The sequence below is a fragment of the Carettochelys insculpta genome, chromosome 3, assembly GCF_033958435.1.
Source record: "Carettochelys insculpta isolate YL-2023 chromosome 3, ASM3395843v1, whole genome shotgun sequence".
NCBI classification, from domain to species: domain Eukaryota; kingdom Metazoa; phylum Chordata; order Testudines; family Carettochelyidae; genus Carettochelys; species Carettochelys insculpta.
Window position 1 is genome coordinate 127,990,908 of NC_134139.1, and position 144,179 is coordinate 128,135,086.

Genomic DNA, 144,179 nt, shown 5'->3' on the forward strand with positions numbered 1-144,179 from the left:
CCCACACTAACGGCTGTCTCCACTCTTCTTCCCCCCCGTGTTCCGCAGCTGCACCATCGGAAGGACCGGAGAGCGCCGGAGAGGTATCAGTGGTCCTGGACAGCCCACTGGGGCCATCGCTCCAGGCCAGCCCCTCGGCGGAGGACCAACCAGCCCCACAGCAGGGACGACAGCAGACCCAACACCACCACCCGACGGTGACGGACCCCCAGCTGCTGGCCATCCATCGTCGGCAGCTGGAGGTCGCCGAACAGCGGCTGTGGGTGGAGGAGCGGCGCCTCCAACTACAGGAGCGGGTGCTGGCCTGGTGCCAGGAGGCATGGGGGGCCTTTATGTGGACATTCTACCGTATCGCAGACTACCTGGCCCCCCATGCCGCGCCGGCCACCGCTGTGCCTGCCCTGCCTGCTCCACCCGCTGCTCCACCCACTGCACCACCTGCTGCGCCATCCGCCGTCACGCCGCCACCCGTCACCGAGGTCCCTTCCACCGAGGGGGACCTGGGGCCAGCTGACACCAGCCGGCCATATCTACCGGTCCGCCTGGCCCCCAGCCAGCCCCGTCCAGGGCTGAGGCCGAGGCGTGGGTCACGGCTGCCCACCCCCAGTGCTGGGCATTAGGGGGTGTGGGGCCCAGGACATGGACCCCCCCTTTGTATATATTCCCCTCAGTTTAATGTTCTTTTGTAAATAGTTTTTATATTAGACCCTTGTTGTTATGCTGATCCCTGCCCCCCCCATGTACATAGTTCTCCCCTTCCTTGTCTTCCCCTTTCATCTTATCTTATTTATGATATATATATATATAATTTTGATTTTGCCTGTAAATAGTTAGTCATGATAATAATAATAAGAGTTCAACAGATATTTGATTTGACGAACAAATGTCTGCTTTTATTTACAAGAAAAGTGGGGGGGGTGCTCTTGGGTGCTCTGTGGTGTGGGCGTAGGGGCAGGGAGTGTTGTGGAGGATGGGGGGGTGCAGTGGGGGGGTCTGCCAGCGTTCACCCCGCGGCCTCGTCGAACTGGGCCCACAGGGCCTCCCGGACCCAGGTCCCTTCGGGGTCCACCTGGCGACTTGGGGCAGAGGGTGGCTGCACATCAGCCCTGCCGGCCTCCACAGCCCAGCCCTGAAAGAAGGCCTCCCCCTTCCTCTCCACCAGGTTGTGGAGGGCGCTGCATGCGCCCACAATCTGGGGGAAGTTGGTGGGGCCCGCATCAAGGCGGGTGAGGAGACACCTCCAGCGCCCTTTGAGGTGGCCAAATGTGCGCTCCACCACCTGGCGCGCATGTTTCAGGCGCATGTTGAAGCGCTCCTGGCTGGCAGACAGGTGGCCCGTGTACGGGTGCATGAGCCAGGGCCGGAGGGGGTATGCCGCATCTGCGATGACGCAGAGAGGCATGGTGGTGTCCCCCACAGGAATCTCCCGCTGGGGGATGTAGGTCCCCGCCTCCAGCCGGCGGCACAGGCCCGAGTTCCGGAATACCCGGGCATCGTGGGTGCCGCCAGGCCAGCCCACATAAATATCCAAGAAACGGCCCCGGCTGTCCACCAAGGCCTGGAGGACCACAGAATGGTAGCCCTTCCTGCTTAAGTAGTGTCCTCCCCTGTGCTCCGGGGCGTGGATGGGGATGTGGGTCCCATCCAGAGCCCCGAAGCAACTGGGGAATCCCAGGGTGGCAAACCCCACGATGGCGGCATCCGGGTCCCCAAGCCTCACGAGCCTGTGCAGAAGCAGGGCGTTGATGGCGTGGATGACCTGCAGGGGAAGCACATGGGAGAGCACCAATGAGGGGTGTGCAGGGTGTGTGTGGCCCTCCCCTGCCAGGGCCCCTCTCCCCTCCCCTCCCCTGCCAGGGTCCCCCTCCCCTGCCAGGGCTGCCTCCCCCTCCCCCCATGGGTCCTCTTACCTCCATGAGGACAGCCCCAACGGTGTCCTTGCCGACGCCAAACTGCTAGCCCACGGATCTGTAGCTGTCTAGAGTGGCCAGCTTCCAGACAGCGATGCCAACCCGTTTCTCCACACTGAGGGCACGCCGCATGAAGGTGTCCTGGTGCCTCAGTGCGGGGGTGAGCCACTGGAATAGGTCCAGAAATGTCTGCCGGCTCATGCGAAAGTTATGGAGCCAGCGGTCGTCGTCCCACTCTCCGAGCACCAGCCGCTCCCACCAGTCGGTGCTGGTGGGGTAGCTCCACAGCCGGTGGCGTAAGAGGTGGGGGGGGGGCAGGGTGCTGCAGGGTGGGGGTTGCGTCCTCCTCCCCTGCGGGCAGCTCCTCCTCTGTGGCAAGGAGGTGCTCAGCTGCCTCCTGCATGGCATGGAGCAGGGTGAGCACTGCTCCTACAGGAGCGGTTGTGTGGACCTCTGGCTGCTGCTGCTGCTGCTGCTGGGGGTCCATGACTGCGTCGCTCGAGGTGTGCGTGCCTATGGCTCTGCAGACCGCGTGCTGTGCAGGCTGCGTGTGTCTGGGAGGGGCCCTTTAAGGGAGCGGCTAGCTGTTGCCCTGGAAGTGCTAGTCCGCCCTGTGACCCTGTCTGCAGCTGTTCCTGGCACCCTTATTTCAATGTGTGCTACTTTGGCATGTAGATGTTCCCTCGCAGCGCCTCTTTCGATGTGGTGCTGCCCAATGTTGACGTTGAATGTTGACGGCACCAGCCCTGGAGGACGTGTAGACGTTATTCATCGAAATAGCCTATTTCGATGTTGCTACATCGAAATAAGCTATTTTGATGTAACGTGCACATGTAGACGTAGCCCTGGCATGCTAAAAAGTCTTCAGATCACAAGCTACAGACATTCATAAACAGATGCCTGAGGTACATCCTTCACATCAAACAGCAAGACTTGGTCACAGATGAGGTGCTTTGGAACAGAAAAGTACAAGAACCCCTCAATGTTCAAATCAAGAGAAGGAAGTGGGGATGGTGAGGATACACTCTAAGAAAACCATAATCCAGCATAGTCTATCAAGCTCTCACATGGAACCTCCAAGGAAAACACAAAAGAGGAAGACCTTGGACAACGTAGAGAAGATTTTCTGAGATCGAAGGATGATCACTGGGCTATTCCTGCAGCCAGCTAGAAGTTTTGTCCCAAGACAGAGTGCAGTGGAGGAGACTTGTAGATGACCTATGCTCCATTTGGAGTACAAGGGTTTGTCAGTCACATTGTTGGTTGGTATGGAATAGAAGTTTACTTTTATATTGCAATAATATGCAGAGTTTAGTTAAGAAGTATGTTAATTGAATCTGGACAAAAGCAAGCGCTGGCTATTGAGTTACAAGTGGCTACTCTGGTCCCAGTCTGAAGTTCTTGCAGAGTCTGAGTTATGATAGCAATGAAGGGTCCTGTGGCACCTTATAGACTAACAGAAAAGTTTTGAGCATGAGCTTTCGTGAGCACAGACTCACTTCATCAGATGCTGGTCTTCAAGACCAGCATCTGATGAAGTGAGTCTGTGCTCACGAAAGCTCATGCTCAAAACTTTTCTGTTAGTCTATAAGGTGCCACAGGACCCTTCATTGCTGTTACAGATCCAGACTAACACAGCTACCCCTCCGATACTTGAGTTATGATAGGCACTCTGCTGTCACTGTCTGTCCTCAGATGTTACAATCAGGAAAATGCTGCCTGTTGCTGCCAGACATACCTAAGCCAGTTCAGGGAGCACAGAAACTGTGTGGTGCCTGCCCTGCCCCCAAATATGTTGTGGAAATTCCATCATTAGACTCAGTACAGGCTGGGAAAGAAATGAGAAAAGACATGGCATGGAATGGAACCTCAGAGAATCCCAAAATAATCTCAGCAGAGTATGAGATTATCATATGTAACACATCTGTCCTGATTATATTGTGATGTTGCATCCCGAGAGATGGTGATGGAGCATAGATGGTGATGGAGCATAGATGCTGCTGTGCAGAAAGCAGGAATATTGATGTTCTGTGAGTGTGGATTGCATGTTCACTTCCAAATGTCCATCAATCACTTTTTTCAGAAGTCACTCTGAAACTAGAGTTTCTTGCCTAAAACAATTTAGAAAACTCTCTGACCCTATGGTGAATGCTTCTGGTCTTTCTGTCATGTGAATAAGTAATTAGAAAGCAAGATTTTTTTTTCCAACAGCTCTTCCTCCCATTCACTCACTCAGTTGTGGTTGAAGTATTTTTATTCACTTCATAGCTGTCATTCTGTCAAGGAGCAAACATAAGTCTTTAAAATGTGTAAGAAAGACACAAAGGCGCAGTTCTGTTGTCTTCATTTTCAAGTTGGACGAACAGTTCTCCCAGGCATTTCCATGTTCAAGTTCATATTCCTATTCCAGGCATTGGGCAAAACAAGGCTTTTTCTGAATCATTTATACTAATGATCTGGATTTCTGTTATTCAGTGCAATTTCATAACCAACCACAGCCCAACTGAAGCACACCAGAAAAACAATAGTGCATTAAACTTTAAATAATATGGAGTTAAGGATTTTTTTAAAGCAAAATATAACTCCTCAGATGAGCTGGACAGAAAGCGGCTTTGTTTTCACCTGCAGAAATTTCACCTTTTCAGTGAAAAACCAAAAGTGTTCTGCCCAAACTTCAAATGTTTCAATCAAAAAGAAAAAAAGATTTAAAACTGAAAGATTCTACAATAAACTCTTTCATATCCAACAGTCTATCATCCAGAACTCTCAAATCACCATAATTTTGACCATAAGTAAATTTTAGTCACTTTTTCCATAAGTACAGTGTAGTGAAATTAGTGAAACACAAATAAATACAGCAAACACAGTATATGTTTACAGTGTACAATACTACGGTTTTTGGTAAATAAAGTACTCTGTATACATTTGTTTGTTTCTTAATATCTAATCTTGTTTTTCTTTCATGTAATGCATTGCTAGGTATACCTCTCTATTTTCCAGAATATTTTAATATCCCACAACCTCCCAGTCCTGGGGCTGCTGCATATGAAAGAGTTTATTGTACGTGGAAAGGCCACCAGACCTGAAGGGACTATCAGATCATCTCTGGCTTTCTCTATAGTCATTAATTTTCACTCATATAGAAGCACTTCAATCCTTAGGAGACTAAACTATGCACCACAAGAAGAGTGGTTCTTAGGGAGGTGCAGGCCCTGAAGGATAGAAGTGCTGATATATTACTTCTGGGACTGATCTGTCATTTCCAGGACTGACAGTGCTGCCCAATCATCCTGGACCACATGGATCCCCAAGGCATAGAGCTTAAAGCAATCACCCCAATTTGCCATCCCCTAGTGACAATTCTGGCCATAGGGAGACAACAGGAGAGACTTAGGCAGGTCTACAGTAGAAACTTGGAGCAGCACGGCTGCACCACTGTAGCACTTCTAACGAAGACATTTTAAGTAGGGATGAGTATCAGAGAGGTAGCCATGTTAGTCTGTAGCTTCGAGAACAAAAATAAGTCTTGTGACACCTTATAGACTAACATATTTTGGAGCATAAACTTTTGTGGGCAAACACCCGCTTCATCAGGTGAAGCGGGTCTTTTCCCACGAAAGCTTGTGCTCCAAAATATCTGTTAATCTATAAGGTGCCACAAGACTTCTTGTTGTTCTTTAAGTAGGGATGTAAATATTGTTAAAAAAGTTAAGCATTTAAATTATTAAAATCATATTGCTTAACCAGCAATTCACAGCAAGGTTGGCAGTGTGGGTATGGAGAATTGCTCGATGCTTTTTTTGCCTCTTTCTTCATGGACAACTCCCAGACTACTGCACTAGGCAATGCAGTATGGCAAAGAGGCGGGCAGGCCTTGGTGGGGACGGAACAGGCTAAAAGCTATTTAGAAAGCTAGATATACACAGATCCATGGGTCTGGATTTAATGCATCCAAGGGTAATGAGGGAATTGGCAAATGTCATTGCAGAAACTTTAGACATTATCTTTAAAAACACATGGAGATCAGGAAAGGTCCCATATGACTAGAGAAAGGCAAATGTAGTGCCCATATTTAAAAAAGAAAAGAAGGACAATCCAGGGAACTATAGACTGGTCAGCCTTACCTCAATCCCCAGAAAAATTATGGAGGAGATCCTCAAGGAATCATTTTGAAGCACTTGGAAGAGGCGAAGTGATCAAGAGTAGTCAACATGGATTCACCAAAAGCAAGTCATGCCTGACCAATCTATGATGAGGTAACTGGATCTGTTGACATGAGGAAGTCAATGGATGTGATGTGTCTTGACTTTAGCAAAGCTTTTGACACAATTTCACACAAACTTCTTGCCCATAAATTAAGGAAGTATGGAATGTATAAATGGTCTGTAAGGTGGATAAAAAAGCTGGTTGGATGGTCGGGCCCCATGGATAGTGATCAATGCCTCAATATCTGGTTGGTGGTCAATTTCAAGTGGAGTGCCCTAAAGATCAGTTCTAGGGTTGATATTGTTAAACATCTTTATTAATTACCTGGATTAGGGGATGGATTGAACCCTCAGCAAATTTGTGGATGACACAAAGCTAGGGGGACAGGTAAATATGTTGGAGGGTAGGGATAGGGTCCAGAGTGACCTAGATAAATTAGAGGATTGGGCCAAAAGAAATCTGATACAGTCCAACAAGGAGAAGTGTAGAGTCCTGCACTTGGGATGGAAGAGTCCCAAGCATTGTTTTAGACTGGGGATTGACTGGGTAAACAGTAGTACAGTGGAAAGAGACCGAGGGCTTATAGCGGATGAGAGGCTGGATATGAGTCAACAGTGTGCCCTTGCAGACAAAACGGCTAGCAGCATATTGGGGTGCATTAGGGGGAGCATTTCCAGCAGATTTAGAGAAGTTATTATTCCCCTCTATTCAGCACATATCTGGACTATTGAGGCCACATCTGGACTATTGCATTCAGTTCTGGGCTCCCCCAGTATAGAAAGGCTGTGGATGCATTGGAGCGGGTTCAGCAGAGGGCAACAAAAATGATTAGGGGTCTGGAGCACGTGACCTATAAGGAGAGGCTGAGGGATTTGGGCTTATTTAGTCTGCAGAAGAGGAGTGAGGGGGCTCAAGTTCCTGAAGGGGGGCTCTAAAGAGGATGGAGAGAGGCTGTTTTCCATTGTGACAGATGGCAGAACAATGAGCAATGGTCTCAAGTTACAGTGGGAGAGGGGTAGGTTAGATATTAGGAAAAATTATTTCACCTGAAGAGTGGAGAAGCACTGGAATGCGTTACCAAGAGGGGTGGTGGAATCTCCATCCTTAAAGGCTTTTAAGTCCTGGCTTGACAAAGTCCTGGCTGGGATGATTTAGTTATGGTTGATCCTGCTTTAGGCAGGGGGCTGGACTAGGTGACCTCCTGAAGTCTCTTCGAGCCCTAGCATTCTACGATGCCTCATTCACCAGTGTGGACATGGCAGGGCTACCCTGGTGCACCACAGTCTCCCTGCTTGCTGGATCTCAGCAGGACATCGTGGGAGTTCCTGGCCGTGGTGTATCATGGCAAACATAATCAAGCTGGGAAATCCAGCCCACAATGTGGACTTGCACTGTGGCAGGCTGTTCAAATCAATTTTTTCACTTTTCAGGTGTTCAATTTTACAGTTAAAAGTCAATTTTCTGTGGAAAGCAAATGCTTTTCATGAAGAAGTGTGTTCAGTTGAACCCCCATCTTTTGGCTGTAAATATCTTGTATGGACACTTTTGGAAAATCCCAATTCTCTGGAACTTGTTTTTATTGATTTATGGCCTTGGAAACTAGAGAACGCCATGTTATATGGGATGGAAGTAGCTCTGAGCTTTATAACGATATTTTTAGGACTTAGTATTTGCTGGTGGGGCTGGGAACAACTGCAGACATCCTTGTTCTGTGGATTTTTAATACAAAGCGCTGAAGATAGCGCAGTTTGGCACATTTGACCATTTCCTCCTATTATAACGGTATGCAAATGCCGATAAAGCTAAACACACTGCAGTCATGTACAACTGGTTCTGCCTCTTGAGAGCTTCCAGTCTTAAGGCAGCATAGCCAGAAACACACCTAGGCTATGTCTACACTAGCCCCAAACTTCGAAATGGCCATGCAAATGGGCATTTCGAAGTTTACTAATGAAGCACTGAAATACATATTCAGCACCTCATTAGCATGCGGGCAGCCGCGGCACTTCGAAATTGACGCAGCTCACCACCGTGTGGCTCATTCAGATGGGGCTCCTTTTCTAAAAGACCCTGCCTACTTCGAAGTCCCCTTATTCCTATGAGCAGATTTGCATGGCCATTTCGAAGTTTGGGGCTAGTGTAGACACAGTCCTGCAGGACTTTACTACCCCAGGACTCCTGCTGCCCTGGCTGAGCATGACCTCTTCCTTTGCTCTTCTTTCTTGCCGCGCTTCTATTTAGAGTGTTTCAGGACTTCAATAGGAAAGAGCATCTTTAGAATCAGAAAATACTAGAACTGGGAGGGACCTCCAAGTTCGTCAAAGGTCAAGTCCAGTGTCCTGCATTCACACAGGCCAAACCTCATCTAGATCATGTCTGGCAGGTGTTTGTCTACCCTGCTTTTAAATATCTCCAATGACAGAGATTCCACATCATCTCTAGGTAATTTATTCAAATGCTTAACCACCCTGATGGTTTTGAAATTTTACCTAATGTCCAACCTAAACCTCCCTTGTACAATTTAAGCATGTTTCTTCTTGTCTGACCCTCCTAGGTTACGGAAAATATTTTTTTCTCCTTCCTCCTTGTAAATGCTTTTAGCTACTTAAAAGCTGCTATCAAGTCTCCTCCCATTTTCATAGGTCATGTTTCCTAGACCTTTAATAATTTCCGTGTCCTTCTCCAATTTCTCCACAACTTTCCTAAAATGTGGGGCCCAGAACTGAACACAATACTTCACTTGAAGCCTAAGCAGAGCAGAACGGAAGATTTATTTCTCGTGTCTTGCTCACAACACTCCTGTTAATATATCCCAGAATGATGGTTGTCTTTTCTGCAACAACGTCACACTGTTGACTCATTTAGCTTGTGGTCTGCTATGGTCACTAGATCTCTTTCTTCAGTACTCCTTCCTAGACTCCTTAGGGCACATCTGTCTTATGTTCCAGAGGAAAATGCTTTTACCCCTGGTGAGCTGAGTAATATACAGTACTTCCAGCAGTGCAATGTGGGCTGGTTTAGTGACATAACTTGTTAAGATATAACTTTCAGTCAGAGAGAAGAAAGCTGCTAGCATACCAAGCACCAAAGGAAAACAACCAGTTTCTCCCCAATATCTGCAAGTGGGATTTATGCGACTAATTACTAACGTAATTGTAGTTGCTATGTTGCAGCTTTCATGGGAGCAGGCCTGGGCTTATGTTCCAGTCCCCAGGCTGCTAGAAGAGGACATTAAACTAGCCTCCTGTTTTTGATATTAAATGAAGCAGATCTGACATGAATTATAGAATTTCTATAGGAAGTAAGTCCCAAGGAGATGTGGACCCCAAACAACTATCCTTCCCATAACACAAGCGCTAACAGGCAGCAGGTTTAAAACAAACAGAAAGAAGTATTTCTTCACACAACACACAGTCAGTCTGTAGAAATCCTTGCCAGAGGGGCCAGAAGGTGTTGCAAAGGCCAAGACTATAATAGGGTTCAAAAAAGAACTACCTAAATTCAGGCAGATAGGTCCATCAAAGGCTGTTAGCCAAGAATACAGGTATGGTGTCCCTAGCTTCTGTTCGCCAGAAGCTGGGAATGGGTGCCAGGAGATGGATCACTTGATTAACAACTGTTTATTTCTTCTTATGTACCTAGTACTGGCCACTGTTGCGGTACAGGATGTTGGGTTAGATGGATTGTTGGTGTGGCCTAGTGTGGACCTTCTAATGTACTTATTGCTTGAGGCTTGTTTTACTGAGCAGCTTCCCTCATACTCCTGATGTCCTCTGCCAAATGTCTCCCATGAACAAGCAGAGTCACAAGAAGACTGCCCATAAAATGTATGGTTTGGGTCTTGTCCAGTCACCAGGCCTGTGTTCAGTTCTCTGACGGAGAGAATGTGTTTCCTTACTAGGCACAGTCCTGGAAATGTAGTCTCTCCTGATACACATTTTAAAAGAATGTAAAAATCATAAAAACCTGCATGACAGTGGGTAAGCCTTGTATCCTGAGATGAGACAGTGTTGGTGGAGCCATCCATTAGGCAGCGCTAGCCTTGTTCCCTGAGAAGCATAGATTATGCTCCCTTTAAAAAGTAGCAATTTACAGGAATAATGTCAAATATGCAACAGAGGCATTGGAAATAACAAAAGCATCACAATCACTCATAAAACACGAGGTCCTAGAATCATAGGGTTGGAAGAGACCTCAGGAGGTCATCAGGTACAACCCCCTGCTCAAAACAGGGCCAATCCCAACTAAATCAAGTTCTTTGTCTCTCTGCCACCAACTCCCTTTTCTCTGACCAAAAATTCTTTCACTTCTGAACACTCCATCTCTTTGCATCCTCTCAGTAGTCCAAACACTCTCACCCTATCTGCATTTTGCTGTTCCAAGTCCATCCAGAGAGTCACTTCTTGATCTCCTGCATTAGGACGTCTTTTGGTATCACCTCACACTGCCGCAGCATCGTGTGATGAGCTTTTATAACAAGCTGATATGGTTATGATACTGTGCTGCTCCGAGGGGCACTGGTACTGCTCTGCTGCACTGCTTTTCAAGGTGGGCTATCCAAAATAGTTTTACAACCACATTTAAACAATTCTAAACCTCTTCCATCCCGGATGAAAGGTTAAAGCTCAAACTGACAGAACTATTCTAAAGCTAAATTGACACTTGCCTGGTATAAACCAACTGAAGTGCATTCACATAGGGGGCTGCACCAGTTTAAATCTGGTATTAGTGGAGACAAGGCTTTCTTGTGTGGTTTTGGAGCTCAATCACTGGACCCATTGAAATGAGTGGAAATTTTGCTATTGACTTGAATGGGGGAAGAATTCAGCTCCCTACTCTCAAATATCCCTCCCAATCTAGTGCACATGTAAAATGTACCGTAGGTCACGCAAATGGGAGAAACAGAAAGAGCTCCACTACCCACTTAAATTAGGGTCTAGCTATTATTTATTATTTTTCTGTAACATGACTAAACAATTCCTAGGGCTTTAGGTAAAGCTTTCTTTTCCTCTCACTGCTGCTCCCTGATGCCTAACTAAGAGACTCTCAAAGTCAGGAAGCCAGTCAGACTTCCAAAATATGTGCTGACGCTCAGGGCCCTGTGAACCGGAAACAGACATTTACTGTATTCTTTCCCAATCCAATTGGTTCCAAATATCTGTGGCTGATGTTCTGGAGCTTTGAACACAGGCCAGAAGACCTAACCTGAGAGACTGAGATCACCCAGGTCAAGCAGGTCACTGCCTGATCCATTCTCCCCCATCTTGCCTTCTTTTGCAGGGAGAGTTTGCTTCATTAGCACTTTCACAACAGGCGACTGGAGAAGAGGGAAGGGGAGGAGGGAGGGGGTGTCCGAGGATATTTTTAATCTCAGGCTGCTGCTGATTCAGTAATAATAAACATGAGTCTGTTTCCTTGATTATTTTACACACACAAATATTTGTATAGTGTGTCCATTAAGTACGTGCGCTGTAAGGATCACTTACTGAAATGCTGCGTCAATAACAAATAAATGAAACTGTGTTTGTGTGTGCCTTTTGCGTGTGTGTGAGCAAGAGCAGAGAAAGACCTCAATTCCCAAGACTCTTAGTCATCTTCTGGTCTTTATTGCTGAGCCTGATCAAAGTGACAGGCTCCGAGAAGGCATTAAGACAGAAAGGTAGTGTGCTTCCCAGCAGTTTATTAAGAAGGAATGCTATAAAAGTTAGTGTGGTTTGCAAACAGCGAGAAGGTAGTTTGCTGCTGCTGTGTGTCATGCTGTGGGATAGTCATTTTGACTGGCCTAATGTAGCTCCACCATTTACAACAGTTCTGTGTTGGCTAGCCTGCAAAATGTAAACCCATGAAGATTGTGTGCTAGCTAATTAGTGCGGATGACTTGCATGGTACAGTAAATTCTTTGCACACAGTGTTGTTTACCCTCTCTCAAGTGTATCGGCCTGTGTCTGACTTACAGATTTTTGCTCTATTTCATTTCACTTTAATTCAGCCAAGCATGTAAGCATGTGCCTAAATTTAGTCACCTGGGTAGCTTTGTTGAGATCAGTGCAGTATACATATTCTTGTGCTGAGGAGCCTTGCTGGATCAGGGCCTAAAATAGTCATTACTTTTAATGTAGCTGTACATAGAAAATCATATAGGAAATGCTGAATCTGAAGTGAGAACCCTATAATAGCTGATATTCTACATTATAGTTTACTCATTCTTAAGTTACAGCTAGTCTGAAATAAAAACAAAAATCTCCGCATATGCCTCCAATTCTCCCTAACCCATTTTTTTTCTTTGGAATTTTCTGCCCACTTCAACTTTTAAAAGAATCTGGCCCAGATCTGGCCTGAAATGCTAAACATCTTCAGTAGAGGGCCCAACTAAAAGCCTCATGACCTCAGAATTTCTAGCTCACTCATGGATTGAATGTGAGAATTGAATGCAAATTCCCAGAGTCCAGAGTTCAGCAATTCAGTGCTTAGCCCTGTCCCTGTAGAGAGATTCCAAATCTGGATCTGAACCTGAAGCCAGGCTTTTGGTCCAGCTCCATGCCTATTTTTGACATCTGTCACAACCATCAACCAGTAAAACACAAAGGGGAAAATGCCTTTCCCAGTGAACTCCATGTGAAAATTCTCATGGACTTTGACGGAACTGTGATTTCCCCCACAATAATTACATTCTGGCACTGAACCTGAAACTTCCCCTACACATTGGGAAGACCCACCACACTATGTCTCAGGTGAGGCTTCCCTAAGACTTTGAGGCCCTTGATTGATTTCCAGTCTCATTTTGTGCCACCTTCAAATTCCACAAGTGCCCTTCACATTCCCACTTCTGCTTACCTCTTGTTTCTTCCTCCTCACCTGCTTGTGATCACATACTGCAGCACACACAGCAAACAGGAGCATATTGATTTCTCCTCTCACAAATTATGCCTGATTATGTTTCCCTATGCCATTCCTCATGCCTCATATATGCACTCTGCTCTTATGCACCATGGATTTCAAGGCCAGAAGGGACCATTCTGATCACCTAGTCCGACCTGAATTGCACTGGCCCATAGAGTTCCCCTGAGGTAATTCCTTAAGGATATCCATTAACCAACCATCCAATCCTGATTTAAACATAGCAAGTGATGGCAAATCTAAGACAACACCCTGTAAATTGCTCCAACTGCTTGTTACTCTCCCTGCTAAAATATATAACTTTCTGCTGGTTTGAATTTGTCTCATTTCAACTGCCAGCTATTGGATCATGTTCTGCGGCCTTCCAAATTCCTCCTCAAGACTCAGTTCTCTTGGTCTGCCTGCCTTTACTGACCCATCCCACTCCTTCCCTCTGAACATCACCCACAAATCCTAATATGTTATTTTAATTTACTATATCAAAAGAAAATGCCCAAAGGAACTAACAAAATGTGTGGAGACCAGTAGGTAGGAGGTCTCCTTCTTTTTCAGTGTTGCAATCCTTCCCTGCCTGTGCGTACTTCATGTCCTGCTGTTTGTTGTCACCTTTTCTATGTAAAATCCAATGTAGGCCCCCGTCCTGCAAAGTTATATGCGCTTGTCATTGCTCATGTGAGCAAAGTTAAGCAGATATATGTTTGCAGGACTGTAAATTCCTCCAGGCAGCAGTCTGTCAGTTCATATATCCAGGCCATGGACAGATCTGTGATGTTGCATAAATCTTCTATATTATACAAAGATGGCTGCCTGTTCATCCATCCCAGTGTTGTCTCATTATCGATGGGCTCATGAGAAATGTTTCTGGGAGGCTGAGGCCACCATTTTAGATGGAGAGCAGAACAAATGGCACCAAGTAAGGAGCCAGCTGGGGACATTGTGCAGCCCGCAAGGGAGGTACAGGCCGTGCATGGACCAGATTTGGTGTGGGGGGAGGGTACCTCCCACCAGGAGATGCTGGGGAAGGGGCTTGTGGGGGCGGGGTAGGGACCTTAGCCCACTGGCAGATGCGGACTTGGGCATGGATATTTGTCAGCTGACATATTAGAAACAACCTGTGCAAATAAGCACTTTGGCTATAGCTGCCACCAAAGGGTGGGCCCTAATAATAATAATAATAATCACCTTTCTCAAGCCCACACATAGAAATTGCTAAATGTACATTTCTAGCACACTTTCAAATAACTGTCAACCGAAGTTCCATTTTGGAATGTATTGTTTTCCAGAAAGTTACAAGTAAGCAAAATAAATCACAGCTGAACCCTCCAACTGAAAAAAAACAAAAATCTGTGATATCCCAGATAAAACTATTTACAAAGAAGAAGAAAGAAAGAAAGAAATTCATCATGAAATGCAAGGATTGAGCCACCTTCACAGAAGAGGTTATCAGGGTTAGTTAGTTGGAACTACGTGTTCTGAGGTATCCATCATTTGGCATCTAGCCAGCAAACTTTTCCCAACACCAGAGCTAAATTTCAAACTAAACCAGGGCAGCTTTGAAGTTCAGTTGGGACTCTGTAAGGAATTCTTTGTTCAGTGGAGGCTCCTCAGTCCAGACTGCTCAGGTAGTGTTTATCTTGTGTTGAAAAAATATACATTATCTTTAAGGCTATTGTAAAATGTCTGTGTTGTGCCAAACACTTCCTCCAAGCAAGGCTGGGAAATGGTGGGAAACATTGTAATCATCTCATTAACAAGTTTTTGAATGAAATTCAAAGTGTTTTGTCAACTAACAGAAATCTGGAAAATATTAACAAACTCTATGACCTTCCTACTTTCAGATGCAGTTGGCTGTGCTGAAGAGGATGTGGGGTGAAGTTCACTTTGCAGTGTGGGCTCATCCAATCTAAAAATTCAAATGCCACAAACCCACCCAAGGCAAATCAGAAAGGAAAAAATGTGCTGATTTTGGGGCCATGGTTCCTCCTTCCACACTGGCCCCAGGGAAGTGCAGCACACCCCCGGAAGTGGGTAGTAGAAAGTTTACTTCCCTGCACATGGGGGGAGCTCCGGGAGAAATTCCCACAGGATAATTGGTTCTGCATCACCTCAGAACATTGGCGATATCAGCATTGTAAAGGAATAATGCATCAAGGTTCTCATTCAGCTCGTAAAGAAATAAGAGATGTAGCTGAGTGTGAGGCTAATGGTTACTTTGTCACCAGTCATAGAGCTTAGCAGCATGGCCAGTTTTCACTGATTTATGCATTGACTTCCTGTAGCCAGCTGGACAATAGTCCTGACTCCTGGAAACTTATGGGACATTTCTCAAGTAAGCCCTTATAAAATGCTTCCTGTCATCTGCCTTCCTTGCAATGAGGAGATTCCCACACAAAGTGTGCCAGCTCAGCAGAAGCCGTAAACCCAATGCATGAAGCTTTAATATCCAAAGTACACTTTCAAAAAATGTAATAAAACTCGTGTCTTAATTTAAGGGGTTTCTTTGAGGCCCCTGATACTCTTTTTGTGTGCCCTTGGACAATGTTTTTGATATGCAAACCCAGCATACTCTTCTTCAGCTTCCCTCTGGACTAAAAAATGTGTATAATAATTTTAATGACACTCATCTTAGACACTGCTTTGCAACATGCTTCATAGCTGACTCTGTTGCAAAGTTTTTATTCAGCAGACTTGGATATAAGAGCCCCATAATCAATAGCCTGAATCTTTCTAGTCCACAATGGGACAAATTTTAATTACACCATTGTAAATCAAGAGAAATTCCACTGAGTTGTGGTAGTTGTTACTTGACGGGTGAATTTGGCCCATTGTGTTTATACTCACTGCACTGATTAGAAGAATGAGGCTATAAGAATATCAGGCGGTACAAATCCCCGAGGAACAATGCCTTCAAAATATATTGGTCCATAGACCATAGAAATCCATACATCGGAAAGGATACATTTCAATTTGTTTTTCTAGAATACTATAGTCAAGGTGTCCCTTGAAATTTGACAAGAGTACCAGTGCAATGATGTGGAGGTAAAACAAAAAGCCATTTTGTTCCCAGGAACATTGCATAAAGCCCTGGACAGATTCTTTTTTTTTTTTTAATTTTTGGTAAACAATTAAAAAAACAACTGGTTATCATTTGCTTTGCTCAAAATGCCTGGGAGTGTTTGTTTGAGATCTGCCTACCCAATGACAGAGATGAGAAGGAGGGACATTAACTGAAGATCTCTTCCTGTGACATATAATCACTTGCTCTCAGATGTGCTTGCCTCATCTCAAAAAAGATATCTTGGCATTGGAAAAGGTTCAGAAAAGGGCAACAAAAATGATTGGGGTATGGAATGGCTGCCATAAGGGAAGAGATTTATAAGACCGTGACTTTTCAGCTTAGAAAAAAGAAGACAAAGAGATATGATAGAAACAAAAAGCAGTCAAGTAGCACTTTGTTCATAGGTGTGCTGGAAAAATTCCTTTAGACGGAGGCGGCGAAAGAAGGCTTCAAGGTCACCACAGAATTGTATTAAGTTCGTGGAGGAGGTAGGGCAGAAGGAAAGACCCCGGGATAAGAGAGACTCCTCTGCTGGGTTGAGTTGGTAGTTTGAAAGTATGAACAACAGTCTGACTCCTTCGACCCCCACACCAAAAACAAAAGAAGAAGAACTCTATGTGGACTCCCCCTGAGGGTCGTAGTGAAAGTCTGGACTTCTACGTACAGTGCTTCCGCAACCGTGCTCAGGCTGACATTACACACAAACAATGCCAAATGAGACATAATCTGAACAATGCTGAACGCTATGCTGTCCAGAGTCTCAAAAATAACCCAGACATCATAATCAAACCAGCTGACAAAGGGGGTGCTATTGTCATCCTGAATAGGTCAGACTATGAACGGAAGGCAGCCAGACAACTCTCCAACACCACATTTTACAGACCTCTCTCCGCTGATCCCACTTTGGAATTCCAAAGGAAATTACAACAACTACTGAAGGAACTCCCTGCTGCTACTCAGGACCTCATTAACTCAGACACACCATCTGAGCCGCAGCCTGGATTATTCTATTTACTTCCCAAAATCCACATACCTGGAAACCCTGGACGCCCTATCATTTCAGGTATTGGCACCCTTACCACCGGACTGTCCAATTACGTGGACTCCTTCCTCAAACCCTATGCCACCAATGCTCCCAGCTATATCCGAGATACCACCGACTTCCTGAGGAAATTGCAAAACATCGGAAAAGTTCCTGATAATGCCATCCTTGCCACAATGGATGTAGAGGCTCTGTACACTAATATTCCACATAAAGACAGATTACAAGCAATCAGGAATGCCATCCCTGATGCCACCACAGCCAATCTGGTGTCTGACTTCTGTAACTTTGTTCTCACACACAATCATTTCCGTTTTGGGGACAATTTATACCTCCAGATTAGTGGAACTGCTATGGGCACCCGCATGACCCCACAATATGCTAATATATTTATGGCTGACCTGGAACAACGATTCCTCAGCTCTCGTCCCCTATTACCACTCCTCTACTTAAGGTAACGTAAGGTAATGCACATTGGAAAAAATAACCCAAATTACACGTACAACATGATGGGGTCAAATTTAGCTATGACAGATCAGGAAAGGGATCTTGGAGTTATAGTGGATAGTTCTCTGAAGACATCCACGCAGTGTGCAGCGGCAGTTAGTAAAGCAAATAGGATGTCAGGAATTATTAAAAAAGGGATAGATAATAAGACAAAAGATATCATACTTCCCCTATATAAAACTATGGTATGCCCACATCTTGAGTACTGCGTGCAGATGTGGTCTCCTCACCTCAAAAAGGATATATTGGCATTAGAAAAGGTTCAGAAAAGTGCAACTAAAATGATTAGGGGTTTGGAACGAGTCCCATATGGGGAGAGGCTAGAGAGACTGGGACTTTTCAGTCTGGAAAAGAGGCGATTGAGGGGCGATATGATAGAGGTATATAAAATCATGAATGGTGTGGAGAAAGTGAATATAGAAAAATTATTTACCTTTTCCCATAATACAAGAACTAGGGGACACCAAATGAAATTGATGGGTAGTAGGTTCAAAACTAATAAAAGGAAATTTTTCTTCACACAGCGCACAGTCAACCTGTGGAACTCCTTGCCGGAGGAGGCTGTGAAGGCCAGGACTCTATTAGGGTTTGAAAAAGAGCTCGATAAATTTTTGCAGGTTAGGTCCATAAATGGCTATTAACCAGGGGTAAAGTATGGTTCCCTAGCCTTCAGTACAAGGGCAGGAGATGGATGGCAGGAGATAAATCACTTGATCATTGTCTTCTGTTCTCCTTCTCTGGGGCACCTGGCATTGGCCACTGTTGGCAGACAGGATACTGGGCTGGATGGACCTTTGGTCTGACCCAGTATGGCCATTCTTATGTTCTTATGTTCTTAAGATACATTGATGAAATCTTTATGATTTGGACCCATGGTACAGAGGCTCTAGAGGAATTCCACAGAGACTTTAACAATCTACACCCCACCATCAACTTATGCCTCGATTACAACATGCAAGAGATGCATTTCCTGGACACTACAGTACTTATCAAGGATGGCCTGATCAGTACCACACTGTACCAACAACCTACTAATCGCTATACTTATCTACACCCTTCTAGTTTCCATTCTGCACACGTGACTAGATCCATTGTTTACAGTCAAGCTCTTAGGTACAATCGCATTTGCTCTGATCCAACTGACAGAGACCAAAAGCTACAAGAAGTTTACCAAATATTCATAAACCTGAATTACCCACCAGGAGAAGTAAAAAAACAAATCAACAGGGCCCCACGAATACCCAGAGACCAGCTACTCCAAGATTGTCCCAAAAAAGCCAAGAACAGAACACCACTGGTCATCACCTACAGCCCCCAACTCAGAACACTGCAACGAATTATTAAAGACCTACAACCTATCCTTAATCAGGATGTCACACTCCAGAAGGCCCTGGGTGACATGCCTGTTCTCTCCTACAGACAACCTCCCAACCTCATGAGGCTCCTCACTAACAGTCACAGTCTATACCCCAGGAATACAAGTCCTGGAACCTTTCCCTGCAACAAAGCCCGCTGCCAGCTTTGTCCACATATCTTCTCTGGAAATACCATCACTGGACCTAACCAGGTTACTCACAGAATCACGGGCACTTTCTCATGCTCCTCTACTAACATCATATATGCCATCATGTGCCAACAATGCCCAGATGCTTTGTATATTGGACAGACTTCTAACTCCCTTAGACAAAGGGTCAATGGGCACAAAACAGATATCAAAACACTCCAGATCCACAAACCAGTTAGTCAACATTTTAATGGAATGGGGCATTCTGTCAATGACCTAAAGTTATGTGTGTTACTTAAAAGGAATTATTGCACTGTTTTGGAAAGGGAAACGGCCGAGTTGGCTTTTATATTCAAATTCGGCACATTAACACATGGTTTAAATCGTGAGGGGAACTTTCTGAGTCACTATAAGGGCTTGTCTACATACTTGGCTTAGTCTAATTCTTGACCTTCCCCCCCACCCCTCCACTCTCTGATTTGCTCACCTTGATTATCTTTTTCTGATTTGTCCTCCTTGCTTACTGTTTTTGGTTCTCTGTGCCTTAAATATTGAGTCTGTTCTGGTCTGGAGAAGTGGGTCTGTCCCACGAAAGCTCACCTAATAAACTATTTTGCTAGTCTTTAAAGTGCTACTTGACTGCTTTTTGTTTTGATAGTGTATAGACTAGCACGGCTTCCTCTCTTTTACTATTCAACATGCAAGGCACTACATTTAGCCATTTGGAATGGAGATATGATAGAGCTGTCTGTTTGTCAGAAGGTGGGAGTGGACAACAGATGGATCACTTCAGAAGACGATCCCTCACTCTCACAGACCTTGGGAGGCAGGCCAGTCCTCACCTACAGACAGCCTGCCAACCTTACACAAATTCTCACCAGCAACTTTAGACCACATCACAGTAACTTTAAACCTGGAACCAATCCCTACAACAAACCTCGCTACTAACTCTGCTCACATATCTACACAAGTGATATCATCACAGGACCTAACATCAACCATACCAACAGGGACTCTACCTGCAAGTCTACCATTATCATATATGCCATCATGTTCCAGCAGTGCCCCCCTGCAATATATATTGGCCAAACTGGACAGCTCTACGGAAAAGAAGAAATGGACACAAATCAGATAATCAGGAATGGTAACATACAAAAACATGTAAGAGAAGGGTTCAATCTTCCTGCACACTCAGTAACAGATTTAAAAGTAGCCATCCTACAACAAAAAAACTTCAAAAAACAGACTCCAAAGAGAAACTGCAGAGCTGCAATTCATTTGCAAATTTGACACCATCAACCAAGGCTTGAACAGAAACTGGGAGTGGCTGGCCAATTACAAAAATAGTTTCTCCACTCCTGATGTTAACACCTCCACATCAGCTACTGGAAGTGGGCTACATTCTCCCTGACTGAATTGACCTGGTTTCTCCTCTTTTAATGTTCACAACTCCACATGAACTACTGATAAAGGGACACATCCCCCGTGACTGAACTAACCTTGTGAACTCTGGCCCTCCTCCTGACTGGGACTCCCTTCTTTTTGTAAACCCATATATTTAAACCCTCCACTGGAACCCCCCACTCATGCATCTGATGGAGCAGGTCTTTGTTCACGAAAGCTTATGCTCAAAAATGTTCGTCTATAAAGTGCCACAAGATCTCTTGTTGTTTTTGTTGGAGGACAGGGTACTGGGCTAGATGGATCTTTGGCCTGACCCTGTGTTGTCATTCTTCTATTCCTAACAGCATTAGGACTGAGCATTGGTCCTGGTGTGAGAGTTGAGATCACAGACTTTGGAGAGAGGCGCCAGTGTACCATCTGAACCACTGTTGTACTTTTGCTTCAAGATTGTCTCCTCATTCCCCTAGAAATGATGCTCAGATGCTGAATACAATGAGTGCATTTAGCAGTTCCTTTCTTAAACATCAATCTAAAGCATCATAATGAATGATTGCATCAACACAGTGGATAAGATCATATACACTTTCAATTTTTGTTTAAGTCCATGGAGAGGGTGTAATGTGAGTGGAGGACTCGGAGCCCTGTTTCAAGCCAGGCTTCATGCAAGCAGACACTGCACAGTCTTGCTCCCTGAACTTCCAATGAACCTCTAAACTGACTTCAACACCTTTGGTAATTCCAGGCTTTTGATCAGAAATTGCCCAACTTGTTGAACAGGCTGTTATCAGTAGCAAAGGACAAACACTTACTCAGAAGGTAGAACAAACTATCTTACATACCTCATTTTGACCTAAGGTAATGATCATCCTAACAGAAAAAAAGACCCAACTCCAGCGAGTGCCTCAGTGAGAAATGTTCCATGCTCTTTTAAAGGAAGAAAATTGCTTTAATAATTGCAGGGTTTTCTTTTTCTTTTTGTCTGAAGGAGAGATGGTGTTGGTGATACTGAAGGCTTCAGGGGATTTGAAATACAAGACAGATGCCCAATATTTGGTTCATTAGTAATAGTTTCTCAAGAAGCTCTCTGTTTTTTTTTCCTTAGCTCAGATTATGGCTATTTAGCACCCAACTCTGATCTCATTTGTATGGATTATAGACTACTGTAACATCATGGATTTCATTGATGTTACTTTGGGTTTACATCAGTGTGAGTTCAGAATCGTGTTTAGTATTAGCTTCTGTACATCTCTGTCTTCATCAATATGCTGTTGGTGGTTCAGCTTTTGTTTTAATGTTGGTGCATCCATTGCTAGTTTTCACTTTGAATGTGGCATGAATATTGGCTTCTCTGAGGCACCCCAGAAAGCTTTTCCCATGGGTGGAGGCAGCTTCGGCAGTTTCAGAACTTTGCTTTCACTTCCCACCCGGATACATTAGTACAATGCTAATCCTATTATATGAATTCATCGCATCACATTTATTGAGGCAGCAGCACTAAGGTCCAATTAGGACTAATCCTGAAATCCCTTTCGAGGCTTAAATTTGTTTACAGCATATTTATACTATGCTACACGACTATATTTAGAGAGAGCCTGATTAGTTTATTCAATCCACTTTCAGGACCAACACACAGAGAGGAGAGGTAAACACAAGAACAGATGAAACCTATCACTGCATGCTCACTGCTAACAGGACCAAATTCAGCCCTGGTATAAATTCACTGTTAATGGACTTACATCAAGGATTAGTGTGGCTCAGCATTATTGTATTTTTAGCTCTAGCAAAGGGATAAATCAGGGAATTTTAACCTGCTGCGATTGCACTGTTCTGTCAACAGACGAGCTGTCACTAGGAAAGACTAGACTGAGGCTTTTAGGCCTACAGACAGGGATAAGTGCCAAGCCGCACCATCCCAGGACAGCACTGTGGGACCAAGTACCCTGGAGAAATAGAATGCCTCCTATGGCACCCAGACACATGTACTATGACTGCTGCTTACAGCTCCTTGTGGGGTATGACTTTTACCTTTGCTCTGCTGGCACCTTCAGCTGGCTAGTGCTTGGAGAACACAGGACCAATACCTACTTGACTTTCCCTGCCCCTTCAGAGTCATGTATCTCGGCAGGGGAATGAGCAGGGCAGAACGTGGGGAGCATCCTCAGCGCTTCCCAAAGCACAACAGTGGCAATTCTCCCCAGTCATTGCACAGGCTACACAAAAAGAGCGAAGAGTTATTGCAGCTCCATCCTCCATGACACACATATGCAATATCTTGCCCGGTGTGCATATAGATGTGGTGGCCAGCCCACACACTTTGGAAATAGTAAAGACTAAGTGGCAAGACTTTAAAAGACTGATCCAATTTACTCCAGAGGCAACACTCCAGCGGTACATGTGAAGGGCAGCATACCAAATGTCTTGTTCAGCATCGCATTACTAGTGAGCAATAAGTAAAAGAATAATCAATTATATTAATTAAGGCAACATATAAAGAGATAGCGAGGTGTTTAAAAACACATGAACCAAAGGTTTTCTTAATAAAGCAAATGTGTTTTGGTAGGTAAAAGTGGATTATTCAAAAACAGGTTTTTATGAATTTACTGGTAAAATAGAAACAATTAGAGTACTGGCAGTTAGGAGGACTTTCACAATAGAATACAGGTGTCTCTTCAACAAATGCCTTGTCTCAGAGTTTGGGGAGGACAGAGGGGGCTTGGAAAAGCCATGTCTTCCTAATAATCATTGACTTTTATGGTAACTTTGACAACTCTGTTCAGACACAGGGAATCAATTCCTTCCAAACCACTTTCAATTACTATCACCATTGTGCTATTCCAAATTATAGTCAGCTGGCGAGAAAAGAAGCTAAAACTTAACTAGAAAAGAGGGGAGGATGTTCTTGTGATTAAGGCTGTGCCTGCACCTGTGGTGGTGAGCAGACCACAGGCGTTGTACAAGTACTGACATGCTGCAGAGAAAGGCAGGCTGTGTCCAGACATGTGTTTGTGGTGTGCAGCTACATTTCACAGGGAAAGGCTGCAGCAGCAGGGAGGGCAAGGAAAAAGGCGCTGGCAGGCTATGTCTGGATTAAAGGGTTTTGTCGCCAGAATGGCGGTTTTGTTGATAAAAGCCGGGGAGCGTCCAGATTGTGAAGTGTGTTCTGTCGACAGTAAGTTGACAGAAGTCAGTGCTTTTGGTGACAGCCACGGCCCCCTCACCATGACAAAGAATGCCACTGTGGACAAAGATCTGCTAACAAATGCGGGTCTGAATGTTCTCGGGGGAACTTCTGTCAGCAGAAAAGGCCTCCAGGGTACCACGCAGGTGCCCCAAAGGACACCCTCGCTACAGCAATCAGTGCCGTGTGGTTCCTGCCATGCAGGTGCTCCGGGGGACACCCTGTTCTCAACAATCAGTGCTCTGTGGTTCCTGCCTCCAGCCATTCTTAAAGCCACAGGGAGCCTGAGGAACCCCATGGCAGGAACCTGAGTGTGTGCGAGCTGCAAAGCAATAGGCTGCTTCTTAAACCCCCTCACAGCCAAACCATCTCTGCATCTCCAATGGCAGAGGCCTCCCGAGACCCCCTTGGGCCCTTGAGGGACCAGCCTGAGGGGTCCCAGATATACCCCATGGCTCCAAGAAATGGGCCTCCTCAGCTACGTCTACACGTGCACGCTACATCGAAGTAGCTTATTTCGATGTAGCGACATCGGGCTATTTCGATGAATAACGTCTACACGTCCTCCAGGGCTGGCAATGTCGACGTTCAACATCAACGTTGTGCAGCACCACATCGAAATATGCGCTGCGAGGGTACGTCTACACGCCAAAGTAGCACACATAGAAATAAGGGTGCCAGGCACAGCTGCAGACAGGGTCACAGGGTGGACTCAACAGCAAGCCGCTCCCTTAAAGGGCCCCTCCCAGACACAGTTGCACTAAACAACACAAGATCCACAGAGCCGACAACTGGTTGCAGACCCTGTGCATGCAGCATGGATCCCCAGCTGCCGCAGCAGCAGCCAGAAGCCCTGGGCTAAGGGCTGCTGCACACAATGACCATAGAGCCCCGCAGGGGCTGGAGAGAGAGCGTCTCTCAACCCCTCAGCTGATGGCCGCCATGGCGGACCCCGCTATTTCGATGTTGCGGGACGCAGATCATCTACACGTTCCCTACTTCGACGTTGAACGTTGAAGTAGGGCGCTATTCCCATCCCCTCATGGGGTTAGCGGCTTCGACATCTCACCGCCTAACGTCGATGTTAACATCGAAATAGCGCCCAACACGTGCAGCCGTGACGGGCGCTATTTCGAAGTTAGTGCCGCTACTTCAAAGTAGCGTGCACGTGTAGACACGGCTCTCCTGTCCCAAGCTCCCCACCACTGTAAATAGTTCATTATACTTTAGTTTATTCTAAATAGCTTTGTATTGCACAGTTGCCTTAGCACAAGTTTTTTATTCTGTTCAGTTAAACAGAGTTATTTGTTCACCACACTAGCAGGGATTGGGGAGGGGTGAGGGGGTGAACGCAGGGGTTGTGGTGGGGACAGAGTAGGGCTGTGGGCCAGAGGCCCCCCACTGGGGGGGCTGGGGAGGTCTACTATGGTCCTTGGGAGAAGCTCTCCCTCCAGGCCTCATAGATCTGCACCCCACCCTGATGGGCCTGTCAGTTGGCACCTAGGCCTAGCTGCTCATAAGCATTCCCCTTGCAGCTGGCATCCCCCATGATGCAGAGTGTCATCTGCATGTCCCCATCTGCAATCTCACGGCAGGGGACAAACCTGCCCACCTCCAGCACAGGCCAGAGCTGTGGAACACATGGGCATTGTGTGCCCTGCCTGCCCACCTGATGTAAATGCCCATGAACCGTCCACGCTGATCGACCAGGGCCTGCAGCACCATGAAGAAGCATCCCTTGCAGTTCACGTACTTGGCTGTGCTATGCTCTGGGGCACAGATTGGCATGTGAACCCCATCGATGGACCCAACTCTGTTCAGGAACCCCAGGGTGGCAAATCTGTCCACAACTTCGCCAAAGTCCCTGAGATGGATAACCTTCTGCAGCAGGAATATGTTGATGGCCATCACAACCTGCAGAGGGAGTTGATTGAAGACATATATGAGTGATTGAGGGAGGGAGTCCCTGGGCCCTTGGTAGTAACCCCACCCCACCCAACCCCCTCCAAGTCTCAGGGAGCACTCCCTGTGAGACCACCTCCCCAGAAGCAGGGCCATGTGAGGACAGGACAGTATGATTCCCCAGGGGGGTGGGGCTTCCCCCCAATCACATCCCCTAACCCTGCTTGCCAAGAGTCCCCATTTGTCAGGACACCCCACTTCTCAGTGCAGGGACCACTGGCCAAGAATGCCTCACCTCCATGAGGAGGGCCGCAGCAGTGGACTTCCCCATGCCAATTTGGTTGCCCATCAAGCAGGAGCTGTTGGGGTTGCAAGCTTCTAGAGGGCAATTGCAACCCACTTCTCCAAGGGTTCCAGATGGCCATTTGCTGACAGAGTGGCCAGACAGTCTGGCTGCTCTCTGTTGATATAGCAGATTGCTCTTTTGATCTGCCTTGGTGTCTGGATGCAGTCTGCTGACAAAAGTTTTGTCACAAGATATCTTCCGACACAAACTTCTGCCAGCTAATCCTTGTAATCTAGACGTAGCCATAGTGGGAAAGCAGCAAGAAGGCAGGTAAACTATTAGCATAGACAGGAGATGCACTGCATGGAAGAGTAGAGACCTGTGTAGGATACATACAATGTGGCGGGGTGCGGGTTGGGCATGCTGAACAACCTACCTTACTGGACTTAACTTCAACTGCTATTTATACCTGGAGTAGCTTGACATGCAGTGTATAGAAAGTGCAAGATTTCACCCCTAAGCTATGTCTACACAGCAGTGTTATTTTAGAATAAGTTATTCCTGAAGAGATTTTTCTGGAATAGCTTATTTTGAAATAGCATATCTACAAAGAAAGGCTATGTTTACACTACAGCAATCTTTAGAAAGAAGTACTTCAGGAAGATCATTTCCAAAACAACTTCTTTTGAAAGAGTGCGTCCACACACAAAACAGTAGATCAAAAGAGTGATCTGTTCTCTCAAAAGAGAGCATCCACGCAGCCCCCCACTCTTTCAAAAGAACAGACTAGGGATCAAAAAATTAGGTACCATGAGGCCTGCTCTTTCAAAACAAGGGCCTGTGGAATGTCTACACATGTTTTCTTTCTCAAGAAGTTTTCAAAAGGTGCTCTTCTGGAAACAGGAGTGGAAGAGTGTTTTTGAAAGGAGCACCACAATTTCAAATTAATTTCAGAAGAACACTTTTTGTGTGTAGATGCTTTGCTGGATATTTTGAAAGAGCCCTTTCTTTCAAAACATATTTTGAAAGAACTTGCTAGTGTAGACATGGCCAAAATGCATACCAAAACAGATGTCAGCTATTTCGAAGTAGAGCATCCACACACAATAGAGCCTTTGGCTATTTCTACACATGCCACTTTCTCCAAAAGTGACATGCTAATAAACAGCCTGAAATATTCTAATGAGGCACAGATGTAAATTCCCCGTGCCTCATTCAATGAGGAATAGCACCTATTCTGAAATATCTATTTCAGAAGCCACGTCTACACAAGCCGGCTACTTCAAAGTAGCTGTGCCAACTTCGAAATAGCGCCCGCCACGTCTATACATGGCGAGTGTTATTTTGAAGTTGAAATCGACGTAAGGCAGTGAGATGTCGAAGTCGCTATCCCCAACAGGAGATAGGAATAGCGCCCTACTTCGACGTTGAACATCGAAGTGGGGCACGTGTAGACGATCCTCGTCCTGCAACATCGAAATAGCAGGGTCTGCCATGGCGACCATCAGCTGAGGGGTTGAGAGACGCTCTCTCCAGCCCCTGAGCTCTATGGTCGTCGCGTGCAGCAGCCCCTTAAAGCTCCCCGCCCCCTGAGTTCCTGTGCAGGAAGCTGAGAGCGCGTGCAGGCAGCAGCACTGCCACGTGCTCAGCCCGCACGCCCGCAGCAGCCGCAGCCCAACACCAAGTGGTGATGGCAGCCAGCCAGCCCCACAAATGCCCCCAGGGCACCCCCCCCAAGGACAGCCAGGGCTCCCAGGCTGGCAGCCAGCCCGGGAAGAGGCAGCAGGGCCCCTCCTGGACAGAGGCCAAGATCCGGGACCTGCTGGGGCTCTGGAGCGAGGAGGAGGTGCTCCAGGTAATGGGGAGCAAGAGGCAGAATGCGGATGCATTCGCTCGGCTGGCCAAGGGCCTGGCCACCCGGGGTCACCCTGCCCGCACTCCTGACCACGTCAGGAGTAAGGTTAAGGAGCTGCGGCAGGGTTACGCCTGGGCCCGGGATGTGGCCAGCCAATCTGGGGCCGCCCCCGCCACTTGCCCCTTTTACAGGGAGCTCAGGGCCATCCTGGGCCCCCAGTACACCTCCTTCCCCCCGGCCACTCTTGACACCTTGGCCGACGAACCCCAGCAGGCCCTGGAGACGGAGTCCGCCCTGGAGGCAAGCCCTGCACCCCAGGGGCCCCCCCAGGAGCCCACCCCTGGGATGCCGGAGAGGAGGAGGGGGACTCCTCCAATGACGGGGGCTCCGCATCGCCCTCCTGTCCCGCAGCTCCAGCAGGGCATCCACCCAATGGGTGTCCCCCAACCGTGGGAGCGGACCGTCAGGTATGTACCCCCCCCGGTGCACACCCCCGGGGTTAAGAGGCGGGGACAAGAGACATCACCAGGGCCCTCCACATGCCCAGATGACCATGGCCCCAAGGACAGCAGTGGCATGTCCCTCAGAAGAGTGCATCAGCCCCTGCCCCCTGGCAGGACAGCGCCATGCCCCATCCCTGGGGATGGGGGGAGTGGAACCTAGGGTCCCCCATGGAGGGGGGGACACCCATCAGCAGCAGCAGCATCTCTGGGGGACGGGGATGGGCAACCAGCAGCAGAGGGGTGGGGGGACAAGGGCCACACTAATGGCTGTCTCCACTCTTCTTCCCCGTGTTCCGCAGCTGCACCGTCGGAGGGCCCGGAGAGCGCCGGCGAGGTGGCTGTGGTCCCAGACAGCCCACCAGGGCCATCCCAGCAGGCCAGCCCCTCGGCGGAGCACTGACCAGCCCCAGGACGAGGCCGACGGAGGAGCCACCCACGGACGGCCATGGACCCCCAGCTGCTCGCAACCCTCCGCCATCAGCTGGAGGTGTTGGAGCGGTGCCTGCGGGTGGAGGAGCAGCGGCTAGAGCTCCAAGAGCTAGCGCTGGCCTGGCGCCAGGAGGCTTGGGGGGTCTTCATGCGCACCTTCGAGCATATAGCGCAATACCTGCCCCCCCGCCCCCGCCGCGCCGCCCGCCGCTCCGCCCGCCGCTCTGCCTGCTGTCCCTCCACTGTCTGCCACCCTGGGGCCTGCTGCTGAGGGGGACCATGGGCCTGCGGACACCAGCCGGCTGTATTTGCTGGTTCTCCTGGCCTCCACCCAGCCTTGACCAGGGCTCCAGCCGATACGAGGGTCGCGCCCCCCAACACCGGGCGCTGGACATTAGGGTGTGGGGCCGAGGACGTGGCCCCCGCCCTTTGTACATATCCCCCATTAGTAAATAGTTTTTGTTGGGCCCCTGTTTTAGTAGCTGCCCCCCCATGTAAATAGTTCCCCACTTTTCTTCTGTGTTAATAATAAGAGGTTGCACTGTTTTGTTTGAAACAACATTTCCATTTATTTCAAAGAAAAGTGTGGGGGTGTGTGCTCTCGGGTGCTGTGTGGGGGCAGGGAGTGTTGTGGAGGATGCGGGGGGGGGTGCAGTGGGTGGCTTGCCCGCAGCTGGCCCTGCCAGTGTTCACCCCGCAGCCTGGTCAAAATGGGCCCACAGGGCTTCCCGGACCCGGATCCCCTCAGGGTCGACCTGGCAACTGGGGGCAGCGGGTGGCTGGACGTCGGCCCTGCCAGCCTCCACAGCCCAGCCCTGGAAGAAGGCTTCTCCTTTGCTCTCCACCAGGTTGTGGAGTGTGCTGCACGTGCCCACAACCTGGGGGATGTTGGTGAGCCCTGCATCCAGGCGGGTGAGTAGACGCCTCCAGCTCCCTTTGCAGCGGCCGAAAGTGCGCTCGACCACCTGGTGCACATGGTTCAAGCGCATGTTGAACCGCTCCTGGCTGGCTGTGAGATGGCCCACGTAAGGCTGCATGAGCCAGGGCCGGAGGGGGTACGCCGCGTCTGCAATGACACAGAGGGGCATGATGGTGTCCCCCACAGGGATCTCCCGCTGGGGGATGTAGGTCCTGCCTCCAGCCGGTGGCACAGGCCCGAGTTTCTGAACACCCAGGCGTCATGGGTGCTGACAGGCCAGCCAACATAAATGTCCAGGAAGCGGCCCCGGCTGTCCTCCAAGGCCTGGAGGACCACAGAATGGTATCCCTTCCTATTGAGGAAGCGTCCTCCGCTGTGCTCCAGGGCACAGATGGGGATATGGGTCCCATCCAGAGCCCCAAAGCAATTTGGGAAGCCCAGGCTGGCAAACCCCATGATGGCAGCATCTGGGTCCCCAAGCCGCACGAGCCCGTGGAGGAGCAGGGCGTTGATTGCGCGGATGACCTGCAGGGGAAGGACATGAGAGAGCACTGGTGAGGGGTGTGCAGGGTGTGTCTGGCCCTCCACCCCCGGGCTCCCCCCTACCCCCGAGAACTCCCCCCCCGAGGGCTCCCCCCCGGGCTCCCCCCAGGGCTCCCCCCTCAGGGCTCCTCCCCCCCTCCCTGGGTCCTCTTACCTCCATGAGGACAGCCCCGATGGTGGCCTTGCCCATGCCAAACTGCTGCCCTACGTATCGGTAGCTGTCTGGAGTGGCCAGCTTCCAGACAGCGATGCTGACCCATTTCTCGACAGTGAGGGCACGTCGCATGGAGGTGTCCTGGTGCTGTAAGGCAGGAGTGAGCCACTGGCAGAGCTCCAGGAATGTCTGCCGGCTCATCCGGAAATTCTGGAGCCTGTGGTCATTGTCCCACTCGCCGAGCACCAGCCACTCCCACCAGTCTGTGCTCGTGGGGTAGCTCCACAGCCGGCGGCGTGTGCAGCGTGGGGGGGCTGGGAGGGCAGCAAGGTCTGGGGCTGCTTCCTCATCCCCTGGGGGCAGCTCCTGTTCCACAAATAAAAGATGGTCAGCTGCCTCCTGCATGGCACTGAGCAGGGCAAGCACTGCTCCTAAAGAGGTGGGTGTGTGGACCTCTGGCTGCTGCTGCTGCTGCTGTTGGGGATCCAGGCTGCTTCCACAGGGTGTGCGTGCTTGTGGTTCTGCAGACCGAGTGCTGTGCAGGCTGTGTGTGTCTGGGAAGGGCCCTTTAAGGGAGCGGCTTGCTGTTGCCCCGGAAGTGCTAGTCCGCCCTGTGATCCTGTCTGCAGCTGTTCCTGGCACCCTTATTTCGATGTGGGCTGCTTTGGTGTGTAGACGCTCCCCTGCAGTGCCTACTTCGATGTAGTGCTGCCCAACGTCGACGTGGAACGTCGACGGCACCAGCCCTGGAGGACATGTAGACGCTATTAATTGAAATAGCTTATTTCGATTTTGCTACATCAAAATAAGCTATTTCGATGTAGCATCCCCGTGTAGACGTAGCTAGAATAGGAGCTGTGTAGACAGGATATAGGGGTTATTTCAAAATAAGCTATAGTGTGTCCAAGGGCTATAATCTGAAAGACCATTTCTACACATGCCACTTTCTCCCCAAAATTTTGGGGAAGAAGGGACCTTCAGAAGGAGAACTTCCTTCCAGAAGACTCCCCAGTGGCTGTGCTTCTACATGCTACATGGAGGAGCGTTTTCCAGACTCCAAATCATGTGACCTTATGCTAATTCCCCACTCCTGCAGCACTGCCAAGTGATAGCCCTTGCAATTGATAACGTGGGCTGCATTATTGTCCAGGGTACAGATAGTGATATGGGTGACACTGAGGGCTCTGAAGCAGTGGGGGAAGCCAAGGGCGGGGAATACGGCAACGCCTGCATCCAGGTCCATGATGCAAACAACTCTCCTTATAAGGGCCATTTTATGGACATCTGTGTGGGCTGGTCAGGCCAGGCCCATGATGCATGGGCCTTCTGCAACTCCAGCCTCTGCCAGAGGATGGAGGCAGGGACCTACATCCCCCAGCAGGAGCTTCTGTTCAGGGATGTCACCATGCCATGGTGCATGGTGGTGGATGTGGTGTACACCTTGCACCCAGACCCATTCAGGAGCTTTTCAGTAGCCAGCTCAACCAGGCACACGACTTGGTGGAGTGTGCGTTTGGTTGCCTGAAGAGCTGTTTCAGGTGCCTCCTCATGTGCCTGGATGTTGGGCTTCAGAATGTTTCCCAGGTTGTGGGGGCATGCTGTGCCCTCCACAACATTATGGAGAGCAAGGACAAGGCCTTCATCCAGGGGTGGCTGGCTGATGCCTCGGGTATGAACAGCCATCCACAGGTGAGAATTGTCAAGCTCACCATGATGGGGTGTGGATCAGGGAGGCTTTCCAGGGCAGCTTTACCCATGGCCCCCAAAGACGCCCCCAGGGTACCTCCTGCAAGGTGGGGGACCAGCGGCGAAGGCAGCAGGGAGGCTGCGGGGGCGGGGGCGGGAGCAGGGACAGTGGAGTGGTGGCAGGTCCCAGTGGCAGAGCAGGGTGGCAGGGGCAGCAGCAGGGTTGAGAGGCCAGGCTGCCTGATCCGTCAGGATGCCAGTGATGTCCCTGAAGTTGCCCATCAGCTTGGCCTCGGTCTCCCACCACCATGCTAGGGGTCCACCTCCTCCATCTGCAGCCTCCACTGTGCTACTTCAGTCTGGCAGTGGATGGCAGCCAGGTAGGCAGTGGCAGTGTCCTCAGTGTACCTCCAGGTGTGGGTCTGCTGGGGCACCCATGATGGGGGTGCCTAGCCCTCTTCACCACCAGTGGTGGACTCCCCATCTCCATGAACTGTACAGGGGCTCACCTGGCCATCAGGCAGTGCAACAGTAAGGGTGGAAGGGGAGAGACAGATGTCACAGCAGTCCTGCAACACAGCACTGAAGGCCATGGCTCCCACCTCCTGTGGGCAGCAACCCCCTCATCCCCCTTCTGATGGCTTGGTGTCCCTGGGGGATCCCAGGCACTGAGGGGCACCCACATGGTTGGGGCACAAGCCAGACACAGCCTGCCCCTCTCCCACTTCCCTGCTCATGCATTTTGCATTTCTATCCATGGCACCAGGTGCTGAGTGTCACCTACAGCTGTTTCCATGAGCCAGGAGTCATGACCTTCTGGGTTTTGTCTGGACTGGGGCTGGCGGCCATGTGGCTGGCCTGCTTCCAGCTGTGGCAGAAGCAGGTGACACCTCCTCACACACCAAGGAGTGCAATGCATTGGGTACTTAACGGATGGTCCCTCGAAAAGGTTCAGGGATATCCTGCTGAACTGCGCCCAGCTTGAAGAGCCCAAGGGCATGGCAATCATCAATGTCTGGTCACTCGAGTACTCCTCGTCCAAGGATATCTCCAGCTCTGGCAGGATGGGCCTGCTGGAGGGTTCCAGCTGCTCCTCCACCTCTGCCTTGGGGTCTGGCTCATCTGCCGTGATGTCAAGAAGGGTGCTGGAGGGGGAGGTGCCCTCATCCCTGAAGAGGCTGTTGAGCTCCCAGTAAAAGGGGCAGATAAAGGGTCGTTCCCCTGAATGGCCAGCCACATCCCTAGCTCAGACAAACCCCTGCCCCAGTTCTTTTACTTTGGAGTGTACCTGCTCCTGGCACTGAGTGGGGTATCCTTGGGCATCCAATCCAGTGGCCAGCTGGGCACAGGCAGGGGTGTTCTGCCTCTTGCCTGTTGTCCCCTTCAGCAAGTCCTCGTTATGCCAAAAGCACAGGAGGTCCTGGAGCTTGGGCTCACTCCCAGAGGGGGCCCTGCATTTTGTGCCCCAGGTGGGCTTCTGGGGCCTCTTGGCCAACTCCCTTGGGGGGCCCAGGGTGTCACAGGGCTGCTGGCTGTTGGCCATTGTGATCTGTACATGAAAATGTCTATTTCAGGGGTTGCTGTGAGGGTGTGGTGCTGAGCAGCTCATCTCCCTGCTCCAGCCATGCTCTCAGTTTCCTGCCACACGGTTTTTGGCTCCCTGTGGCCTTAAAAGCAGCCAGAGGCAGAGTGCATAGTGCTCCGATAATGCTAGACATGGCATCTCCTATCCCCAAAGAGCTGGTGCCATGGAGGGCTCCTCTTTTGAAAAAAGGTTCCCTGGAACGTCTACACATGCTTTTCTTCTGAAAGGCTCTTTTGGAAGAAGGCAATCTTTCTGATCTGGGAACAGAATTACACCTCTGAAACAAGCACCACGTGCTTTCAATTTACTTTCAAAAGAATGCATTTTGTGTGTAGATGCTCCATGGGATCTTAGAAAGAGCTCCATCTCTTCTGAAAGATCTCACTAATGTAGACGCAGCCCTAGTGTCCAAGAGGAAAAATTATCATTACTCTGTAGAAAGTTCTTGAAAAATTTTCTCAAGAAAGAACATGGTACCAACATTAAGAGAATTGAACAAATTAACGTGAATCTTAAACAATCAAAAGTAATTCCAGTGGAAAGGATTGGCAAGCAAAAACTTTCACAGCGACAATAATTTTGCCTTAATGATAAGCAAGTATATTTCACTTTCAGACAGCACGACATGAGTCAAGAACATGAGTGAATGCTTACTATATGACAAAGAGTCTCATGTCCATCTTTGCATATATCTTTCTTCCTGATGTTCTAAAGAAGTGTGATGAGCTTATTATGCTGCAAACCACTGTTTTGAGGTTCCTAAACAGGCAGGATTTAAAAAGCCACAATTTTACAAGGTCAGTTATTCACCCTAGTGATTCTTTTGTCTTGATCCTCTTTCTTATTCTTTTTAACTGAAGATATTGCTCAGAAAAAAATATCTCAAGTAGCCAATTAAGGAAATCTCCTGACTCATTTATTCCACTGAAGACCCTGTATTCATGCTCAGTGCCCTATCTGTTAGAGTTGTGCATTATGCCATTCTATGTGGAAATGAATGCTGTTCCCAGACACATTAAAGAAATTAAAAATGTTACAAACTACACCAAACTCTTTTGGTGAACCTGCACCCAAAAGAACTCTACAAATGATTATGCTATTTACAAACCCACATGGTGAAATCATTAGTCATGCAAGTAACACAAAGAATTCTCAAGGACTTTCATGAGCTTTATATATTCTAAACGCATTTACCAAGAATCCACTTTACCTCTTCCCCTGTACACATGAACACGCACACGCTTGTTCTCTCTCTCTCTCACACACACACACCATTACAAAGAACTAATGAAATCCAGCAAACAAAGAACACCTATAAGAAAGCTCAAGAACATAGTGGGAATTCTAGTGCTTCCCACTTTATGAAACACAACTCTGTTATGATTTGCCCCATGACCGTCATTCAACCCAGTATACTAATCCACAATATCAAGAGTTTTGGTTTTTTTAAAGAATGAAACTGTTTTGTTATTAACTTGGTCTTAACAGGAGCGTTTGGGTTATATGTACTCACAGCTTGCTAAATTGGCACATTATTCTTGCAACAGAGGAAGGGGGAGAGGTTATCTTTGACCTTCCTTTAGGGAAATGGCTATTTTTGTGTTTTTTGGCAGTTATGAGCATCTTTATAATTCTCTCCATGGCCAAAAAAAAAAAAAAAACTGAAAAATTTTGGGCCTGGTTGGAAAGTTGCTCTGGAGTAAATAAATCACTATAAAATCTAATTTAATTGTTTAAATTACTGAATTAAGCTACATTTTTGTAAGTGATGTTTAGATTGGCTTACAGGTGTCTACATCAAAATGTTCACATTACTGTTGCTTGATCAATGTTGAAGTGATCTAGTTATACCAGTGTAAATTTTCTGAAATAGCCATTGTGATCACTGAGAGGCAAAAAAAACTTCTCAGTGAAACCAGAAAGCCACGACAGTCCTCGGATGTGGCATTTGCTCCCAGAGTCATGTCAGCAGCAGTTGTTCATTTCAATGCAATGTTCTTTGGAGCTGTGCATCCAGAATGTTTTAACTGAGGCTCTTAAGGGATGTGAGTTTCTGTTGAAGACCTCAGAAAATTTATACATCACTTAAAGAAGGCTGAATCCGGGATAGCCTCCGAGACATAGCTGTCTGACTTTCTGATAATGAATATCTAAAGTCAGTGTTAAGAACTTTTTACTTCACAAATGTGGTTCACAGCTGAGAGGTGTTTTATTTATTTTTCCCCTTGGTTTATGACCCTGCATATTCTGGCAGTGAAACACTGACATATACCAAAGTACGATTTTTACTAATATTGCCTGACTCTTGGACTCTTGCCCTGAACCTCTGCTCAAGTTGCAGACACAGACGGTTCCTATGAAGACAATACTTTGCCTTCAAAATGATCATTGGTTACATTGTGAGCTATTTGAAGATAGAAAATGCTTTTTTATTAACTGAGAGCTAGATTTTGCCTTTACAGCCACAGCCCAGAGTAGTGGCAATACAGAATTTAGGGTGCATCTACACTAGCTGGTTACTTCAAAGTAGCCGGCACAACGTCGAAATCGACATTAGGTGGTGAGACATTGAAACCTCTATTCCCATTGAAGATGGGAATAGCGCCGTACTTCGACGTTGAACGTCGAAGTAGGGAGTGTATGGATGATCCGCGTCCCGCTACTTCGAAATAGTGGGGTCCTCCATGGCGGCCATCAGCTGAAGGGTTGAGAGATACTCTGTCCAGCACCTGAGGGGCTCTATGGTCCCTGTGTGCAGCAGCCCTTAGCCCAGGGCTTCTGGCTGCTGCTGCTGCTGCATCTGGGGTCTATGCTGCGTCCACAGGGTCTGCAACCAGTTGTCAGCTCTGTCGAGCTCATGCTGTGCAGGCCCAGTGTGTCTGGGAGGGGCCCTTGAAGGGAGTGGCTTGGGGCTTTCCTGGCCCCTTATTTTGATGGGGAGCGTTTGTGTGTGTGGACGCTCTGCATTTCCTTCCGGGGCGGCTCCTTTCAATGTTCTCCATCTTTACTTCGACGTTGAACGTTGACGGCACCAGCCCTGGAGGACGTGTAGACGATATGTGTCAAAGTAGCCTATTTCAATGTTCTTACTTTGAAATAGGCTACTTCAACTTAGTGTGCTAGTGTAGACTTAGCCTTAGAGAAAGATTGTGCTTACAAAGGCCATAAGCAACAGAGAAATACATGCTGTACTGCCTTATAAAGCAATTCATCTTGTAGCCAGTGGACAGAACTGGGCCATGGCATGGTTGTATTCTCTTTGGAGAGGTGGGAATATGACCCAGATTTATTGGCTTCTAGTGTTGTGCTTTGACTCCATACTGTCCCGGCATATGACAAGTGTGTGGTCTCTGAAGGAATCAGCAAATTGAATGCTGAGTTTGGGCCCTGTCCTCTGAGTTGCTGAGCACCTGTGCGGTATATGCCTTCAAAAGCTTTATGAGAGGAAAGGCAAAAAATCCTTCCAACATGGGAAGAAAGGCACTATTAGCTTTTGGAACCTAAGGGACTAGTTAGGTGTTTGAAGCTAAAACAGTGTCTCAGAGAAAAAGCTAGGAGTATGAAAGGACCTTGAGGCTGATCAGTGCAGCTGTGGGAGAGAGTACTTGAAATTTACAAGAACAGGTACCAATTAACATTTGGCAGGAAGGCAGAAAAGCCTCAGGAGAATGTCAAATGATTTCATCAGGATAAACTTGTATAAGAATTTTTGAAGCTGAAGAGCACCAGATGGCACTTTTAGAAGCACTTTTCTATTACAGGCAGAGATTTCTGATAGGTCTATTTCCTCACGCACAGCAGGGGGAACAGAACTGTCCCATTCTGAGTTGTAGGATAAAACCAGACCCTACAAGAAGCAGAAGACACATACCTATGTTCTCAGGAAGAATATCCATGAGTTTGGGTGAAGCATGGGAAGGTTTGCAAACCTCGTTTTGGGCTTTATGAATTAAATCTAATTTGTGGCACCCCAAAGGTGAAAAATATTTGTAGACATTTGCACATTCTCATTACATTCTGCATTACTGCTCCCTCAGTCCCTGTGCACCTGTCTCAGGTAGCGTCCTAATACCCCACTTCCTTGCTCCTAGCTCTCACATGGAAATCTACCCACGGATTTCAGATTTCAGACAAGCTTTTCTGCATAGAGCATGTTGTCTTCTGCAAGCTACTCCTGAAGAGATCTCCATGTGCTTCCAGGCACCAGGGAGGCTTGGAGAAAAAGAATGAAACCAACACCTCTAGGAATTTCTATGCTTGTTTTAAAACTGATAATCAGTGTTTAGGTACAATATATGGTAAACTCTTTCATATCTGGCAGCCCCAGAACCTGGAGGTTGCCAGATAGTCAAATATTCTGGATAACAGAGAGGAATACCTAGCAATGCATAACACGAAAGAAAAACAAGATTAGATATTAAGAAACAAACAAAAATGTATGCAGAGTACTTCATTTACCAACAACAATAGCATTGTACACTGTAAACTTACAGGCTGGGTCTACACATGCCCCTTCCTTTCGAAAGGGGCATGTTAATGAGCAGGTTCGAAAGATGCTCATCACGTGCTGCAATGAATATGCAGCGCCTCATTAGCATAATAGCGGCTGCGGCGATTCGAAAGTGAGGCTTTTCAAATTGCGCACCGCCCGTGGAGACAGGACCTTCTGAAAGGACGCCCCTCCAGTTTTCTAAAGCCCTTCTTCCTATCTGTGATCAGAAGAAGGGCTTTCGAAAACTGGGGGGGTCCTTTCAGAAGGTCCTGTCTCCACGGGCAGTGCGTGATTTGAAAAGCCGCACTTTCAAATTGCCGCTGCTGCCATTATGCTAATGAGGCGCTGCATATTCATTGCAGCGTCTCATGAGCATCTTTCAAACCTGCTCATTAACATCCCCCTTTCGAGAGGAAGGGGCATGTGTAGACCCAGCCACATTGTATTGCTGTATTTATTTGTATTTACTTTCACTGTACCGGACTTACAAAAAAAGTAACTAAAATTTACTTATGGTTAAAATGCTGGTTATTTGAGAGTTCTGGATGATAGAATGCTGGATATGAAAGAGTTTACTGTAGTTAGGTGTCCTAGCAAAGCCATTCTATACACTGGCCCACAGATTATTTTCAAAGTCAAAGTCAATTTCTTGTCATACTGGACAAAAAAAAACGGCCCCTGTGGAGATGCAGTAACCAGCACTTTAGAGAGCTAGTGACTGTGGTGTCTAGAGCTAATAATATCTGATTACTTCAAACATTTCCACTTATTTTTAGGCCATAGTTTAAAATTGCTCAATGCCAGCCTCTGTCTTTCAGTGCTCACATAGGACTCCCATTACTTTCAGGGATATTATGCATTCAAGGGCAGAATGTCATCCTTTATTGGGACAAATCCTACACCCACGCTTCTCCGAGGGCAAGCAGCAAGGCTCCAAATATAGTGTAAACAATGCACTTCAGATGTGTTAGGGAGAAGAACAGGATGCAGAAAAGCTTGCACAAGAGATCCACATCTCCTAAAGGTCACAGAGTTGTCCCCTTTGGGGGGCTTCCTTCAGCTCTGCACACTGGAAGTCTTTAAAGGATAGATCAAATTGAGCTAGCTTAGGGTAGAACAATGGAACCATGATTGTTATGGCTTTAGAGGCAAACCACCTATTTTTCATGCCAGTTGCTCTGAAGAGAGAAGATATAACAGCTGCTGAGGTTACTACAGTCCCAAAAGGGATGAAGTGGAGAAAAAACAGGTTAAGATCTGTTTAAAAAAGCTGGACACACACTAAACCATGGGGCCAGATCTAATGCATCCGAGGATACTGAGGGAATTGGCTGATATGATCGCAAAGCCATTGGCCATTATCTTTGAAATACTGAGGTGATTGGGAGAGGTCCCTGATGACTGGAAAAAAGGCAAATGTTGTGCCCATCTTTAAAAAAGAGAAGAAGGAGAATTCTAAGAACTACACACTGGTTAGCCTCACCTCAGAGAAATCATGTAGTGGATACTCCAGGATCCATTTTGAAGCACTTAGAAGAGGGGAGTGATCAGGAATAGTCAACATGGATTCACCAACAGCAAGTCACATCTGACCAGCCTGATAGCCTTCTGTGGCAATGTAACTGACTCTGAGAAAAGGCAGTGGATGTGATATACCTGCACTTCAGCAGACTTTGAAGCAGCCTCCCACAATGTTCTTGTCAGCAAGTTTATCCACTGATTGCATAAATGGGCTGTAAGGTGGATAGAAGGCTGGCCATATCATCAGGCTCAAAGGGTAGTGGTCAATGGCTCAATGTCTAGTTGGTGGCTGGTATCAAGCAGAGTGCCCCAAGAGTCTGTTCCAGGGATGGTTTTGTTCAACATATTTATTAATGACCTAGATGACAAGATGGATTGTACCCTCAGTAAGTTCTAAAGTTCTACACTAAAAAGTAGGGACAAGGTCCGGAGTGTCCTAGACAAATTGGAGGATTGGGCCAAAAGAAATCTGATGAGGTTCAACAAGGAGAAGTGCAGAGTTCTGCACATGCAACGGAAAAATCTCAGGAACTGCTACAGGTTGGGGACTCCCTGGGTAAGCAGTATGTTGGCAGAAAAGGACCTGGGGATTATAATGGATGAGAAGCTGGAAATGAGTCATGAGTATGCCCTTGTAGCCAAGAAGCTAATGACATATTGTGCTGAATTAGTAGGAGCATTGCCAGCAGATCTAGTGAAGTAATTATTCCCCTTTATTTGGCAGTGGTGAGGCCACATCTGGAGTATTGCATCCAATTCTAGGCACCCTGTTATAGAAAGGAAGTGGAAGCATTGGAGAGAGTCCAGTGAAGGGCAACAAAAATGATTAGAGGGCTGAAGCAAATGACTTATGAGGAAAGACTGAGGGGTTTGGCTGATTTAGTCTACAGAACAGAAGCATGAAGGGGCATTTGGTAGCAGCCTGCCACTACATAAAAGGGGGTTCTAAACAGGTTGGAGAGATGCTGTTCTTAGAGGTGACAGATGGCAGAAGGATGACCAATGGTTTCCAGTCACAGTTCCAGAGGTCTAAGGTGGATAATAGAAAAAAAATCTATTTCACACGAAGGGTGGTGAAACACTGGACTAGGTTAACTAGAGAGATGGTTGAATCCCCATCCCTAGAAGTTTTTAAATCCCATCTTGACAAGCCCTGGCTGGGGTGGTTTAGTTGGTATAGGTCCTGTTTTCAGCAGGAGATTGGACTCAATGATGTTCTGAGGTCTCTTCCAACCCTATGATTCTAAAACCATTTCTCTTTCTCCAGCCTCAGTGCAAGATCTAGCTTCACAGCCTGTCCAGTCCACTGAGGCTATGAATAGGTTTCAAGAGTTTGTGCTGATTGCTTAATGTGCTGAAACATGAGAAGTATCAGAAGCCTCGATGAACTGGAGTCTGTTTTGCAAGAAATAGGAAAGTACTATAAAGACAGAGAGCTCATCTGTGTTTGCAACAAATTTTCACCTCCTCCCATATTATACAAGCAGTAAAACCTATTTACAAGGCACACAAAATTCAGTTTATGGCTGGGAAGACATCTTTCTCTGTCTGTGTTGTTTCTGCAAGTGTCAAAACAGACTTGTGTTCCATATCCATAAAAATGAGTGTTATGCCAAGAACAGCAAGAACTAAAATAAAATGAACATAAGAACATAAGAACATAAGAATGGCCATACTGGGTCAGACCAAAGGTCCATCAAGCCCAGCATCCCATCTGCCGACGGTGGCCAATGCCAGGTGCCCCAGAGAAGGAGAACAGAAGACAAGTGATTTATCTCCTGCCATCCATCTCCTGCCCTTGTTATGAAGGCTAGGGCACCATACTTTATCCCTGGCTAATAGCCATTTATGGACCTGACCTGCAAAAATTTATCAAGCTCTTTTTTAAACCCTAATAGAGTCCTGGCCTTCACAGCCTCCTCGGGCAAGGAGTTCCACAGGTTGACTGTGCGCTGTGTGAAGAAAAATTTCCTTTTATTAGTTTTGAACCTACTACCCATCAATTTCATTTGGTGTCCCCTAGTTCTTGTATTATGGGAAAAGGTAAATAATTTTTCTATATTCACTTTCTCCACACCATTCATGATTTTATATACCTCTATCATATCGCCCCTCAATCGCCTCTTTTCCAAACTGAAAAGTCCCAGTCTCTCTAGCCTCTCCCCATATGGGACCCTTTCCAAGCCCCTAATCATCTTAGTCGCCCTTTTCTGAACCTTTTCTAATGCCAATATATCTTTTTTGAGGTGAGGAGACCACATCTGCACGCAGTACTCGAGATGTGGGCGTACCATAGTTTTATATAGTTTTATATAGGGGAAGTATGATATCTTTTGTCTTATTATCGATCCCTTTTTTAATAATTCCTAACATCCTATTTGCCTTACTAACTGCCGCTGCACACTGCGTGGATGTCTTCAGAGAACTATCCACTATAACTCCAAGATCCCTTTCCTGATCTGTCGTAGCTAAATTTGACCCCATCATGTAGTACGTGTAATTTGGGTTATTTTTTCCAACATGCATTACCTTACACTTACCCACATTAAATTTCATTTGCCATTTTGCTGCCCAATCACTCAGTTTGCTGAGATCTCCTTGTAGTTCTTCACAATCCCTTTTGCTTTTGACTGTCCTGAACAACTTGGTGTCATCTGCAAACTTTGCCACCTCACTGCTTACCTCATTTTCTAGATCATTGATGAACAAATGACACTATTTCTTCACCTAAAACTCTGAGATTTACTCATCTAGCCCCTGATTCTGCAGTTGACGCAGCCTGAGCAGATTCAGTGCAGAACTTGATACAGCTGCCTGCAAGTATGGATTAGTTCCAAGAGGGTCTTTGGTAATCTAAGGGCCATATTCTGAAACCCTTCCTTAAACTGATTAGTCCCTTGCTCCACAATTGTTTCCATTTATTTTAATGAGTAAGTGGATGAGAATCCAGCTCAAAATGTGCAAATGGGAAAGCTGGTTTTCCATCAAAAGTGTTTGGTCAAAAGTGATTTTTTCCATAACAATATCAGTTTTGTTTCATTGAGGGGAGGGAGCAGGAGAGTGATGTGAATTTTTATTTAAAAAATACTTTTAAGTTTTTTTTAAAAAAGCAACTTTTAAAAAGGTTGACATGGAAATTAAACATTTTTACTTTATAAAAATAAAATGTTTCTATTGATCAAAAATCAAAATGTTTTGGAATTTTTCACAAAAGTCATGACACAAGAAATTTTGAACATTTTTTTCTGATTTTGATTTAAACAATTTTTTTAAATGTATGGATTTCTTCATGAAATGAAAACTCAGGGTCCTAGTTATTACAATATTGTGTGAAGTAATACATTTGAAATATTTTTTCTTTTTTATTTTAGTGACAGTCAGGTTAATTATTTGATACTATATGTTGAACCACTCTCATCTGGCATCCTAAGGACCTGACCTGTGCCAAACAAGAGAATTTGCTGGACGATGGGAGGTCAATATTGTCTATCACATTACCAACACTTCTGCTGCTTACTGGGCTCTTGGAAAACATTTGGGGGTAAATTACAGCAAAATAACAGCACAGAACATTGGAGGCTGTAAACAAACTTTATGGGACTGGGAAACTTAGTGACATCCATGATAAGTAGTTGTCTGGCTAACTAAAATCATGACAGATTACGGAGTTTGCCAAACGAGAGAGTTCTGGATTACAGAGGTTCAACCTGTAGCAATTGTTAAATGAATGTGAACATTCATAAAAACAAAACTTTGGTTGAACAAATGTTCATGATTTGTGAATAATAAAGGGATACAAACTGGAAGACATGAAAGTAGGGTTGTTACTCAGCAAACTGGTCCCCTGTAGATTTTTAAAGTAGTCACCCATCTCTAATTTTAAAGTAAACTTCATTCCTATTCTGCCCACTGATGATGAACTAGAAAGTGTCTGATTTATTTTTAACCTTATGCTTTTAAATATGTCCCTGATTCAGAAAAGCACGTGCTTAAGTCCACCCCTGTTTATCAAAGCATTTAAGCTTATGTTTTCCCAATGATGTCCAATTTACATAAGCACGTGCCAGACTGGGACCTAAGTGAGTCTTTCTGATGATTTCACTTGACAATTTAAAAGTATATCTTGCCGGCATTTCATGGCATACATCCATTTTAAAATGTATATTCCTTTCTAAATATAATAATGGTGTACAGTATGCAGTTCTGCCACGAATGAAAATATTACCCACTCAATTTCATACCAATACGCAGCTCTGAAACAAACCCACACAGATCTCCTCATGTTTCTATTTTTCCATTTATAACGTGCCTGTAAATCACTATAATTTACTTGGAATGTTTGAATAACACACAGTTGGATGTGTTTATGATGCCTTACCATATGTTTCCACACACAAGTACCCACAGAAAGAAGAAAACAAATGTAAGGTGTTAAAAACAGGAGAATACGTAGTGTGTTTAAAACAAAATATGGAATAATGCTGACTCTTTGTTTCACCCTTTCCAATTTTTAAATATTAAAGTTTATTAAAAGACATTATTTTGACTGATCAAAACAAGAATCTAGCAAGTGGCCCAGATTGCGCTATACTGCCATTATATATCCTGCTGAATATTGATTCCCTGCCTTCCAAGAAAGCAATTGTTTAGCAAACAGAGCAGCTATTCCTTATCTTCCTTGGTATGCTTTGTTCTTTGTCCACTTTGAGCATTTGAAAATCTTGAGTTAGGCCTCCAAAACCATAAGATTGACTTTAGAATCATGAGATTTTTTAAAAAGAGAAACCAGGGTTGGGGTCTTCTTTAATTTCTGGTTTCTGAACTATTAGATTCATGACCCAGATCCACAAAGGGATTTACATGCCTAGATCCCAATTTTAGGCACTGTTTTGATCACAAAACCCATCCTTAGTGCTGCCTGGTTCTATAGGCACATAACAGCTGGGTCTACATGTGAGACGCCTCTGGATCCACCCCAGCATCACCAAGTGGTGGGAGCGCATGGTGCTAGGGGAGTGGGGCGAGGAAAGGTGGCTGAGGAACTTCCGCATGTTGAGGCAGACCTTCGACGAGATCTGCCACTGGCTCGCCCCCGCACTCTGGGACCAGGGCACCTCCTTGTGGCCAGCCTTCACCCTGGAGAAATGGGTCGCGATCGCCATCTGGAAGCTGGCCACCCTGGACTCCTACCACTCCGTGGGACAGCAGTTTGGGGTGGGCAAGGCCACCATCGGGGCTGTACTTATGGAGGTAAGGTGGGGTCAGCTAGGTGGGGGGGCTGGGGCCTGGAGAACCCTCCACTGCAAGAGGCTGGATGGGGCAGGGGCCGGATGGGTGGGGGGCAAGGAGCTGGATGGGGTGGGGATTGGATGGGTGGGGGGCAAGGGGCTGGATGGGAGGAGGGCAGGGGGCTGGATGGGAGGAGGGCAGGGGGCTGGACAGGGTGGGGGCTGGATGGGAGGGGGGCAGAGGGCTGGACGGGGCAGGGACTGGATGGGATGGGGGCAGAATGCGCCCAAGGCAGGGGGAGAAGGCTGCCACACCCACACTAGAGCACATGTTCCCCTCCTCCCCTGCAGGTCGTCAGAGCCGTCAATGCGATGCTGCTCCATAGGGTCGTCTGCCTGGGAAATCTGGACAACACCATCGCCAGCTTCCAGGACCTGGGCTTTCCAAACTGTATCAGCGCTTTGGATGGCACGCACATCCGCATCCACACCCCACCGCACAGCGCCAGCCAGTATGTCAACCAGAAGGGCTACCATTCAGTGGTGCTCCAGGCCCTGATGGATGTGAGGGGCTGGTTCACTGACATCTATGTGGACTGGGCTGGCTGCACCCATAATGCCCGGGTCTTCCAGAACTCTGGCCTCTGCCAGCGCATGGGGGCTGGCACCTCCATCCCCCAGCAGGAGATCCTGGTGGTGGAGGACCTCACCATGCTGCTCTGGCTGGTGGCAGATGCAGCCATGGCTCATGAGGCCGTACATGGGACACTTCAACCCCACCCGGGAGGCACTCAATCAGTGCATCAACCACGCCCTGGGAGCCCTGCCGGGGCTTGGAGGAGGGGCCGTGGGACTCACGGGGGGGCTGGCTGCTGGCCATGCTGTTGCTCTGGAGCGTGCAGCTGGAGCACGTGGGGAGGCTGCTCCTAGCATGCTTTCAGCTTCCTGCCATGGGTTTCCTGTGCACGTGTGGCTTCAAGGCAGCTGAACGCAGGGACCATACAGCCCCACTGCTGCCGGCTGGAGCGGCCCCACGCTCCAGCTCACCAGCGCCATGGCGGACCCGTATTTTGAAAGAGAGGACTGTGGAGTGTCCACACATGTACTCTTTCGATTTAGTATTTCAAAAGGGAGCGATCTTCCTGATATGGGATCGGGGTTCGGATTTCGAAGTCTGCACCCTGTTCTTTCTATTTTCTTTTGAAAGATGGGTTCACACGTGTGGATGCTCCTCCCACTCTTTCGAAAAAGGGCCACTTATTTTGACTTTTCGTGCACGTGTAGACACAGCTAACCACACTCAGCACTTGATTTTTCCCTGTAACCATTCCATAGGCTTTCTGACACTATGTATGGACGCAGTGTCTCACTCTAGGAATCCAGATGCCAACCTCATATCTAAGCCCCAGCACAAGTCCAAATGAAGACAGGAACACCACTATCTAACTTGCTTGTGGCGGCCAATCCAGTAGGCCTGCTCATAGCACACATATGAGGTTGGGGTACTTTCAGAAGCTGCACAGCACAGGTGACACATCCCTACTTTTTGTCTAGTGTCCAGATCCCTTATATAAGATGTAGAAAACCCACGTCCAGTCCCTCACCCTGTCTGCCTGATGGGAAGAAAGAGTCTGAGTCAGGGTCTCCCATCTCTTAGATGAATGTTTAACCTATGAGCTATGGGATATGCTGATGCAGCTCTCGCTAGCTGAGTCTACACTACGGAGTTCTGTCCACAGAAGAGGCCTTCTATCGACAAAACCAGAGAGCATCCACACTACAAATGCAGTCTGTCAAGAATCTGTCAACAGAACGCAGCAGTTTTCCCCTCAGAGTTCTTTCTTAACAGTACGAGGCGCAGCACCTCTGTCAAGAGATTCTATCGACAAAAAAAATATGGTAGATGCTCTGAGAAGCCCTCTTTTGACAGACAGGGCTTGATGTTCACCTAGCTGCCCTGTTTGCAGAGCTTCCAATTGGCTGTTTTGTCAACAGAGCTTGGGCAGTCTGGCTGTTCTCTGCCAACAGAGGGCATTGAGAGGGGCAGCCAGTGTTAGGTGTGGACATGTTCTGTAGACAGCAGTTCTGTGGGATAATATCTGGCGACAGTGATTTCAGTCAACAGAACTCAGTAGTGTAGACACAGCTTCTGTCTTGCCTGTGGAAGCTATTTTACTGTGCATAAGGACAGTGATTGGCACTGGTAGTCAGTCCCTTGGACTCTTACCTCTGAGGTAGGTGGCTACTGAGATGTTCTTACTCTCTCTCTAGCCCAATGACACCCTTTTTCCTTTCCTCAGGTGTTTTCTGCTCAAACAGCTTAGAAGTCCAACTCCAGCAAAGTATTCGTGTCTGTAGGTGCCACAGAGAAGGACACATCTGCCTAACATCTTGTCTTTAGCCACCTAAATCCCAGGCAGGAGCAGGATTTAAGACATACCCTCTTGTCAGCCTCTGTTGCTGGCTAATGTAGCCAGGGAGTCATTTAGTGCAGGGATGTGCAAAGGGGGGCAGACCTTCTCAGGGAGCCAGGACATTTCATAAGTGTGGAGCAGAATGATTGGCTGCTGGGTGTCAGGCTCATTCATCTAGGAAAAATGCCAAATATCTTGAGACTCACAATAAAATAATTAGAGCTGGTGTTTCACAACCTGCCCTCTCCTGACCTGCAGACCTTGCTGTCTGTAATATAGCTGTGTTTAGACTTTGGCAGCTTTGAGGGAAATGGGATAATGCTGGGGCCTGCCACCTAACTGCTCCCTTCCACATCTTGCCACTCCACATCTACCCCGTCTTAGTCATTTATAGACAGAGTGTATAAGTGTCATTAATGGGAAATATGCTGTAGTAACTGAAAAGGGAGATCAATAGTCCTGGCTAAGTCAACATTTGGATTTTTCTTCTTTGACAAATTCAATGGGCAGGATTCAAAGCTGGTTTAAATAGATGTAGCTTTTTCTGGTCCTTAAATATTATGGCCTGGTCTACACTTAAAACATAGGTTGACTTAGCAATGTCTTCCCAGGCTGTGAAAAAATTCCAGACCCTGAGACAAAGATGTGCTGATCTAAGCCCTTGGAATAGATACAGCTTGGTCAATGGAATAATTCTTCTGTGGACCTAGCTCCTGCCTCTTGACTGGGTGGCTGGAAAAATCCTGTCTGTCGCTATCAGCTTTACAGGATTACACCAGCATAGCTGCAGTGGTGCAGCTGTGCTGCTGTAGTACTTGTAGGATAGGCATAGCCTGTGTGTCCAAATGAATGGGAGTGAGGGGAGCTGACAGAATTGCTGGGCCCCTAGGCAAAGTCGTGGGCAACTCCATGCTCCTGGAAGGGGCAAGACCTTGGGTGGAAGGGGCAAAACTGGGGCCAGCCAGCCCTCAATGCCATGTAGACTAAACAGCACCCACATTCCTAGCCAGCTCTTAGCACTGCCTGGAGCATGTCCCACAGGGCTCTAGCAGCAACTGAAAGGGCCTGGAGTGCTGTCAGTAAAGGGGCACTTACTTAAGGCGTGATGATTTACAGGGGCCTGGGGTTCTGACTCCTGCTGTAGCAATGCTCAGCTTCCAGAAGCCCTTTAAATTACCACCGGAGCACTATGGCGGCATTCTGTGCAGTTCTAGGGCTGCCTGGGATGGCGGGGGTTCTATGGTCCAGAAATCACTGAAGGCCTGATGCCTTTGGCCCCACCCCTTTGGATATCTGCTCCACCCCTTCTGCCCTTGCCCCCATCCCTTCAGGAGCATGAAGCCAAGACCCCCCCCCTCCACCCACCCACCCACACCTTGCCCAAGGGCCCAGCTTAGCTTTGGTCTGCCATGCATTTGAGTCACTAGGTCCCAGGGCTGTTGCCCTCTTTACTTCCCCTGTTGGCAATCCTGATGGGAGTATTTTGATTTATTTCAATGGGAGCAGAATGGAGCCCTGTGTGTGCACCATGCTAATTTCATTATTTTGCTTTTGAATTGTATGGGTATGTGATGAGTGGAGAGAGGGGGAGTTAACAGGAAGCACGCTTTGAAGAAAAGGGAAATCAGTTTTAATAGATGCATGTGCTGCAGGAAATTAGCCCCTTGCTTAAAGGAATGCATTCGTTTGACAGGCTTGCACCCCAGATTGTTTAAAATTGAAAGGTTCCAACTGTACTTTTACAAATTATAGCCCTAATACACAACCAAATCCATTTGTGTGAACCCCCGTTCATTGAATTCCACGGGGCTGCACAGGGGTGCCACTGACTTGACTAGAAGATTTAACTGCAGAAAATTGTAATCTACATACTAGAATCATTTCATCCATTAGTGAAATGCAGCTACCTCTAGGGTGGAACATATCAGCTGCTTAGAAGTGGATAATTAGCAATAACACACTGCTTGGGGCAGGAAGTGAAAAAGAACATCATGTTTAATTGAAACTGCAAAGGTAAAAAGTTGCATCTTTTACCTTACTAAATTATAACAAAACAAATAAGCAGCCCTGTAGCACTTTAAAGACTAATAAAATAATTTATTAGGTGATGAGCTTTCGTGGGGCAGACCCACTTCTTCAGATCTGGAGATATGCAGTACAGCACTAACGGTTGTACTGGAAATGGTATATCTCCAGATCTGAAGAAGTGGGTCAGTCCCAGGAAAGCTTATCACCTAGTAAATTATTTTGTTAGTCTGTAACATGCTACAGGACTGCTTGCTTGTTTTGTTAGAATACAGACTGCTACCTCTCTGTTACTTACTAAATAATGTTCACTGTATAAAGAAGGCTACAATCATTCCTCTACATGTGAGGGTATTTTTTAAAATCACTCATATTTTCACAAGTGTTAATAACTATAGAAGTTATAGTTCCAGAACAGAATTGTAGGTGCAAATCATTGTAGCTATGACCCAAGTTATCAAATTGTGATCGTGGCCCTTTTAAAATTGTACCTCTCCAAGTTTAGCAGATGCTTTCATTACTTGTGTTGTAGTCTCTACTCTCTGCTCACACGCAAATGTACATGCCTCGCCAACAATGTGGCATCCAGAAGGAATCTTCTGATTTGGTAGAAAATTTTCCATAATTACATAAGTGAAGCCTGTGAATTTGGGCTGAGGTAGCTGAAAAATGTGCAAGTGAGACTTACAGTAACGTAGTTAAATCACTTACAGTAAGTGTAGAATGCTCTTTCCTGTGTTAGACTGAGAATGAATGCCATGGAAGTGTTCCTTTCCCCCCCCCCCACCTTCTATGAATCATGTTTCCATGAGTATTTCTGAAAGCAAACCCTCTCAGGTGTCTTACAGCATTTGTTTGTGTTGTGGGTAAAATACATACACACACACATAACTTGAATTTGATTAAGACAACAAGGGCAAAGAAACCAAAGTGCTGTGGTTTCTTTGAATATCTGTTCGTCTGCGTAGTGACAGAGATCTCACGGTCCCAGCCACAATATCTTGACTCACCACATTACTGTCTAGAAGAGGCGTTCCTCCTCGGGGGAGGAGGAATGGAGCTGAGCCACAAAGGCGTACACAGAATACTGCTCCTAAAGTCAGTCTCTCTTAATCACGCTCTTAGGTCTGATTCTGCTCTCACACCAATGTAAATCAAAAGTCGATGTTTTCTTGCAATCATATGAGCGAGGGCATTAACTTCTTCCAGGTTAAGTAAGATTAAAAGGAAGAATTGGGGCTAGACATGAGTGCCCATAATTTGGAGCAGTCACAAGTTCCCTTCCTAGCTTCTCTGCTGATGTGCTGTTGGGCAAATCATTTAACCTCTCTGTGCCACCAGTGCAATACTGTCTCTACATGCTTAACAAACAATAAAGAGAATTCTGTTTGAAAAATAGTTCTTACCTATCTCCCAGGCATGTTATGAGAATGACAGAATGGTTTTAAATAACTTGGTAATCCTCACCTGGAAGGAGCTATAAATATGCCAGGTGTAATTGTTGCCATTAGTTCACACAACCTCCTGGGTGGTGAAAAAGTTTTTGTTTTATGTAACCAGCTCTGTATGGGGTTTTCAACTTCAGTGGGCTCCGCATAGAAACAGGACCATGAGAATCCAACCACAGGACCGAGACTTTGGTTGATATTCAAAGCAAGTAAATAGCATTTGGGTGACCAGTACCAGTACCAAAGAGTGTAAGGGCATGAACTGGAGGGGTGCCTTCACTATTTTGATTTTTTTGACGAGGAAAGATGAGGTCATATGATATGGGAAAACATGGTGAAAAAATAGAAACTGTGTGGGTTGGTGAGTTGTGTGGGTTGGTGAGCTATAGGTTAAGCACCTATAACCGAGGTGTTAACACACTGCAGGATCAGGAGCTAATATTATATTTTCACCTTTTTCTTCCAGAGAAGTACTGAGTCCAGATATGGGTCACACAACTGATACTTTAGCCTGAGAGAAGTTTGTCTCTGGGGAGACTTTGGAAGGAGCAAAGGCAGTTAGGTGTGAAACTCTTGTTTAAGGTAAATAGGAGTGAGGCGTCTTACAGGGGAGATTTTGAGTGACTAAATTAGCACATATTACCCCAACTGACTGTTTCTGTTTAGAGAGATGTAGTGCTTCATCAGAAGAGATTTCTGAAGGCCAGGACTGTCAAACCTGTGCAACAAGATCTGGCAATACATACCCCGGGGGTCAGTAATTCCCGGCACAGGGGCCAAGAGGGGCAAACGAGCAGCTTTTCGCCAGCATTAATATGTGAAGTGGGAGCTCAGCCCCATCCCTCTTCTCCCAGGCAGCTGGGAGCTTGCTCAAGCCATTCTGCCTGTGGATTTTAACAACAGACCAGTGAATGCTACCAGCCACCACCTAAATGGTAAAGATCTACATCTTCATTTATTTGTTAATGAAGTTGTTGTAAGGAGGACTCATAGTGACTTTAAAAAGTGTCACCAGTACATAGAGGTCAAAAGGTAAAATTTTGGCACTCTGCCTCAAAAAACTTGCTGACCCCTGGCATACACAGTAAGAGGTCTGATACTCAGCTGTCAATTTTTCCCCTTCATGAGTACTATACTTCTCCAGATAGACCCTCAAACTTTTTTGTTGTTGTTTTGTTTTGTTTTGTTTTTCTCGGCTGATGAGGCTTCAAATGTAGTACTGGGTCCAGTTCTGGACCTCACATTTTAGGGAAGATGTGGAAAAATTGGAGAGGGTCCAAAGAAGAGCCACTAAAATGATTAAAGGTCAAATGACAAAAGAGTGACTTGTAATATTTAAATTATTCCCTACAGTAAAGAGCATGGACACAATAAAATATTGCTGACCTCACCCAGGTGGGCATATTTCGATGTTTGAGGCTGGTGTTGAAAGGCATAATAAATCCCAAATATACGCCACTGAAATGGCCATTGTCAGTCACCTGTGAGTTTTACTGGAAACTAGAAACGTAAAATGAGTTTTAACCCAGCTTAGACAGATTTATATATCAAACATAAGGCTCATTTAATGGCTAATGTTATGTTTTGACCATAACCGTATAATCATAGAATACCAGAACTGGAAGGGACCTCAAAAGGTCATTATGTCCAGTCCCCTGCCCTCATGGGCACCATCTGTATTATCCCTGTTAGGTATTTATTCAATCTGTTCCTAAGTATCTCCTACGATGCAGATTCTGCAGTTTAATCCAGTACTTAACCACCCTGACAGTTAAATTTTTTTTCCTAATCCAACATAATTATTTTCCTGTACAACCTAAACCTCCCTTGTTGCAGTTTAAGCCCTTTTCTTCTTGTCCTGTCATTAGAAGCTGAGGAAAATAATTTTTCCTCCCCTCCTTGTAATATCCTTTTAGGTACTTGAAAGCTGCTATGTCCCCTCTCAGGCTTCTTCTTTTTTTAACTAAACAACACCAGTTCTTTCATTCTTCTCTCATAGGTCATATTTTCTTGAACTTTAATCATTTTAATGGCTCTTTGCTGGACCCTCTCCAATTTTCCCACACCTTCCTTAAAATGTGGGGTCCAGACCTAGACACAGTACTCCATTTGAAGCCTCATCTGCACAGAATAGAGCAGAAGAAAAAATTCTCATGTTTTGCTCACAACACTCCTGTTAATGCATCCCAGAATCATGTTTGGTTGTTTTTGCAATAGAGTCACCCTGTTGACTCATACTTAGCTTGTGGTCCACTATGAACCCTAGATCCCTTTCCTCAGTACTCCTTCCTAGGGAGTCACTTCCCATTTTGTACGTGTGAAACTGACTGTTCCTCCATAAGTAGAGTACTTTACTTATGTCCCTATTGAACTTCATCCTATTTTTCTCAGACAATTTCCCCAGTTTGCCCAGATCATTTTGAAGTCTGACCCTGTCCTCCAAAGCACTTGCAACCTCTCCCAGCTTGGTATCATCAGCAAACTTGATAGTCAAACTCTCTATGCCATTATCTAACTTATTGATGATGATGATGTGTGTGTGTGTGTGCGTGTGTGTGTGCTTGTGAAGTCAGGAAGCGGCACATCTGCAGATGTCTCAGTGTAGAAAAAACCCTTGCTAGAGAGAGAGGAGTGCAGGATCAACTCTTTCCAGTTGAAGGAAGGGCATAAAAGGGAATCTCTTCAACACCGTAAGTGGCAGGTGGAAAGAGACAAAACTGCACTCACTGCAACAGGGGGCCTATGCCAGGAAGATATCCCCACTCCCAACATGAGAATGGCCATATTGGGTCAGACTAATGATCCATCTAGCTCAGTATCCTGTCTTGAGAGTGGCCAATGTGCTTTCAAGGGAATGAACAGAACAGTTAATCATCAAGTGATCCACCCCACCACACTGTTGCCCGTTCCCATTTTATGTCAGGTACAGGCTAGGGACACCATCTTTGCCTATCTTCGCTAACAGCCATTGAAGGACTTATCCTCCATGAACTTATCTAGTTCTTTATTAAACTTTAAAGCATACCATTCTTCTTATAATATCCTCTGGCAAAGAGTTCCACAGGTTGTCTGTGCATTGTGAGATGAAATACTTCCTTCTGTTTTGGTAAGCTGGGTCTCAATGAACTGAATGAATTCTTCTCGACAGCTAGCTGGGAGGGAGAGGGACTTAAGAAACAAATTGCATTTCCATGAATACATCTTCTCCATTTAGATATCTAGCAGACACAGTGGTGTTGTGCAAAGTAATCAACTTTGGCTGGTGCTGGTTACAACTCACTTCAGTACTGAATGCGGGGTAAGTGCAATGCTGTTATCAATATGTTGTTATCATTGAACAAATGAAGGGGAGCAGAACTGTGCTTAACCAGGGCCAAATGAGGAGGTCACAGTCTGTTGAAAGATGTCCTAGACAGATGGTGTGGACTTCCTTCTGGAGTCCCCAGACTGTCTTAACCCATGCCTCCCCACCGTCAAAGAAAGAACTAAATAGGTGTAATTAGTTGCCTCTTTACTATTTTTAATGCGCAGTTAGAGCTGAAATCAATTGTGGTAGGACTGTGTGCCTGCCCAGCCTGCTAAGAGCTGAAAACTGCAAGGGGCAGGTCTGCACTATGGGAGAAAGTCAATCTAAGCTATGCATGTTGAGTTAAATTAATAGTGTAATTCAAGTTGACATAGCTTAGCTCTAGTTACTGTGGAGTCAACATCGCACTGGGTCAATGGGAGAAACTCTTCTGTTGACTACCTTTACTTATCTCATTCTGGTGAAGTACCAGAGTCAATGCCCAAGTGATCAGCAGTTGATTTCCAGGTCTTCACTAGACCCACTAAATTGACCACCAGTAGATAGATTGCCACAACACCAATCCACCTGGTAGTAGAGACTGGCTGTAAGCTACTGATATACAGATGTCACAGACGAGAACCAGGAGGCAATAGAATGTGATTGACAGTTGGCTGGGGAATGAGCAGCTGGTGAGAAGCCAGTGAAGAAGAACAGTGACTGGTGAGGCAGCCAGGTGGCAAGGAGCAGCAGCTGGTGTAGTGGCCAGCCAAAGCAAGTAATCAGATTGCTTTCTTCCCCCATTAGGCGATGAATGAACACAGATCTGCTTCTGAGTCCTGGATCCTTTCTGGCCAAGGACAACCATTGTGCGTGGTATGTGGTGATGGAGCAGAAGGGGAAACAGGACAGGAAACTTTTGGTGGTAGAACTCAAGAACTTGAGGCAGAAGACCCAGCCCCAAGCACCCTGCTCACAGTTCTAGGATTATGAGTCCTGCTTGTAGCTAGGGATGTAAAATCTTGTTTAATGAGTTAACAGGTTAAGTGCCAGGTTTAACTGGTTAACTGATTGTAGAAGTTTGAGGGGGCGGGGTGTGGCCGAGGAGGCCACTCCAGCCCAGGCTGGGAAACGGGAGATCAGGGTAGGAGGGGGGTTTCAAAAGTGGGCTGGGAGTGGGTGATCTGGGCCAGTGTGGGGTGCAGGAGCAGGCTGAGGGTGGGGTCTGGGTGGGAGGAAGGGTGCAGGAGGGTTTGGGGTCAGGGTGGAGGTGGGGAGTCTGGGAGGGAGGGGGCAGGAGCAGGGTGGGGAGGGGGAGTTGGTGTAGGAGGAAGGGTCTGGATGGGAAGGGGTATAGGAGTGGTTGAGGGGTATGGGGCTTGGGTAAAGCGGGTATAGCTTACCTGCTCACCCCTGGATGCACTTGGCTCTGCACCCCTCACCCTCTGCTCCCAGGCACCACTCTCCTGGTCATAAAACAGGAATTCTGGCCAATCAGAGCAGCGGAATGAAGCCTCCTGGCAGCACTGCTGAGGCTGCTGCTGCTCCCTTCCCCTCCTCTCCCAGCTGGTGATCCAGAATATGAACTGCAATATGAGTCTACAGTCTCCAAGACCCTAGAACATCCCTCCATCCTACCACTCTTCATCCTCCAGCACCCCCATCACCCTCATTCTTGTCCGAAAAACGTCAGCATGCATCCATACTGTGGTACCATGCAAAGCTCATTGGTATTCGTGGGTTATAGTTCTGCCACACCACCACATGGGCCCCTGCCCCACCTACTGTGTGTAGGTGTCTATGGCAATTTGCAGACACAAATACAGAAAGAAGATATTGACCCTGAAGAGTTTACAATCTAAAGAGCTGCTCCTATTCCCAGGGAGAACCTTGACAAAAAAAAATCCCATTGACTCCAGTAAGAACATGATCTGGTTTAAGTTCGGCAACATAAAATCATGTGATTTTTTGAATATTTAGTGTTGGCAGTCAGCTTATGGTCTCAAAGGTTTCATTATCACTTCTTTAAAGTGCATAACAAGAACATGCTTATTACCAGTATAGCACTGCAGTTTATGGAGGATGAATATACTCATAAGGAGGGATCTAATAGTTCAGTTATGGGTTTGTTGCTTGGTCTACAATTTGATCAGTGCTAAATACTGCATAATTGTCTTGCATTTTAATGCTTTTTTTGTATATCAATTTAAGTTATTTACCCACAGCTATTTCCCAGTATGGTGAACAAAATGATCCTGAAAGCTCATGAGCCTGATCCAAACGCCATTGAAATGAATAGCAGGCTTTCTGTTGATTTCCTTTTGTATTGGATTGGCAGCCAAGTGAGGTTATATGCTGGCAACCAACAATTCAAAAGGTTTTCATTTAATTCTTGGGCTCAGCAGTACTTTTCTACTGGCTTGTCAAAATCATCCAAAGTGCACGCAACTCATATTGCTTAAACCCTGGAACATGTGAGTAGGAAAAACTCTATCAGCCATAATGACATTCTCTCTGCCAAAGATTGGCTCTGCCGCCAAGTCAGTGGTATTGGTGGTGAAGGTAGAGCCCTGGGGAGTGATTGTTCTGGTGAAAACTTGAAGTCAAGCATACAGACCTTTTGTATCTGTGTAGGTACAGTCTGGACTGGGAGTCTAATGGTTGTTATGAAGTGGTAGTGCAACAGGTTCAGCAGCAGCTTTGCTAATTGCAGAAAGGGTACAGCAATCCTTAAGGAGACAATACTATTCTGCCTGCACCCTGAAATGCAGGCTCTAATATCACAAAAGACAAGAACTGAACACTGGCAGGATGGACCCATTACAAAATTGATCGAACGTTAGAACCTCAGTGTCCCCAGACGTTCACTACTCGCCACTTGTAGCGATAGGACACTGCCTTGTGGTGAATGCATGCATACCTAACTCAGAAGATGGGGGTGGCCAACCCCTGGCTCTCAAGCTGCATGAGGCTCTTGGAGCTTTAAGTGTGGCTCCTGCTGAGAGCTACACATATGGAGTGCCATCTGCCTGCTCTGTGCCTCACTGATTGGCGGAAGAAGTGCATGGTGGCAGCAGCAGCATCCCCGGCAGTGGTTCCAGCAGCAATCTTTGCGGTGGCCCCAGCAGTGGCCTTGGCAGTGCCTCCAGAAGCAGTCCTGGTGGTGGCTGTGGCGGCTCTGGTGAGTAGCCGGCGTTGAATTAGAACAGAGAGTCTGGGGGTGCCTGGCTCTGGGAGAGGGTGTTTATTTAGCTACCAATGGTCTTATATTATTTAACAAGGTATCTTATAACATAATGCGGTGAATATGGAAAGATAATAGTCACCAGTGTGGTGAGTTTTGAATTCCTGTTGGACACCGCTGTGTTAGACGTATCTCTCTATAAGGGGGAACCCGCCTCCCAAGTTCACTGAATGTGAAAAGCCTTACTCAGATACATGACTTTGCATGCACTTGTTTAAATGTGTCTTATGTGGGAATAACCTACATATGAGAATGAAATTCTGTAAGTCTGTACTCAGTTTCTTTGTAGTATTTTAATCTGGGAAGAGGAGTGGCAGGTTAATGCTGACTGCGTTGGTCGCATCCATTTGATAAAGGATTTTCTGCTGTTGTTGGGATCTTGCTGATTTGTCTCCTCTTGGTTTGTCTTTGAAGAAAAGCATACCTAGCAGACTGTAGCCATCCTTCAATCTTTTGCCTCTCTCCTCATCTCTTCAGTCAGGCAAAGTAACAGCTGGAACAGTAAATCCAAAAACTTCAATTTCACGCTGACCCCCAGTCACATGATTCAGTAAATGTTGAGCCTGTGGATATGTCTATACTTATCGCATGGTCAACATGCTGAGCTTGATCCCCAGGAGTTCAATTTTGCTGTGTCTGTGAAGACGTGGCAAAATCAATCTCTCTGGCCATGAACCCTGCTACACCTCGCTACCGTGTAGATTAAAGGATGTTGGCGCGAGCCCGAAGAGCCCCAGTCTACACCAAGGAACAAGGTTGATCCTGAAACACCAATTGTATCTGGGATCAACTTTGTTCCCTGATGTAGACTCGGTCTATGACAGCTATGTAGACAGGCAGACAAGTACAGATGTGCAAAATACAGCTTTGTTTGAAAACTAGGCGACCGACAAATGTTGATTGTGTGGAAAAAGAGAGAGACTGTAACCAACATGCTCTTGGGCCTCATCTTCCTCTCCTGGGAATCATTTATTCATTGTTACCTTGTATTATTAGTTAATAATGATCTTAATGTCACTAGTCTGATGATATCTACTCTCTTCCTGACCTGCAGGAGGCACACTTCTCACTCCTTGTAGATAAAATTCCCACTAAAGTCAATTGGAGTTTTGCTTATGAGAGGAGAAAGGGATCAAGCCCTAAAAATGAATCATATTGATTTGTGTGTGAAGCAGAAAGCCACAAAACCACTTGCACCAACACTGCCACCCTAGGGATTTTACTATGTAACCGATCCTCCTCACTTTCAACAGCTAAGTATTTACATCTTTGCTTTTTACTAGCCAAAGAAAAATAGAGAGATGTCTAGGTGCGTTCTCATTCATTTTTAAAAAAGATGAAGACTGCAAATGACAGATGTATGATTTCATTGTGCATCAGAGGGTTTGTGGCTATTACTCTAAATTTACAAAGGAACATCATGTCCAAGTGAATGTGACCACAGATGTGAGTGGGTTTAAACAATTCCCTCTGTACTGTATTGACAGGGAAAGCACCATCATTCAACTATCACCATTGTGAGTCAAGAGAAAGTGCAGTGTAGAACAGCAAACAGTTCAGACAGCTCCTTCAATCTAACCAGTAACCACATTTCAGACAAAGAGGTTAAAGCCATCAAGGTGGCCAGTGAAGTTCCCAAGTAGCCAGATGCTGTGGTAAAAATACATCTTATGAAGTTTTTTGTCTAGACATGTGTGCACCAAAAATGTTGAGAGAGGCAGGGTGGGAACAAATGTAAGTAATTTCAAGACCTAGTCATTTGTTGCATCAAACCAAGTCTTTGGTCCTGTTTTGTTCCTTCTCCATTTCCTTGTGTCCCAGACTGACTGAATAGAGAGACAAAACTACTTTTCCTCTGCCAGGGAGGTTCTTCTAGACTTGATTGAATTAGACACATTGGTTCGTGTGAATAAACTTGCATGGCTGTTGGCCCCGGCTCTACCGCTCCAGTCACTACATTAGAGATTTTGTCCTCTTGGTATTAACCTGTTTCCTTGCACAAACCCTTCACTTCACTTTAGAATATTTAAAACGAAAAGGTTAAACTGGTTAAGCTCCAATGTAACAGAAAAGTCTGTTCTGTTGCAAAGCTGCTGAACATTAATTCCTTTTACCTTGGAGAGTCCACTTCTCCATACTTCCCAGAACAAATCAGAAGAGGAGAGGAAAATGAGACACAGTTGTGATGTGCTCTATCCCATGAGATTTTGAGGGTCTCAAGATGTTGTATGAAAACTTCTGCTGTGCAGCCTTCATGCACTTGCAGCCAAATTATGCCAGGTAGAAGGACGGATGAACAGAGGAGAGAATACAAGGAGCCTTTTCCTCCTTATGGTTCCTGGGCAAAGACAAGAGAAAACCGCAGCGTCTCAGATCATGGGATACTTCTTCCTGGTACCCTAGGGGCACAACTCTTTCTATTAGGAGCAGGGAGGAACCAACTGTTAAAATTCTAGCAACACATCACTGGTGATTCATGTTTTTTTTTCTCTCTTTCAATTTTCCTACCCCTAATTGAAACTTTACAACGGTGAAAAAGCTAAAGATCAAGAGGATAAAAACGTTTTTTAAAAAGTGGTTGATTGCTCCAGATGCATCTTCAGAGTACAGCCAGTTCCCAGCACTCCCAAAGTTCAGTGGCTGAGGCAGATAATAATATTAACACAGTTAGGCCTCCCATTGGAATCATTTATAAAAATAGTCCTTCAAATACCTTGTCACAGTATTTGGAGAACAGTCATGCTACGCATTCTACGTAGCCACGTTGCTGGCTTTCTAACCAATGAAGTACTACTTCCCAGAAATACAGAATTTATTTAGACTACTTTGGACACAGCCACCTTGAGTGGATAACTCTTTGGGGCTTTTGCAAAAGCTACATACACATCAACTCTCAGGCTCAAGGGCCACACAGTGCAACAAAACATCTAGCTCTGAGTGCTGGCTTTAACTAAAGTCAGATAAAAAGATGTACTGTTTCCAGCCATACTGTACAGCCCATATGGGTATTTCCACCCTCTGCTTCCTCTCTCACATGTGTAAATGTTTGCCTGCCTCACTGACCATGGACAGACCCCAGCTGGAAGTAAGTGGAGGCCATAGAACATATCAAGGGAACACACTGATGGCAAAGAAATTCCTGTGGCTAAACAATAACAAGTCCAAGTAAAAATTAAAAACAAAATTCTCCAAACCATATTTCAAATACAGACTATTGAAGATGGTTATATTGCCTTCTGTGGAAAAAGGATATTATCCGTTGCCATGAAGTAATTCTCATCACCTCCATGGTCAACTGTATTTGCAAGAGGTTTGCCATTCAGGACTGGGCATAAGCAGAAAATAAGTTGATTCAAAAGGCAGATATTGTGGGTTTTGGCTGGATTAATCCTGAGCTCTCCTAGTTAGAAGCAACAACAGGCAGTTTTTGCCTGGAAAGTTCTGTGGGTTTGGACAGATGGACAGGTGGAACCAGCATAATTAGATGTAAGTACTTAACCACACGAGTAAACCATGTGAAAAATCTGACCTTGGAAGTGAATGTAGTGGTTATGATGGCAGAACTGGCCTGAGTCAGACATGGCACAGATGAAGCTGCTTATACAAACTTTTCTATAACACAGTGCCAGTGAACTTCAGCCATCCTGTCCTGCCCTCAGCCCTTCTGTTCCAGGGTTGGACTTCTCCTAAGAAGAGACAGACAATGATGCTCACAGTGCATTGTTATCTTGTAATGTGTATGGAGCTAGTTGAAGCAGACTGTGCATTTCATTTCCCCTGTGTTGTAACTTTAAACTGATCCTCCAGCTGCAGAAGCATAATCTACTGTTAGACTCATCTAGCCCTTTACAATTGCTCACTGTAAGACAAGTATTCATGTGATGGTATGTGTCAAAGCAGTGTGAATAGTGTATCTGCAGGAGCTGCATTAAAATTCTGGATAATTGTCTGAGGTGCAGAACGATATCCAGGACTTTAATCCAATCCATAAGCAAGTGATTATTGGTATCTGATTTCTGCTCCCAACACTTGAAGGAAGAGGTCACAATCCAGAAGCAAAAATGACTATGGAAAGCAGTAAAGATTCTGATATATTTTTGGTCTTTATCAACAGAATCATTCATCCATCTGCTCATCCAATAACAACAAAAAGTATAAATTAGTGGCCTAAAATTATAGCATGTCTTTATAGATAACACCACATTAAACAAGCCCCATCCAGTTAACCTGGTATCTCTGAATCACTTTGATCGTATTTGTCTGTATATCTTCCCAAAAAAATGATAAGGCTATTAAAATTAGGGCTTTAGCTCCTGTGATGCTAGCGTGTAATGTCTACATGCTGCCAGACAGAACCAAGATAATTTATTGTCAGTTGTTAAATAAACTACATCCAGTACCTGATCAAATGCATTAACGTCAAATCAAATGCAAAGCATATGTGGAGTTGGGGGGGAGGCTTTTTCTATTTCTGTTACAGAACTCACTAAAATCTTAAACCACCTGCTCTTGTCAACAGATTTTGGTCCCAAATAACTGCAGAAACTTCCCATGTATTTCCTGTCATAGGCTGAAATCTGGGGAGAAACTCATGGTTGTCCCCTTCAATTTCAGTGATATCAAGTAGTACGGGGTGGACTGCTGACCCCAGAGAGTTTGTCTCTACCAGCTATGCACAATCAAACTCCAGAAGATTGACCCTGATGTTAGCCGGTGGCCAGGTAATGTGCAGTGAGGTATTCCCCTGGGTCCTAAGCAGCCCAGTTTTTTTATTGTTAGAGCAGGCAGCTCCTAGCAGTCTCACCCACGGTCAGGCTGTAGTAACCAAACGGTTAAAGTTCTTTTTGTTGTGCCGGCTGTGTTGTAGTGACAAAAGGATAACAGGGTCAGGCTCAGAGCTTAACTAGTTACAAGTTTATTAAGCTACAGTTATAAGCGTGTGGTTACAAAAGGCTATTGTCTACTTCTTATATGCTAGCAAAGTACAGGTGTTAACAAGTTACGTTACAATCCAATACAAAGATATCTGTTACCATCTAACACAATGATATCTTGACACAACGACATCTAGTTACAGAGCTCTAATTCTTTAGCTGTGCACAAAAAGTCAGAGACCTAGCATGGGTGTATCTTACCCTCTCTGCGTCTCTTGATACCAGTGTAGCCAAGCCGGATCGGTCACTCAGTTCCGCAGAAAGACGAATACGAGGTTGGGCATCCCCAGTAGTGGACCTCGGGAGGCAATCACCTGACCCAACCAGCAGGTAGTTGGTGGAATGCACTCAAAGTTAGAGTTCTGCTGGGCCCATCTTTTATACCCCTTTGGGTTACGTATTCTCTTTCTTATCTATGGTGCCAGATCATACTGGTCTGTCTTTGTGACGCCAGTTTGTTACAAGGGCATTTCTACTTAGTTTGCACTTATAAGACAGAAGATAAGCAATTTGAGAGTACAGGACATTCTTTTGTGTGGGCGGGGCACTTCCCCTTCTGGGATGGTTGTGTGTGTGTGCATCATATCGATCAATGCCAGCTGGGGTGATTTCTTGAGGGTCCCCCCCTCTCATGTTGATAGTTTGGCCTGTTAGCCTTCCATCTGTACTTTCTGCTTCTCAGGGTCACGATAAGCTAGCACATCTGGGCCTCAATGAGGGCATCAAAGACTGTGCTGTCAGCAGCCGTTTCCGTGCCCTGTGTGCTTCTCAGTGGGGGGGGCAGCGAGCAAGCTGGCTTGTAAGGGGGAGACTTTGTCTGGCTACACCTGACTGGGTCAATATTCCCCATAGTCTAGATTTACCCTAAAGACAAACAGATAAAAAAGGGAAAGTTGATACTTTGTGCTACCCTTGGTAGTACAAAGCAGGACTAAAAGGGCCAGTGTTAGATACAAAATTTCCTAGTGTTATAGATAAGCACTACTGAGATGGTTTTTAGCGAGGAAATGGCATGCTTTTCCACTAAACCACAGAACTTTTTAATTCCAACATTTAATTCCAGTGCTGGAGAATTTCAGTGTTTTCAGCATTTATATAACAAATAGGATCCCTACTGTGGTTGTGATTCCAGTGGTTAGGTGCAGGAAATCACATTATTAGATAATGGTGGTAGTAATTTTAGCAATTAGATTTTAAAAAATCACCCAGTCCAATAGAGCAGCCCTAATACAGTTGCAATTACAGGATGGGATATTCAAAATCACTCAGCATTGCCCTAATCCTGCTCCAGTTGCAGGTAATGGGAATAGAGATAGGCCAATACTGAGCACTTCTGAAAATCCCATCCTAAAAATGAGCAGCTAAATTAACTTCAGTTTTTGGATGCCCCACTTTAGATACCGATTGTCAGATTTTTAGAAGGGTTGTGTCCCTGCACCTTTGTTGACTTCATTAGCGGTTATATGAGAACAATTGGTAGGATAATCGAGCTGCTGGAATGTGTTCTTTCTTATGCTTCTCTCACTGGCTACATCTACACTTGCCCCAAACTTCGAAATGGCCATGCAAATGGCCATTTCGAAGTTTACTAATGAAGCGCTGAAATGCATATTCAGCGCTTCATTAGCACGCGGGCGGCAGCGGCGCTTCGAAATTGACGCGCCTTGCCGCCGCGCGGCGCGTCCAGACGGGGCTCCTATTCGAAAGCTCATGGGAATAAGGGGACTTCGAAGTAGGCGGGGCCCTTTCGAAAAGGAGCCCCGTCTGGACGCGCCGCGCGGCGGCAAGGCGCATCAATTTCAAAGCGCCGCTGCCGCCCGCATGCTAATGAAGCGCTGAATATGCATTTCAGCGCTTCATTAGTAAACTTCGAAATGGCCATGCATGGCCATTTCGAAGTTTGGGGCACGTGTAGACAGGGCCACTCATGCCCGTGTACATTATTTCTTTGGCATTGATTTGTATGGAAGTGTTTTGTTCAGATACATAAAATCCATTTTGGCATGGGTGCGAAAGGTCCAGTGAATGTTTTTGAATCCGTTCATTCTAGTAATTAGCTGCCCATTGAGGTTATTCACTTACTGAAACAAACTTTAATACATGTGTATGTGTGAGCCTGGCAGGAATAGTTCTGTCTCAGTTTGTGCCAACTGCTACTGCCGGGGCTTGTGTGTGTGTGTGTGTGTGTGACAGAGAGAGAGAGAGAGAGAGAAACAGTTTTCTTGGTTTTCCTTCCCTTATTAGATAAAATAAATGATTCACTCCTAGACCCTTCAGTAAGTAACAAAAATGGTCTGTACTCATGAGACAAATCCTCTGTGTTAACTCGTCTTCACCTAGATGATAGGACCAACAGCTCCAGATGATATAAAGCTCTCTAAAGAGTGCTGTCCTGCAGTAAGCAGTGGCATAAACTTTAGCTCGGGGTGGCCAACCAGTTAGGAACAAAAAGCCACAGATCAAGTGCAAAGAGCCACATATTATATATTTATTTTATCTATCTATCAATCGATCAATAGATATATAAAAATAAGCGCATCATATGTGGCTCAATACCCTCCCTTCCCCCTCCCCCAGAGGCAGGCACCCCAACCCACTGCTCGAACCCAGTCCCCCTCCCCTCCTCCAGAATCAGTCACTCCCAGCTGTCTGCTATTACCCAATCCCTCACCCTTTCCCAGATCCGGGCACCTTCAGCCCCAACTCCTGTTATAACTCAGTGCCCTCCCCCTTCCCCCAGAGCCAGGCACCCCCAGCCACACACACCTGGCTCTAACTCAATGCCAGCAACTCACCAGAGGTCCTGCCACCGCTGCTGCCACCCCAGAGCCGCTGCCTCCCCAGAGCCACCATCTCTGCTGCTATGCTCTTCTGCCACCAAGCAATGGGGAGCTGCAAAGAGCAGTGGACAGCACTCCCAGTGTTAGGCTCAGAGGAGGAGCTGCATTGAATGGCTCAAAGAGCTGCATTAGCTCAACAGCCATGAGTTGGCCACTTCTGCTTTAACTCATTCTATAGCTTGGTTTACCAGCAATCAGAGTACACTTTGATTCTATTGTCTCCCTCCATAGCCCTGGTGAATTAATAATGCTATTGTCTTCCTTTAATTAAATTCCTCTCTCTATGACTTAGAAGTACTATGCCCTTCCTAGGATAACTTGCATAAGAACAAAACAAAAAAGTAGTCATGTAGCATTTTAAATACTAAAAAGAAAATTATGAGGTGATGAGCTTTCATGGGGCAGACTCACTTCTTCAGATCTGGAAACAGTGCACAACAGTCAAATTTATAATAAAAACATGAATCCAAACACTATGAAACCCAATTAGAGAATGTTTTTGCCCATGCAACAGCAAAACATAACTGGAGGCTTACCATAAACCACCTTTCCCCATGCCTGTGGGAAGCTACTGGATTTGGATTTGATATTGCTAGTTGAAATGTGTCCCTGTGAAGGGTTTCTTCAAACATGTTATTTACTTTTAAATAAAAAACAACCCCCACCAAACCTTTCATTAAGGTGCTAGGAGCTAATTTAGCATAACAGAGTCCAAAACATTCTTCTTGCGCTTTATCCTGTAAATAAGTTATTAATTAATAACTCCCTACACCTTAAGAAATACAAGTATTGAAACAGCAGGAACTTCATGACTTTTCCATGGCTGACTCTGAAGGTGCATGGTTGCTACCTGACAGCAGCTAATTCTGCTGTGTTGCCATCAAACTAAATATTGTCCTTATCACTGCTATGTGGAAAACACTCAGGCCAAGAACATTTTATCTATCTGATATGTCTTTTTCCCAGATGGGGCAAGGTTTATATGCACCAAAAGCCATAAATCCTTTTAAAACTAGTCATGAGGAAGACCTAGCTTTGGCACACCTGAGCTGCGTCTACACGTGCACGCTACTTCGAAGTAGCGGCACCAACTTCGAAATAGCGCCCGTCGCGTCTACACGCGTCGGGCGCTATTTCGAAGTTAACTTCGACGTTAGGCGGCGAGACGTCGAAGTCGCTAACCTCATGAGGAGATAGGAATAGCGCCCTACTTCGACGTTCAATGTCGAAGTAGGGACCGTGTAGACGATCTGCGTCCCGCAACGTCGAAATTGCTGGGTCCTCCATGGCGGCCATCAGCTGGGGGGTTGAGAGATGCTCTCTCTACAGCCCCTGCGGGGCTCTATGGTCACCGTGGGCAGCAGCCCTTAGCCCAGGGCTTCTGGCTGCTTCTGCGGCAGCTGGGGATCTATGCTGCAGGCACAGGGTCTGCAACCAGTTGTCAGCCCTGTGTATCTTGTGTTGTTTAGTGCAACTGTGTCTGGGAGGGGCCCTTTAAGGGAGCGGCTGGCTGTTGAGTCCGCCCTGTGACCCTGTCTGCAGCTGTGCCTGGCATCCCTATTTCGATGTGTGCTACTTTGACGTGTAGACGTTCCCTCGCTGCGCCTATTTCGATGTTGGGCTGAGCAACGTCGAAGTTGAACATCGACGTTGCTGGCCCTGGAGGACGTGTAGACGTTATTCATCGAAATAGACTATTTCGATGTTGGCTGCACGTGTAGACGTAGCCCTGGTGAGACAAAAACTACTACTGGACTCAGCATCCACAGTCAGAATTGAAAGAAGGGACCAGATCATCCATACTGGTCTCTTGTATATCACAGACCACCAACCCCACTCAGCACCTACCCATTAAATGCAACAGCCAAAATTAGACCAATATATTGCAGCCCACAAGAGCTTAAACTATTATGTGCCTCAGATGAACAATAGGGAGGATCAAGGTGTACTAATGCCCAAGGCCCACACAATGGCAGGGAACTGAATACAGGAGTAATTGGATGAAATTCTATGGCCAGTGGTATACAGGTCAGCCTAGAAGTTCAAATGGCCTTAAAGTCTCTGAAACATTAGAAATGGAGGAGGAAGGGTCTTGTCCTCTATTGTCGCTCAAATATGAGTGGTCTCAAAATTGGCCTTGCAAGTTGTATAGATATTTCCATAATATATGAAATGATGCCTAGAGAAAACATTTCCCCCTTTTTATGTGGCCACTCTTCCTTTTAATGTTTGACACAACTATGCAACTAGTACTTCACTCAGTAATGCACTTAATCCCCATAAAAGAAACAAATGATTCACTACAGCTCTACCTCCTTCATGACTGTTCCTCAAATTGGGAATGCGTAATTATTATGAAGCTAAATAACAGTCTGTTTCTGAGAATAAACAGCCTTCCTTTCATGCTTTCAAGATTTTCCGTCACCAAATCCTGGAAACATGCAGTATTTTGTAAGGCTTCTGACAGTCTGAATGGATTTTAGTGGAAAATCCACATTTACTCACAGGAAACAAATGCAGTTTCCTCCTATGAAATGTGATCTTGATGGAAACAGTCTTTCACCTTCCACTTAGAGCTCCTGATCACTTACTAAAATTGAATGCTTCCTATAATTTTTTTAAAGCAAAGGATGAAAACCATTCACTCAGATCTTTTACGGGTCATCACAGGACTCTCCTCCTCCACATTATCAGATTACTATTGTTGTTTGTTTGTTTGTTTGTTTTTGAGAGAGAGCGAGAGATGTAATCAATGTGTGTCGGGCAAGTGTTTTGTAATATTTTCTCATAAGTACAAACATTCAGCTCTAAGACTATTTTTAAAGAAAGGGAAGGCACATCTTTCATATCAAAGAAAGTTCGTATTGCATTGAGATATTCTTTAACCGGTGCTCTAAAAACTGCAAGCGGAGCTGAGTCAATAATTGAATTTTTCAGTTTGATAACAGCACTGAAAAATCTGAAAAAAATAATCCTTTTCAAACTGAAATTGAAACTGAATGCTTTTTATTTTTACTTTCTCATTGAAAGAAGAAACTGAAAAAGTTAAGCTCCTTCACTGGTATTTTCAAAAGAAAATGCAAATTCAGAAAAATTAAATTAATATATTCCTTGAAATGTTGAAACTATTCATTTTAAAAACATTGGTTTCTGCAGCTCAAATTTTCAGCTATAACTATTTTAAAAATTTGACCTCAATCTACAAATAATTTCTGTCATCCCAAAAATGCATTTTTAGCAAATGTACTAGTTGCCAAAAGAAATTTCTCCCAGATCTAACTGTAAGTTCTTGTTCACCATTCTGAGCAGATGTCTCCAAGAATAAACGTAACACTTATGCCATTAAACTTTCCATTCATCTATTTGAAGGAATAAAAATAAACCTAACCTATTCAGTTCTAAGAAACTGTGAAAGAAGAATAGTGTTGTTATCCCATTTACTGAACTATAGCTACGTCTACACGGGGATGCTACATCGAATTTCGATGTAGCAAAATCAAAATAAGCTATTTCGATGAATAATGTCTACACGTCCTCCGGGGCTGGTGCCGTCGACATTCAACGTCGACATTGGGCAGCACTACATCGAAGTAGGCTCTGCAGGGGAGTGTCTACACGCCAAAGCAGCCCACATCGAAATAAGGGTGCCAGGAACACTGCAGACAGGGTCACAGGGCGGACTAGCACTTCCCGGGCAACACCAAGCTGCTCCCTTAAAGGGCCCCTCCCAGACACACTTGCACTAAACAGCACAAGATCCACAGAGCCAACAACTGGTTGCAGACCCTGTGCATGCAGCATGGATCCCCAGCTGCAGCAGCAGCAGCCAGAAGCCCTGGGCTAAGGGCTGCTGCACATGGTGACCATAGAGCCCCTCAGGGGCTGGAGAGAGCGTCTCTCAACCCCTCAGCTGATGGTTGCCATGGCGGACCCCACTATTTCGATGTTGCAGGACTCAGATCATCTACACGTGCCCTACTTCGACGTTCAATGTCGAAGTAGGGTGCTATTCCCATCTCCTGTTGGGGATAGCGACTTCGACGTCTCACCGCCTTACATCGATTTCAACTTCGAAATAGCTCTTGCCACGTGTAGACGTGGCGGGCGCTATTTCGAAGTTGGCACAGCTATTTCGAAGTAGCCGGCTCGTGTAGTTGCGGCTTATATAACACAACTTTTAATTAAAATTTTGTGCTCAGTTATTTAGGGGGGAACAACTGTTTTTTGCCAGATGATTTAACCAGGTAGTGGAGCCACTCTAAATAATCCAAATGTAAATTATTTAAAATTTAAAATATTTTTGTCTTGCAACATCTGCCCTTTATAACACCATGATGCACCAGCCCTTGATAATTTAAGTAGCCAGTGATTCCTGTTCCCGAGCTTTCCTTTTTCCTCACATATCAGTAAGTTTCTCCTAACTGAAAAGGCGTTAGTGGAGTCTTTGCTACTACTTTTCTACTTCTTGGATCATAAAGTTCTCATTTGCACAATTTAAGACCTTCCTTACACATCTCATTGGTTTCTCAGGTAGACTGGAGAGTTAATATTTTTGTCAAGTATGCCCAGAGCTGGTCCAGGATTTTTTCATTTTCACTGTCTTCCTTTGGTTTACAGTAGAATTAGTTTAAAAGAGGTGGGGAGGGAAAAGTGTGTCCATAGGAAATTTAAAAAAAAATGAAAAAAAATTATCTTAAATTTCCTTTGCTTTTGTGGGGCTATGTGGCTGGGAACCAAAACACTTCAGCCAAGAAATTAAACATTTTTATTTATAAATGCTGCCAGGTTCCCACATGACAGTTTTAGACTGGCTGTCTCAAGCACCATCCTATTCCATAGGTCAGGCTCCCTGGTCAGACTTTATTTCCCTTAATCCTCCCCTTTTGTAAAGGGAAGGTGGTGCATTCTGGGGGTCCTTGGCCTCACTGCATCATGGGAGATGTAGTTTGGTTGGGGTGCCAAGGAGACAGAGGAGAAAGTGAACATGAGACAACCAATCTACAACTCTCCTAAGGTACTATGGCAGCATTGTCAGATTAAATTTCTTTATTTAGCGCTGATATATTTTGATTTTCAGGCTTTTGGATTTTTTGTGAAAAAATCAGTGTTTTGCATATGAAGCAGACATTTCTCATGGACAACATGAATTTCACTTGAAAATCCAGTTTCCAGCTGAAAACCAGTTTCACTGAAAAGTTTTCTACTAACTCGAGCACATCTTTAGTTGTCATTCCTTGTTTTAATAGGGTGTTTCTAGTGAGGTCCACACTCATCTGTTCTTGGCCCAGTGCTGTTCAGTGTGTTTACCAATAACCGGCAAAACAACATAACATTGCTACCAGCACTGAAGCCATTTTCATTCATCACCAACTTTGTTGGACTGGTCACATGGGTCCAATGTCTGATCAGTGCCTCCCAAAACAGATTGGGCTCATCTACATTAGCCCTCTCCTTTGAAGGGGGCATGTAAATGAGCCCAATCAGAGAATAGCAATGAGGTTCTGTGCTGCATATGCAGCACCTCATTAGCATAATTCCCACCATGTGAACTTTGAAGTTGCTAACTTTGAAGTGGTGGTAAGCAGTGTAGCCACAAGCATTTCAAATTACCCATTTTGGGAGTAAGGGCACTATGAAGTTGCGTGGGTACTTTGAAGTGCCCATAGCTACACTGCTTGCCGCCACATCGAAGTTAGCAACTTCGAACTTCTAGTGGCGGGAATAATGCTACTGAGGTGTTGCATAGGCACCGTGGCACCTCATTGCTATTCCCCCATTGGGCTGGTTAGCATGCCTCCTTTGAAGGAGGGGGCTAGCGTAGATGAGCCCAATCTGTTTTCTGAGTTGGAGGAAGGACAGAGGAGCATTGGGGGCCAGCAGAAGTGATACAAGGACGTGCATGAAGAAGTGCAGCATTGGTGTCAACACTTGGAAGAACTTTGCCCAAGACCGTCCCTAGTGGAGAATGGTGATCTGTAAGAGGGTGGTGCGATCTGAGAGGTTCCACTGCAGTGCAGAAGAAGAGAGGCAGAGAAGAAAAGAACATAAAAAACTGTCTCACATCCCTCCAAAGCTGTCAACACCTGCCCCTTCTGTGATGAGATCTGAAGCTCCAGAATTGGGCTGATCAGCCATCAATGGACTCACAAATAGGAGGGTTACATGAAGACATCCTGCTCACTATCAAGTGACCAACAAACTATTGGTAACCAGTGTTCCCACTAATTTTTCCATCCTGAGCAGAATAAATTTTGTTATGTGCACCACCAATAGAAACACACAATGCCCACTCTGGGTGGCTGTGGGCACTCTGCAAATCAGCTGAACGGCACCTGAATCTCTCCTGGGTGGCCACCCAAGCACTCATCTGACAAGTAACACTGCTGATAACATTTGTAAATGACACAAAAATTGGGGAGTGGTGAATAATAAAGACAGGTCTGTTATACAGACTGATTTTTCCTGGATTAGTCAGTAAGGTAAAAAATGCTCACTTGAACAGGAGCACTTAAAACAGAATATGGAAAGTTGTACATCCAGGGAAAAATAGGTAGGTCACATTTGTAGGACAGTACAAAAAAGTAAGAGAAAACCAGCCACATTTTGGTAAGATTCGGGGATGCAATGTGAGATTGTTAACTGATTACACATTGCCAGGGCGGGCTCCTCAACTTTAACTGAGGTAAGGCTGCCTATGTGAAACCCTGCCATAAAATAGATTTTAAGACATTTTCATTATTTGACCAGAAGCCATTTCTTACCTTGCAACCTTGATGGAGGAGGCTGGCACATGATTGATTCTTAATAGTTTTCCAGGAAACCGATGGAACACTCTGGAGAGTACTTTCTTTGTGGGAAGGATGAGCTGGATGCACAGTGCTCTACACCTGGGGCCACATCATTAAAGGCCATCTGGCAGTATGTACCCATGGCTTTATTTTCCTTAATAAGGGGAAATGCAAGTACATCATTCTAAGTTTTCACAAAATATTGAGTATCAGCGAGGGAGCCACTTTAGTCTGTAGCTTCAAGAACAACAAAAAGTCTCGTGGCACCTTATAGGCTAACAGATATTTTGGAGCATAAACTTTCGTGGGCAAAGACCCACTTCCTCAGATGCTTGCATGGGGGGGGTTGTTTTCAGAGGGGTATTTAAAGAATGGGGTCCCAGTAAAGGGGGAGGGCCAAAGATGACATCTATTCAGCAAGGTGGAAATGGCCCAGTATGAACAGTACTTATCAAGAGAGGAAAAAACAAGTCAGATCAGACAGGGGGATGTGAGCCATTGTCAGCATCTAATGGGGAACTATCAACACGCAGAGCAGAGAAACTGTCTTTGTAAGTTGCAAGCCACTCCTAGTCTCTGTTTAATCCATGGTTAATGGAGTCAAATTTGCAAATAAATTGCAGCTCAGAGATTTCTCTCTCCGTTTGATTTCTGAAATCTTTTTGTTTCAGAACTGTCCCCCTTAAATCTGCCACTGAGTGTCCAGGGAGACTGAAGTGTTCCCCCACAGGCTTCTGTACTTTACCGTTCCTGATGTCTGATTTATGTCCATTTATTCTTTTATGGAGAGACTGTCCAGTTTGGCCAATGTAGATTGCAGTGGGGCATTGCTGGCACATGATGGCATATATTATATTAGCAGATGTGCAGGTAAAGGAGCCCCAATGGTATAGTTGATGTTAGGTCCTGTGATGATGTCACTGGTATGCATATGTAGATAGTAGCACACTGTACTGAAAACCTACTGATCGCTATACTTATCTACACCCTTCTAGTTTCCATTCTGTACACATGACTAGATCCATTGTTTCCAGTCAAGCTCTTAGGTACAATCGCATTTGCTCTGATCCAACTGACAGAGACCAAAAACTACAAGAACTTTGCCAAATATTCATAAACCTGAATTACCCACCAGGAGAAGTAAAGAAACAAATCAACAGGGCCAGACGAATACCCAGAGACCAGCTACTCCAAGATCGACCCCAAAAAAACCAAGAACAGAACACCACTGGTCATCACCTACAGCCCCCAACTCAGAACACTGCAACGAATTATTAAAGACCTACAACCTATCCTTAATCAGGATGCTACACTCCAGAAGGCCCTGGGAGACATGCCCGTTCTCTCCTACAGACAACCTCCCAACCTCATAAGGCTCCTCACTAACAGCCACAGTCTATACCCCAGGAACACCAGTCCTGGAACCTTTCCCTGCAACAAAGCCCGCTGCCGGCTCTGTCCACACATCTTCTCTGGAAATACCATCACTGGACCTAACCAGGTTACTCACAGAATCATGGGCACTTTCTCATGCTCCTCTACTAACATCATATATGCCATCATGTGCCAACAATGCCCAGATGCTTTGTATATTGGACAGACTTCTAACTCCCTTAGACAAAGGGTCAATGGGCACAAAACAGACATCAAAACACTCCAGATCCACAAACCAGTTAGTCAACATTTTAATGGAATGGGGTATTCTGTCAATGACCTAAAGGTATGTGTGTTACTGAAGGAGAATTATTGCACCGTTCTGGAAAGGGAAGCAGCCGAGCTGGCTTTTATATTCAAATTAGGCACATTAACACATGGTTTAAATCGTGATGGGAACTTTCTGAATCACTATAGGGGCTCATCTGCATACTTGGCTCAATCTAATTCTTGACCTTCCCCCCGCCACCCCCCCACTCTCTGATTTGCTCACCTTGATTATCTTTTTCTGATTTGTCCTCCTTGCTTACTGTTTTTGGTTCTCTGTGCCTTGAATATTGAGTCTGTTCTGGTCTGGCTATGGTCTGAAGAAGTGGGTCTGTCCCACGAAAGCTCACCTAATAAACTATTTTGCTAGTCTTTAAAGTGCTACTTGACTGCTTTTTGTTTTGATGGTGTAGATATGTGAGCAGAGTTGGCAGCGAGGACTGTTACAGGGGCTAGTTCCAGACCTAGAGTCACTGGTTTGTGATTTGTAGTGGCTGTCAAGGATTTGTTTAAGGTTGGCAAGCTGTCTGTAGGTGAGTGTCCAGGGAGATTGTCCAGGGAGATGGAACTTGTGGTATGGGAATTTGAAAAGCAGCAACTCTTGGCCTAATTCTGCTCCCATTGAAATCAATGATAAAAATTCCATTGACTTCAGTGAAACAAAGTTATACCAGTTCTGAGCATGTCTAAGGCTCCTCCTTTTGGAAAATATACATTAAACTGTGCAAAGTCACACTACGTGCAGAAAAAAGATTGTAAGCTCTCCTGAGATTCTTTCATATTGGTGTAGTACCTAGTACAATGAGTCCTGAATACTGACTGGGGTCCTTAGGTGTTCCTATAATTAAATAAAAAGATTATTAATATCAATAATACAGTGTCCTCTGAAATTCTTCTACAGAAATTGTCCCTCCTGGGAAAGTCATTTAGCATATCATAGGGATGAATCCAAAAGGGTTCTATAGATATTACATAGGGTCCTTTCAGAATTACACTGCAAGCCCATAGAATTTAACAGGAAGTTATATCCCTGTGGCAGAATTTTATAGGCAAGTTTAAAAATTGTATTAAAAAGTTAATAGACTCTTAGAAGTATAGGGTTGGAAGGGATCTGGCGAAGTCAAGTCCAGTTCCCTGTCTTGCGGCAGGACCAAGTAAACCTAGACCATCCTTGACCTGAGTCTGTCCAACCTCATGGGGAGTCCACAGCTCCCTTGGAAGCCTAGTCCAGATCTTAACTACCCCTATCATTAGAAAACTTTTCCTAATGTTTAACCAAAATCTCTCTGGCTGCAGATTAAGCCCATTCCTTCTTATCTCATCTTCAACAGACATGCAAAACAATTGATCTTTGTCCTGTTTATGTCAGCCCTCAGTGTGGTTGAAGATTGTTCTCAAGCCCCCTTCGATCCTCTTTTCCCAGGAGCATACAATCCCAGGTTTTTTAGTCTTCCCTCATTGGTCAGGTTTGATAAAGCTTTTAGCATTTGTATTGCTCTTCTGTTGATTTGCTCCAGTTTGTCCATCTCTTTCCACAAGTGCTGCTCCCAGAATGGACTCAGTTCCCCAGCTGAAGCCTTGCCAGTGCCAAGTAAAGTGGGATAATTAACTCCTGTGTCTTACATATGCAGTAGTGCGAGTAGGCCGGTCCAGCCCAGTATGCCGTACCACTAAGATATTTATGGCTGGTACAGTGCGCCAGAAAGAGGCAGGATGCCCATCCTCATCCCTGCCCCCAGCCCTCCCATACAGCTGCATCTCCTGAGTCCTGCCTGGGGTCTGCACAGCAGCTGCACTGGAGTACAGGGATGGGGACACTACAGCAGCCGTGTCAGAGGAGCTGCCCTAGCCCTTCTACACAGCTGCATTTCCTGAGTCCTCCTACCTGGGTTCTGTACAGCAGATGTCTTGAGCACAGTGAGAGCAGGACAGAAAACCCACCCCTCCCCACCAGTTAATGTGAGATGGATGTGTAAGTTATGGGGAGAGTGTGGGACCTGGGCTGGAGGTAGGATGGGGAGGGGTCATACGGGGGTCTCATGTCCCCCCTTATTTCCCTCCAATTAGCGCAGCATGTTGTCAAGAAATTATTTCTAATTGCACCACTGTACACATGGCATTCCTTTTAATACACTCCAGAATGTTATTAGCCTTTTTTGCAATTGCATCACATTGTTGACTCATTCAATTTATGATACACTATAATCCTCAGATTCTTTCCAGCAGTACTATTACCTGGAAAGCTATTCCCAATTTTGTAGCTGAACAACTGTTTTTTAACTTTCTGAGTAAAGTATTTTGCACTTGTCTTTTTGAATTTCATGTCATGGAACTCAAATCTATTTTCCAGTTTTTCACAGTAACTTTGAATTCTAATTCTGTCCTCCAAAGTGCTTACAACCCTTCCCTGCTTGGTTTATCTGCAAATTTGATAAGTGTACTTTCCATTCCCTTATCCAACTTATTTATGAAAATATTTCATGGTACCCAGACCCAGGACTGATCCTACTAGATATGGCCTCCTAGTCTGACAGCAAATAATTAATAGCTTATTTTAAATAGTCTTTCAATCAGTTGTATACTGCCCTTATAATGATGTATTCTATATCACATTTTCCTAGTTTTCTTATGAGAATATCATGGGTCACAGTGTCAAAAGCCTTACTAAAATCAAGATATAAAACATCAACTCCCTCCCCCATTAAGCCAGTAAAGCTGTCAAAGAATAAAAATAGGTTAGTCTGGCATGATTTGCTCTTTACACATCCTTGCTAGCTATTCTTTAGAACCTCGTTATCCTCCAGGTGCTTACAAATCAATTGTCAAATAACTTGTTTGTGCATATTTTTAGTTAGCAAAGTTAGGCTGACTGGTCTGTAATTCCCTGGGTTCTTCTTCCCCTTTTTAAAGCTAGCTATTATGTTTGCCCTGTTCCAATTTTCATGAGCTTGCCCATCCTCTCTGTGTTCTCAAAGATAATCACTAATTGTTCTGAGATTGCTTCAGCTTGTTCCTGAAGGGTGAATTTTATCAGGCCCTGCTTACCCTGTTCCCTCCCTTGATTATCATTCTTTGCAAGGTTTTTCCTGAACTGGCAATCCAGATCCCAGCTATAGCAGATAAACTCATCATATAATCTTGTCCATAAATTTAGCAAGCTTCATCTTTGGACCAATTAGATATATAACTTCGCAAGCAAATACACTTACAGAGGGTGACTCATGGGTTATGGTACCTAGTAAAATATCAATGTCCGGCATAGCTGAGCTATCTGTTGTGTCCCTAGGCACTATATTTTTGTCACTGAATGATACAAGATATAGTTTATCAGCAGTCACAAAAAAGTGTTATGCAAGAAAGGACTTTGTCAGGATTTGTACAACTAGATACTGTTTATTCGTTAACAAACTCAGACATTCTTAGTGCAGAATTCACAATTATGCTTATATTGCCTGACCCTCTGCATAGTACAGGCCCTGGCATTTCACCCAGTGATAACTGCATCAAGTTTAATAAACTTTAATTGTAAACCCTATCTTCTGAAGAAACACACAATCTTGATTTATAGGTTTGATTTCTTTATTTCCTCCTCCTTTGAGTTGAATTTGTTCCAGTGAAGTGCTAAGTGGTCTTATTTAAATGTGGAATTTCTAAATTTACAACTGTAGAAACTTGTAGCAATGTGCCTGATATATAACCTAAGGCATATCTGTGACTTCATTTACTAAACAGTGGAATTGATTCTTAGCAGCTCAGGTCATGTGTGGACTTTTGGCTTATGACTATAAACATGGCAGGAACCTTTAAAATGTAGAGCGGTATTAACGATGAAGAGAATAGTCAAAAGAAACAACACAGGAGAAACATCTCTTACAGAATGTAACTGTGTGCATCCTAAACAGAACGATCATGGACGTAAATGCATATAATTTGCTGGGGAAGAGTCCACCTGGTTTTTATAAAGGGAAAATCATGCCTCACCAATCTACTAGAACTCCTTGAGGGGATCAACAAGCATGTGGACACGGGTGATCCAATGGATGAAGTGCACTTGGATTTTTGGAAAGCCTTTGATAAGGTCTCATGCAAAACTCAAGTAAGTTGTCATGTGATAAAAGGGAGGTCCTTCCATGACTCAGTAACTGGTTAACAGATAGGAAACAAAGGGTAGGAATAAATGGTCAGTTCTCAGAATGGAGGAATGTGAAATGCAGTGTTCCCCAAGGGTTGTTCTGGGGCTGATACTGTTCCACATATTCAAAAAATGATCTGGAAAAAGAGGTGAAGAGTAAGGCAGCAAAATTTGCAGATGATACAAAATTACTGACGATAGTTAAGTTCAAAGCAGACTGCAAAGACTTACAAATGGACTTCACAAACTGGGTGATTGAGCAACAGAACAGCAGATAAAATTCAGAGCTGATAAATGCAAAGTAATGCACATTAGAAAATATAATCTCAGCTATACATATAAAATTATGGGCGTCTAAATTAGCTCTTACCACTCAAAAAAGAGATCTAGGAGTCATTTTGAATTGTTCCCTGAAAGGATCCACTCAATGTGCAACAGCAGCCCAAAAAGCTAACAGAATGCTGGGAACCAGTAAGAAAGTCATAGATATTAAGATAGAAAATATCATAGTGACTCAATATAAATCCATGACATGCCCACAGCTTGAATATCACATGCTGATCTCATTGTTCAATCATAAAAATATATACTAAAATTGGGAAATGTATAGAGAAAAGCAGCTAAAATGATTAGGAATATGGAAGTGCTTCTATACATGAACAGATTACTAAGACTGGGACTTTTCAGCGTGGAAAAGAGATGCATAAAAAGTAATATGACAGACATCAGTAAAATCATGGCTGGTGTGTAGAAAGTAAACAAGGAAGTGTTATTTATTCCTTCTAATAGCACTACAGCTATGGGTCACCAAATGAAATTAATGGGCAGCAGGTTTAAAAGACACAAAGGAAATATTTCTTCATGTAATGTATACAGTCAGGATGTTGTGAGGGCTAACGCTGGAACAGGGTTCAAAAAAGAGCTGAATAACTTCAGGGAGGACAGGTCCATCGGGGGCTGTTTGTCAGGATGGGCAGGGATGCACTTTGAAGTGTCCCTACACTCTGTCAGAAGCTGAGAATGGAGACTGTGGAGATTTTATTCCCTTTGTTACATTGCATGAGTTTTCAACTGTTCCGGAGTAGCCCCATGTATGTGCCTCAGTTTCCCCAAGCACTGTGCCAGTACCGAGATGGTGACAGAATTTTTGGGTGTGACAGCTTCTTGCACATACACCATGACCATGCCGTTTGTAATCTGATCCTGAGAGCGGGTACAGCCAGGTGACACCTTTTGCCTGGGAAGTAAGACAAAGGCTAGAAAAGGGGCCTGTCTAGTTTGGTTGTTAAACCAGATGTGGGGAGTGAGGCAGTCTTAGGGGGCAGAGCCATGGCTCTCTCTCTGGTCACTTCTAGAGCCCTTTCCTCAAGTTGGTTTGCACTGGCTGCTGCTGGTTCCTGAACTGAGAAGTCGGTTCTACACTGTATCCCTGTCAAGTAATAAACCTTCTGTTCTACCTGCTGTCTGAGAGTCACATCTGGCTGTGGATGGGGGTGTAGGGCCCCGTGACTCCCCCATGGTAACAATGGGCAAAGGGAATGGATTATATGATGATTATATGTTCTATTCATTCCCTTTGAACCACCTGGGCTGTGGCCACTGTCAGAAGACAGGATTCTGGGCCAGATGGACTCTTGGTCTGCCCCAGTATAGCTGTTCTTATGTCAAATTCTGAGCAAGACACCCCACTATAAAAAAATATGCTCAACCCTGTGCTGGCTTCCTGGGCACATGTGGGTCCAATAAACAACAGTGATGATACTCTTTAAATCCATAACTGGTGTGGAATCTAGTTAGCTGTGAGACTTGCACTTATCTCAGACCTCTTTGGGACAGCCTAGATCAGTTGTGTGCCTCCTGGTTTAAGTCTTTAAGGGTGAACAGTCTGAGGCCAGGAGCAGGACTTCCTCAGACGGGGACCCCCACCTCTGGAATTCACTCTGGTGGCAGCTTGCCATGGGGCGAGTCTGGCAAACTTCAGGGCACTATGAGGACATATTTATTTGGTTTAGCTTTTGTTTGATCTTTGTTATTTGTTTTTGTTCTTCATAAAACAACAACGGGGCTAGTAACATTTTTGAATGCAGCTGGGCTCTTTCATTGGAGGTGATGTTACATGAATTGCAATTTTCTAAATTTCCAAATACTATAATCATCTTGCTGCTGCAGCTCTCAATCAACAAAGTAAATAAATAATCACTGCCCCAATCCTGCTAGCATACTCATGTGCACCTGCACTGCTGTGTCCTAACAGTTAATAAAATTATTCTATCCATCAAAAGAACAAGCTGCCTGTTGCTGTCATAAATAATGAGGAGGCTCTGCATGTTTTTTAATCCACTAAAAATACATGAGACTCTTCCCCAAATCCATGATCAGAAAATAGTGATTTTTAGCCCGGAGTCATTGCCATTTTACTGATTTGGGTTAGTCTGACAGCAGTGTAGCTATAAATATGATTTAACAGGCATAATTGATACACTTCTGATGTAAAGCATAGCTCTTCTGTGTTCTGAATTTTCCATCATTTCTTCTGGAGATTCTTTAACAGCTGGATGAGTGGGATAAATTGGCTTTAAACAATTTTTTTCCCCTGTGCTGAGAACTTCTGTTTCAGTTATAACAGTTCAGTGTCAGACTGAGTGTTTCAGTGTAGCAATGAAGCAGTACCAATAAATGTGATATACAATAACAATACTAATTAATAATGTGTCTGATTCCCTGGTATGTTCTGGCTGCTTTGCGTTGCTCCACTGATAGTTAAGCCAGGTTTATGGCTGCTTTGTGTTACCAGAGTGACGCAAAGCATCCGGAGCATGCTGGTGAATCTAGTCTGGTGAATATATCAAATTTATTAATTCCTGTGGGAGGGCATTGTTCTTCATCCTGAAATGCTCTTTGTGATCCTGAACTTTTATGTCTGTAAGTATGAAAGCCAGTACAGGCAAAACTATCTTTTAGCCAAATTATTGCACTCATCCAGCTGTTGAAAAATCCCTAGAGGAAATGAGGGAAAACTCAGATCTCAGAAAAGTCCACATTTGTATATCAGATGTATTAATAATTGATTTATAGCCCCCTTTTGGCCAGTCATCTGTTAACTTTCATTTATTTTTTGACCTAAGGCTCCAATTCATTTAGGCCTAACTGATTTGGCTTATGTGAATACTATTTAGATAAAAATGTGATCTTTGGACCCGGCATCTTGGCTGAATCAAACCCCTACACCTTTTGAAATTCCCCTATCCCCTAACCAAAACCCTGGTGTTTTAGAAATGTAAGAGTTTGGAGTGCACAGGGCCTGGTGTTTTGATATTACTGATAGTGAGAATCAACTCACATGGGTTATGAACACAATTTTTCAAATGAACTGGAACAACAAGCATATCCAACTGAAGTCATTTTCTGCTCCCACTCAAGCGGTAAAACCCAGAGAGTAGCTTAAAATCAGCTTACCTTTTTTAAATGTTAGTTTATTGGAAATATCCCAGATGTTCTGACTCATCTCGAGTCTTTGGCAGTTGCACATTGGGAGTCCTCTGTTTGAGTGTGCTCTTAGTTCCAGTGTTTATCCCTTCACATGTGTGAGCATACTCCCACTGAAGGCAACAGAAGAGAGACTAATTCTTGTTTCTCGTAGCACAGGGTGGCCAAACTAACTTGCCCCTTGAGTGGCCTATAAGAATCATCAGAAGTTCAAGAGTCAGGGCATGTCTGCTGGGAGTGCAAGTTGAGTTTGCAACCCTTCATAAGAGCTCTTCTGGACTCCAAAATAGCCACATAGAAGCACAGCCCCTGGGTGATCTTCCAGAAGGAAATCCTGCTTCTGGAAGCTCCGTCTTCCTGAAAATTTTCTCCATCTTCTGAAATTTACACCTGAACCTCATTACCATTTTCAGGGCTGTTCATTAGCATGCTACTTTCGGAACAAGTGCCACGTGTAGAAATGGTCAAAAGTCCCAGTTCTGGAAAAGGTACTGGAGACAAATTCTTGTTTCAGAAAATGGAGAAAATTTTCAGGAAGATGGAGCTTCCAGAAGCAGGATTTCCTTCTGGGAGATCCTCGGGGGTTACGCTTCTACATGGCTATTTTGGAGTCTAGAAGAGCTTCTTCTGGACTCCAAATCATGTCACTGTATGCTAATGAAGTGCTAGAAATTTATATCCTTGCCTCATTAGCATTTTCTGGGCTGTTCATTAGCATGCTGCTTTCAGAACAAGTGGCATGTATAGAAATGGCCTTTGTGTTTTACCCTCTTACTCTTCAAGCTCCTCATTACTACCAGCTCTTGGGGTTTAGAGAGTTCTGTTATTTGTTCTAGATATGTTTCATCATTCATCTTTTCAGCCTGATTTTCTGGACTATAGCAGACTGTTAGCGTGGCATAGCCCTACTTCCACAGTGATTTTCACCTGATCTGTGTCTGCATTTTTTTATTAAAAATTCAAAACCTCCCAACTTTTTTACACACACACATTGGTTTCTGTCTTGCTGTGCTATAAGCCTATTGTTATTTTCCATTCCTCTTTCTCCCATCTCCTCAACCTCTAGTCCTCTGTTAAGGTTCTATTTTTATACCACCCTGTAGGTATACAAAATTAAAGTTAGTGAAGGTGGCTTTATAAATACCATTTGTTAGAAAATACCTTTCTCCTTGAATTTTTATGAAATGAAATAATCACAGAGCGGTATTTGGTCCATAACTTTCCTCTAAGGCTACTTTGTAACTTTGATCCAGAATAGTTTATGATCAGCTGCTGCATTCAGATGAGTACTTTTCTATAAAAAAGAGAGACAGGACAAATTGTGCTCTGTTACGCCAACTTAACCCCTGACCTCTGTACCAACTGTAACTGAGAACAGAATTTGTTCTTCCGTATTCAGAAAAAATCAACAACATCAGCCAACAAATGTAGCTATTATCTTTAGAATAAAGGAAAGATTTCCAATTGGCAGATTTTCTCTTGTAAAAGTATTTATGGTCACATTCTTGTACGTGGATAAGAGAATTAATATACAAATAAAGCAACTTTTTGAAGAACGTTGTAAAAAGTTTTGATAACTGTGCCGCCAATGTTAATATTAATATTAATTCAAAAAGAAAAGAAAACTAGACTGGAAAGGGAAAGAAAGTGGAGGGTGGGGCTATTGTACAGAGCTATTATATATATAGTCTCCACCAAATTACAACCAGAGAACTAGTTCTGCCTAATTTACACCCAGAGCAAGCCCAGGGAGCCCAGCTCACACACTCCTTTACTTGGGTGCAGCTTCTCATTGATTTCAAGAGGAGCTACACCGAGGTAAGTGAAGGAAGAATGGGTTCCACTAACTTAAATGCTAGTGTAAAGGGAATAAGTGAGGGCAGTAGGGCCACATTCATCTTTGGAATAATACCACTGTCAATTACAGAACAACCAAAGAGTTTGACCCACTATGTTTACTTCGGGCTTCTCCTGCTCTCATTTGCCCTTGTAATCCAACTGTTTGCCGAGAGGTTGCAAGGGAACTAAGAACAGAAGAGGATGATCCATGGTGTGTACCTCCTAAATTACTAAGTGTATAGTACTAAAGGCCGTATTCTCTTCACCATTTCTGGCTGTCCCTCTTGCCACGTTACTGGAACAATATGTTGAGAGCCATTGAACCAAACTGTAAACCGTGCACATGACAAACGCCATTTCAAGCCAGAGGTGCAGTGGCATCTCCAGCACCCCTAGTTCCAGCACCAAACACAATTTGAGCATGAGGTCATTTGTAAATGGACATGTTCATATATCCAAATATGCAACTTGCTAAAATTCACTTTGCCTCCAGATTTCCAGTTGATATATTTATAGGCATTATTCACTTTTTATTTTGTCAGGTTTAGCTTGATCTATTTTGTATTAGATAATACTTGACCTGTTGCTCTCAACCAATGGTTCTCAAGCTATTTAGCATTGTGGGCTGTATAGGTGGATCACAACGGCCATGTCTACACTACAAAAATAACTTTGAAGTTGCTTACTTTGAAGTACAACTTCAAAGTAACAGACTTCGAAGTAGAGCGTCTATACGCACACTACTTGGAAGTTAAACTTTGAACTATGGCACTGCTCCATTCCTGGGAATGGAGTAAGGACTTCGAAGTTGGGCTCCCTTACTGTAAAGTTAACTTCAAAGTAAGGGAAAATGTGTGTAGACTCTCTGCTGGTGACTTTGAAGTTAATTACTAGTTCAGACGCACCCAAAGTGTTACCTGGGATGCAGGTTGAGAATCACAACCTGTCCCACCAGAAATCCTCCAAACCTCTATGCTCAGTAACCATCACGCAGATAGCTCTCCATTAAGTGAACAGGGAGTTAGAGAGGAATTTTTCCAGGCAGGTAAAGGAGAAGCCAAAACAAGATTCTTAAGTAAGAGGCTGTCTGGGTGAGTGTTTTGTCTGGGGCTTCTGGCTGTGGTTGTGGTGTTTTTCTGCTCTGTCGTGTGTGGTTGTTGGTTGTTTTTTTTTTCCTGCCCCCCCGCACCTCACACGGAGGGTGGACTGGGACTGGCAGTTGGAATCTGTTGGCTTGTAAATAAGCTTGTTATCTAGAAGCCTCTGCTGATTGGCTGAGCCTCAGTAAGGGGAGGGACTTTAAGGCAGTTCAGGGCTTTATAAAGCAGTGTCCTAGCGAACAGGTGAGCTTGTGTATAGGAGACTGCAAACAGAGGCTACGTCTACACTAGCCAAAAACTTCGAAATGGCCATGCAAATGGCCATTTCAAAGTTTACTAATGAAGAGCTGAAATACATATTCAGCGCCTCATTAGCATGCAGGCGGCCGCGGCACTTCAAAATTGACGCAGCTCGCCGCCACGCAACTCGTCCAGACGGGGCTCCTTTTCTAAAGGACCCCACCTGCTTTGAAGTCCCCTTATTCCCATCTGCTCACGGAATAAGGGGACTTCAGAGTAGGCGGGGTCCTTTCGAAAAGGAGCCCTGTCTGGACGAGCCGCACGGTGGCAAGCCACGTCAATTTCGAAGTGCCGCGGCTGCCCGCATGCTAATGAGGCACTGAATGTGTATTTCAGTGTTTCATTAGTAAACTTTGAAATGGCCATTTGCATGGCAATTTCGAAGTTTTTGGCTAGTGTAGACATGGCCAGAGAGTTTAGAGTGGGAGTTTGGAAGGGACTGGAAGGGGCCAGGGACCCTTGCCTTTCTTTTAAATCACTGTTCTAGGATGGCAGGCATGGATAGTGACAGGTCTGCTGCCGTTACCTGCTCAGGATGTGCCATGTTTGTCTTCCTCCGTGAGGAAAGAAGGGATTTCGTCTGCACTAAGTGCAAGCTGGTCTCCATTTTAGAAATAAAAATTAGAGGACTGGAGGCTCAAGTGTTTACCCTATGCTCAATCAGGGAGGATGAAGATTTCCTAGACAAAAGGAAGACTTTAATCTTGCAAGCAAGGCAGGCGGAAGAACCAGGGAGGGTGGTAAGGGATGAAGCGGAGAACTGGCAGCATGTAACTTCTAGAAGAAAAAGAAGGCCAGTACACAAGTCCCTCAATGATATAGAGATAAGTAATCACTTTCAGGCACTCTCCACTGGTTCTGTGGTGGTGAATGCTTTGGAAGGAGCCTCACAGGAAGAAAATCGCAAGAGAACTGCTTCTACTGCAGGACAGAGGATATGTAGCCCTAGGGGTGGGGGTTCAATGACCACCACTCCCAGAAGAAAAAGACGGGTGGTGGTGATAGGGGACTCCCTCCTACGAGGGACTGAACCATCCATCTGCCGACCAGACCTGCAATTTTGTGAGGTGTGCTGTTCACTGGGAGCTCAAATTCAGGATGTGACTGAGAGCCTTACAAAACTGCTCAAGAATACTACCCCTTCCTACTTCTGCATGTGGGAACAAATGATACGGCCAAGAATGACTTTGAGTGGATTACTGCAGATTATGGGGTGCTGGGAAGAAGGGTCAAAGAAATTGGAGGGCAAGTAGTGTTCTCATCCATCCTTCCTGTCGAAGGGAAGGGCTAGGTATGGACCGTCGAATTGAGGAAGTAAATGCATGGTTACGCAGGTGGTGTCGGAGAGAGGGCTTTGGATTCTTTGATCATGGGACGCTGTTCCGGGCACAAGGATTATCAGGAAGAGATGAGGTCCACCTAACCAAGAAGGGAAGGAGCATTTTTGCAAGTAGGCTTGCAAACTTAGTGAGAAGAATCCCAAGCATTGTTACAGGCTGGGGTTCGACTGGCTCGGTAGTAGTTTTGCAGAAAAGGATCTGGGAGTTGGAGTGGACGAGAAGCTGGACATGAGTCAACAGTGTGCTGTTGTAGCCAAGAAAGCTAATGGCATATTAGGTTGCATCAAAAGGAGCGTTGCCAGTAGATCCAGAGAAGTGATTATTCCTCTTTATTCGGCTTTGGCGAGGCCGTATCTGGAGTACTGTGTCCAGTTCTGGGCCCCCATTTCTAGTAAGGATGTGAATACACTGGAGAGGGTCCAGCGGAGGGTGACCAAAATAATTAGGGGCCTGGAACATATGACTTATGAAGAAAGGTTGAGGGAATTAGGACTGTTTAGTCTGCAGAAGAGAAGACTGAGGGGGGGACTTGATAACAGCCTTCAACTTACTGAAGTGAGGCTGCAAAGAGGCTGGAGAGAGGCTGTTCACAGTGGTCACGGATGGCAGAACACAGAACAATGGTCTCAAGTTGCAGTTGGAAAGGTCCAGGTTGAACATTAGGAAAAACTTTTTCACTAGGAGGGTGGTGAAGCATTGGAATGGTCTACCCAGGGAAGTAGTGGAGTCTCCATCCCTGGAGGTGTTTAAGTCTCACCTCGACAAAGCCCTGGCAGGGCTGATCTGATGGGTTTGGTCCTGATTGGAGCAGGGGACTGGACTCAATGGCTTTTTTAGGTCTCTTCCAGCTCTATTGTTCTGTGATTCTATGAAGTGGGGCCAGGAGTGGAGTGCCAAAGCACAGGGCAGGTAGCAGGGACCCTAGCCCTAGACCTTATTGCAGCCCCGGACCTCATGGGTGGGGACATGGGCAGTTGGGGCTGGGCAGCAGCCAGGACTCCAGACCCCACCCCTATTGCATGGTGACTGGTGTCAATCAGGAACTGGCCATGAATACGTGCCACACAGGGCTGCATGGCACCTGGCACCTCAGGCCTGAACCCTGCTACGTGGGGTCAGATGGCAACTAGGACCCCAGACTCAGTGGCAGTGGCAGCAGGAAGCAGAATGACCTAGCCCCACCCCACTCCACTGTATTTCCTTGGTTCCCGAACATATTGCTCCACTTCCCACTGATGATGGGTGAGCGGAGGCAATTCCACCCCTTCTCTCAGCCCCTCCCCTCAAGCAATGTGGCCAGCGGACTAGCAGGGGCCTGACACAGGCCGCATGGTTGAACCCCCTCCACTCACTGGTGGCAACAGCAGGAAGCAGGGGAGCAACATGGCTTCAGCCCACTCCGCTCCATTCCCCAGGCTGCCAGTTGTGTCACTCACGGGGCAGGATGAGTCTGTCCCCCACGGTACCTGGCAGCAGTAAGCAGAGCAGCATAGGAGACACAAGGCTGGGGTGGAGTGGGCACAAGGTGTGGAGAGATGAGGCCTTCAACTGGGCTAGTGGTGGCACAGGGAGAAGTCATGTACCTGACCAGTGCCCCCCTTGGGTCCCTCTCCAGCAGTCACTGGTCAGAACTGGGTTACCTGGAATCTGGAAAGGTGGAAGAAGGGCTGGTCTAAGGAAGGACAAGGCAGGCACAGAGAGAGAATTGAAAATAGACCCCACGGTCACAGAGAACCCTCTCAGCCAACTTCCTCTCCCTGGTGATTTTGATCACCACGTTGGCCTGAGAGTTGTTAGCTGATAGGCAGACTAGCTGTGGGCCTTTATTACTGACATGTCATCACACACAACATTTTAGAGTCCTGAAGACTGAAATGTTGTGGTCTAACCCAGATAATTGGGTTTGATCTGGGGGTGGCTGATTGAAATTTAATGTGTTATACAGATCAGAGTAGGTGACCTAATGGTCATAAACACTGGTCATAAACACTATGAAACATGTAAGAGTCTTACAATTTATTATTATGCACATGATTCCATAACAGATTAAACATGTCAAATATACTCAAAATCCCATCCTGAAAGAATTTACAATCTACCAGTTTGAGTAGATTCAGTGCAGAGTTGTATTGTTATTAAGAGTTTATTAGGCTCCACCAAAGCCAAAGTCTTCGTATTGCATTATCTTTCATGACATTATTTTGCTTCAGCAAGAAAACACAATGAATGTCAGATACCAAAACTCTTCTGAAACATTCTAAATGAAACATTTCTGGAAAGATTTTTCTTCTCTATGTTAGAGAACAGCGGTGGCCAATCCACAGCTCTCAAGCCACATGCAGCTCCTTTCCTGCTCAGAGCCACACACCTGGACTGCTCACCATCGCTCTGTTCACATGCCCCAGCACCTGAAGAGAGAAGCCCATGGTGGCAGCAGTGAGAGCTCTGGTGAGTTGAGGGGGGTGGGGACCCAGGGGTGCCTGACTCTGGGGGACAGGGTGAGCATTGAGCTATGTATTCTATATTTATTTTTATCAATCTAGGTTATATATTCTATGTCTATAGATAGATAGATAGATAGATAGATAGATAGATCTTTGCACTCTATCCACAGCTATTCTTGCTGTTAGTCTCTAAATGGTTGGCCACTTCTGCTATAGGACAACAACTAGTTTTGCAATTTTCAGCTGCACAACATGATTAAATATCAAATATAATAATGCTCTCCATCATCAATTAAAATGGCACACTCATGGGATTCTGTGGTCACCAGTCCATCTGAGAAATCCTGTTACCGAATAATGATCAAAGTTTTGTGAGGGCTACACAGCACATACTTACTCATGAGACCAGAGCAAATGACATGTGACACTCTACCTTGATGTCCTATAATCTGACCAGATTTAGCTCATCTTCTTGCATAATTTCCTTTCTCTTGTTTGCAATTTTTTTGTTAATTGCTTCTCTAGCCTAAATTGCATTCCTACATGTTTACTAGTCAGGGCACACAATCAGCATGTGACAGGACGTCTGTGTTCAAAACTGACAGTGTGTGTGGATCAAAGCCAACAAGGCAAAGAAAATGCTTCATAAACAATGCTGTAAATAACAGCTGGGTTCTCCTAATCGGGAAGAACCTGGAAGGTTTTTCTCCCTTTTGTTTTGTTTTTGTCATGGACATCTCCCTATAGAGACAAAAAGTCTGGGGTTGGTAATTATGGCATAGAAATATTTTAAGGTAATTCTCAGTGCCAAGTGTTGTAGCAACATGTCGTAGACGGGAAAACCAGACAAGGTGTAGTGAATCTACAGGAAACCAGTGAATCAGAGTCAGAGAGCAGCGTCGAAGAAACCAAATCCTAATAAAGGAAAATGCTGTAAGTGATTAAAAGAAACAGTGTCGGGGCCTACAATCATCTCACTGCACAGAATACAGACAAAAACTGCTCCCCTTTCTTTGAGTAGGAGAAATTGGACAAAAACATTTATCCAAACATGCAAGAGATGGAGCTTCAGACAAAACTTACTGTGGTTCACTCACATCTCTCCCTCATGGCTTTTCTCTTTCAATGAGCTATGTGCAGGAGCTCCACTGACTGCAGAGTGCTAGGGTCTGCCGGCACGGGGCAATCTGAAACAGGGCTTATAAAGGAGACATTGCAAAAAGCACAAAAACCAAAACTTGGAGAAAGGGGGTTGTGTTGTGACATTCATAGCTTTTGACTGCATCCCATTAGATGAGGCAAAGGAACCCTGTAAGTGGGGCATGGGTGTTCATGCTTATAAACTACAGGCTTGTAGCCTATCACTGGAATAAAGTTAACAGTTATTGCTTTTCTTTTAGGACTCGATCCAGAGCCCCTCAAAGTCAATGGATAATTTCAATGGGCTTTGGACCTTGAGGAATCCCTAGTGTTTGTTCAGTGGATGCTTTAGGAGGCCAACACATAAAGATGACCAGGCTATGTGGTTTTGTGACTTTTTATACTTTGTGTTGGCAGTTGCTACTTTGCTTTTAATGTAGTTGTTAATAAATATTTGTCCAGCTATTAAAAACAGAAAGCAGCTTGTCTCTCATTCTGGAAAGCACTCATATGTTGGCAGCACATCACATTTTATACAAGCACTGGGCTTCAGTTACATAATTGGTTTTGCTCAATCCTTGATTTCTTGAACAGAGTGCTTCTGGAGATAGCAAGTGAAAAAGGAATGTAACATTTAGAAGAAAAAGTCTGTAAAGTAGCGCACGCACACACCAGCTCCTGAAATCTACAGGAGAGCATTACTTCACAATTTGTTTCTACTACATCACAGATGCTGTTGGAAACACAAAATTATATTACAACCAGGAGTAAGGGAACAAATACGGTATTTTAGTTGTGAAGTCTTTGCCATTCGAGATTTCACCCACTGTGCATTTCACATAGGTTATTAAAGACGTTAGATTTGTGTGAAAAAAAGGAAAAAGTAACATTCCATGTGCATACAACCTTGTAGCAATATCTAGCCAAGTATTTCAGGAAGCACTGTTGATACTAGACAGTGAGTAGGCTGGCTGTATTATTTATCTTGTATCAATTATCTGTGTCTGGGCAGAACAGTTATACAGTCATTTCGAAAACAAAACCATGTTGATTGTTAATCATTACATCTCCACACACGCTTAAGATTCAAGATCATCAAAAAGAAGGTCTGCAGTAGTAAGACTCCCACTAAACAAATTGCTTCGTAATTGTGCTTTGAGGTCTTGTTCTTTCTGGCCCATTCAAAGTAAATCAACTTGCATGTGAGCTATATTGCAAGAGGGTCAGCAGTCAGGCGGGGAGGAGACCTATCAGACCAGGGGAAAGTGAGGCCAGGGTGGCTACAAGCTACCTTTGGAGCCTCCTGTCCAGGGCTGCTCTAGGAGCCCAGTAAGGCCAGGGGCTTGTATACTCTTGATGTTTCAGTACTGTGTGAATCTCACAGCGCTGTGTGCTGCAGCAGCGCCAACAACAAACTCTTCCTGCCCTCAGCCCCATTCTTGGCATACCTGGGCCCCTATGCTACAGCTGTAACACAGACCTTCAGATGGCCTTGAGCCTGCGTCAGCAGAACCCTCCCCTGTGTGCAGCTGGAGCTTTCAGAGCTCCTTGGCACGACTTTGCCCCTTCTGTCTGTTATAAAGTGAAGGTGAGGAGCTCAGCCTAAGGCTGCATTTACACTACAAGATAAATTCAAATGTAAGGCAGATAGCTCGATATTACCATGTGACTGTCTTTGCTGTGAATACCATTAGCTCGACTTAGGGAGCACTAATATCGATATCATAATGTCGTTGGAACCAGCTGGGTGTAGCATCAAGTTAGAATTTAAAAGTACAAATAAAGGCCAGTGAGGAAGTGCCACATCTTAAAATCAAATTTATGAGCCTCCAGAGGTGTCCCGTGTGTAACCTACAATGCCCCTCGGTGCTCTGCTCTGGCCACTGCTGTCCAGGTGCCACAGGAATTAGGTAACAGGAAGACCATGGATTTCGAATTGGGATGAGGAAGCCTGTGGCTGTGGGGTCATGTTGATATGAGAGCCTGAGAAATATCTTTCTTTCTTTACTATTAGCGCTGTGAGTGCACCTACCCATTACATATAGCCCCAGCATGGAGTTCGTGGTTCTGTCTCTACAGCTGATATTTTTTTCTGTGCTGCCTGGTGCCAGCTGCTGCACCCCCCCACCACCCAGGCTCCATGTGACAACAAAGCTGTTGTGGGGGTCGTGCTTGCATAAGATGCTGAGCAGCTTCTTCTCAGTGGTTCATATTTGTGTGCAAACCCCGTTCCCTCCCCCCACAGGTGCCACGCAGCCCGGGTCTTTCCCGCACTCAGCTACATCACGTGGCTACAACCTGACCCAGTGAAAGGATGTGCCTGCCATTCGGTGCAGACCATGCTGCCAGGCAGCACTATGTTCTGGCTTGCGCGCAATTAGGATTTCAAGGGCAGGAAAGAATCTTGAGGGCTTGCAACCACCAGGGGGAAGTTTCCCCCAGTGGCTAAAATTTTAAGGGCCTTTCTGCCTCATTCTGGCTCCCCACTGAAACCCACCCCATCCCTCACCCAGCAAGGACTGAGAGGGCTAGCTGCCACCTGGAGGAAGTCTCCCCTGGCACCTAAGATGTTTGGGGCATTGCAGCCATCTCCCATGTTGACAATGTCTGTGTAGTGAAGAGAGAAGACAATTTTCTTTTTCCTAGCTTTTTCTATCCCCTTTCTTCTAACTTTGCACCCCTTCATGCAGGGAAGAGTGGGCGGAGGGCCAGCTGAAAATACAGACTGCGCACAGAAGCTGTGTAGTGGAGAGGGAACCCAAAAGCCCTTTCCTGAGCAACTCTTTTTTCCAAATCCTTACTGTGTACTCTTTCTTCATGCTTTTCATTGACGGTGTGGCAGTCAGCGGATGGCCAGTTGACAAGACACACACTTGCTGATTTTTATAAAATCCTTGATATGAGTTACAGAAGAAAGAGATTTCTGTTGACTTTGCCAGTTTTGTTGATGCCCTACTTTTTCTTCCTTCTGACTGGAAAGATGGATGTTTGCTTAGCACGGGAGGGGAATGAGGTCAACGCAATGTGGGAAGATGATGTCAAATACCAGCGAGCATACCCAGAAAGCTATGGGGATGAGCGAACTGTGGGATAGGTTCCCACAATGCACTTCTGCAGCAGTCGATTTTTGCTGATTGAGTGTGGCAGGAAAAAGGGGAAGGAGAGGATAATCAAATTTGAATTTGTAAAATCCAGCATTAAAAAATTGATATTAATAAATTTGAATTAATCTTGTAATGTAGATGTAGCCTACATCTCTAGACACTTTTGCATTTCTTCTGCCTAATTTAGGGTATGTCTCGGGTATCAGTCACATGAGGTGGTTTCCAAGGAGAATGTGAACTTGTAACAGTATAACCGATATGGTTTCTCTAGCCATTTTGGGAGGCCTATAGCTTGTCTGCAGCCAGACTAAAGAGCAGCAGCCATTAACTGTGAAGCTACAAGTCACATACTCACATTCCATCTACATTTCAGCATAATAGTAGCATACGAGGCTGTTAAGAAGAAGACCACATCCTAACACCACCCACTGTTAAACAGATCACAAGATGAGCAAAAGAAAACTTAGTTAACAGCATTTTGTCTGGGAAACAGCAATGTATCAATAGCTGAGATGGAACCACCATTCTCTGATGATTGTCTTCACTTTTCTACTGTTTTCTGCATACTGTTTTCTATATATTCTCTGTCTTTTTCCTGTCTGCTGTATAATTAATTTTAATTGCTCCTGTCTGCTTTATAATTAATTTTGTTAGGTGAAAATCAGTTGAGGTGGTGGGTTATGATTGGTTCGGTAATTCTGTTACCATAAGTTATGACTGGCTAGTAAAATTGTACTAAAATAATTGGTCAAGCTATAGCTAAGCAGGACTCAAGTTTCACTACTTAAAAATTGGGGTCCAAGGGAGAGAAAGAGAAAAACAAAACATCAGGGGAGAGGAAGAACAGAACATCAGGGGAGAGAAAGAAGAACAGAACATCAAGGGGGAAGAAGAAATTCCTTAAGGAGGATTCACCTGCAAGACCTCCCAAGACCCTGAGGTGCAGCAACCAGCATCCAGAGAGTGACTTTGTCTGTTGCAACAGTGGAAGTCTGCCTGCCTGCCTTGTCAGGACTGGTGAGCATGATACTGTGTGCTTAGCATGTATTCTGCTTTCTTGGCAATTGTAAATAAATAGAGAATAAGAATATTACTGTGAAAGGCTTTTTCAGTGGCATAGATCCTGCATACTCACAGGGAGTTACACCCTGAGCCCCAGGGATTGGGTAAGGTGGGAGTTTAAATTAACAGGGTCACACCTTGAGCCCTAGGGATTGGGTAAAGGTGTGTAAGTCCCTGAGCATGGAAGGGATGAGAAATTTCTGCAGGGAAATCCCTCTCTTAAACTTTGTGGTGGAATTATAACAAGTGGATCTTGCATTCTTTCTGCAGCACACGACTGGATAACAGAGAACTATACTGCTTCATAGGAAAGGAACAGTCTATGTTAGAAACAGTCATAATACAGATACCAACATCCATTTTTTGACAAATAACCTAATTGTCCATAAAGTTGCCAAATTCTAATCCTATGAATATATCAGCACAAACAAATAAGAGAATATTTTTTGTCTGCTCTCTTTCACTTCCCCTGGCTGATTTATGAAGGCCAAGTTGATGTCTTTACATCCCAGAATATCTGTAATGTTTTTTCATTCTTCAGGATAAACCTGACAGCCCATTGCAGGGCTGCTCATGAATAGGAATTACAATAGATCTGTGTCTACACTAGCCCCTTCCTTTCAGAAGGGACATGGTAATGAGCAAGGTCGGAAAATGCTAATGAGGCACTTTCATAAATATGCAAAACCTCATTAGCATAATGGCGGCCACAGCCATTCGAAACTGCTGCTTTTAATCGCGCACTGCCCGTGTACCCCCCAGGCTTTGAAAACCCCTTCTTCCTAACACGAGATAGGAAGAAGGGGCTTTTGAAGTCTGGGGGGGGTCCTTTCGAAAGGCCCCCATCTATGGGTGGTGCATGATTCAAAAGCGGTGCTAATGAAGCACTGTATATTGATAGCAGCACCTCATTAGCATCTTCTGACCTCACCCATTACCATGCCCCTTCCGGAAGGAAGGGGTTAGTGTAAACACAGCTTAGGTGAATAGCAGTGTGCTCATACACTTGGCGAGGGTTATTCATCAGTTGTGAAGAATTCATTGCAGTTCTCAACAAAGATTATATAAACAGTAAATGCAGTAACAACGCTTTATATTTCTATAACATTTTCTACCCCAAAATCACAAACCACTCTGAAAACATTAACTGATTCAGGCTCCCAAAACTCTGCATGGCTGAAAGAGATCGTCCAGATGCCACACCAAATACAGCTGAAATCTAGCCATTGCTGGAGAGTTTATGGCAACTATTCAATAGTGTATCCAAATTAAACTGAAGTCACTGTCATCCTGCCTGAGATGTTTTCAACCTTTGACACAAAAGGGGATGTCCAGAATACGGAAGTGGAGTCCTCTTGCAGTTTTAGGCAGGGCTGCCCTGGGAGGGTCTTTGAGGTGCCGGGGTGTTTTGCACTATACATTGTTGCTGCAAATGATCAATTTTCCCTTCAGGCAGGCAGGAGGTTTTTGGTTGAAGATGCTGTTGTGAGTCCCGTGCTCAAAAAACTGAAGGGGGAGATAAGAAAAGAAGTGAAAGCAGGGTATGAACATTGCAATTATTCAGCTTTTCATTTACTAACTAGAAGATTTTGTCTGGAATGAACCCTTCTCTTGCAAATTTTGGGGATTAAAGGCACTTCAAAGTGCTTGCGGCTACATGCACTCCGGCACTTTGAAATCTGACCCTTCGAAGTTGCCGCAGGGGAGAATTAGCCTAGTTAAGTGCTGTGTATTCACCGCAGCACTTCATTAGTAATCTCCCGTCGCCCTGATTAACATGCCCCCTTCGAAGCTGGGGGCGAGTGTAGACCCAGCCTACATATCTGACGTGGAAATGCAGTGGAACAAATAACTCAGTGACCTGATTGAGTGATAGCTAGCTGTAATTCAGTCTAGGTAAGGAGCTAATGCAAGCTGAAAAACTGGTAAAGATGATATTGGCAGCCTTTAATGGAGCAGTGTAACTGCCATTTCTAACGCAGGTGTGAAAGCTGGGTCTACTCTACTGGTCGATTCTGGACAGCTGCTGGATATCCAACTCGGGCTAAAAGCTCACTCTTCTCCCTGCAGTGGACAAGAGAGTGATCTTTTCTGTCTCACACAGACTTTGCCAGTTACCCAGGCCTTTGTCCTTTCAAGACTGTGTAACCCCTGAAGCACTCAGGCCACTGGCAAGGGAAAGTGAGGTCTCTGCTCCACAGCCTCACTTAAGAGCCAGCTGTCTTTTAGCTCACATGGTAGGAGTACCTGGCTTCAGCCCTAAGGCTGCAAGTTCATTCTCTTCTGCCGATGATCTGGGTCTGCTGGCCTTGCAACTGGATTACTACAATATGCTTCACGTGGAGCTACATGTTGCTAGAGCAGAATGGGGATACGTTTAAGTGGAAGTTCACACTACGAACATATTATACCAGTGCTCTGGAATTTGCACTGCTTGTCTGCAAGTTTCCAGGTGCAATTCAAGGTATTAGTTATTACCTGTAAAGCTGTAAATTGTCTGAGACCTAGTTATTATAGGGTATGTCTACATGGCAATAAAAAAAATCACCAAAGGCCTCTGGCAGCTGACTCAGGTTCATGGGGCGTGGCCCAAGAGGCTATTTAGTTGCCGAGGAGACACTATGACTTAGGCCTAAAACCTCACAGGCCTAAAACCTGAGTTCCAGCCAAGGGAGTCTAACTGCAATGTAGCCCTACCCTGACTGACCACCAGGACTTTCTTTGCAAGCAAAGTGCAGTTACTTTGGTTGGCATTTGCTCAGCGTACAGAGAGGTCAGCACCCCTACTCTAACAAAAGGTACCTACAAGATGTGTAATGATCCCAAATGTGGGTTTTGCATTTCATTTGGAAAGCTTTGCTGCAGAATGGCATCCCGAATGCAATCCTATGACAACAGCAAAGAATCACAGCAACAATATTTATTTCTAATAGCTTTAAAAGCCACGTATTACAGTAAAGAGAACAATATTACCACTGTAGTTCACTCTCTCTTTCTGCTTCACAGTGGAGGTTTTGCCTAGAATCTCCCCCATTCCCATCCTGCCTGATTTCTGGATTCAGATTTAAAGAACCAGGCACATGTCTCATGAACACTAGCCTGGTCCCCTGGATCAGAGGAAAGAATGTCACCTTCTGAGTCACGAGTACCATTTCCTATTATATCAAGAAGCTCCTCGGTGATCTCTCATCTGAATACTGATCTGGACGGGCATTGTTTATTTGTGATCTAATGGAATCCAAGTGCACTTAGTTCTAACGGTAGTAAGTTAAAATGAAAACAAAGATAACTGAACAAATGTGTTTTTAAAAACAGCTATCACCCTGTAAGCAGAGAGAGAGAGAGAGAGAGAGAGAGAGTGATTCTTACATCCGTACTTTTTCTTATTCACAATGACTGCATGAAAACAGGAAAATTGCATGAAAGACCTGAAGTGGAATTTTCCTAATGTTCCAGTTCTACCGATGAACTTCCACAGGGAAGAAATGGACAGTTTTGATTGTATTCTCTAAGCATGTAATATACAATTCATTATTGTGTCACGCATCCTATGATTGTGAGTTATTCTTTATTACTCATTGTTATAGCAGGGAATGTTTCTCTCCTGTGTACATCTGGTTTTCTGTAGTTCTTAAAAACAGAAAAAAAAGAGCAGCAGAGCATATACTGCATAACATCTTTTCACTGCCATATTCCTTTTCTTACCCTCTGGGGGGGCTAATTTGGGGTGGTCATAGCATGTTTTTGGAGCAAATTTTTATTTTAATCTGATGATGCTAGTGATTGATGATGTAATGCTTGAACCAAATTAGTAAATCATTAACATAATCGTAAAAATCAATTGAAAAAATAGCAATAATTCATCGACATAATTTTAGTCTCTTGAAGAGACATGCTTATCTTGGCGATTTACTGCTTTCAGGCACTAATTTGACACCACAGGTGTGTCTAACTTCTGTTTGCAACAATTTCTTTTACTCCAGAGGCTTGGCCAGCATAATTAATTGATGATTTTATCTTTGATGGGGTGAGGGCAGCTAACATCAAAACCTGAAACATGCTATAAAATTCTTGCTCACAGTAGGATACAAAGCACAAGTCTCAAAGCCTGACTCACTTTTGTACCACAATGGGGTATTTTATGCTTGTAATTGGATTGACGTGGTTGCTGAGTTTTCTGGGATGGGTCTCAGAACCCTCGAGCGAGCACATCCATTTGTACATGTTCAGCAGCATTACCAACCCAAGAGTTCCAAAGTGATGTCAGGCGACTCAAAATCATGAGGTTTTGGTTTTTTTTTAAGTAACAGAATTGGGGTTATTTTTATTTCCCTTCTGATCACTGAGCCTTTGGGATGCAGTGATTCCTGTTTTCAAGTTTTTCTCTGTAACTATGGTTATGTCTACGCTGCACCTGGAAGCAACCCTTCCAGCCCTGGTAGACAGACTCATACTAATGTTCTAAAAATAGCTGTGTGCACACATTGGAGCACCAGCAGAGGCTTGGGCTAGACACATGAGATCAGATACAGGGCGTTCAGGTGGGTCTGAACATAGGGTGGCTAGTCCAAGCCTCTTCTAGCGTGACAACATCCACCGTGTGGCTGCTGGACAGACCATCCAAACAGCTGTCTTCAAAAAGATGCTAACGCAAGCCCTGTTGGCTACAAGGTGCTGACCTGCACTGGGAGGCTCAGACTCAGCTGAAGCGTAGACATATCGCATGAGAGCTAAAAATTTACTCTTTTTGACCGCAGGGATTCTAAGTAGATTCTGTTGATCCCGGAAGTTGGTGCTTTAAGCAAATTCCCACATATCGTAAGGCTGACACATGGGCAAGAGCTGGCACATGGCATGGAGGGACAGGGTGACTTTAGGAAAGTGAAAAATGAGAGCTCCGTTTCTTACAGCTCTGCCAGGAAGGCATATTCCTGTGACCTTGAAGGACTTGGAATTTCTTCTGAAGCTGTGTCTACATGGGCAGGAAACGTGGAAATATCTAGCATTCTTTGGAAAGAACAGGAGTTGAATCTGCACGAGTAACACCTGCTTTTGAAAGAAAATCGAAGGAACGCAGCGCAGATGTCAAAATCTAAACCCCGATCTCTTATCAGGAAGATCATCCCCCTTTTAAAAAAACCCCACCCACCCAAGATGCCCCCCAGCCACTGTGCCCCCCGCACAAGCTGGATGCCCCTCACTGTCTGTTGTCCTGGAGAGCCCCGCGGCAGACATGGAGAGCACCCAGGCCCCACCCCATGTGGTATGCCATCAGGGCTGCAGCAGGAAGCCCCCTCAGCATGCAGAAGAGGACCCATCCAGCCACCACCAGGATGAAGTGGCCAAGCTGCACCTTCGGCTTGCCAAGGCTGAGCTGGAGTGGTGGCTGCCAGCTTGGGACAGGCTGCTGACCACCCTGGATGGCATTGGCAGCACCACCAGGGAGCATGTGGCCAATGTGGACCACCTCCTCGACCCCCGCTGCCCACCCCACTCAGCCTGCTGCCACCCACCCCACCAAACCCGCTACCACTCCCCCTGCCAAGCCCTTCCCACAGCCTTAGCTGCTGGTGCTCCCTGCACCCTCCCCACCCCGTCGAGGACCTCACACCTGCAAGAGGCAGAGGATCCTGGGGCTGATGGGGCTCACGGCCTACCACCCCAGCCCTGGACTAAGCCCTCCCAACCCCCCCATCCCCTGTTATGAGCCCTCCTGCCCCACCTCGGTACACCATTGTTTCACCCATCCCTTGTACAGTTTCCCATTCAGAGTTTAAGTAACACCTAGATAAATGGTTTATTTTGCTAATACCCCCATGTACCAAGGGATGGTGTGTGGCAGATGTGCAGGTGGTGGTGGTGGTGGGGATGGTGAAGGACGTATGTGTGTGGGGGATGGGTGTGGGTGTGGGTCATAGGTGGACAGCCGCAAAGCCCTGCCTGAGGGCCTCCCAGATTTGGAGGCTGTCCTGGTGGGCCTGGTGGATGGAGGTAATGCCTGGCTGCTCGTAGCTGGCACAAGCCCCACTGGCCTTCTGGACATAAGCGTCCCCCTTCCCTCCACAATGTTGTAGAGGGAGCAGCAAGCACCCACTACCGGAGGCACATCAAAGATCCTGACCTCTAACCTCAAGTGGAGGCACCTCCGCCACCCCTGAAGGCACTCGAAGGCCCACTCCATGATGTTTTGGGCAAGTTGAGGAGGAGGTTGAATGCCTCCCAAGTGGGGTCGAGGTGGCCCATGTACAGCAGCATGAGCCATGGCTGTAAGGGTACGCTGCGTCTGCCACCATGCAGACACCCACACACACTGGGATCTCCCACCACGGGATGAAGGTGCCAGCTCCCATGCACCGGCAGAGCCTGGAGCTCCAGAAGATGCAGGCATTATGTGTTGACCAGCCCAGCCCACATATATGTTGGTGAACCTGCCCCTTGAGTCCATCAGGGCCAGGAGGACCAGTAAATGGTTGCCCTTTTGGTTCATGTCCTGGCTAGCGCTGTGTACCAAGGCATGGATGGGGATGTGCATGCCATCCAAGGTGCCTAAACAGTTTGGGAAGCCCAGTTCTGTGAAGCCTGCAACAGCGGCATCCAGATCCCCCAGGCAGATGACCCTGTGCAGCAGCATTGCTTTGATGGCACTGATGACCTACACAAGGAGGAGGGGGACATGCACTCCTGTGAGGGGATGGTGACTCATCCACAGCCCTCACCCCCTGCCTTTCCCCTGTCAGCTCCCATTCACCCCTCTCCCAGCCCCTGCAGCCATGGGTTCCCCTTGCCCCAGGCCCCCACCCCCATGGGGGGCAAATGACCCAGGCCTGATTTACCTCCATGAGTACGGCCCCAGTAGTGGCTTTGCCCACCCCAAATTTGTGTGCCATGGAGCAGTAAAAGTCCAAGGTGGACAGCTTCCAGATCACAGAATCACAGAATCATAGGGCTGGAAGGGACGTCAGGAGGTCATCTAGTCCAGCCCCCTGCTTCAAGCAGAATCAACCCCCAATAAGTCATCCCAGCCAGGACCTTGTCCAGCCAGGACTTAAAAACCTTGAGGGATGGAGAATCCACCACCTCTCTAGGCAACGCGTTCCAATGCTTCACCACCCGCTTGGTGAAGTAGTTTTTCCTAATATCTAACCTACACCTCTTCCCTCTTCAACTTCAGACCATCACTCCTTGTTCTGCCATCTGACTCCACTGATGGCAATTGCAACCCACTTCTCAAGGAAGAGAGTGGGCCACATGCAGGTGTCCTGGTGCTGGAGTGTGGGGGTGAGCCACCGGCAGATTTCCTCAAAGGTCTGCCTGGACATGTGGAAGCTCCTGAGCCTCCGGCCCTCATCCCACTCACCCACCACCAGGCGCTCCCACCAGTGGGGTGGCTCCAGAAGTGCCAGAGCACCTGGCGGGTGGGGACCGGTGGTGTCCTGGGTGGGGGGGGCCACTGCCCCAGGGGGGCTACTCAGCCACTGAGTAGCTTGGAGGCGGCTGCGGTGACAGTGCAGAGCATGGCCAGGAGGGTCTCCAGGATGAGGGTGTCCTTATGCAGGAGCTGCTGCTGGGACTCCATACTAGGGCAGAAGTGGGCTCTGCCAGGCTGGGGACAGCTGGGCAGCCCTCAGCTCATGTGGGGTGGAGGGTGATGGGAAGGGCCCTTTAAGGGAACAGCTAGCTGCAGCCCCGGAAGGGCTTGTCAGCCATGGGACCCCATCTGCGGTGTTTCCTGACTCCCTTCTCTCGAAAGAGTGACTGGATCCGTGTGGACACTCCCTTTCGAAAGACCACAGCGGCCCTTCGAAAGGGCAGATCGACCTATCAATACGCTTTTAATGTGCAGTCTCTCCTTTTCGAAAGCCATGCTTTTGAATGCCCTCTTTTGATTTTCACCCTTTTGAAGGGATGCTCATGTGTAGACACAAGCTTGAGTGAGACACATTTCTTCTACCATAACTTATGAGAGGAATAAAAATGGACATGAATTTTCAAGTGTGGGTCTAATTCCAAATTTAAGAGGGTTTTTTGGATGCTTAGCTTTGTTTTGGTCTGATTTCTGGCAGAAACTTGAAACAACTATTCATTCACACACGCTACCGCCATTGCATGCCACCCCAGGGATGTCCAACTCTGCCGAAGAATTATTTCACTATCCCATGAAAGTGTGAGGACCTGTAAGCCTGTGCTAAGTTAATTCAAAAACATCTTCAGTTGTCAGAAGTTTTCAACATGGAAAATACAGGAAAAACCAGGATTTTGTTCTCTATTAGGAGTTCATTGATGCAAGGGACATAGGACAATGGAGAGAGCTCACATTCACGCTTTACAGATCTGACAGCATTATTTTGCTCACACACTGAAGAAATTGTTTATCATAACTTCTAAAATTCACCAAATCATACATTTTAATAGGCAAATCAGATTAGATTTTCTATAATTCAGGAAAATTAAAGTGATGAAAAATGAAATCTATAAACTTTTGCAAGGAATTTAATTATTTCAATTTAGTTTAATTGAGCTTGAAAGCAGCAGCCTCAAGATGGGGCTGAAACTGGTGCAGAAAGCAAAAGTTCACCTTCTGCACCAGCTCTATGAAGGAGGAAAAAAATATCTGTACGTGGCCTTGGACCGAGCTTGATCTTTGTGTTTCTGTCTGCCGACCTCAACTTGAGCTTTCTGCCACCTGTACCCTAGTTTCAGTTTCCCCCTCTCTCCATCAGACATAAGCTGTCTGAGAACTGTGGAGGCTTGTGTGCGCCTGTAGAATGAAGGGGTTCTTTTGGAGTCACAGTGGTGGCAACCTCATTGCCCTAAGACTTATCAGCTCTTCGTGCCCTTCTTCTGTTGGCAGCTACAGCTGTCATAGAATATGGTTCTTTTTACTCTTTAATGCCATGAGCTGTCTTGAACCTTCCTGGAGACAAGGAGAGTCCTGACAACTGCATACATGAAGTGCCTGGTTAAGGATGCTTTCTGTCTCCACTTTTATTCCAAAGATCAGGTCCAAAGTGCACCTGGCTCTGCAGGATGGTCTGGAGATCACCAGTGAGGATCCTAGGATAGAGAGAGCTCTAAGATGAGACTGAAGGCTCCCCTTGCCAGTCTAGATCTATAGACTCCTACTTACCCCCTCTTGTGGATACAAAGAAGTGAAATGGGTCCATTTTAAGTCATTTTTGTGCAGCTTAATAAAATAGCAATGTTGTTACCTTGAACTGTTGGAAGTGATAGAGAGGTAGCCGTGTTAGTCTGTATGCCAACAAAACAAAGCAGCAGAAATGTAGCACTTTAAAGAGTAACAAAATGATTTATACGGTGATGAGCTTTCGTGGGACAGACCCACTTCACCAGATCAATTTAATTTCCAATACAGACTGACATTTATAAGTACAAAAGTACATAAGTACAAAAAGAAAAAACTGCAATAAAACCTGACAAATCAAATAGGACAGAAGGATGGGGGGTGAGAGGTGGAGGGCTGTTAATTGTCCTGTCTGAGATAATTACAAGCATCAAAGGAAGGGAAGCAGTCCTTGTAATGCGCGAGGTAGTTGATGTCTCTGTTCATATCACGTGTTAGTGTGTCAGCTTTGAATATGCACTTTAACTCAGAAACCTTTCCCTCTAATCTGTTGTTAAATTCGCTGTGTTCCAGGACACAGATTCTCAGGTCCTTAACAGAATGGCCCACTCCACTGAAGTGTTCACTGACCAGCTTATGTGTACTGAGTTTCTTGATGTCTCCTATATGTCCATTTATTCTTTGGTGAAGGTTTTGCCCAGTCTGTAAAATGTACAAAGTGGCAGGGCATTGTTGGCACATAATGGCATATATAATGTTGCTGGAAGCGCACGAGAATGTGCCTTTGATCTTGTAACTAACATGGTTAGGTCCACTGATGGCATCCCAAGAATAAATACATGAACAAAGCTGGCAGCAGGGTTTGTTGCAAGGAAAAATTCCAGGATTAGTATTACTGTGGTGTAGCCTGTGATTGTTGGTGAGAATCTTTCTCAGGTTAGGAGGTTGTGTATAGGAAAGGACAGGCCTGTCACCAAGAGCCTTCTGGAGTGTAGCATCCTGATTCAGAATAGGTTGTAGATTTTTAATGATGCATTGCAGGGGTTGGAGTTGGGAGCTGAAGGTGATGACAAGTAATGTTCTGTTGTTGGTGTTCTGTGGTGCTTTGTTGGAAGTGATATTAGCCGTGGTTAACAGAGGCAGCAAGATGTTAAGCACTTTTGCAAATCAGGTCACCCATTCAGGAGCCTAAAAGAGGGCCTCACCTCTCAATTTTAGGCTGCTGTTTTGTGAAACCTTGGGCTAAAGTTTTGGTTACTTGGATGGTATGGTGATAATCCTCATACTCTGATCAAATGTATGGACAGAAAGATAGATACTGTATGTTTTGAACATGAATTCTATTTAGAGCATAGAGGGGAAAATTGATGTCTAAACTGAATGTCAATTACCATCAAGTCGTGAGTTATTCCAAATGACGCATGACTAACTTTTGGCAACGCCTCTGTGCTATTCAGGTTTGCGGTTTCATCAGTATTAGTTATCAGTAATGCAAAAAAGCAGAAGTGTTTCTTTAAAATAAGTCTCTCCTCCTGCTGATTTGTCAGTGGGAAGCAAACTCTGGCTGACACAAGTAATGAATCATATTTTATTAAGAGAGTAATACAGACACACCACTTCCCCCCCACATATGCACCTCGCCTGGAAAAATTATGTTCCTTTATAGTGCTCAACATGTTAAACAGCAGTAACTGGTCAGATGTAGAGTACTGCCCGTTATCATGCAAGTGGTAACTGAAAATCTAAAACTGTGTCATCAAAACCTAATAATGAAACTCTAGGCTCAGACAACTGCCGAAGCAGAAAAGGGTAGGTGTTAACTTCTAGTAAATGCTGAGTGCCGACGTTAGGCCAGTTCCTGCTCTCTTTATTCACCTAAGTAATCTCATTCCAATCAGTTAAATTACCTGCAGAGGCAAAGCAATCCAGATTTGATTCTTTGTCATATCTCTGCAGAGTTTTTAAAGTGAAAGTAGCTGATACATATTTTGTTAATGTCTGAGTGCCCTCAGTTATTTTCCATCAGTGCTGAAAGTAGTTTGATCTCATTATCACCTCCGTTCTCGTTCATACATTTGTTAATTTCAAATCCCCGACTCCCTGCCCCCACCCCACTGGGGGCACAATGATTTCCAGTTCGTCTCCCCCAGTGTCAGATAAACTGCTAATAAAATGGGTGCTGTGAGGCAATTAATTAGTATGGTTACACTAGTGAGTTTTGCTGAAAAAACCCTGTTTTTGTTAACAAAACTGGTGGAATGTCCACACACAAAATGCATTTTGTCTACAGTTTGTCAAGAAAACTCAGCATCTGCACTGGCAGTGTTCTGCCTCTCAGCCATGAAGTATTATGCTGCTGTTGACAGATTCTCTCAGTAAAAAAGCAGTGTGGACACTCTGGGGGTGAGGGGAGCTTCTCTCGACAGACGAGGCATCCACAACAATGGGCAGCCCTGTCTGCTGTGCTTCCAGGTGCTTGAATTGTTGAGAGAGCAGACGGCCAGTCCGGCCACTCTGTCAACATAGCGACACCCTCTTCCGATTTGGCTTTTGTGAGTGACTGCACTCTGTCGCCAGAAGTTTTGTCAGGAAATTTCTTCCGACGGTGACTTCTGTTGACGGATCACTGTAGTGTAACCCTAGCCACAGTGTCCAAACAGTTCTGAAGCAGCTATTGCTATTGCAAACTATTCACATTATTCTGAAAAAATGTTTATTGTTCAAGCCAACCACCACACTCAGCTGGCCTAACCACCATATGTGGCTAGGGTATCAAGCACCATGGACTTAGTTTACAATTATTGAAATATGACAAATACATATGGTGAAATAAATACAATTCAAAAGGTTTTAAATGAAGATAAACTTAAATAGCAAAGCATTAATTCCCACCTATTACATTCAGTAGCAACACTACACAGAATCATTAGCAGACAATGTACATTTCAGCTATCTTCAGCACACCACAAAGACCCAGTCATGTCGTTTCTGTTCTACGTTTCAGGGTGCACTTTTCTAAAAGGTGGTGCAGGAATTACAACACTAAGGACCTGACAATTCCAGTCTTCTCCTGCCCCCTTTTTCACACTCCCTCTTCTGCAGCTTTGCTCTTCCTGCCTCCCCATACCTCCTCAGCCCTTCTCTTCCTCCATCTTTCCCCCAACCCTTCCTTTGTTACTCCTGAATAATTGGTTTTCTCATCCTTCCATTTCCTGTTCCCAACTCCTGTTGTTAGCTCATCTTGTTCCCTCACTCTACCCCTGCCCAACTGTACACACCCATTAATCCACTGCTGTAAATCAGCACCATTGCACTGACTTCAGTGGAGCTATGACAGTTGAAAAGCTTGACATTAACATTTTTAAAATAATAATAATAATAATAATAATAATAATAATAATAATAATAATAAAATAATTTTTAAACACAGAGGCACAGTAACAGGACTGCTTCCACCCATCAGTCTGCTTATATATTGCATCCTCTCCGCCAATCACTCATCCAATCCCCCATCTGCCTCATCTATTTTGATTGTAAGGCCTTCACGTTGGGGATGGCCTCTTCGTGCTTGTGCACAAAGAGGCTGCCATCTTGACTGGAGCATCTAAGCACTATAGTAATACAAATAATAATATATAATAATATAATAGGATAACTATGTCTAATGACAGAAGGACTGGGACAGGGAATCAGACTGTCAATCAGTAAAATGCCTAAGTCCCTCTGTCTTTCTTTCATGGCTCTGACCAGCTTTAAAGACCCCAGGCCTTCTGCACACATGCATTAACCACTGACTGCAGACTAGTTTTCTCTTGTTAGAAGAAACAAGAATTTAGACCCACGTTGCAGTGTTTTCTTTCTGTGGGATGATCAAAAGGATCAAAAGAGATGAACACAGCACTTCAAAACAAGTTTCTGCAGCTATTGCACTGAGGTTGTAGGCAGTGGGTAAAGTACAATAAAGTCGGTGAAAGTGAAAAATGAGTAGAAGGGAAAATAAAACCTTGAGAAGCTTGAAAAGCTCTGTAAATTGATGAAAAAGTGTTTCAGCTCCATGACTAGACCCTTTTGATTTCTTATTAATGCAGTGACAGGTCTCATCAACAAGGTTTATGCGAGCTGGTTTCATATTAGTTTTCCTCTGTAATACTACAACATCACCTTGGTTTTAGGATACAGCATATCACACTCTTTCTTCAAAGAACAACTGAAAAAGGAGTGATAGATCCAAGTGTTTTGTGAAAGCCCAAGGCACTGTATTGCTGTCATGCAAACCTGACTATATTATCATTATCATCATCAATCGACAGCTTTCATTGCCTTTCTGTTTTTGCAAAACAAAGGAGCCCAGCTGGGACTGGAACAAAGGAGAATACAGGGAAAAGGAGAGAATATGTCAGGCAAGAATAGTTTGGAAAGGGCCAAAAGTGGAAAAGGAAGTCTAATTCTGTCTTAGTCCAGCGGAAAAAAGTTTTTTGAGCAATGTAAACAAATCAGGAAATCCTGGCACTTACTCCAGTTCCGATTTGGCAAAATACGCCAGCCCTTTCCCTGTGTATGAGCTGCTGTTTGTGAATGAAACCCAGATTAAGTTATTCATTGAGCTTTGCCAGTCCCACAGTTTCCAGGTTTCCTTTTTGCCTATGGCATATCTTAAACCTTAAAATAATAATAATAAAAAACCATATGCATGTTATTAACTCTCTGTATTCAAATGGAAATACAATGCTATCATAAATCTCTTTTTTCCCCCTAATGTAAATTCCTTTCTCCAGCATGAAGCTGCAGGAAAGCCATTGTATCTGAGTAATCTAAACTTGAAAGAGAATTTTGTTAAACTAGTTATGATGGGGAAACATGTTTTTCACTGAGTTAAAAAGATTAAAGTTGATCATAAAAATGGTGCTGGCACTGGGGAGAGGAATTATTGGTGGCTCAACTAATGATTAGATACAGGACTTCAAGGACAAATTCAGGAGCACACAAAGAAAGATTTCTGCAAATAAGTAAACTCTGTTCCAATAGTATCATATCAAAGATGCCCTGTTTATTATACATTTTAATCTCCCCCCTGGTCAGTCAGGCTAATGAAACAATGAAAGTCCAATAAACTCCAGTAAGGACACCCACTTTTTTATAGACTTTAATATCTACACCTTATGCCTGTACCTCCTCCTTGCCATTTCCCTTCCTCAGTCACATTCTGTGGTTTTGCCTTCTTCCTCTTCTAATGAGATTCCAGTTTTAAATGGATTTCTTTCTATGTAACAAATATTTATTCTTTTAGATTTTTACAGACACATTAAACAGGCTGCTAAATTTCTCTTTCTTCTGACTCAGTGAAATAATTCTGGTTCATTAATGCTGTTAACATATATTTACTGAAAACTGCTGTTCTTAGGTCAAACTTGATTTTGTTGTGCAGTAATACACATTGAACCTCTCTAGTCCAGCACTCTCTGAACCCGCAATATCTGTAATTCAGCATGATTTTAGTTAGCCAGATATCTATTTGTCATGGGTGTGGCCAAGTTTCCCGTGGTCCCATAAAGTTTGTTTCCAGCCACCAGTCCTGGCTCTCAGTGTTCTGTGCTGTTATTTATCTGTAATTTACCCTTAAATGCCTTCTAAGAGCCCAGTAAGCAGTGGAAGTGTTGCTTATGCTACTAGACAATATTGACCTCTCGTTCTCTGGCCAATTCTCTTGTTTGGCACCAGTCAAGTCTGTGGTGCCGGACTAGAAAGGCTAAACCTGTATCATTTTTCACGTTATCCTGCCCTTCTCTTGTCTTCCAGATCACATTATTCCTTTTGTGAAATAGTTCAGTGGTTAGGGCACTAGACTGACACTCAGGAGACCTAGAATGTGGCATTGCCACTAATCTGTGGCACTGTGGTCTTGAAGAAGTCACTTAGCTCAGGTTCCCCTCTCATCCTTTGCTTGTGGTGTCCATTTAGCTTGTATGCATTTCATGATGGAGATCCTCATTCATTACTGGTAAGGTGCCAGATTAGAAAGATTCAACCTGTACTAATGAAGTCAAGAGCAAAGGTGACTACCTGCTCAGCAACTCAGAAAGGTAAATATATAATTTTATATTTATATATATTTATGCATATATGCATTATATAACCCTAAGCTGGTTCTGGGAAGTAAATTGCCAGCTGGTGGATACACTCCAGAGAGGACCTAGGTCCAGATCCTCAGAGCTACTTTGGCACATAGTGGCCATAGGTATCAGAGTTAAACATCTAAATGCCTTTGAGGAGCTAGAGCCTAGTCTCTTATGGGCCTAATAATGCACCTTACATTCAAGGCATCCAAGCACAATGATGCATAATGTCAGGGGAAAGACAACAGAAATACTCTCATTTACTCTAAGTGGGTTCCAGATCTGATATATGAACTCACAAGATACCAATGGTCTCAGAAGGGTAGAGCTCTGTTAGTCTGTAGCTTCATCAGAAAAAAAAAAAAAAAGGCAGTCCTGTAGCACGTTAAAGACTAACGATTTTATTTGTCATTTTATTCATTAGGTAATAAGATTTGCCAGATAGGACCCATTTCATCGAATTTCTGAATTCAGATTGTGGAATATGATGAAGTGGGTCTCACCCACCTAATGAATGAAATTGTTACTAAATAGACCACTTTCAGCTACATTGTAAGTGATCACAAATCTAATGATTCAGTGGAGTTGTGCCTTCTTAAAAATATGCTGAATTTGGACCACTGTGTTTCTATGGTCTGTAGGCTACTGAGTCAACCGTTGAGACCTCCTGTGATACACAAGCATCATTGGTAAACTGTGAAAACTCCTCCTAACCGATCTGCAGGGCCATTCCTTATTTCCAGCAGGAGCTCTTGGGTATATGTTTATATATGTTATATGTTTTACCTGTGCATGTGTGAGTGAGAAAGAGAGAGAGAAGAGAAAGAGAAGGGAAAATGTTTTAAAAGTGTCTAAGTTTATAGACACTTATAGATTATAGATGGTAGGGTCTCACAATGCAGCTCTTCTATATGCCAACAGGAGATAGCTCTCCCATTGATATAATTAAACAATCCCAAACAAGTGGTGGTAGCTAAATCAACTGGAGAGCATTTTCTGCCACCATAATGCTATCTATAATGGCACTTTTGTCACTGAAACTTATGTCAGCCAAAAATGTGTTTTTAAACACATCTGCCCGGCGAAAGTTTTGTCAACAAAAGGGCTAACATAGACATAGCCTAAAGGATTTAGGAGGTTAAGGCCCATTTTCAAAATTGACTCAGAAACTTATCGTTGGTATTTTTTAAAAGTTTTACCCAAAATTATCATTTCCTAAAGCTGTTCAAAAACTCGTCTAGTTTAGTCCTGACACAAGAAGACCGAGAAGGAGTCTAATTAAAGTCTTCAAATAGGTTAAGACCTGTTATGATGAAGAGAGTTATGAATTTCTCTCCATGCCCACCTAAAGTAAGAGGAGTAATCTGCTCAGTCTGCACAAGAGACATTTGGGTTAGATATTCAGAAAACTTTCTAACTATAAGGGCCATTAGGCTGTGCAATAGGCTGCTAAGGGGAGGTTCTGGAATGTCTCCTTATGGAAGTGTTTAAAACAAACACCTTTCAGTGATTATCTGTGTTTTACTTGACCCTGCCTCAGTACAAAGAACTGAACTTAATGATTTCTTAAGTCCCTTTTTGCCCTACATTTCTATCATCCTATAACATTTTTTTCAAATTTTGAGTCTTAAATAGGTTTTTAAACAAAACTTCATTTTGACCCAAAAATCCTTTCATATTTTCTCAGAGACTAGAATACATCAAAACATCAATATTTTTCAAAAAGAAAAAAAGTATTAAATTTAAAAATTGATTTTGGGTTTACCATTTTCTCATTAAAAGCATTCCATTGCAATCATTTCTGATTAACAGAACAGCCCATAGAACCAGCTCACTCATTTCAGCTATCAGCTGCCTCGTAGAACTGGAAGAGACCTTGACAGGTCATTGAGTCCAGTCCCCTGCACTCACAGCATTTCCTTGGTGAGGCTTGCAAACTGGAACACGTCATCAGCCACAGCCAGTTCCTTTTATAGCCCTTTTCCGCAGGGTTCTGTTTAGTTTCCAAAAGAAAAGGAACTGTAGAACAGTAACAAAAGTAATAGCCCTGGTTGTGGGGCCATCTGACAATGAAAAGTTCTGGAACTCCACATCTTGGGGTGAGATGTGATCCACAAGATCTACTTATCTTTTTGCAGCCATCTGTTGAGAGAATATACTCATAAATATCTCCTGGTTCCCCGCCCCCACAAGGACCAGGACCCTCCTTTGTGTCCTCCGACAGGACTTAGATCCAATAATTTATTATTGTTAAGCTGGGTCAGTGGATTCTCAGCACCTGTCTGTTCTGTTTCTCTCCAGAACAGACCTGCCTCGCTGGTAGACTAGTATTGTGACAAAGTTCTGTAGGTGCACTACAGAAAATCACATGGACTTAACACTGTTCACAGTTCACCCTGTTCAGACCAAAACACCAAGTACTGTTCTCCTTAGTCATATGTAACTCCTTAGCCATTTAACTCAACGGAACAATCAGAGTGAGCGAGTTCAGCAGGATTTGACCGTAATGATCACAGATTTGGCTCTTCTCCTTGTGCACTCTTAGTACATTTCATTGTAGAGATGCCTGCTCCCATTTAAGCCGATGGAATTTTCCCACTCACTTCAATGCCATGGGATTGAGCCCAGTATCATGGACATAAAATATTAACTGGATTTCTGCCTTTAAAAGAGAGATTTGTAGAACCCGTAGTAATGTGAATAATATGTAGCTAAATCCAAGAACCTAGGGATTAAGTTTGACAGCTAACAAAGCGATAAGAAATCATCGCCTCTTATTCCTTTATCAACATTGTCCTGCTGCATGATACAATACAGAGAAAGATGAAGTTACAGCTAAGTACATCAAAGCACAGCTTTGATTCCTTTCTGCTCTGACAGAGACTTATCCAGTCCCGCATGTGTAGCTCAGTGTGTGCGTGAGTACGTGCTTGCAGGACATGCTGTAAAAGTTGTACACAGTACATCTTTGTTACCCTATCAAGGAAAAAATACAGCAGCACTATTAATTTCAGGCTATATTCTATAGCCTTCATAGCATTGTATTCCCCAGGTCCGCCAAGAAGGGAAACAGGTGCTTCATCTCCTCCACATCTGGTTTGGATGACTACAATACTCCAAACACCTGCACTTGGCAACTCAGCCAAGTCATGTCTTCCATTGTATTGTATTGGACTTTTTGACTGTAGCAATAAAAAGGGGCTGTTTATCACATTTACCAGAGGGGCATGGCTTGGGAGGAGGGAGGAGAATGAACAAACTTGGAACAAAACTAATATGAAAACAAATCTGTGCCATGGCTTCAGTATTTGTGACCAGAAAAGAGAATCTTTTGGTGAAGACACAGATATGAAGTGTGGTGCAAGGGTCAGTCTTTAAAACAGATTTCCTATCTGATCTGAGAACGGGTACCCCTGGTCAAGGGTTGGATCGCCAAAGGGCCCTGGGGATTGTCACCTGTTGTGCTGATCAAGCCACTGAGCCCACCTTCCTGCCCTATGGGGCCCACCACCACCCAGTACTGCTGGGCCAGATGGCCTGGTCTCCCCGAGCCAAGGCATGGAGTTGGGGTATTCCCTCCACCCCCAGCAGAACAACAAAGGTGCTGAACCAGCTCAGTTCTGGGAAAGCTGAGTTATAGGGCAGCGTAGCCAGGGGCCTTTCAAAAGGCCCCCCCAGATTCGAAACCCCCTTCTTCCTATTTGGTTTTGGGAAGAAGGGGCTTTCAACATCCAGAGGGTCCTTTCAAAAGGCCCCTGTCTACACCGGCAGCATGCATTTCGAAAGCAGAACTTTCAAAACACGCACAGCCACCGTTATGCTAACGAGGCACTGCATATTCATGTCAGCACCTCAATAGCATCTGCCAAAGTGGCTCATTAACATCCCCCTTTTGAAAGGCGGGGGCTAGTGTAGCCGGGGCCATAGAAAGTTGTTAAGCTCTCAGTTTTATCACCAAAAGAGAAATATGCATAGTGGTTGCTTCAATCTCCGCCCCCAGTAACAATTGTTTACACTGGGCCTGATAATAAACAGAAGTTTTTTTTCTATGTATAAAAAGTAAGATTTAAGTGACTGCAAGTGAAAACAGACAGATCGAAGTACTTTACTAAACCAAAATATTTAAAACACACCTGCTAATACTAAAACACCAAGAACCCTGTTACTTGCGAATTCTTACCCTGAACAGTTGTTCTAATCATCTCTCTCACAAGCTAAGCAGCTTCTCAGTTTGGCCCCAGTCCTTGCCCCTCTTCAGTCTTACACGTTTCCAGTAGGCATCTTAGGTGGTAAGTGGGGGTCTACTTGTGTTGGGCATCTCCTCTTATTGTTCCCCTCCTCACCCCGCACCCACCCACATTTATATCCCTTTTGCCCAAGGCAGGAATTCTTTATGCTCAGTTCAAATTTTTCTCATCTTGAGTACCAGATCTGAAAAAGGATCCAGCATCGGGTGGCTGGTCAGATGTCATTGAACGACTTGCTTTGCTGGGGGGGCAATTACTCCAATTCAGTGCCTTGGCTATGGGAGAGCAGAGCTTCAGGTCCAGCAGGATGGGGTGCTGGGGAGTCCCAGAGGGCAGGACGGTGGGCATCAGTGGCTTGATCAGCATATCAAGTGACAATCTCAAGGGGATTTTTGTGATCCAAACTGTCACCCTCCTGTAAAGAAAACGTTGTTCTTTAGCACCAGGGGTTATATGTTAGGACAAAAAGAGATTCAGAATTAGGAGTGAAATTCTTAAAGAATGTAAATTAATTTCAATTTTTAAGTTTGTTTTCTCCACAATTGGCAAAACCAGTTACATGAACCTACAAGCATGTTGATAAAACCATGTCAAGGCACATTTTAAAGAATGCCTGCCTGATTTAGATCTGTATTTCTGCTTTATGAATAGCCCCTTTGAAACACGCCCTAAAGTTAAATACATGCTTAAACTCTTTGCTAAACTGGAGGCTTAATAATTAAGGCAAAGAACTGGAAATGGGCATATCTGGCTCCTCTGCTACAGGTTTACTCTGTGACCTTGAGCAAGTTACTTAACATATCTCTGATTGTTATTTATTTGTATTATCCTAGCAAAGATCTTTCTCATGGTTCTTTTCTATTAATGTCACTGAACCACATTTTCCACAGAAGGAAGTGGCATCCAAATCCACATGTGCTTTCTTATGTTTGTGTTGAGCGCCAACTAGTGCTAAAGCTGGAGAACTGTAAAAAGAAATAGGACTGAAATTCTTCCCTGGTGAAACAACTGTCTATGCCAAAGAAGATAGACAAAGGTAATTTATAGTACAAATCAAAGGCTTTTGTAGAGGCACATTGAATTGTTGCTATTGTTTTGGCTTTGCAATCTATTAAATAGGGTTTTTAGATAATAAAAACAAAGTATGATAATAAAATATTTTGTTGTGTGGAAAAAATGTACCACATTTTGGGAAATTATTTTAGTTGGAACCAAATGTCCTGCATAGGAGCGATGAATGTACTAGCAAAGAGGCCTTATATCCCACTGGTGTGATGAGCAAATAGTTGGCATCAGTGTAACAATTCCAGTTGTGCAGAGTGGAGGACATGACGATATAAACAGGCAAAAAATACTTGTCGGTATTGATACAAAAAGTAGAGGCATTAACTACAAAAAGCTCAGGAACATAAAGGGACACCTGCAAGACAGCATGAGGAACACTGGATTTTGTTAAAGAAACAGCTTTTTATTTCCCCGTCTGAAACTCTCCATCTAACTTTCCAATTTACTACATCTCAGATATAAATGCCACAGGTTAAGATCCACAGCCTCCCTTTCAAGTGATCGTAGCACATGTAAAACTGAAACAGACAAAAGCGTACACAAAGGAGAAACGAGAATAGACGGGAAGTATCACTTTGTTTGCCAAAACTGTGGACATACAGCATCCACACACACTATGCACCCATACGCACTCGTGTGTAGTTCCATGCACAATTATCCGCACAAACACACTCATCCACAGACACACTTCCCTTGCCTATTGCTACCTCTAGTAGAATTGTGCCAGTACAGAAAAATGTTTGTGAATTTCCCATGAGATTTATCCTTTTTTTACCATGCCTGCATATACAAAAACATGATCCCTTGCATATTTTGTTAAAGAGCTAGAAGCCTTACTTTTGGACTAGCAATTATAAAGATTAGTCATCACTGAATTTGGCCCCAGTCCTGCAAAAAGTTCCCGACTACTGGAGTGCTAGTTTTAGTCAAACAGGTTTTTTTACATAACCTCCAGGAACTCAAATATTAAAATTGTTAATTTGCTCCAGTTTGCAGACTGATACAAGAAGGTTAGGTTTATAGCTCGGTAAACCTGAATATAACTGTGCAATTGTTTTCCAAAAGGTTAAGCAACAAAAATCTGCACAAAAATTGCTAAATAAATTTTGGGTTTGAGCAATTATTCAGGACATTGTTGCTTAAACACAGATCTTTGTGGTGGGCACTTAAAGTTTCCTGGTAATTATTTAATAGATCTAAGTGTCCACAGGATCATATGTAAAGTGGGTTGTTTAAATATTACTGTTTTGAGGACCATTAAGTATCAAAGGTAGTCAGAGAGCTAATGACCATGGCAATGGTGTCAAATCTCTCTTTTTATGACACCAGCTTTCCTAGAGATCCTACTTTACAGATGGCTTAGTTGTGGAGAAAAGCTGTTATATTAATCTGTCGTAACCTTTACCTCATATCAAGGCAGTTAATTTTAAAAAGAATGTTTGTTAGTATAACAGGACTAACACAACAGCCATAAATAATCTCCCTGTCAGTGTCATTGCATAGCATGATTTTTGCTACCAAACCCCAGGTTTTTTATCATATCACAGTTAAGTCACACTTCTTTGACTCATGGACTCCTCAGAAATAATTTAGTTTACTAATGATTTTTAACCCATTTAATAGTTTGGGATTATTTTTATGCAATTTCCACATCTCCCTCTAAAGTGCTTAACCTCACAGTATTATAATTCATTCTTCTCATATAAACCAAACTGGGTGAAGTCCTTGGCTCCACTGTGGCAAAACGCCAGTTGGCTTTAATGAGGCCTGGATTTTGCTCATGAAGTCCAAACTGAAAAAATGTGCAAATAGGACACAGCAGCATACCCCGTGATCATAAATTTACGCCATATCCTGCCATTCATACTTAGGTAAAGTGCCTTTGAAATGACAGAGTCAAATCTGACTAAGAACGGCAGGACTATATCCTTACATTGTTGAAGGTTCATGCGTATAACAGAATAACATTTCCTTTGAAATCTAAAAGACATCCCTTCTAAGGTTAAAAAAGTGAATCTGAATTTTGTATTTTTCTGAGGTCTGTAACACAGCCTGCAGTTTTTGCCGTGGGTCCTGTTTCGGAAATTCATCTTTTGGACATGATCCAAAACTTTTTCAGCACTTCTTCATTATTAACTCAGTGGTTCCGTGTGAATGTAAATTTTCCAGTCCCTCACTGACTGGACAGACAGACAAAGCTAAATCAGTCAGGACATGTTAGACTATTGCTCCAAAGGAAGAATGGTGGGGGAACTTTAAAAAAATAAATCAAAGCACAAAGGGACTAAAATAAATGCATTCACCTTTTACACTGGTGTCAGAGGATCAACTGATGCTTAATATGACTCCAAAGAAAGCAACAGTGAAAACAGCAACTTTAAAGAATGAGCTTGCTATAAAACTAGCACCTCAGTTTACTATCAACCATGAGAATTGAAACAGCTGCTATTTACAAGGATGCTATTCATCTAAATAGGCTGTTCACCTGGAGTTTTATTAACCATCCAGGACTTTTATGCATTTATTAATCCTCTGCAACAGCCATTTGATTTCTAACTAGCGCATCAAATAAGTGAACTCTAATCCACAAAAAGAGATAGTCACTATCTATTTGTGATTTATTGACTCAGACAGGTTTAGCTCAGCATCTGGTTTCGTTTTCACTTCTGCATCTGACCCAGACTTCGAGCTTGGTGGGCTGAGGCACAAGGTCAACTGACTTGGCCAGTCACACAATGAGTCAGTGGTTTAGGTGGGATTAGAGTCTAGAACTCTTCAGGTTCCCAGTGGTTTGCACTAACCACCAGACATTACCATCCGTCATTCGGGAGAAATCTATACGATTTAATGGGATAACAACAGAAATTACTTCAAACATTTAGCATTTAACACAGAATGACAACTTTGATATTTATAAATCACCTTATTGAAGTTAATCCATCATTATATCTTTATATCCTTGTTACAGTTTATTTTAAAGTTATCATTATCAGCTTGGGCCTGATTCAAAGCCAATTTAACTCAATAAAAATATGTCACTCAAGCCCTCAAACTTTTTATAAGGATTCTTGTATTTGCTGAGAAAAATCTAAAATTTAAAAGAAATGACTTGCCCTACAGATAGAACGAAAAGGGACAGATTTTAACTTACAAATTAATAGGACTATTTATTGGATTATTGACATACACGCTCAACCGAAGACCCCTTTATTCTATGTGATGAGCATAAAAGGACCTGAGGATAAATAAGTATTGGTTCCTGTGTCTGCACCTACCACCCAGAGCTCAGCCCTGGCATTTGCGCTATTGTGAATAAGCAAAACAACTCCTGTCCAGCCCCAGGCAATGAAGAGTAGCACATACTTAAGTATCCATGCATAGTGACTGAATAAGAATAACAACATTACAAAATAAGGAATAGTGCTTGGAAGGCTAGTCCTTTATATTTTTATTTTTTTCTATCGCTGATATTCTTTTCACTCTTTTTGCTCAGACAAGATCTGGCAATTCGCCATGCTCTAACCTCTATGCAGTGACTGACTGAAACAGAACCAGATGATCTTAGATGAGCTTTAAGTATATACAGTGGTCTTGCATAATAACGTAGCTATAATTCCTCCATATATGTTGTAATTGTTAATGCTGTTGATCTTCCTGATTATCTGAGGTTGCCACACCACTATTTATGAAAAGATCCCTATTTCATTTCCTTCCTTCATTTTGTTTTCACTTATTTCTAGCCCAATGGTGTGCTCAGTGTTCCAGCACTGTCAAGCACTGAGATTGGAAATAATGTGCAAAAATGCACTATACCTCTCCAAGAATCAAAATATAGAAAAAAATCTACTTGGTCATATAGTGCAGATCTTTCTTGGTGCAGGATTGTCCCTGCTTACTAGTACTTGGTCAGATCTAATTAGAAGTGTTCCAAGAGATGGGCGTTTTACCACTTCTCTTGGAAGACTATTCCACAGCATAATAGATCTCATCGCTGTTGGGAAATCTTCTGTGATAGTTTCATTTCTCCCTTCTAATTGAATTCCATTACTTCAGGTTTTCCATTGCGTTACCTGAAAAAATTCTTCATTCTTCTGTAATGATTACACTCTCAAATATTTGTATTGAAACATCAAAAGTTTTCTTCCTTTAAAAGCTGAACTATTTATATTTAACTCTTTTAGTCTCCTCTCATAAATCAATCCATCCAGACTCATAACAATTTTCTTTGCTGCTGTTCTCTGAACTCATTCCAATATATCAACAACTTTCTGGCAATGAGGTACCAATTCACATATGAAAAGGGAATGTTTTTGTGTGATGTTTCTGTGTACGCAGCCTATAACAGTGTTGGCCTCAGCTGTAGCCATAATGCTTTGCAAACTCATGCCTAAGTTGCTGTCCACTTGTTGCTATACATAGTTATAAATCTTAGTGCAAACCCAAGTGTGAAACTTTATTTTGTTAAATTAAGTCCTGATGTTCAGTTGCAGGGATAACATGGCAAATCACCCTGCTTGGAAAACAAGGTGAACACATCTCTGGACATCAGAAATCAGAGGAATGGGTCTTCATGTCTGGTGCAGGTAGCAGGAGCTTATCGCAGTCTAAAGAGTGCAGCATGGACAATTTTAGCAGTCTAAACACTGTGAAGTTAAAAGGTTTTACTTACGTATCACTTTTTTAATGATGCCTATGAAAATTGTTGTTTGTGCGGTGCGAGCTCATTCAACAATTTAATGGTTTAAAACTGAGCTATGAAAGAGCTGAGAGTGTCTCGGGGTATATAAAGAAAAGTAGATTTAGGAGGAATAAAACCAAAAGAAGAAATCCTTTCTGACAAACAGCCTTAGATCCAGGGCTAGGTGTTGTTTCTCTGAAGCTACATCTAAAGTGCAGGCTTCTGTCGGGAGCCCTCTCTGCTTGCTTTGGGGGGTTCTGCAGACATCCTGGTCATCCTCGTACCATGAGGATGAAGGGATGTCTTGGCAGAGGTGGGGTTCTCCCAACATTTGGCCCTGCGTGGAAGAGCCAAATGTTGGGAAGGCCTCTCCCAATAGAATGGTCAGCAGAAGATAGTAGATGCATTGAGTAATTTGCGTATCTTTTGCTGACAGTTCTCAGCAGTCGGGAAGAAGCCTGAGTGTTGGAGGGCCTTTTCCTCACCTGGCATTACCAGTTTGAAAAGCATGTGTTGTTGTTTGGGAGCATTACCATCTTTTTGTGGGAAGGCAGTAGTAGCAGTAAGCTTCTTCCATGCCTCCATCTTAGAGCATATGCTATCGAGGGGGAAGGAGTAAACTAAACATTAGTTTCCCCTGACATGCTGATCTCAAGGGAACTTTGTAATTTCCCTTTTTGGCACAAATGAGTGGAGTGAAGCAAATCACTGACAGATTCTGGAGGGATTTTTAAATTGGGGTAGTCATTCTAAACATTGTCATTATTTCCGTTCTATGTGTTATGGAGATGGGTGGGCTGGAAGCTGAAGCGTAGAGAAGAAAAAAAATGACATTTCATGTCATTTTTTAATTTCCTTATCTAATTATCACATAGAAAACTTTAGGGGATTTCTTCAATAGATTCCAATCTCTCAGTAAAAGGAAATAATCTCTTTGAAATGTACTTTGTATTAGGTCTATCTAGCCAGTCACCAATGAGCGTGAAAGGTTTAACACAGAGTCAAATTCAGAGAAGTTCAGCTTCCATTGTGAAGGGAACTAGTAAGTGAATTTACAGTCTGAAGGTTCACCTGAAAATGAAACATAGAACACAGGCTGCAAGGCTCAAGATGACAGCTCTTAAAAATATGCAGTTTTCTGTTCTAGTACAACTGAGATCTATTAAATGCATTGCTGTGGTGTAGAATAAATCCCTCATTTCAACAGGGTTATTCCTTACACAGATACCTTGAGTTAACTCAACTGAAACATTGACTTAAATTGTTGCAGAGCAGATTTATACATTTAACAGGGCATTTCACAAGAGGCTTTGTGCTAATTATTGGATTTGGCATGCAGTATTACACCATTTGAACAGATTATTTATTTTCCTTTCAAATATACTCATTAAAGGCCTGATGCAGAACAATCAACTTATTCATTGGGTAGGTTTAAATACCATGTTTGGCTGGTTGCTGATGGCCAGAGATTCTGTACCAGTAAAACAGTTAAATCTGAGCTACCATTTTAATGTAAATGATCAGCTAAATAGGATGCAGTAAATGCTACCTTGTCCACCTTTCACCCCAAACACAGGAGCTCTGAACTGAGAAGCCCTGTATTATACCTTATAGTTAAATTGGTGCAACTTCTGCATGTAGACAACCAACCCCTAGCTGCAGCCCTTAAGCAGATTAGGTATGCTATTTGTCCATTGTACAAAACACAACGTATTTCAATCTTTTCTTCATGACAGTTAAGTGTGCAACTTTTTTTTCAGGGGACCAAACTCTACTGTATTACCTCATGAAGGAGCAGCTCCCTGATATTTAGCTCTACAGAATAAAACATTATCCAGATTTAGGAAGGAGGCTTCTGGAAACATCTTTCCCTGTATTGGAAATTTCCATTATAGGGTCTATGGAAAATTTCCAGGTATTATCCACTATTTATTAACAGGATATTCATATGGTTTTCAGGACATCACTTTTTTATTCCATATTTTTATTTGCTTTACAATATTTAATTCCTCCTGGTTTTCATAACTTAAATGACTCGTTAGTTTTAATAAATTGTCGGTGCAAACAAAGCCTGTTTCTGATCCCCAGTGTATAGTACTTCAACTATTGAAGTTAATTGTGTTTTCCAAGGGTTGTCAGGTTTGAAGGGCCTGATCCAAAGGTCTGTTGAAGTTGGTGGGAGGCTTTCCATTGATTGTAGCGGACTTTATGGCTTTAGAAAACAGAGAATGTTGCCAGTGTGAATCAAATCACAGCTCAACCAAATAAATGCAAAGTGCCTCTCAGTTTTTATGAGATGAAACTAAAAGCACCACAAGGAGAATTCTATTTATGTCCATGAAGGTCAGACTGAATTGGATCAAAGCAATTTTAGTTTTCCTCCTATTTGACATCTTGAGTTTCACTTCTGAGAAATAAGTTGAATGCCTTCCTGTAAAAGGAATAGCCAAATAGGGGCTGATGCTGATATGTTTCCAGAACAGAAATTCAATCCCACTTTTGTTGTTGTGGTAGCTGTGAGTGTGTTCTTTTGTACAAAAAAATGAAAACAGAATCAACAATAAATACCAGATATTCTTTGCACATCAACCAACTTATTTGCCTTTGTTTGAACTCATTGGGCACCTCCCCTCAGTTTACTTTCTGTTCTGGAGGTCTGCACAGTTCTGTACCAATGGCATAGTGACACCAACTGGTGCTAAAACAGACTGCACCTAGATAATCCACTGTCACTGCTCCTCTTTCACCCTGGAGCAGGAACACAAAGAGGTTCTTGTTGACTCTTTCAGCTGCATCACTTTTTGAATGCTAGAGAAAAGCTTATTGCCTTGCACAATAAAATGCAGCCCTGTTGGTGTGTGTATGTATATGTATAGTAGTGGGTATATATGTTCAGATGGAGAAGATTACTGAGCTTGCTTTGAGGAATAGTTATGTAACACCCATAAAAGTAACACCTAAAAATAAGCATGAATTTTATGCTTTGGAAAATGAATGAACAATACCCATTTATATCTATCCTTCTGGCCCAGTCCTGAGCTCATGCAAAGTGGATCATCATCTTCCCCACCTTGCCCTAACAAAACTACTTAAGCAAGTCACAAGACGGATCTTGCCATTATCTTGTGTTTACTAGAGGGGGAGTGGAAATACAGTGTATATGAGATGACATTGGGGATTTAGGGTGTCCTTTTAACAGACCATGTTTCAACAAGTCTTTGGATGCAAAGCCACATTCCAGAATTTCCCTTATGAAAGGGAAACAAGCAGCAGCACATCCTTCTGAACATTAACCTAAGAACTGCAGCAAGCTCTTTTGTGAGGGACTCAGGCAAGGGAGGAGTGAAATTGTTTTGACTAATTTCAAACCCACTTGAACATCATGGGTTTTAAAGTTCACCTCAAGCTGGAATGGTTATTTGGTTTGCGTTCCTCTTTGGTGAGGCTGTGGAGGGTAGTAAAGTGGTCCTTGAATATGTAAGATTAAAAACTGGGTCAGAGAGCGTGAAGAGATGCAAATGTAACAAAACAATGAAAAAGGAGCAATGGGGAGGAAAGAGAAAATACAGAGTAAAATATGCATTACAGTACATTTATATACTCTATAGCACGCCTCGTTACTGATTGCTCTTAAAAGCCTGTCACCACCATGTAACATGTTTACTATGGTTATGGTTAAAGCCAAGACAGAATGCAACCTTTTGGTAGAATTATGCAGAAAGATAGAATAATAGACACTCCCTGTTCTAAAGAACTTGCACGCTAAGGGTATGTCTTCACTATGGGCTGGCTTGACAGGCAGTGAGTGACTGATCCCGTGTGGGGAGGGGTCAATTTATTGTGTCTACTATAGATGCGATAAATTGACCACTGAGTGTTCATTCTCCCTGCAAATCTGGTACTCCACCAAAATGAGAAGAATAAGTGGAGTCCATGACTATCAACTATCAATTTACGCAATGAAGGTAACTGCATTAATGAGACCTAAGTACGCTGAGCTCAGCTACCTTATTCACATAGCTGAAGTTGTGTAACTTAAGTCAATGGCCCACAGTATTGTAGACAAGGCCATAGTTGCAGAGCAGGAGAATGGAATATAACATACAAACAGAATGAACAGAGTGATGAGGGACAGACAAAAAGGGAGAGGTACTCTGGAAGGAGGCAGGTGAGGGAGACATGACAGGACAGAAAAGGACAGGAGCCTGGAGTGCAGATGGCATGAGGTAAAGTCATCATGAAGGAGGGGTCTGGATGTGGGAGGGTATAAAGCAAACAGTCAATCAGCACAGGATAGAGAATGTCCAGTTAAATTTGTAGAATAAGTGCCCTTTAGTTCCTACTGGAAAATCTGCTGGGGCTGTACCTCTGGCTGCTCCTGCTGGTTCAAAAGGCTCATTAAGGCTGACTCCTCCCTGGAATATTGCTTCCCAAAGCATGGGCCAGAAGTTTGTCTTTAGCCGAATAAACCTGCTATTATTTTATTATGAAATCACCCATGAAGAAATACAATTTTAAATTATAACTAGCTTGCTCAAGTGCACCAGTTAGTATGAGAGATTCACAAGAAGTCTTACCACCTCCACACAACCTATACAAGGACACAGTTCAAGTCAATAACTTTGGAAGATGAAAAAGATTGTTTCCTCTCTACTCCCACCAGGGCACACAGAGGTCAGATGGAGCAGGGAAGAATGGGGAAAAGTCAAGCCCATGGTTCTACCTTCTTTCTCTTTGGTTTGCAAAGCAGGACAAGGTCAGTGGATGAGAAGGAGGAAAAGAATGTTGCATTCCCTAAAATGGGTGCTGACACAGCCACTTCCTATGTCTTCGGGATCTTGTGCAAGAGGTAAATATATTAGTAGCCATCAATGGTTTGCAGTCAAAGACATGCCAAATGGGGTTCCACAGGTATCAGTCCTTGGTCTGGTTCTGTTTAAAGGGCTTTTTCCTTCCCTCCTTGCTGATAAGAGTAGTTGGAGTATATTACCAGTTTGGGGTGCCACATTTCAGGAAGGTTAAACTGGAGAAAGCCCAGAAAAGAGCAATAAAAATGATTAAAGCTCTAGAAAACATGACTTATGAAGACAGACAGAAAAAAAACTGGGTTTGTTTAGCCAGGAGAAAAGAAGGCCAAAAGGAGACATGATAGTTTTCAAACACATAAAAGGTGGAGGGAGAAAAAATGTTCTCCTTGACTTCTGTGGATGCCATAAGAAGCAATGGGCTTAAACTGAAACAAGGAAGATGTGAGCTGGACATTAGAACAAACTTCCTAACCAACTGGGTGGTTAAGCACTGGAATAATTTAACTAGGGGGCTGTGGAATCTCCATCACTGAAGATTTTTAAGAGAAGGTTAGACACCTGTCAGGAATGGTCTGAATAATATTTAACCCTGCCTTGAGTGCAAGGGAATGGACTAGATGACCTCTCAAGATCCCCTCCTGTTCTATGACTCTGTGATTTTTGGAGGCCGACACAAGGTATTAGGATATATTTAGGCAATCATGCAAGTCTCAGAATAAAAAACCATGGTTACTTTTCCTACCAAATGTACTTCTAAGTATACTCATAGAATATAAATACAGCTAGTGCTTGGGTGCCAAGCTAGAAGAGCCCATTTATTTTCTACTGCCTCATCACGAAAAGTACTGAGGCTCATTACTGAACAATCAGGATTTGTGTGTGGTATCATTCCAACACTAGAAGCAATGGTAAACAATTTAGAACTATCAGACCGAGAATGATTCAGAATGATCACCTACATTTTTGTCTTTCATTGTGTTAACAACTGAACCACCCAGTGCTTGTTTCCTACAAATAGCTGTCCAATAATTGTTTCCTCTTGCTTATTTTAGAACTATATTAGTTTCTCCTCCTATTGTTCACCTTGCTTAGTCTATACATATTTGACAGTTTGTGCATCTGTCTGTCTGTGATCATCCATTCATTTGTCTATTCAAGAACTCCTCTTAAACTATAAGAGCTAGGGCCACAAACTTTGGTATGCAGCTTCCTCTTATCATAACCTAAAACAAAGTTGGGGGCTGGTTGTGCCAAGATAATGGGATGTTCACAGAGTGTTATTGTTTCCCATCAAATGGGAAGGGAGGGGTATGGTAGCTGGAAAAGTTCATAGAATCATATAATACTAGAATTGGAAGGGACCTGGAGAGGTCATGACATCCAAACTTCAGCTCTCATGGCAGGATCAAGTGCCATCTAGGTCATCCCTGACAGATGCTTATCCTACCTGTTCTTAAATATCTCCAGTGATGGAGATTCCAAAATCTTAGATTTACCTGTGAGGCCGTGTCTACGCTGAGAGAAAAGTTCGAAATGGCCATGCTAATGGCCAAATTGAAGAATACTAATGAGGTGCTCAAATGCATATTCAGCACCTCATTAGCATGCTTCTGGCTGCAGCACTTTGAAATTGCAGCTTTTCGCTCCTGTGCGGCTTGTCCATACAGAGGTCCTTTTCGAAAGGACCCTGCCAACTTCGAAATCCCCTTTTTCCTATTTTGCTGGTAAGTATTCTTCGATTTGGCCATTAGCATGGCCATTTCGAAGTTTTCTCTAAGTGTAGACATAACCTGAGTCTCACATAACTCTTTCTCCCCCGTACTGTACTCATTGGACAGTCAATATAAGGAAGAAAGAAGTGGGTGCCAGGGTGGGGGGCACAGGAGAGAGAATCAAATGAAGAGATAATAAAGACAATTTGAAGTTTCCATTTTCTGAATTACAGTTGCCGGATGATATACCCAATTCTTGCTATTTTTTATTTTGTACTTTGCTGACAAATCAGCCATTTTTCTGACAAAAATATAATTTTACTGTCAAGAATAACTGTCATTATCTGTAACCTCACTGACTCCTTCTCACCTACACCAGGCTAACAAGAACAAATACAGGAAACCCTGACCTCTGGCTTTCTCTATGTTCTTCTTTTAGTTTTTGCTCTCCTATTTCAGTACCAAATCCAGCCATTAAAATGAAACATTCAGGCATTTTAAAGAATATTTTCCTATCCACAATTTATTGCTTTAAAATACTTACTAAATTTACAGAATATTTAAAGTAATATTTGCATATATAATTTTAGAAGGTAGTATAAAGCGATACAGTTAGAAATACACATGTGCACACATACAAATGAGAATCAAATGAACAGTCTTCCTGTGAGTGATGGCAAGAGTGTGAAGAAGTCTCCTCCACAGCATGGGACTTGGGCTGTAGGGCTAAAAATAGCAGAGTTAATGTCTCTGCTTGGGCTGGAGCCTGAGCTCAAAGACCCTGGCCTCTCAGCAGGCTCCAGCCCATGCCTGAACATCTACACTGGTATTTTTTACTCCCGCAGACAGAGTCTTCCAAGCCCAACTCATTGACCCAGGCTCTGACACTCAACCCCACAGGTTTTTCTTTGCAATGTTGATACTCCTTCACATGCCTGCGGGTCCTCTTGCAGGCCAGCAAGCTAGCTACTTACCTGCAGCTGCTTCAGCTATAAGCTGTACAGGCTGAACCCCTCTAATCTGGCACTCCTGGGAAATAACCAATGCTGAGTGAGAAAATTTGCCAAACCCCAGGAGGTCCATATTGTCTGCAGCATTACCAACACTACCACTGCTTACTGGGCTCATAGAAGACATTTAGGGGTAAATTAGAGCTAAATAACAGCACAGAGCACTGGCAGCCAGGACTGGTGGTTGTAAGCAAACTTTGTGAGATCACAGGAAACTTGGCCACACCCACAATAAGTAGCCATCTGGCCAACTAAAATCATGCTGGGTTACAGATGTCGCCGAACAAGAGAGTTCCAGGCTAGAAAGGTTCAGCCTGTACTGTATTTTCTAAGTTAGAGAATACGACATTTTGGAGTCACAAAAGACTCATTCAGAAGCCAGTTTTTTTCAGCGTGTACTGGTATTTCTGCTGCCGGCCTCTGAGTCAACACTAACACAAGCATATTTTGCAAAACCAAGGTCCAAAAGTTTTGGGAGTAAGGAAACTTTGAAGTTTGGCGCGTACTTTGAAGAGCCCACGGCTGCACTGTCCATCAGCACTTTGAAGTTAGCAGCTTTGAAGTTCCCAGGGTGGCCATTATGCTAGCGAGGTGCTGCCTATGCATCGCAGAACCTCATTAGCCTCCTATGATCCGGCTGATTACCATGCCCTCAAAGGGGGCTAGTGTAGACAAGCCTTAAGTGTAATTATTGTAATCAGTGCTTTTTTTTTTGTGCCAGTACAGAGTAGCAGCACCTATGCAGTCCCAGCCATGGGGACTGGCTGCAGGGGAGGGGAGGGGAGGGAGAGGGAGGGAGAGACAGCTGAGTACCGGCTCTTCTTTTTTTTTACAAAAAAGGCACCGATTGCCCTTACAAGCATCACTTGGCCGTTGCTAGTAATAATTAAAATAACCTGATGAGTTTTGCATGGAAAGAATTTAAACTAGACATAAACTGCACAATTTGCAGGTCATGTCCATTTACATATAATGTGTATAATATTTTGATGCTTTACAGTATTGCCAGAGGTTTTTAAAATGGTAAGAGTTGGCTTATATATGATCATTTAAAGATTCCTTAAACTCCCGTAAATTTTGGCTAGCTTCCTAAAGAGCAGCAGTGATATATTAGCTAGCCTTGAGTGACAGTGTTTGCTAACATTTCCATTCATACAAAACAAGAGGAAACCTAACCCTAGGAAGACTCTGACAACGCTTGTTGCCAGATATTTCAATCATGAAGGAAGAGACAGCTACTGGGTGTTATATTGTGTGAGCCTGTGTGCTGCTGCTTAGATTTGTCTTCTGATTTCAAGCATGAGGGAAAATCCGTTCATGAAGATATCTGCTGTATTTCAGTTTGCACTTAAAGCAAAAATATGGCATCTCCACCCTTGCCGCAGAGCAAGTATTTGCACTGGACTATTGTTTACCTCTCTGGTGAGTTAAGCCCTGCTTGTAGAGGGCTCAACACATTCCAGCGCACTGGGTTATGATAGTAGAGGTGGTGGTGTGTCACCTGAATGCTTTTTAGTGCATCCAATGACACAACAAAATGAAGCTGAAGGAATGCTGTGATATTTCTCAATAGGAAACATTTAGCTCCACTTCATCAGTGCTTAATTGACTTGCCACTCAGGACTCCATGAATGTTAAGTGAACAGATCCTTAGCAGATGGTAACACTTTACATTAAGTGTCTCTAAGTACACTTGCTTCTAGTGTAAATGTTCTGTAAATAATTCATTTTAAATTACACCTTTGTGTGTGTAGCCTGGGCTCTGTCCTCACTGAATTGTCCAGGGGTTTCATGTTTGAAACTTTAATATTTATTTTTAGAGTTACACAGTGAGATCCATAATTATGTGTATCTGCTTGCATGCTCTTTGTGTCATTCAACAATTGTTACAAGGAGCCTGCAAGTCCATTACCAGAAAACTGAGACCATTTTAAAAACTACTTTCGAATAATAACTAACTTACCATTCAAGTTAGGGCCCAATATACATTCCAGTAGAAGACTGGGATGTATGGGAAATCGAGGATCAGGGCCTTCACTGTCTTCTTTACTTGTCATATAATTTATTATGAAATCTGCTTGATCATTTTATGCAGTCCCTGGGGGCATTCAATTTTAATATCTGTGTAATTCTCTATACTATTGCATCATGTCAAAACTGTGATGATAACCTTCACTTCCTGCTTATAGTGTCATGCTTTGTTCATCTCTGCTTGCTTGCTCTGTTGTTTGAAATGTGAAAAATGCTTTGGGTAGTTGTAAACTACCGAGAATGTAATCTATTTGTAGGAAATAAGTTATTAATTAAATAGGGACAGATTTCTTCCCTCTTTACAGACTGGTCACAATGAACTTGCAGTTCCAGAGCAGGGAAGAGAGAAGAGTTAGGACTGAATCCTTCCTGTGTTGGGTTCAGTTACAGAGGTTCCCTTGAGACTGTCACTTGATGCACTGCAAATACCACTGAGCATTCCTATGTGCCTGGCCTCTGAGATGTCCCACCACCCTGTCCTGCTGAGCCAGAAGCTCTGGTCTCCCCCAAGCAATGGCACAGAGTTGGAGTCACAGCCTATAGTAGAGCAGCATGGGCACTGAGATCCGCTCAGCTCTGGGAAGGCTCAGTCACAGAGACTTGACAGGGACTTGCACAGACCCAGTAGGACCAGAACCCCAGATAAAGCCACCTTACTCTGTATAAAGGTCATCCAGAGGAAGCTCATAACTTGTTCGCCCCCTTTGTCAATGAAAGAGCCATTGTTCCTCTCCCAGCTAACAATTATTTACACTGGGTTTATTAATACACAAAAGTAATAAGATTAAGTATAAACGGTGATTGCAAGCGATCACAAACAGATCAAACTACTTTGCTAAGCAAAATAAAACTCAATGTGACAGATAAATCTAATAGACTAAGAGCACTTAGTATAAATAGTAGTTTCTCACCCTCCTTCTTACTTTAGGCAAAGTCCTTTTCGGAACAGAGAGGTGCTTTCTGACCTGGGTCCAACAGTTCTCCTCTCCCTCTGCCATTAGAGTCCTTTTGTTTCCAGATGTTTTCATGCATCCTCTTGGGGTGTGAGGGCAATCTATAAAGCAAACTGAAGCCAATAATTGCTTTCTTTCTTTGCCTTCTGTAGAATTTCCCTACCTCAGAAGGCAGTGTTTCCTCTATTTTTTTCTGTCCATGTGCGGAATAAATTATGTTAGGTGCACTGACGCATGGGCAGGTGTGCACCACCAGAAGACGCTCTGGGCATCGTGTGTTCTCTGCTGGGCAGCATTTGAATGTCTTCTGGGTGGCCACTCAAGTGCTCAGCTTACAGGGAACGCTGGTGGGAAGCTTTTGCTCAATTGCCTAACCGCTCTGGGGAAAAATACAAAATTCAAGACAGAGTCCAGCATCAGGTGACAAGGGCACAGTTCTGTGCAGCACATCTGCAGGGAGCCAATTCTAGTAGCGGTGTGTCTGGTTGCTTCACTGTGTTCCTGATAGGCTGGAAATAGGATTTTCTTGACATGAAAACTCTGATAAAAATTGACAGCAAATAGTCCTAATTTCAGACACAGAAATCATACATGCGTACAGATAGATATACTCTGGCTACGTCTACACGTGCACCCAACTTCGAAATAGCTTATTTCGATGTTGCGACATCGAAATAGGCTATTTCGATGAATAACGTCTACACGTCCTCCAGGGCTGGCAACGTCGATGTTCAACTTCGACGTTGCTCAGCCCAACATCGAAATAGGCACAGCGAGGGAACGTCTACACGGCAAAGTAGCACACATCGAAATAAGGGAGCCAGGCACAGCTGCAGACAGGGTCACGGGGCGGACTCAACAGCAAGTCGCTCCCTTAAAGGGCCCCTCCCAGACACACTTTCATTAAACAGTGCAAGATACACAGAGCCAACAACTAGTTGCAGACCCTGTATATGCAGCACGGACCCCCAGCTGCAGCAGCAGCAGCTAGAAGCCCTGGGCTAAGGGCTGCTGCCCACGGTGACCACAGAGCCCCGCAAGGGCTGGAGAGAGAGTATCTCTCAACCCCCCAGCTGATGGCCGCCATGGAGGACCCCGCTATTTCGATGTTGCGGGACGCGGATCGTCTACACGTCCCTACTTCGATGTTGAACGTCGAAGTAGGGCGCTATTCCCATCCGCTCATGGGGTTAGCAACTTCGACGTCTCGCCGCCTAACGTCGATTTCAACTTCGAAATAGCGCCCAACACGTGTAGACGTGACGGGCGCTATTTCGAAGTTACTGCCGCTACTTCGAAGTAGCGTGCACGTGTAGACGCAGCCTCTGTGGATTACAGGCCTTCCACTGATATGTCACATGAAATATTTTGCATAAAGCATATTACAGTTACATCATATTCATATACGTAGGCATATTTCCATAAAAAATATTGGGTGTGATGTCACACTTCAGAATTTTCCAGATCTAAAGAATTGGGTCTGTCTGACAAAAGCTCATCATCTAATAAATTATTTTGTTGGGCTTTAACAGGACTGCATTTTTTAAAGGCCTCTCTCTGTGGCTACATCAACATGGAGCCATGTTGCTGCCAGTGTGATGCAAAGGAGGGCTCTCAAAAATGCAAATGGCCACTCATTTGCATAGCTGTGTGTCTAATTTGCATACTCCCACAGGGTCGCCCTGCCAGCAAAGGCTTCTATTGTCAGAAAAGGTGCCATGTAGACATGGTTCCATCAGCAAAAACCTCCTTTGTTGGCAGCCCCTTATCCCTGATTTTTTCGAGGGGCTGCTGAGAAAGGAGGTGCAATGCATGTGAATACGATACAGTTCTTAACAAATAACGTCAAACCATACTTTTTGTAATCCCTATTTTAAGAACAGAACACACACAATGATTTGTAATGCAATACATGTTTCCTGCAGGATGTTCACAAACTTTTTACATACTCCATTTTCTCACACTTTACATGTGTTTGTACTACTGTCTTCCTGACTTTCACTCCCAAACCTACTTTCATTATGCCAACTTTACTTCACAGCCCTTCACAGCAGGAATGTCGCAAGCTTCCTCTTCCTTTTCCTTTTCAAAATCAAGACCTTATTAGCAACACATTAACGGGGGAGTTATCCAACATTTGGAAATCATGTATGGTTTGCTATTTAGATACAAGCTGTGCATTGTTGGGCTTTTAGACATTCACCGTTCATTGAAAATAATCAGGTGGGGATTTTTTTTACTTTGCAATTATAGGAGCCACAAAGATGTCCTTAAAGATCTGTATGTGGCTCCAGAGCCATGGGTTGCAGAACCCTGGACTTGTACTTTGGACCCAGCTAGGATGTCTGGGAGCACTGCCTGCTCTGATACCATCACCCTGAAACTGCTCCTAAGAGCTTGCTGCATGGAAGTGACACTGCTGACTGAGCATTTGGGCCCAAACAGTACCTAACAATTGGAGTCTTGAGTAAGTTAGATTAGAGATTCATCAAGTTCCTCGGATAGTAACAAAGAGGAAGCGGCGCTAGTCTATACGCTATCAAAACAAAAAGCAGTCAAGTAGCACTTTAAAGACTAGCAAAGTGGTTTATTAGGTGAGCTTTCGTGGGACAGACCCACTTGGGTCTGTCCCACGAAAGCTCACCTAATAAACCACTTTGCTAGTCTTTAAAGTGCTACTTGACCGCTTTTTGTTTTGATCAAGTTCCTTGGTACAAGAGGTGTTTGCTAAACTTCAAGGTACTGGCTAAACACAGTTCCATCTGACATTGCATACTGTAATGCCTACACAGGAACTCAAAAATAATTTGTATTCCTAAAGTAGGAGTTGCTTCTGCTCCTTATGTATTTTAAACACACTTTCTTAACTTTCTGTGCCACAGTGACAACAAAATGGCTTCAAACAAAAGTCCCAGTATGACAGCTGAATGAGGGGTCATGAATCCTCAAAAACAACAATGCTAGAGATCTATTTTGGTAACAAACTTGGCAGACTAATATGGAAGCTTTTGTTAAGTGAACGACTTCCAAGTTTCAAGGGAGTGGGTCATAAATAGATTCTTCAGGAAATTCAAAGCCAAGGTCTGACACTGAGAAATGAAATGATTTGGTGAAAGGCACGTTTGCTTTTGCCCATCTAACTGAATTACTGCAACTATGAAAGTTTTTTTTCCATAGGACTCCAGCTTTTCTTCTTGACATCTTATTTTGATTTAAAAAAAATTAAAGCTCCATCCCCTTTTTCAAGGAGAATTTAAATTATCACAGACAGTGATAGCCTTTGAGCAAGGTTAGGGGAAGGTAGTACAATAAAACACACAGAGGTCTTCGTGATGACAACAGGAAAAGTGCAAGAAAAGAAAAGAGAGTGCTGCTGAAGGATATGTGCCAGATAGGGAATGGAGAACTGAAGGAAAGCGGGGGAAGTGGGGGTCTGAGAGTGAAAAAGATGAAGGAGTCCTGGAAGTAACTGTTATTTCAAGAGATGGCACTGATAGGCACAGAGTAGACTACGGAGCATGGCCACTGACCTTTAACTAGATTCATGTTACAGCACCTGTCAATCTAACCGTGACAGAGTTAGTCCCATCCTCAGTAGTCCCCGAAACACTCATATGCTACGTTACACCTAATTCTCCCAAGAGTTAAAAAAATACCAACTTTCCATAGTGAGTTGTACTTAAGCCACTCAGAAATATTTCACTTATTCAAGCAGACTGTGCTTTTCTGAAGGTTAGAGGCAGTTAAAAAAAAAAGCAATTTAAACAAAATTATGAGTGTGGGGGGAGGTGGGGTAAGGGCCAGGGAAAAAATCAAAATGTTTCATTGAAGGATTTGATGCCTTCAAATAGAAAAGGCTAAAAATTCAAAATTCAAAATTTGAAATGTTCCAAATATTTCCTTTTGTTTCAAATAAAAAATACATTTTAGTTAAAAAAATACTAGCATACTCTCTTACTTTTTTTCTCTCCTCCCCCCCAGTGGAAAAACATTAAAACAAATGAAAAAAATGACAGAAAATGTGTGGAAGGAACAATTTCTCTCATCTTTTTATTTCACTTTTTTTCCACTTGAAAAGATTCTCTTTCTCTTTCGTGCTCCCTTCCTCCCCCAGCCCTCCACCACACACACCTTGTCACTATCTTTTTTTAAAAGAAGACAGATTAGGTTCTTTCCAAATGTAAATGTTTTGATTTTGACTTAAAGTTTTCAATTCTTTGTTAAAACTTAAAATTTCCCACAAACGGGGGCAATATTTTCTGACCAGTTTTTCCTGGAAAGTAAGCAAAACAGAAGGGAACAGATGTAAAATCATTAGTGAATATAACTTTTTTCAAATTGTCACTAAAAGAAAACAATAAGTTCAATCCACCCTTTGTTTTTAATAAGAAAAAAATCTACATTTATATAATACATTCCTTTCAAAGGATCCCAAAATACATTAGAAAGACATCTGATGTATACAAAGGGATCACGTAATGTTACTGTCATGCTACAGTCTCTGTGATGAAATTCAGCAAATAGTTACAAGCTATCCTACCCTGTAGTATAAAACAGGAAGGGAAAAATAGCTAATTGCAGGGGAAATAAATTAGGCTGACAACATAACCATTCAGTTGTGTGTCTGGCCATGTCACCACATTTGACAACCCTGTTGTGATAAGCGTTCTGAAATCCTTAAATGTTTCAAATGAGCAATTGCATTTCATCTGCAGGAGGACACCAGCAGAAGCATATTTCAGCCATAAGAACAGTGGAGACATTCCTGCCTTCTAAATCATAAACCTCAGAGCATTTGTATTACTCACAGACATCTTCATAAATACTATTCTGGCTTTACCATATTTACATTATGAAAGCTGAGAGGCGTGGAAGCTTAATATAAAGGATTCACTCAGACTCACCATTCATCCTGAATTTAGTGAGACAATCCTGATTTAGGCAGCTCAGTTCTTGAGCCTTCAAACAGCACAAGACAAAAATTTCTATGCTAGGTTTTGTACAAAAAAAGACCTTTGCACAAATGTTGAGGTAAACTGGGTAAGTCCCTAAAGAAACTTGATTGAAATCCAAGTACATTGCCCAACTTTTTAGTAAATTGTCTTCCTTTAAATCATGGGACAAATGCAAGTTGAAACTGGTAGTTAGGACTTGTTCAACCTTTTATGCAATTATTTCTAGTGAATATACATACGTGCCGGTATCATGCCAAACAAGTACAATGCAAATTCCTGTGTACTAAATAAAGGTGCGCATTCTATTTGTTCTTTTGAAACCCTTAATATCCTTTGATCAGCCTGCCCTACCGGAACTGCTTTCTGCGGTATGTGGAGAGGAATGGCCTCTTAGTTACCCCCTATTTTGTGAGAGTAAGACAAGTTAATTAGGCTTGACAATACAGATGACCCTTTCAAGTCATGTAAAATGAGACTGCTTGGCTTTCACAGATAGATAACCATTAATATTACTTGTACTGTCTATGGGAAGAGAAAGGAGCTTGTTTGTTTTTAAGTGTTTTCAAAGGCAGGCAACAATGGGTAATAAGGGGTTCCAGCATAGAGGAGACAGTGAAGCCATACAAATTGCTCAAAAGAAATTAACAAACAGAATCCTGCAATAAAAATTGATCATTACTCCAAAAGACAGGGGCTATTTCTTTACCATTGGATTAAGGTGGCTCACTGAGAAGAAAACAAATTCAGAAACAGAATAGCTTTCTATTTTATTCAAACGGAACAAGCAAGCGTGGTTCTGCCTGGCAAACCAAATCCTGCAATTTGTACCCACTTTCCACTCAATCCTTATTTATGCAAAACCCTTGTTTACAGTGATCTGCATCATTCAGGATTTGTCCAATAGAAATTTTGCCTGAGCAAGGGACTGGATAAAATGTGAGTAAGGACTTGAGGATTTAGCACCTTAGTAGCATAAGCATTTATGTAGCACCAATTGCTATGGTATACAGACACATTTTAAAATATTAAGATTTAACGTCAAACATCATAGGTCATGAAATGGACCCATATTCTGCCAATCTAAGCAATGCTCAATTCACTAGCATAAATTGGAGTGGGAACTAGTCAGTAGGGTGAGTGACAGGAGAATTTCTGAGTAGTCAGTAGCCAGCAGAAAGAGAGAAAATTTGCAAACATGATAGCTGGCCAAATATTTTGTTCCTACAGGGCTTATTATAGACCTAATTCAAAGTCTATTAAAGTCATTTGAAATTGCCACTAAGAAAAGGATACATATTTTCTTATAAATGCTGAAAGCAAAATGTACATATTTCGTTGTTGCAAGATGCAGCTTATGTTGCATTGGCTTGAACTGGCTTTGGATAAGGCCATAGTGGATTTTTCTCAGAGAGATCCTTGCATCTGATGATAGAATCTTATGTCAGTTCAGAAGTTAAAGTTATAATCTAAAAATCATGTAGCCAGAGACAGTATGAGCTCCTGTATAAACCTGTAGTAAAATGATAGAATAAAGATTAATGTGATTATTTCCCATCAAATATACCATATAATGATCATTTTTTTATTATTCTGCGGACATTGTCGTACACCATACAAAGACAACTAGTCAAAAAGGCAGGCAGGCAGGCAGGCATAGAGCTCACTGTTGAAGGGGAATGCAGTGGAGACAAGGCGATTCAAACATTATTGAGGATAGCAAAACCTCAGTGGGCTGGAGTTCTTAGTTACCCGTTTACTAAAGGTCGTCAGAACATTGTTTTGATCATTTTGATCTTTTTGATGAACAACCCTAAAACAGCAACACCAAAACAAAGAGAATAATTTTGCCCCACTAATTAGTAAATGTTCTTTAAGTAAATAAAGACATAATTGTTTGACTTTAACTGATTAATGAATTAAAATATACAAAAAGACTTTGCGTAAGATCAAACAAGAAGATAGGTGCCTCAAGTCAGTAAAAGAGCCAACATTTTCCAATGATCATTTTTAACAAAACTTTACAATGTTAACAAATAAATGTTAATGAATATTACTGGAGTTGGTCAAAGAAATAGAGTATTCATTCGGCAGGAAATTCTATTTTGACCTTTGATTTCATTTTTGTAAGGGAAGTCTAAACTTTCAAATTTCTCACAGAATGCAATTCAAAATAATTGATTTGGAAACATTGAAACACTTCATTGTAATCATGTCAAAATATGACATATACAATATAAAATGCAATATAATCTTAAACATAGTATACATCTGCAGTGCAGTAACTGATACATTTTAATATAATATTAAAGTCTAAACTAAATTAATGGAAACAAGATGAAAGAAGGATAAAGGCAAAATGATTCTTTGAGAATTTTTTCTTGAAAAATTTCTTTGAAATATACACAGTCATTTAAACTTTTTGTTTTTGGCAAAACTTCATTGTTAATGGAAAACTGTGTGTTCTATCAAGAAATTCAATGTGCTCTAGAACACTCTGAAACATAAAATTCAGCTTGCTTTTAACAGCACTTTCTATGTTAATCATTCCAGATGTGCCAGTATACGCTCCTTGGTGGAAGAGTTATTTACAGAAAGATGCCACAAAAGAGATAATGAAGTCAAACAGTCACCCATATTATATTTCAAAGTATTTACTAAAAAATAGTTTACCATCTTTTTTCAGTCAACATATTTATTAAAGCTGCCAGTGCACAAGTCAAATTAAGTACTTGTTAATGGGCAATGCATTTTCCCATGAGCAGATTTAAATAGGATTGTATTTTAAGAGCTCTACTCAAGGAGCACAAAGTACTTTACGAAGTCATAGAGTTTAACCACTGACAGTACAGCAGTCCTACATACTAAGCTATAGGTTATAAGGACAGTAGACCCTAGCTTGAGAGAGAATGAGGCCAAGGTATATCCAAGTTATTCTTTGTCGTTTGCAAGAAACATCACGGCTACATCTACAAGAGAAGCCTCTGTGAACAGATATCACTGTTGGAAGAGATTTCCCGTCAGGACCTTTGTCCACAGATGGCATTGACACATAAAAGCATATTGAAAGAGCAATCTGTCATCGACAGAGAGCAGCCAGACTGCCTGGCCTCTCAACAGAACAGCTGATGGGAAGCTCTGCAAGCAGGGCTGCCCAGTAAACTGCAAGCCCTATCTGCCGACAGAAGGGCCTGGAGCTTCTACATGGCTGTTTTGTCCATAGAATGCAATTGAGAGAGGCGTTATACCTAAATGGAGAGAGGTATGACTCTGCTGGCAGATGTGCTGGGTTTTGTTGACCAACTGTCCACAAAGCACATTTTGCGTGGAGAAGCTGCACGGGATTTTCCGACAAAAGCCTTGTTTTGCTGGGAAAAGCCTCTCATGTAGCCATGGCCCACATGTTCTTTTGACTTCTGTAGCTAGCTGACATTATCATAAGAAAATGCTGTATAAAATTTGAAATGAAGGATTCATCCTCATCATAAAAATCCTCCCTTCATAAGAATGATGTTCCTTGTCTACATTAGAAACTTTTGCTGACATCGCTGTGTTGGTTAGTTAGGAGTGTGAAAAAATCATAACCACTAGCCAACATAGAAATGCTGACACAACTCAGGTAGATGCAGTTACGTCACCAGATGAACGCTTATGCTGGCTTAGCAAGCAACATTCAAGGAACAGAGAGGAAGCTGTGCTAGTCTATACACTATCAAAACAAAAAGCAGTCAAGTAGCACTTTAAAGACTAGCAAAATAGTTTATTAGGTGAGCTTTTGTGGGACAGACCCACTTCTTCAGACCATAGCCAGACCAGAACAGACTCAATATTTAAGGCACAGAGAACCAAAAACAGTAAGCAAGGAGGACAAATCAGAAAAAGATAATCAAGGTGAGCAAATCAGAGAGTGGAGGGGTTGGGGGGAAGGTCAGGAATTAGACTGAGCCAAGTATGCAGACAAGCCCCTATAGTGACTCACCTTGATTATCTTTTTCTGATTTGTCCTCCTTGCTTACTGTTTTTGGTTCTCTGTGCCTTAAATATTGAGTCTGTTCTGGTCTGGCTATGGTCTGAAGAAGTGGGTCTGTCCCACGAAAGCTCACCTAATAAACTATTTTGCTGGTCTTTAAAGTGCTACTTGACTGCTTTTTGTTTTGATCGTTCAAGGAAGTGATGTTAACATGATGTCAAAAGAACTCTGTTGGTATGCGCTACATCTTGAGGGAGAGGGTTACACTGACACACCTAGACTGGCACGGGGCTGTGGTAGACATATGGCCTTCAGAACACTGATAACTTCTGTCAGCCGCTAAACCCCTACCAAACCAAACCAAATCAAACCAAATCAACGAACTGCTTTAAGAACAGTTCTGACCCCATACTCGAGAGATGGCAGAGACTCCAGGAAACCCTCTGTGGATTTCGCTATTGCTGTTGATTCCATGTAGATGGCACTCAAATACTTCAGTGTTGGTTAGTCATATAAAACCCTAAGATTAGCTGTTTCACTAGGGTGCTGTCTCTAAATCCACTTTCTCCTAGGAAGATTTGAACAATTGTTGTGAATAGTAGTACAGTACCAGATTCTCCTGAGTCAAGGAAAACAGCTTTAGCCCTAGCGTAAACCTTCATTAAAATTACCTGAGACTCCTCAGACAAATTGTTCTGTCCTTTGGAAAAGCCAAAGATTTTGTTTGCTTTTTATAATTTCTGCCCGAGAAGTAATTTGCAAGGACAACATGATGAGCATACATTTTGAAGCAGGCTATAAAATCTCATGCACTGGACAAATGAGGCTATAATCTATAGAAAAAACAGAGTTATCAGTTTGTCACTAGTTAATAAATAACAGTCTTTCTACAAACCCCAAGAAATAGACTCTTAATAATTCTACATCACCTGGGAAACTGCAGATATGGTCGCTTTCCATGATTTCATAAAATTTCCATTCATTATGTTGGCTTCAGGCATATTAGCCTCAACAAAAATTAGTGACTGTCAATAATTGATCCACTTCAATGCAATTTTTATACATTGTGCATTCATAAGCAGACAGACGTAGCTATTAATATAGAGAAATGAATTTGAAATACTTTACAATATAAAACAATTATATCTGTATATTTATAGCACATGGAATTATTAAACCCTGGAGCTATAACTCTAGATTCAGGTAGTTTATGCAGAATCATATGACATAACATATTTTGTAGGTTATTCACAAAATCTCTCAGGCAAATATTTATTTACTCATCTTGACACATTTTTGCTCTACTGAAAATATATCAGCCTTTAATAGGCAATTCTGGAGATGTTCAGGGTCTGTCCTGTTAGAACTAAATTTCTATGAAAATGCACTGGAACAAGTCTATCTCATTGGTCCAGCTCCTGTATCTACTATATATTTGAGAGAGTTTGTGTGTCTGTCTATATGTCTGTCTGTGAGTCTGTTCAAGAACTCTTCCTAAATGGTAAGATCTAGGCCCACCAAATTTGGGTTCAGCTTCTTATCATAACTTAAAGCAAGGTCATGGTTTGGCTAGGCCAGGTCAATGGGATGTGTATGGAATGTGATTACTTTTCATGACGTGGAAAGGGAGGGCAAGCGTAGTAGGACTGTTATACTCAAGAATGGCCACATGGGAGCAGCAAGCAAGTGCAGTCCCTAGCTACGTCTACATGTGAAGCCTACTTCGAAGTAGCCTATTTCAATGTGGAGACATCGAAATAGGCTATTTCGATGAATAACGTCTACACGTCCTCCAGGGCTGGCAACGTCGACGTTCAACATCGACGTTGGGTAGCACCACATTGAAATAGGCGCTGCGAGGGAACGTCTACACGCCAAAGTAGCACACATCGAAATATGGGTGCCAGGCACAGCTGCAGACAGGGTCACAGGGCGGACTCAACAGCAAGCCGCTCCCTTAAAGGGCCCCTCCCAGACACAGTTGCACTAAACAACACAAGATCCACAGAGCCGACAACTGGTTGCAGACCCTGTGCCTGCAGCATGGATCCCCAGCTGCAGCAGCAGCAGCCAGAAGCCCTGGGCTAAGGGCTGCTGCACATGGTGACCATAGAGCCCCGCCGGGGCTGTAGAGAGAGCGTCTCTCAACCCCTCAGCTGATGGCCACCACGGCGGACCCCGCTATTTCGATGTTGCAGGACGTGGATCGTCTACACGTGCCCTACTTCGACGTTCAACTTCGAAGTAGGGCGCTATTCCCATCCCCTCATGGGCTTAGCGGCTTCGACGTCTCACCGCCTAACGTCGATGTTAACGTTGAAATAGCACCCAACACGTGTAGCCGTGACGGGCGCTATTTCGAAGTTAGTGCCGCTACTTCGAAGTAGCGTGCACGTGTAGACATGGCTCCTGTGAGCTGTGAAGCAGCTGCTTCCCGACAGCCTCAGCCAGCTGTGAAGCAGCTGCTGGCTGGGCAGCATGGACCCCACTGGCCTGGAGATAGGTCCTGCTACCCCAACAACCACAGAGAGCCACAGAGCAGCCACCAGCTGGGCGGCACAGCGCCCACTGCCCTGGCCAGCTCATGGTAGCAGACTGTGGCTGGGCAGTGCAGCCTCTGCCTCCTCAGGCTGGACCCAGGGAGCTGTTGGAAGCCACGTAGCATGGCCCCTGAGGTCCCTCCACCCCGACATACCTCTCAAGCCCATGCCATGTCTCCTGCACCCCCCTCACCCTGATACCCTGCCCGGAGCCCTCCCCCCGCCACGTTCCCAAGCCCCTGCTCTGACTCCTGCACCCTCCATACACACCTCAGGCCCCCTCCCCTGAAGGCCTTGTGCAACGCCAGGTAAATCTTCTACTTGATATATATTTGCATAAGTGCATTTCACCTGTTGAGGTTCCGACCCAGGATGACTTCAACACCAAATTGAAATTTAGCCCATTCTTTCTTCATTTCAGACTGTGTGAAAAACATCTGAAGTTCTAAGTCATACAGCTGTCAGCAAAACTGGGCTTGCCCCACCACTGGTGCTGAGCCATTAGAGGGCTACAAAATCTAAGGTGACCATCTGTCCCATATTCCATGGGACAGTCCCATATTTGAGATGCCAAAAAGGCATCCCAACTTATTTTTTTAAAAGGGACTCTTTGTCCCATACTTGGGCCACCTCCACCCACCTCTTCCAGCAGCAGCTATTTAGGCATAGCTGCTGGCGGGAGTCACTTCCCCGAACCTCTGGGAAGCAGGGAGGACATGGGCAGCTGCTGCTTCCCTGGGGTTCCCGGGGAGGGCCAGCAGCTGTGGCTTCCCCCGGGGTTTTGGGGGAGGGTCAGTGGCTGCCACTTCCCTGAGGCTCCCAGGGAGCGCTGGCAGCTGCCACCTCCTTCCGGGCTCACCGGGGCTTGGAGGAACCGGGAGGAGCTGCTCCTCCCACCCCCACTATATCTCCCTGTCCTGTATTTGGGATGGGGAGATAAGGTCCCCCTAACAAAAGCACCCTGGAAATGGGTAGTAATTGTCCTTGCTATGGAGATAGTTGCAGTATTCTCCCTCAACACAAAACATGAATGCAGCAATATTGTACACAAGTGGACACCCAAACTGAGAAAATTCCCATCCCTAAAACACACACACACAGAGTTTTCAAAGTGATGCTGCATTCCCAATCCCTAATATGTCCCGGATATATCCTGATTCAAAAAATTATAGAGACTATTAAATTTTCATTGAACCTTAAATATGCTTTTGCTCAGCCATTGGGCAATGGTTTGCATGGATTCTTACTTACATCCTTAATTAAAACATTCAGCTGTATTCTTAGGTTTGCCATCAAATTAGGAGAGAGCTATTTTAACTACACATATGTCCTAATTGTTTGCTAAAGGCTCCTCAGGCTGTGGTCAGGGTCAAATGCCCTTGCTTTCAACAGATTTTAACTTTGCATAACACTGACTCCTGAGTTCACGATAAGGAGGTAAAGCAAACCGAGAATGAGATACTCATACTGCATCCGAAGGAAACGCTGAATGTGCAGGACTCAGTGTGCAATGCATTTAGGGTGGGGAAAGGGAACAGAGTGCAAGGAGAGTGATCTGCCTTTGTATCTCTACAGAGGGGCCAGGAACATAATACTGGGGCAGTGGATGCAGTTCAAATGCCCGGATAGACAGAGTATCGGCACAAGTAGCACGCAATTCTCCAAGGGTATGTCTTCACTGCAGATTTAACTCAGCTTTTCCTGGAGCAATGCCCCTGTTCTTTCAGCTTCCAGCCATACACAGTGCCCTCTCACCTGAGTCTGCCAGTGCTTTCCATCTGGGCTGGCTTCCCACAATTCTCCCCAAGTACCCCAAATGCAGACCAGCTATCCCACCACTCACTGGGAAAAATAGTAGAGTGACTCACCCACGAAACTCATGACCTAATAAATTTCTTAGTCTTTAAGGAGCCACGGGACTGCTTGTTAACAGTTTACTGTGGCACAAAGACCCGTGTGATATATCCCCAGAAGTCCCAGTGCTGCAGATGGGTACAACACAACACACACAACACAACACAACAACTTGTGCGACTCTTGCAATGTGTTTGCTCACACCTAAGCTAGGTGAATGCAGGTGCTCAGAGGCAGGTGCCAATCCCCTGAGTTAACTTTGCAGTGAAGGCATGTTTCCAAGTGGGTCGGAGGGAAAGCCATAGCTCAGGGAACTAACAGCACCAGAGGACATTTTACTAACTTTATCACTATGGTATCTGTTCACATAGCCTCTGTAGACCTGTGTCCATTTGCTCCCCTTGCACATGAAAGTCCTTTGTGTGACTGCCAGGATATAGGAGACCACAGAAGTATCCGTGATATGGCCTGCAACAAGGAATGATCATAATAGCAGTCACTCATCCTTCTCACCACAAGGACCAAATTACCCCAAAAGAGGGAAGTAGTGGCATTTGGGAGCGGGAATCCCAATGCCCTTCTACTGTGGCCTAGACAGTGGGAAAGACACATTGGGAGAAGTAATCTGTTCCATTTTAATTTTAGTGAATTGCCTGGAGTGTATCCCCTGCCATGCTCACCAAGCAGCCTCACAAGAGTCAAAGAAGATGTGCAATTTTCCAGGAAGGGAACGCAATATAGTTCGAATGAATGGATCACTTCTGTTTGTTTTCCCTTGGCAAAGAGGGGTTGCCAGTACATTTCAGTTGCCAGGAAGAAGGAGACCATCTTTGTTTGTGTTCAGCACCCTCCAGGAAATTAAGTTGTTAGGTTTGTGATCCTGAAGTTGGAAGACCAATTTGCTTTCTTAAGTGGGCGTAAAGGCATGGTACTGACCTTTATGAAACTATGCCAGAAGATGGAGATGCTGTTATCCCTTATGACTGTGTGGTGCCCAGATATGCCTTGGCTGAGCTTGCCAGATTCAAATTTAATCCACCAATCATCTGCAGAGGCCCTGACCATGCAGTAACCTTCTGTTCTATTCATTTAAACAGCTCTGCAGACAATTATCGGAAGCTAGGTGGACATGCATTCCTTCACATAAGTCCCTGCCGCATCTGTAGCAACATCATCCAGGCGTGGCCAGCTTTGTATTACAGATGAAATTTAGTGCACTCCTCTTACCACAGAAAAAGAAAATCCAGACAGCATTACACAAGAGAAAGGTACATTTCATTATAGGATCTCTTTATTGCTAATGAGGCTTAGACGACATGCGTATCTTTAAATAAATTAAGGTATTTTGCAAGTCTGTTTTGTGTGATAAGAACTATTACACTTTATTCTTCAGTAAATATTGTGAAATTCACAACAGCAAGAGCACAAATAAAGTTAGCAAACTGACCCTAACTTTGAACATCTCTTGCCTGTTACCATGTATAGTTAATTAAATGGTGAAAATTAATGTTTGGTAACTTGGTAGTAAGGCAAAAATATCAGGAGACCAAAAAAAATATCATAAAAGATATTAGTATTTTATGTTTTTGGTGCATGAAATAATGAAAAAATGGAAGAGAAGTAATGATTAAATTCAGTGAAAGGCTGTCTACAGCACTACCAACATCATAATAAGTAGAGATGGAAAAGACCTACTAAGTAATTAAAAGCATCCCCCCGAAAGACAAA